The 144,179-nt window shown below is 43.7% G+C and overlaps 3 protein-coding genes across 9 annotated transcripts in view; 2 read left to right on the top strand and 1 right to left on the bottom strand.

Annotated features, from left to right (window-relative positions):
• Positions 1-3,279: 3,279 nt before the first annotated feature.
• NNT (nicotinamide nucleotide transhydrogenase) lies at positions 3,280-84,036 on the bottom strand. 3 transcript variants are annotated; one of them, XM_059694812.1, is made up of 22 exons: positions 83,881-84,036; positions 76,670-76,873; positions 71,490-71,719; positions 69,020-69,237; positions 64,895-64,982; positions 62,141-62,229; positions 60,708-60,895; positions 49,916-50,049; positions 49,437-49,628; positions 47,726-47,879; positions 44,877-45,038; positions 43,791-43,901; positions 42,847-42,992; positions 41,168-41,363; positions 39,151-39,384; positions 37,924-38,084; positions 35,819-35,998; positions 28,965-29,124; positions 27,367-27,448; positions 7,595-7,713; positions 6,249-6,364; positions 3,280-4,250 (listed from the first exon to the last, which is right to left on the bottom strand). In XM_059694812.1, exons 2-22 carry the CDS (start codon positions 76,818-76,820, stop codon positions 4,101-4,103), a joined length of 3,261 nt encoding a protein of 1,086 aa, XP_059550795.1. In that variant the 5' UTR covers positions 76,821-76,873; positions 83,881-84,036; the 3' UTR covers positions 3,280-4,100. The 3 variants fall into 3 exon arrangements, with proteins under 3 accessions (XP_059550795.1, XP_059550797.1, XP_059550796.1); XM_059694814.1 differs by lacking the exon at positions 83,881-84,036 and adding an exon at positions 83,736-83,838; XM_059694813.1 differs by lacking the exon at positions 83,881-84,036 and adding an exon at positions 83,470-83,625.
• A 13,111-nt stretch (positions 84,037-97,147) lies between these two features.
• Positions 97,148-133,450, top strand: PAIP1 (poly(A) binding protein interacting protein 1). Of its 3 annotated transcripts, none has more exons than XM_059694816.1 (11): positions 97,152-97,616; positions 98,125-98,270; positions 108,579-108,764; positions 112,897-113,009; positions 118,040-118,151; positions 119,469-119,594; positions 121,947-122,053; positions 122,500-122,617; positions 124,301-124,355; positions 129,231-129,324; positions 132,281-133,450. In XM_059694816.1, exons 1-11 carry the CDS (start codon positions 97,370-97,372, stop codon positions 132,372-132,374), a joined length of 1,398 nt encoding a protein of 465 aa, XP_059550799.1. In that variant the 5' UTR covers positions 97,152-97,369; the 3' UTR covers positions 132,375-133,450. The 3 variants fall into 3 exon arrangements, with proteins under 3 accessions (XP_059550801.1, XP_059550799.1, XP_059550800.1); XM_059694817.1 differs by having other exon boundaries at positions 97,155-97,397; XM_059694818.1 differs by lacking the exons at positions 112,897-113,009; positions 118,040-118,151 and having other exon boundaries at positions 97,148-97,616.
• A 4,889-nt stretch (positions 133,451-138,339) lies between these two features.
• Positions 138,340-144,179, top strand: part of C4H5orf34 (chromosome 4 C5orf34 homolog) — a 20,740-nt gene continuing 14,900 nt past the window's right edge. The window contains exons 1-5 of one of the 3 annotated variants that reach the window (XM_059694819.1): positions 138,340-139,869; positions 140,314-140,545; positions 140,685-140,774; positions 141,003-141,029; positions 142,826-143,469. In XM_059694819.1, coding sequence (XP_059550802.1) covers positions 140,351-140,545; positions 140,685-140,774; positions 141,003-141,029; positions 142,826-143,469 — 956 coding nt within the window. In that variant the 5' untranslated portion in view covers positions 138,340-139,869; positions 140,314-140,350. Of the gene's footprint in view, positions 139,870-140,313; positions 140,546-140,684; positions 140,775-141,002; positions 141,030-142,825; positions 143,470-144,179 lie in introns of those variants that run through there. The other 2 variants (XM_059694820.1, XM_059694821.1) reach the window with 2 other exon arrangements.

Here is a 144,179-nt window from a genome sequence, read left to right on the forward strand (position 1 = left end):
AGACAGAAGTTCCCTGGCTAAATCTAGTTGTCCCCTTATCGGAGAAGCTCCCAAGTTCTGCTTTTCCAAACCAAGAAAAAGGAGGATCAAGAACAATGGCCTACTTCAGTGTCCAAATGGTCCCTTCCCATGGGTGGTTGCTATTCCCTACACCACATCCCAGTGCTGCTGTGTGGTCTTCATCTCCCCAAAGGCAACAGGAAGGGGGAAGGAAAAGGTAGATCTTCATATGCCACCTTTACCACAGGGGGACCAGGAGCACCTCGGACTCCCTTCTCTGATCTCTCACTTCCCTTTTCACTTACCTCCACTAGGGGGGTCGGGAACGAGCCACCATCATCCCAGGTGACCCGCACCCTCCAAATCCACTTCCCCTCCTCAGTTCTCAAAGCCCAAGGCAAGCACTTCTACTCTGCGCCATCCTATTGCCACATGGGTACTTGCCCCTGAAGTCAGGCGCCTTGCGTGGCTGTGTCACTTTACGTCTCCATGCCTGTCCCTCCGTGTCTTCGCTGTTCACAATGACCCCAGCAACCCCGCCCACATACCCGGCTCCCTGAAGGTCTGGCTTGGTCTGTGGGTGAATGTGAACTATCCAGGGGTAAGCCGGACTCCGCATCCTTGCGACAACCTTTCCATTAGTATTATTCCTCACAAATACGCTTCGGAAAGAACTGGAAAGCAAAGTTCAAGGTTGCGATTTTTGGCAAGAATATGAAGTGCAAGTATTTTATACAGAACAATGCTTTGACGTCAACATGACAGAGATGTAGTATCTGCCCATTAGTTAGGGCCCTAGCTTTTCAAGTTCTCCATAATCCTAAACTGGCCTTCCTCTACCTATCCAATATGATTTTCTACTCTTCCCCCCAAAGATATTATCTACTATGACCTAACTTTTTTCCTACCACTATCTTAATCATTATATGTAAGAGTTTCACATATCTAATTGCTGTCTCATCACCTACATCATTCTCTTACCAGCATCCAAAACATTTCCATCCAGAATTACAGTATACACCATGTTCAATATCTATAACCCCTTAAGTAGTGGGGGGAAAACAAAAACAGTCCAATTCCTTAGCCCAATATGTAACTTCTAAGAGATAAGAGTTTAAGAACAGCAATCTTGAGTGCTTTGAAATTCAAATGTTACCATTTCTGCTGCTTTACTAAATGAACACTTTAAAAGTTTCACTTACAAAAGTATTCTTTTCTCTTCGTTAATTAACTTAATTCTTCTTTCTTTTCAGAATCTAAAGAGCAGCTGGGTTATGCAAGTTGCTGCCACTGGAGTGAAGAGTTTGGGGTTGTTGTTTTTACCATTCTGACCCAATAACATTTGTTGGCAAAGACTCTCCAAAGCTGGCAAGAGCTATAAATTAGATATTTGAACTATTCTCCCTAGTTGCACGACAGAGCTATCCAACTTTCCAGTACTAAAATGCTTTCATTCGCAAGACTCATGTCTTCGGGGACTAGAAAATGTGCCTCTAAGTCAGATGAACACATGGGTTATGAGTTATTAATTATACAGAAAAGTCTATGGGATTACATAAATTGAGCTAAACCCTAAAGCTGACTGGTGCATAATACTTCCCATATTTGCTTTGGACGAGAAAACAGCAAAATCTGAAAGTTGGGGTGGTCATGACTCAGATAGAATCCACAAGGCCAAGGCCCACTTTCCACATCCATTACCACAAATTTAACTGCTATCCCCCCACTCAGTGAAGGCCTGAGAGCTCCCTGCAGGAAGAGATTCTTCCTCTCTCTTAGTCCTTTCTATTCCAATTCCTAGGGAAAAAAGAGTTACAGCATGGTAAGATTTATATACCAGAAACTGTCCAAAGTGACATAAATAGGTAGACAGAAATGTATGTATAATGCATAAAAACTTATACATTGACTTCCATATGCTCTTTCCTTAGATGAGCAACTTAAACACAAATTCTCAATTTAACAAGAAAAAATAAACCAGAAAAAATAAAGGACGATTAGTAAGGCCTAAAAGACAAATCTGCAATAGCATTTCACTGCCTAAGTGAAATGCCTATTTTTTGATACCAGACAATAGGGTACAATGGAATAAAAAATGTATTTATATTTGAATATCAAAAAGATATAGTGAACAATACAAGAATAAAATTGTCATTTATGCTCAGTGTGTGACTGATCAGAAAAGGAGGAATGATAAATTGAATGGGTGAAAATTACCTTTGTTGATTTAAGACTTCACTGTAATTAATAATCTAAGACCACTAACCTTTTAGAGTATTGATTTAAGAAATTATGTTTCAAAAAAATTTCAATATCCTAATCAAAAAGTAAAATAAAACCAACTACATCATAAATTTTCAATTCAATTAACACAAATGACAAAGAATTACTGAGTATCAAAGAATGAGATCACCCTAAATTCTAAAAAGCATTTACTATAAATTATAAAAATAAATTTAAAATCTAAGTATAATTATTTTTTATTTAAACTGAATGCAGAAATTTTCTCAAAAAAAAAAAAAAAATCCAAGTCACTGCTTTCCAGGTATTATCTACAACTAGAAAAGGAAAAGGGCATACAGATACGATATACTTGCTTTTAATAGGACTTTAATGATATAATTCACTCTTAGGGTTACTTATAACCTGAGTCTTATTAACAAATTGCATTTATCCCTCAAAAATTAAAAAGGAATCCTTTCTGCTTTAAGACACGCATGCGCGCGCGCGCGCGCACACACACACACACACACACACACACACACACACAATCTTAATTGCAAGCACAGCAAAACAGAAATTGATTACCAAACCAACAAATATTGTGAGTTGTAAACTCAATAAACATGAGCATCACAGTAAAAAAATTTCACACCAGTCACTTATTTTTCTGGTTTAGAAATCATTTTTAGGTGTTAATAACTGTTTCAAGAAACTCATCACACATTCATCCTCTATAGAGCTTTTGGCAATGTAGCAACATCACAAAGGACATATACACTTTTACTGCAAAAAGACATGTTCTTTCCTAGGGCTGAAACAAAGCACTAGTAGCTAAAGGGGGAAAAAACGTGCCACCATTTCTCCCAAATGTGATCAGTTACATAAGACCTCAAAGCACACTCTGATTTGTGGGTGGAAAAAAAAAGGATTTCTTGTGAACCTTAAGACAGATTAATTTCATCTACTTTATAGTAGCAAGTCTTCCCCGGATATTACTAACAAGCAGAGCTATTCAATGTTAGCATTTTGTCGCCAGAGACAATTGCTACATCAATGTGCAAACATAATGAACTCATTTTATTAGGCAAATAGTTGAATTCCATTCAAGTGCACTTAGTACAGTACTACACATTATAAATTGATTGAAATTAAAGAGATCTCCGATTAGAAATGGGGTTTTAAAAAAATACAACTAATACTGATTTCACATTATGTTTCATTGGTATCCTAATGAAACATACAAAGCAAATGGCTTAACTGTTTCCAGCATCTCTGGAAGGTTACCTAGTCTTTTAACATATTAAAATAGAAGTGAGAAAATACACCCCTGAAATCTACAATTGAAATTAAAGTCTGAAAAACCAAACCCAATTTGATATGGTTGATTCCGATGACAGTTGAAGGTCAGAGGTCAGCTCCAGAGTTGATGAAAGTTTCAAATTAGTCACATTTGTTGGAAAAACCATTGACGCAGGTGCCTGTGATGTTTACACTGCGTCAGATTTTTCAGATCTGTGTTTTTGGTTAAGTCTTCAAATCCTAGGCTTAATTTCTTAAAACGTTACTGGCTACTGAGCAGGAATTTTAAAAAATCCAAAAGGATTACATTGAAAATGAGGCTGTTCTTTCTCCTTTTATAAAATACTTTTGATTTATAACACCAAAAAGAAATGCACAGAAAGACATGTAGAATTTTTTCAATCCTTTCTGAAATATGCTCTTGAAAAGTCTCCCGGCAATTGCTTTGCTTTCTTCAGGGTCTTCCTTCCTGTGCAGGAGCTTTGTTTGCTGCAGATGTGCACCGGCTGTCTGTCTACATTGATACTTCCGTTGCCTGTTCCCATAAGTTCCCCTGCTGCTAGACAGCAGCTCGAAGTTTACTTCTGGTAGGATTCTCGAACTTTCGCCTGCAGTGCATCACAGGTCTTCTTGGCATCGCCGAGCAGCATGGCCGTGTTGGGTTTGTAGAAGATTGGATTGTCCACGGCTGCATAGCCAACGCCCAGGGATCTCTTCATAACAATGACCTAGGAACCGAAGATGAAGGGAGAGAGTGTATGTAACAGCCTGGGCTGGGTGCTTAGGCACACAAACATTGCCCTGCCCTCACTCTGAACAGGCATGTGCCACTCTACCAGTTCTTTAGTTCAGAGACTCTTAAGATATACAAGGAGTATTTTTTTAATATATTTTTATTGACCACAGAGAGGGAGAGAGAGATGGAAACATCAATGATGAGAGAATCATTGATTGGCTGCCTCTTGCACGTCCCTACTGGGGATGGAGCCCACTACCTGGGCATGTGCTCTGACCCGGAATCAAACCAGTGACCTCCTGGTTCATAGTCAATGCTCAACCACTGAGTCACACCAGCCAGGCACAAGGAGTATTTTTAATGCGTATTTACATGGTATTCACGTTAATTTTTAAAATGTGCCCATACTTTTATACCAATGAGAGAAAAGGCCTTGTGAACAATAATTTATATCTGCGTGAGCAGACTGTGACTTTCTTCTTAGTGCTTTTGTCCACAAAGACTATGTATGACATTTTCTAGTCAGAAAAATATGCATCTTTCTATGAATGGGCTAAAGAGAACAAACACACTGATTAAGCTTCTACTACACATTTTAAAATAAATGTAGTTGAGTGGGGAAATGGTATCAGTCCTGTTCCATCACTTTAAGGGAAAAATATATCAGAAAGTTCTAACACAGTAGCCCAAAGAGCACCCTAGCTGTCACCAGGAGAGGCTAATAACTAACACTGCGGTCCTACGAGCAGGACGGAAGGGAAGTCCGTCTCTGATGCTGATGTGCTACAGACATTCACAATTACACAGATGACAGCTGGTGCTGTCCTGCTGAATAGCAAGTCAGCTCTTAATGAAAAGAAAAGCCTCCCCATAGTAGGACATGCCATCTATCCCAGAAGGAAAGTAGTACAAATGCGTTCACGCTTCAAATAGCATTAGTACAGCAGTGTACTCTGCAAACTCTTTTGTTTTGCTTTGCTTTGTTTTGTTAATCCTCACCCAAGGATATTTTTTCCATTGATTTTTAGGGAGAGTGGAAGGGAGGGGAGTGAAGGGGAAGAGGGAAAGAGAGAGCGAGAGAAACATCAATGTGAGAGAGACACATCAACTGGTTGACTCCCGCATGTGCCCAGACTGGGGCAGGGGCCAGAGGTTGAACTTGCAACCCAGGTATGTGCCCTTGACCATGAATTGAGCCTATGACCCCTCAGTGCACAGACCAGCACTCTAACTGCTAAGCCACACTGCCAAGGGTTCTGCAAACTCTCAAATATTAATGACCAATGCAATAATTTCTCATATCCCATGAACCAGTACCTGGCATATCTGCTCACGTACCACAAACACTAAGTTTTAAACTCATGTGTACAGTAAAGAGAAACAAAATGAAAGGGGAAAATGTACATTTTGTAACCAGGGTTCTGAAAATGCAGATCTGACTTAGGGGTGGTAAAGAAACGTGCCCCTGGCTGGGCAGAGGACACCTGGCAAGCGCCCAGCTCCCCACGACCTGCCAGCCCGCCCTTCAGGAGTGTGTGCGCGTGCAGAGCCTGCTTCCTCATGCCACGCTGCTGTCCGATTTCCAAGTCACCTTCCTCCCAGACACCCCATAACGACATACAAACTCCCTTTCGATAACATTAAATGAAAAAATGTGCTCGTCTTCATATATGACTCACTGTCCCAGAGAGAAGCCATCTGCTCCACAGGACTCAACCTGGAACTCGGCCAGACTCATTCCAAAAGCCCTTGTTCAGCTGCGGTTACAGATTCCGTGAATCCAGCTGCACAATCCCCTCTGGTTCTCCTGTGATCGAGGCATTCACTCAGATTCTCCGTGGCCACGGAGCACAGAAGCTGCACCAGGAGAACTGGACCCTAATCCTACTCCAACTCCTGGGCCTCCACAAGCCTTCGTCACTTCTCATCAAGTGACCAAGCAAAGCTCTGCGTGTGTGTAACCAGGATGAAGCATGAGCCAGGAACTTACCTGCTTTGACTTCCAGACCTCGAGAACCGGCATGCCTGCAATAATAGAGTTGGGGTCTTCTTGAGCTGCTGAATTGACAGTGTCATTAGCTCCAATGACAAGGACCAAGTCAGTGTCTACATCATGAAAGAAAAAAGAGAAAATATAAAACTCAGGGAGGTCACTTTCACTTCTTTCCAGGAAAATGAGAGTGATCTGGCTTTATAATGATAATAACAAAAGCTAATATTTGTAAGACCCACGCTTGTGCCAGGCACCATACCAAGGGCTTTATCAGAGAGGTTCAGTGACTTAGCCAATGTCGCACAGCTAAAAGCAATAGGCCTGAATCTAACCTGAGCATCCTGGCTGGAGCCTGCATTATTCTGCTTCCCTTCCCCTAATGTGACTTTATATAGTTCTTTCATTATCCCAAAGTGATCTTGCCAATTACAATATTTTAGAATATCTGTGTTCCATTTTCAACGTCTAAGATGACCCCATAAATGCAACTTGCTGTCTAAAAGAAAATGGCCTATGAGTCTGTACTATATTTAAGCTGTGTCCATAATTCCTGGAACTGGCAGGTTTCACACATAATTTAGCAACAGTGAAATCTGAAAGGAGGCATAAAATGAAAATGGCCTAAATTCCCTCGTTAAGCATTATAATGTGAACGACCTTAGAACTTTGCCAAACTGCCATGTGAATCGAGACATACACACGATTTCATTATTTTTCTCTAACCAACAGTTCGTTTGTTTTTTATGTTAACAGTGGACACTTGCCAGAGGGAACTGGTTTAATTTTAACAAACATGATCTTGGGCCAAATGCCATCACCACTCAACCGAGACCCATGACAGCCACACAGGACAGCACCTTGTCCAGTGAAGTCTAGTACTTTAAAGGGGACAGAAAACTACTATTCTGATGGTGAGTTGGTACAACTGGAAACCAGTAAACCCTGCAGAAATCAGACACTGAATTATCAACAGCAATTTTATAAATGAGGAACCTGAGCTTGAGTAACTAGTTCAAGGTCACGAGAGAGAGAGAGAGTCAGGGCCTGGATTCCAAAGCCAGGTGTGTCCTGAGTCCCTGGGCAGCCCCCCTCCCTGCATCGCCTCCGGGGCCTGCTCCATCCCTCAGCTCTCCTCCCGGGAGCAGTCACCTGTGCTGCTTACAACCCGGGTGAACCATTCAGCACTGTTCTGTTTATGTCATTGTGGCTGCATCCCCACCGGGAGCAGGTTGCCCCCCATCTGACGAGCAGGTCTCCCGTGATCCCACAGTTTCTGTCCGGGACTGGCATTGCTTTAGTCACTCTAAGAACAAGTCACTGTCACCATCGGCCCCATCGCTTACCTGGGAAGTCCTCGTTGATCTCGTCCATTTCCAACACAATATCATATGGCACCCCAGCTTCAGCCAGCAGCACATTAAGCTGGCCAGGCATCCGGCCTGCAACTGGGTGAATTCCAAACCTAGATGTGAAGCAAACCAACAGCTGGCCTTACTTGGTGGGCCAAAATGTACAGAGACCCCAAGATCACCTCCCAGTCGGCACAGTTTGTTCTTGGCCCCTCTGCTCCTTCTGGTACTGCCTCATCTCTGCAGGCAGAAGTAGAATCAGCACCGATATGCAGTCAATTTGCAAATATTGAAGTTGGAGATTGGGTATCTCGGTATACACACACTAGGACTCCCCTCAGAAAAATAAGCATAACGTGAGAGCCTGAATCCTCCAAATACGTTTGAAGTACAATGAACTTCCAACAACATTCCTATGTAGTATCACCTTACATTCAAAAAGCATTCTGCTTTCATTATACTTTTTGACATATCTCGAGTCTTTAAGAAAACATATGTAAGTCAGCATGGAATTAAACATTTGCCATGAAAAATCAACTCTACAGTCAGCTTTTACCTCTATGTTCAAAAGTGGGAAAATAAAATATTGTCCTGTACATGAGTGCATGGCCTACAGTCTTTCAGGGAGTGATGAAGCATTACTCTACGTCATAGAAGAAATATGACAGGAACACGCTGCAGTGTCCACAAGGCAGAGGAATATACAGATCAGAGCTCCACGCTTTATCAAGGCAAAGGAAACTGAAGCAACAAGCAATTTCTTCCAGCCCCGGCCATAAGGGGATCTTTAAAGTCATGTAACCCAGCCTCTTGCCCAGAGGTTCTCAACCTGTGGGTCGTGACCCCTTTGGGGGTCGAACGACCCTTTCACAGGGGTCGCCTAAGATCATCCTGCATGTCAGATATTTACATTACGATTCATAACAGCAGCAACATTACAGTTATGAAGTAGCAACGAAAATAATTTTATGGTTGGGGGTCACAACATGAGGAACTGTATTTAAAGGGCCAGGCCGTAACCAGTTTGGCTCAGTGGATGGAGTGTCAGCCTGCGGACCGAAGGGTCCCGGGTTCGATTCCGGTCAGGGGCATGTGCCTTGGTTGCGGGCACATCCCCAGTGGGAGGTGTGCGGGAGGCGGCTGATCGATGTTTCTCTCTCAATGTTTCTCATCGATGTTTCTAGTTCTCTATCTCTCTCCCTTCCTCTCTGTAAAAAAAATCAATAAAATATATATTTAAAAAAATCATAATAAAGGGCCAGAAGGTTGAGAACTACTGCTCTTGCCCATCGTACTGACCTCTGTCTCCTCAGCATTGGGCACAGTCCCTGACATATAAGAAGAGCTCAGTAAAAAGCAAATCCAGGGAAGAAATGCATTTTATAGAATCTTGTGGCAGGGATCCATCCAGTCTCAGCTTAAATACCTTCAGTGACCAGAAACTTACTCCTTCCTAAGGTCTGTTGCATTACTAGACAGTCCTGACGATTACATATAACACATGCACACACTCGTTACAGTAAGCCGGGGAGAACCCCCATCTCGTTGCTCTCCAAGGTCTGCAGCTTTGCCACCTGCAGCCATGAGTCTACTCCCTCTTCCCTATGGGGTCCCTGTCAGCCATCCTAGGGTGCCTGCTAAGCAAGACATCCTCGAGTCTTCCAACTACTCAACGATCTGCAGGATGTCCTAGCTCCCTGTTCCGACCTCTGCCAATGCCCAGCTCAAACAGCAGCCCCTCAAAGAGAACACAATATTGCTGGATGTGATCTAGATGCACAGGGCCCAGCAAGCAAGTCACATCCTCAGATCCCTCCACTGATGAAGCCTGAGACTGCATGAGCATCGACAGCCAGCACAGCCCATCGCTGCCTCTGACAAAACGTGCGGTCATTGAAGATGCTGTTACTTTCACAGGAACTGCTGCCAAGCCAGGCCTCCCTCCCCACGCCCAACACGGTCCTGTTAGGAACAGATTAAAGCATAAGAATTGACCCCTCACCAAGCAGACCTGCAAAGAGCTATAAAACGGCCATTTTTATCACCCAGATAACTGATAAATGGTTTTCTACACCTTTAAAACTGATCATGACGAGCCTGGATTATTGGAAGGCTTATCACTGGGGAAAAAGAAAGACATCAAGTGAGGGAGTTCTCTTTACCAGATTCCCCTTTGCATAATCTTCCTCTGGGACCACTGAATGTTCCTCAATGAACAACTTAGGTTTAAAAAAAAACCCACAGAAACTCATACCAAAAGGGAAAAACAACAGTTATCTCTAGATGGTTGTACAACAACAGTTATCTCTAGATGGTTGTACAACAGATGGTGGCTTTTTTTCTTGTGTTTTTAATATTTTTCTATGAGAAATATTAGTCTAAATTAACTCCATATAAAATAAATGAACACTCCATGCTTTTATGTTGTGATATAATATATAAGTGATTTCTCATGTATTATCTCATTCTGGCCCAAACAGTCTCCATCAAGAATTAGAATTTAGGGCAGCTGATTCAGATCTAGTACTTAGTTATAAAAAGTGAGTTTTAGAGCTGCATTCCTTTATCTAAAAGGAATGAGCAAGAACGGATACAAGAGGGGCTGGCATGTATACTGACATAATGGCTAATATTCACTCTTTAGAATGTACTATGTGGTATGCACAACTTTCTTAGGAAAATGGTCACGCTGGGATTCAAGAGTCTGAACTTTTAACTACTAAACGATATAGTCAGTCGAGTCAAGCAATTTAAGAGACGATTTTGTTTAGTTAACAGTTCAGGTTAACCAGCTGCGTGATGTTGGGCAAGTCACTTAATGACTCTCTCTCCGTCTCAGTTTCCCCCTAGAGTAGTAACCAGCTGTTATTGTGCCCACATGGTGCGTAAGGCTATAAAAACTCTCAGTAGAAGAGGTCTGAGAAATACCTATTTATCTCTGCTTAAATGGGTGGTCCAAGAATCCAATTTCTAGTGTGCTCTGAGAAAAGCTGAGAGCCAAGAATTGTTCAACAATTCTACAAGCTATAAACAATAAATTAAATATTTGCATGGACAAACAGACATAGGAGAAAAAAAAAGTCTCTTAGTATGCAAAGTGCTACAATAATGCAAAACATTGACCAGCATCCCTTAAGTGCTGGGGAAGTAGATTTTGAAAAAATTACTAGAGGTGGGAGGTAGAAATGAACTGGATAAAATAAACTATTAATATTTTATGATTCATTTAAAAGGAATTCCTCCCCTCTTCCTTCAGTGGACTGTCTGCAGTCCGATTTTAATGAGAATAAAATTAAAGACAGTCAACAGTTTACTTCAAACAGTGTCCCCCAACCTCACCGTCTCATCAGCTTTCAAGTTCTCTTTTTTTTTCATTTTTAGAGAGATGGGGAAGGAGAAGGATACAGAGATAGAAATATCTAGGAGAGAGAAACATCATCTATCGGCTGCCTGTACACCCCCTACTGGGGATCAAGCCCACAATCCAGGCTTGTGCCCTGACCAGCAATCCATCCTTTAACCTTTCGGTTTCTGGGTCAACACTCAACCCCTGAGCTACACCAACTGGGCAGCTTTTAAGTTCTTCAACCATAGTTTCTCTCCTGTCATTTTGGGGAATGTAACAGTTCAACACTTGAGTAAAAATTTACAATGTTCTCACCAGAACTGGTTTGGCTCAGTGGATAGAGTGTCGGCCTGCGGACTCAAGGGTCCTGGGTTCGATTCCAGTCAAGGGCATGTACCTTGGTTGCGGGCACATCCCCAGTGGGGGATGTTCAGGAGGCAGCTGATCGATGTTTCTCTCTCATTGATGTTTCTGGCTCTCTATCCCTCTCCCTTCCTCTCTGTAAGAAATGAATAAAATATATTTTTTAAAAAAATTTACAATGTTCTCTAAAAAGAAATATTGCATTTTTTTTACTAAACATTTAAATGTTAATGTCATTCTCGTTTCCATACCAGAGCTTTCAATCACTCCTGAAAACGAAGGAAATTAGGCAAAATACTGACAATTGATGTTCACGCTCCCCTGTAGAAGTGCAAGCTACAGTCAGCATGACCACAGCCGTTTTCAAACGGTCGCAGAGAAAACATTTCCAAAGTGTTATGCAGACTCTTGGATTAAGATATCTCTTTAAAACTGTACAGTAGCAATAAAACATTTGAAAAAAATTTCTCCAGGTACCAAAGTATATACTCATTAAATGAGTTATTATTACTAAACTTCAAATCTGAACATGTCATTTTAATAATATAATATTTTAAGCATGAATATAAAAAAATAGACTTGGAAAGAAGATGCACATATTAAAATCACCAAAATGGCCCTCACTGGTTTGGCTCAGTGGATAGAGCATCGGCCTGCGGATGGAAGGGTCCCAGGTTTGATTCCAGTCAAGGGTACATGCCCAGGTTGTGGGCTCGATCCCCAGTATGGGGAGTGCCAGAGGCAGCTGATCAATGATTCTCTCTCATCACTGATGTTTCTCTCTCTTCTTCTCTGAAATCAACAAAAATGTATTTTAAAAAGTAAAATAGCTGAAACCGGTTTGGCTCAGTGGATAGAGCGTCGCCCTGCGGACTGAAAGGTCCCAGGTTCGATTCCGGTCAAGGGCATGTACCTGGGTTGCGGGCATATCCCCAGTTGGAGATGTGCTGGAGGCAGCTGATCGATGTTTCTCTCTCATCGATGTTTCTAACTCTCTATCCCTCTCTCTTCCTCCTGTAAAAAATCAATAAAATATATATAAAAAAAAAAGTAAAATAAATAAATAATAAAATCACCAAAATGTACTCTTAAGCCTGCTTACTGCGATGAATTTGGGAAAGGAAAAGACACGGTGAATGGAGGTTTCAAAGGTACTTGACCTTGTGAACAAGACTCTCAGTCTCTATAAAGTTCAGGACTCCAAGCCTTAACCCATCAGGTTCATGGGCAATGACAGCAGCAGTAGGAAAAACACGACATCAAGCTCAGAGAAGGTGGGTCCACATACGTATAATAATTCAAATTTTTAAAAAGAGGAAAGGCTGGATTTGTGTAATCCTTGCATAAAGCTAGAAAGAAAGCAGAGCACAAAGCCAAATGAATGCACACAAGAGAGTGACTTGGACATGTGGCTTTAAAGGCACGCATGACATGACAGTATCCATAATAATAAAAGAGTAATATGCTAATTAGACCAGACAGCCAAACAACCTTCCAAACGTCATTCTGGACATCCTTCCGGATGAAGCCACTATGGCAGGGGCCGAGGCAGAGGTGGTTAGGGGCAATCAGGCAGGCAGGCGAGCGTTAGGGGCAATCAGGCAGGCAGGTGAGTGGTTAGAGGCGATCAGGCAGGCAGGCTAGCGGTTAGGAGCCAGCAGTCCCGTATTGCGAGAGGGCAGTCGGACATCCCCCAGGGGGTCCCAGATTGTGAGAGGGTGCAGGCTGGGCTGAGGAGGACCTCGCCCCACCCCATGCACAAATTTCATGCACCGGGCCTCTAGTGTAAAAATAAAAAAGTAATTTGAATGTCAAAATAAATAAGGATAGTAATAGGTTATAAACCACTGGGGAACATGAGAATTCATGAGTCAAGACTGATAACAGATCCATAAGTCAAGAAGGAAGGAAGAAAGGAAGGAGGGAAGGAGGGACACTCTAAGTGGTAGGCCATCAACTGATGAGTGTGGTGGGTTATAAAACCACCATTTTGCAACCATCATAATAAAATTGGTTCAGATAAAAACCATCAGCATGTGTTCAATACAGGGAATAAAATTTTATGAGGAACAGGACACTTGCAAGGTCTTTTTAAAAATGTTTTTATTTATTTTTTAGAGGGGGAAGAAGGGAGGGGAGAAACATTGGTCAGATGCCTCCTGTACACACCCCAACCAGGGATTAACCCCTAGAGTGCCGGGGAGCGCGATCGCGCTCCTCCTGTCTTTCGCCAAAAGTGCCGGGAGCGCTATCAAAGCTTCGAAATGGCGTCCAGTTCTAAGTCTGCTTTTATTAGTGATGATGATATTGCTAAATATGTCAATGTAATAAAGGTTTCCTTAAGTTTTTGAATATGTAACTTCATTTACTTGCAATACATAATTTTTTTTCCTAAACTGCTGTAAAATCAGCAAAAATGCCTTGGCAACTTTAGCATAGTTCCTAGGATATTGGTTGGCACTCAAAGGGTTAAACCCACAACCTGGGTATATGCCCTGACTGGGAATCGAACTGGCAACCTTCCGATGCATGGGACAACAATCATTAACTAAGCCACACCGGTCAGTCTGCAAGGCCTTAAAGAGAGCTCAAAGCAGTTTGCCTCTATCCCTTATTCTTACCTCAAGAGAAAAAGAAAAAAAAATTAAGGGCTTTCAGTGTTCTCTCTCAGAGCTATTTTATTGAAATTGTTCCATAATAAGAATGAGTAGTTGTTAGAAATAATAACCATCTATACTTTTTTGTTGTTTTTTTTTTAAATATATTTTATTGATTTTTTACAGAGAGGAAGGGAGAGAGATAGAGAGTCAGAAACATCGATGAGAGAGAAACATCGATCAGCTTCCTCCTGCACATCTCCCACTGGGGATATGCCCGCAACCCAGGCACATGCCCCTGACCGGAATCGAACCCGGGACCCTTCAGTCCGCAGGCCGACGCTCTATCCACTGAGCCAAACCGGTCTTGGCACCATCTATACTTTTTGCTCAATGGGCATTTGAGTAAACAGAGTCCATATTTCTCTTTCTCCCAGCTAATAGTTCCTTGTAAATACTGTACCTAACAAAATACATTACCAAGATTAACAAACCAAATCTCAGCCAAGAAGAACTTAAACTGAAACTGCAATTTCTTATGCATTTCAATGCAATGTTTGGTTTACATGGCTACTAACTCACCATTTTTCTAAATATTGTGTGGGAGAACCAAAGGCCCAGAGAATGTCCTCCAACAAAGGCAGAAATCCTATAATTTTTTTAAAATATATTTTATTGATTTTTTACAGAGAGGAAGGGAAAGGGATAGAGAGTTAGAAACATCAATGAGAGAGAAACATCGATCAGCTGCTTCCTGCACACCACCTACTGGGAATGTGCCCGCAGCCAAGGTACATGCCCTTGACTGGAATCGAACCTGGGACCCTTCAGTCCGCAGGCCGACGCTCTATCCACTGAGCCAAACTGGTTAGGGCAGAAATCCTATAATTAATTACATTTCAGGGGACTGATGTGTCTTTTTTTTTTTTTTTACAATGATGGGGAAAAAATAATTTTCAAAAGAGCATCTTAAAATCAAAAATGTTAGTTTGGCCCTAGCTGGTTTGGCTCAGTGGATAGAGCATTTGCCTGCAGACTGAAGGGTCCCGGGTTCGATTCCTGTCAAGGGCACATGCCAGGGTTGCGGGCTTGATCCCCAGCAAGGGGCGTGCAGGAGGCAGCTGATCAACGATTCTCTCTCATCATTGATGTTTCTCTCTCTCTTCTCTCTCTCTCTCTCTCTCTCTCTCTCTTCTTTCCTCTCTGAAATCAATAAAAATATATTTTAAAAAAAGAAATGGTGACCATGTCCACTCACCTTTTAGAAATGAAAAAAAATATATTTTTAGTTTGAAAAGCTCTTTTCACTTTACAGAGGTTTAAATATATTATTAATCAGCTCATTTTCATTCAAAGTTAATGCCCATTTGCATTTCAACTGTGTCCATTTCAGGTCAACATTCCAAATTAGCACAGGGTTGCTTTCCCAGATTCACCCACAGGTGGTCTTACCTCCGTTACCGACTAGACCCAATGACACAACTAAATAACTAGATTCCGTTCAGGGAGCTGTTGCTCAAAAGCATCAAAAATTCAGGAGAAACACAGAACATCCAACGACTTAGAAAATAACACGCTCTAAGTGAAAAAAGATCAGCTGGCTAGAAAAATGGCAAAACTATTTTCAAGCCGACCAAACCAAACAGAAGTTGACCAAATAGTCCTCATTTTCTTTACACGGAATAAAATGAAATGATCTTCAAATGCAAAAGGAAGAATTGGACTTAAAATTTCAGGAAAAAAAACAAACTACTTACTATTAATTTAAAACAAATGGCCCAATTAGGGGATGCTTCAGGCTTCTTCTCTGTGGATCAGGGACAGAGAAACTCATTAATCTGAGCTAATGCACTCAGAGTCAAGAGTATTTCCCATGCAAATGCGAAGGATGGTTGGTTGGCATTGGACATGATCAAGACAGCTACAGCAGCTAGGACAGCCTTCCAGGTATGGGAGGAGGCAGGGGATCCTCAATGGTCTGAACTACCCATAAGAGAGGACCAGCTTAGGTGGACTCGGGACTTCCAGAATAATGTAAGATATTTCTCTACCCCACTCCTATAGTACTAACTGCCACCAAGGACTCATCTGAGCTCTTCTGCGATGTTCATAGTAGTCTTGAACACCAAAAACTTTCTCTTAATCTCTCAGCCCTCTGATCACCAAGAAGTATTTCTTGCTTCCCCAGGTCCTCTCCTCTTCCCAAACCTGATTGGTGAGACTTAAAGAAAGACAGAGAGTCATAGTACATGACACTCAAGGTGTGAATTAGTTTCCTATTGCTGCTGTAACAAATTACCACAAATTTAGTAGCTTACAGCAACACAAAATTGATGATGCTCTTACAGTTCCGGAGGTCAGAGTCCAAGGTCCATTTCTCTGCACTGAAATCATGGTGCTGGTAGGACTAGGAATCCACTGCTTGCCTTTTCCAGCCTCAGGAGGCTGCCCCCATTCCTTGACTTGTGGCTGCATCACTGTCACCTCTCTTTCCATTGTCACTTCTCTGAGTCTGACCCTAGTGACTACACGGGCCCACCTGAATAATCCAGGATATCTCCCTATCTCAAAATCCTCACCTCAAATCTACAAAAGTTCCTTTTGCCATTTGCCATGGAAGGCAACCCATTCACAGATTTTTAAGGATTAGGAGGTGAACATACTTGGGGGTCATTATTCAGTCTGCCACAAACTCCCTTTCCAGTCCTCAAATTCCATGAACTAGAGTTTCTATTTTAGCTGAGTAAACCAATATACACTTTGTGATTTACTTTTGGATTTCGATTTTGTATTCCTCTTTGATTCCAATATTTTTGTTTAATTTTAATTTATTTGTTTTTAATACTACCTTTGCTTCTCCTTAAATTAACCCACTGGCTATCATCTTTATGCTTTCACTGAGGTGTCATGGACCAAATTAGAAATCAAAAACCTCTAAATGTATGAGTTATTATTGCAAAATGTGATTAGCTGCAGACTTCATAAATATGATGTTTCTTTTGAGCTAGTTGCGAAGGGCAAATAACCGCAAAGCTAACCAACATGTTATGCTGAACATCCCAAAGGGCAGATCACTTGATATCTGTTTGTACAATAATTTATTATACTAAACTTTTAAGATGCTAAGATTGGAGACAAACACACGCAAGACTATTATAAGAGAATGCCAATGTTTTGAGAGAAACAACAGAACACGCTACATTTGTAGAAATATGTATGTGCATGTTGATGAGGCAATGGGAGTTTATAACAATTCTGGCCCATGGAACTGGCTGATCTCCAAAGTATGTATTAAAGTTAATTGTATCAGACATCGGTTGGCCAAGACCAGCAATTTCCAGGAACCTACAGCCAAAGCTCATCAATGTCCCATCATCACATGAAGAATATCCAGAATTCTGAACTGCAAAGCCTACTAGCCTTTTGGTTCTTCCCTTTGAACTAGAAAAAAATTATTTTTATTGTGTACATGCTTAACAAAACAGAGCCGGCTGTCCCTGACCACAACAAGATTCTACAGAAGGGAAAGAACTACTAAATGAGATCACAGAGAGATCTTGCAGCCGCCACACTCTTTCCTTATGCAGCTCCTCCTTCCTCTGGCTGCGCTCTCCAGGCCAAGAGCTCCTCAGTACAGGAACCACGCTCATTTATCAGTACCTGGCACTCGATTCTCGTGCTCAATGAAAGGTGTGCCCAGTAAGGTAGGCTTACTCATAAACTTCCCGCATCTCCTTTTAGAGAAAGCATTTGGGGAGCCCTAGCCAGTTTGGCTCAGTGGATAGAACTTTGGTCTGCGGACTGAAGGGTCCCATGTTTGTTTCCCGTCAAAGGCATGTACCTTGGTTGTGGGCACATCCCCAGTAAGAGGTGTGCAGGAGGCAGCTGATCAATGTTTCTCTCTCATTGATGTTCCTGGCTTTCTATCCCTCTCCCTTTCTCTCTGTTAAAAATCAATAAAATATATATATTTTTTAAAGAATTTGGGGAAGTAGCATAGAGTAGCAGTGAAACGCTCTAGAGATCCACGGCCTGGGTTCAAGACATTTGGACAATTAACTTCCATGTGCTGCTCTTTCCCCATGTGAACAATGGGAGTGATGATAAAACTTCTTCAGGGAAGGACTGTGAGATTTAAGTGAGACAATTAGACCAACCACCTGGCACACATAAGTCTTCAGTAAATGTAACCTATAAATTATACTCAAATACATTTTGGTAATTTAAATGTTCATCTGTATCTTTCAAATACATCCACATTTTAATGGTCACTTATATAAAAAGAAACACACATTTTTACATTAAGACAAATGTTGGTTTGATGCCAACATTTTCTAAGTTGGTTTTCTAATTTTTAACTTGAAATCTTAGTAAATACCAATGTAATTCAACAAAAGCCAGAAATTGTTTGTACTCACAACTACATCAAAAGACTAGAGAGAAACCAAGATGGCGGCGTAGGTTAACGCAGGAGGTCGCTGCCTCGAACAACCACTTCAGAGATATAACTAAAGGACAGAACGGACATCATCCAAAACCACAGGAAGGCTGGCGGAGTGGAAATTCTACAACTAGGAGGAAAGAGAATATCATACCCAGACCCAGAGGAGGCGCAGTGCTGAAGTGAAATACTCAGGTGCGGAGTGTGCGCGCGGAGCGGGCTGGCGGCGGAGGGCGCGGTTGTTGTTTTCAATCGGGAGGGAGTTTCAGACTCTGAGCTCCAGATCCAGGCGAGTCTCTGGGGAGCAAGACTCAAACGGGAGAAGCGGGACTGTCTGGCTTCGGTCGGAACTCAAAGGCAGCTTTCTCTCCGAGATTTGCAGCCATTGTTGGGACTCTGAGAGGCAGAGCCCCTGGGGAAGGAACTGAGAGCAGCCATAACTGCTTGCTCCGCCCGCCCTGTAGATCCCCGGGGACCCGCCCCGCCCAAGCCCTGCGCAGCCGCAGCGCCATTTGCCGGATAGCCTCAGGCAAAGGCTAGATTAGCACCGCCCTAGAGATCCAGCACAGAAGCCCTCCCACTGCAGACCCAGGGGACTCTCATAGCCAGTTAGCCTGGAGGTCAACTCACCCCCGGTATTGCCAACATCAATCAAGGCTTAAAGGCAACAAGACTGCACACAAAGACCACTAGGGGGTGTACCAAGAAAGCATAAAAAATGCGGAGACAAAGAAACAGGACAAAACTGTCAATGGAGGATATTGAGTTCAGAACCACACTTTTAAGGTCTCTTAAGAACTGTCTAGAAGCTGCCGATAAACTTAGTAAGGCCCTCGAAAAGACTGGTGAGACCGCCGATAAATGTTGTGAGATCCTCAAGAAATCTAATGAGACCCTTGATGTTATATTGGGGAACCAACTAGAAATTAAGCATACACGGACTGAAATAACGAATATTATACAGACTCCCGACAGCAGACCAGAGGAGCGCAAGAATCAAGTCAATGATTTGAAATGTGAGGAAGCAAAAAACACCCAATGGGAAAAGCAAAATGAAAAAAGAATCCAAAAATGCGAGGATAGTGTAAGGAGCCTCTGGGACAGCTTCAAGCGTACCAACATCAGAATTATAGGGGTGCCAGAAGATGAGAGAGACCAAGATATTGAAAACCTATTTGAAGAAATAATGACAGAAAACTTCCCCCACCTGGTGAAAGAAATGGACTTACAGGTCCAAGAAGCGCGGAGAACCCCAAACAAAAGGAATCCAAAGAGGACCACACCAAGACACATCATAATTAAAATGCCAAGAGCAAAAGACAAAGAGAGAATCTTAAAAGCAGCAAGAGAAAGAAACCCAGTTACCTACAAGGGAATACCCATACGACTGTCAGCTGATTTCTCAACAGAAACTTTGCAGGCCAGAAGGGAATGGCAAGAAATATTCAAAGTGATGAATACCAAGAACCTACAACCACGATTACTTTATCCAGCAAAGCTATCATTCAGAATTGAAGGTCAGATAAAGAGCTTCACAGATAAGGAAAAGCTAAAGGAGTTCATCACCACCAAACCAGGATTATATGAAATGCTGAAAGGTATCCTTTAAGAAGAGGAAGAGGAAGAAAAAGGTAAAGATACAAATTATGAACAACAAATATGCATCTATCAACAAGTGAATCTAAGAATCAAGTGAATAAATAATTTGATGAACAGAATGAACTGGTGATTATAATAGAATCAAGGACATAGAAAGGGAATGGACTGACTATTCTTGGGGGGCGGAAAGGGGTGTGGGAGATTCGGGAAGAGACTGGACAAAAATCGTGCACCTATGGATGAGGACAGTGGGTGGGGAGTGAGGGCGGAGGGTGGGGCGGGAACTGGGAGGAGGGGAGTTATGGGGGGGGGGGGAATAAATAAAATAAAATATCTTAAAATGTTTCTAAATATTTAAAAAAAAAAAAAAAAGACTAGAGAAATGATAGTCAACAGAGACCAAGGTTAACAATAGAGACTGAGGCAAACAATAATGAACACTAAACTCAGTGGGAATTTGGTCATAACTAATATTAGAATACAGATTTACTTTAATAGAGTCAAATTTCAAAAGGCCATCTTCAACCCTTCCACAGATACTATTAGGCAAAAAGTATTGTTTCCCGCCCAGCCGGTGTGGTTCAGTGATTGTCAACCTCTGAACCAGGAGGTCATGGGTTCAATTCCCAGTCAGGGCACATGCCCGAGTTGTGGGCTCGACCCCCAGAGTGGGATGTGCAGGAGGCAGTGGATCAATGATTCTCTCTCATCATTGATGTTTCTATCTCTCTCCCCCACTCCCTTCCTCTCTGAAATCAATAAAATTATATTTTTTTAAAAAAGATTCTCCAATCCAACCACTTCCTAAGGTAGGACTTCTTTATTCAGAATTATAGCAAGTAAACGTGTACGAATTGTTGAGTCACAAAACAGGCTGTCGCTCCCCTTTGAGGCCATAAAGAGTCCCTGGTATGTGTTACACACGACTGTATGTTTGCATGTCCAATGCTCCATCCTGAGAAGGGTCCATTGAAGTAATAAAAAGATTTGTTACTACTTTCAATATTTTTCACTAATTGTGCATTTCACCTGTGAAAAAAATGATGGGACCTGAAAAAGGCAGGTTTCTTTGGTTTATTACATTCCAATCAGAATTTCTGATTGACAGTTACAGGTCACTTATTCAAAGTGCAAGAAAAAGCTATTTTGTAGTAAATGTAGTTTAGAAGAAAACGTTATAAAATGTGAAGCAGGGGACATTAAATGGGACATAAATTAATCCTTGCTGATGGAAAGGCGGGGACCAGCTGGGTGGGGTTAGCCCATCCATTTGAGGAGGAACCTGGTAACGAGTGGAAAAACTTCCTGACGAGGCAGGCCGTGTCGACACAAACTGATTAATGAGGAAAGCTACAGAATCAACTTTCTGGCGAAGCTTCTTAGGCACCCAGCTTTCTCAAATTGTGAAAGTCCCTCCAACCAGCAGTGGCCCAGACGAACTCACTCATACGATTCCAAAGGAAAAGAAAATGTTCGTTTAATTTCCTAGCGCTTTCCAACAGCCAGAACGAGAGAACATTATGTACCTTTCTTTTCTTTTCTTTTCTTTTTTTTTTTTTGAAGGCAAATAAGGGCCGAGCTGCTACTCTGATCTGAAATCTGGTGTTTGTCCGTGGCCTGCCTTTGTCAGGAAGAAAGTCATGAATTTGTTAACGAGCTTACAAATAGGTCTCAGGGGCTCCATTTTTCCGGGACAGAATAATAGGACCTGTTTTATGACAAAGGGCGGCGGTCACATTTCCCATGGGCACATGTGGCCTGTGCCACAGAAGCCACACAAAGAACAAGAAGTCTTCCAAACAGGGTGCAATCGGGCGATCTCGTGCAAACACTGACCATGTCACAACACGACCCTGTCCACGTGGAGGAGATTACTACAGATTGGGCCCACATCTGGCTCTTCCATCACCAGAAGGGAAACAGGACTATGAAGCAATTTTATTTCAAAACAGCCAATTAGGCGATGGAGAATGATATCAGAGAAAACATGAAACATCTAGTTTGCCACTAATGTTCTAGAATACTATATTCTGACGCAGTGCAGAGATTTAGTAGAAACGGTATCGAATTTCACCTTTCTGTCAGAAGAACTACTAGTAATGATGCTGCTAATTGGATCCTGAAGTGCAATGCTAGTGAGCAGCTCAAAACGCACAAAATAAGGGAGATACGGAAGAATTTGGACCTGAAATGAGAAGAGGCCTTTTGTTTGTTTGTGTTTACTTGAACCTTATTGAGGAGAATCAGCTCACAGAGTGTCTTCTCACTAATACTAGGACTAAGAACCCAAAGTCACCCCGATGGTCAGAGGCCCTGGTTTCATCGGCGGTGAGTTTTTCCCTCAGACCACAAGGGTTTCCAAGGGATGAGTCCAGAATGCACGGCTTTACGAGACACCGAAGTCACAGGCTTCTAACACAGCCATCTGTGCTTCCCTCCACACCAACAAGCAGGGGACAGTATGAAGCCAAAGGAAGTCTGGTCAACAGTCAGAACCTGCAAGAAGAGGCCACTTCCTAGGTCAGTGATGGTGAACCTTTAGAGCTCGGCGTGTCAGCATTTTGAAAAACTCTAACTTAATTCTGGTGCCGTGTCACATATAGAAATTTTTTGATATTTGCAACCATAGTAAAACAAAGACTTATATTTTTGATATTTATTTTATATATTTAAATGCCATTTAACAAAGAAAAATCAACCCAAAAAATGAGTTCGCGTGTCACCTCTGACACGCGTGCCATAGGTTCGCCATCACTGTCCTAGGAGCACAACAGACACCTTCGATCTGAGAGGTTCTTGGCGACTCTGCACGTAGGTTGAACTCAGATGTGAATGAAGACACAGACTTGCTTTGGTTTGATTCCCAGTCAGGGCATGTGCCCAGGTTTCGGGCTTGATCCCCAGTGTGGGGCATGCAGAAGGCAGCCAATCCATGATTTTCTCTCATCATTGATGTTTCTACCTCTCTCTCCCTCTCCCTTCCTCTCTGAAATCAATAAAAACATTTTTTTAAGAAAATTAAGCAGTGATTAATTGGGAAAAAAAAAATTACAACTCTCCCTAAGAATGATTCATTGGCAACACTATCTCTGCTTTATAATGAAAAGCGATCATAGCAACGCAAAGACTGGGAAATAACAAGAGATGTCTGTGCTCCTGTAAGATTTTCCATAAAAAGCTTGCAGAAATCAAGCGTGAGCTAGGTGAGCTCCAAAGGTGTTCTGAGCCACTGGGAAGCGACAACACCGTGGCCAGTAAAGAAAGTCTAAGTCGGTGGACTTTCCCGATGTTCCCAACGAGCCCTGTCCTGGAACGCCTCGGGCCCCGCTGCACCTCGGCTCCCGGGCGCGTGTTCTGACTACGGCCCAGGGGGGAGACGGCAGTACCTCTGCATCCATCACGGCCCATGAAGTCACACAGACGGGCTGGGTGACAGATGCAATTTTTCTTGGCGCCACTTGGGCATCACTCATTGATGACAGTCATATGTCCACACGGGCCCGTTTCCATGAGGGCTGTGTGCGAATATGTCACCACATCTGGATGCTGGGCGTGAGGGGGTCCTGAGGCTCAGAGCTCCTAAGCCAGCGGCCCGCAGCTGTGCTCCAGGAGCCCGTGGGAGCGCCCAGTGATGAAAGGACTGAGGTACCGCGACTGCAAATACAGGTTTCTCCCTTTAAGGGGCGAGGTAACCACGGCAGCAGCCTCCTGTTCAGACAGCCGCCCGCCTCTGTGAAAGGAAGCCAGCATCTACGGATTTGCACAGTCCTAACCTTGTAAAGAAAACGTGCCTGCCTCCTATGAAAAGATGACGACACCCGAGGCAAAGTCAACAAAGTTCCTGTGATCCCCTTTAAATAAATAAGAAATCTTCCCACAGAAGCGAGAAAGGGAAACGATGATAATCCACTGTCATCGTGTTAGCAAGAATCCTTCTCTTACGTTTAAGGCAAATGAAAGATTAGCATAACTTGCGACAAAGCCAGTGTGTTGAAAATTCAACCTACTACAGTTAAAAAAAAAAAGAAAGAAAAACTGTAACACACTCACATATAATTATATATCTCCCATTAATCTTAAATCAAATAATCACTTTTCCCAAGCCGTGTGACAGATGTCATCCCAAAACAGTTTCTATTATGACCCCGTGGACAAAAATGCAAATTTTAATGAGATCAGAAACGAACATCCATTTGTCTTCTCCCTTTTCTTTACAGAGCATTTTTCCTTCCTCTTATTGTTTTTCTTTCACGTCCTGCCAGCAGTCGTTGATGCTCCCAGCTCTGCGCCCACCCCTCTAACACTGGGCTGAGTTCCCAGGACAGCTGGCCACCGTAGGCTGGTCAGTGGGCAAGCAGAGAACAACATGAAATGAATCATGCCCTTCCCTGAGGATAACGGAGGCCTGGAAGCCACTTTCCTGTTTTATTAGATCTGCCGCCCGTCTCCTAAACATCTACATGGTGACAGCAGGCGTTATACTACCTGTGATTTTCACAAGCGGACTGAGTACAGAAAAACTTTAATCAGTTTCCTAAGAGAAAGTGATTAAAGCTTCTGTAACACATCCTTTTCACTGGTAGGTCTGCAAACGCTTTCCGGGGTGACTGTGACCACATGGAAGCAGAGTTTGTTACCCTGCGTGAATGTAGGAGTGGGTTACCGAAATGAGACTTCTTATCATAACGACTGGTTGCCAGTTGTTATGACGTGCACTGACCCCTCTCCCCCCCTCCCCCCTACCCTTACCCCATGCACGAATCCATGCACTGGGCCTCTAGTGTGAAAATAAAGAAACAACGTCAATGACTTTTCTCATCATCAATCTGCAATTCACCGAAGATGATCCTACATGTGGGAACCACTACATCCCAGGAATGCTGGTCCTACCACAAAGTAATATTTTAACTCTTCACATTTAAAAAAAAAAAACCCAGACTTTAGATTGCCGGAAAGTAGAGATAGGAGGAAGGAGTGAGAGAAGGAAGGGTGGGGAGAAAGAGAGAAAGATATGCAGCCGACGCTCAAACATTTTAGATAACCCTCTGGTTTAACCACCTGAGCCCCTTTTACCACTGTGAACAGCTGCGACATTCAGGCGAAAACCTGGACTCTGCACGCAGTCCGGCAGGAGCCCTGCCCGGCTCTAGGCACACGCTTGGGCCTGTTTTCTTATCATCTGCCCCAGACAAGAGTGAAAGACTGGCATCTGCAAGGAACTTTTACTAACAATTTTCCTTAATTATGGCGTTACCTCCTCTCTCAAGTCAATGCCACTGCTAGAGGGCGGCTTCCTTGGGACATGGCATTTCCCTTCCTCCCGGAGACATGCAGGGCCCTGCACAGCCTCCCCGTAGCCCAGCTCCAGACTACGGAGCCAGGGTGCACAGTGCAGACACAAAGGGCTGCATCCCTTACCTCCCCATTGTTCCATCCCTCACACCCTCCGTCCAGGGCCATGGAAAGATCTGGAAATGCAGAGCTCCGCTCGCCACCCACCTGCTGCCCTCCCAGGAGCAAAGGCCTCTGCCCAAACGGCAAGTGGCCGCAGCAGTGGTTGCTCTAATGCCTATTTCAGAGAGTGGATGGTTTATAACAAGGGGAGCCGGATGGTTTATAACAAGGGGAGCCCCACCAGTCTTTTCCACCCTGAAGGGATGAGCTACATGAGTCCACCGTTAACCAGCCCACAGGTTCCCACCGGGTCTGCCTCTTCGCTGACCTCTCCTTTCAGGTGTGTTTGGTCAAGCAAGGTCACCTCCTTCCCCAAATCCAACCAGAGAGACGGGACTTCTGGTTTTCCCTGTTAATAATTACCCTGGAATCCCATATAATAAAATTTCCCTTTGTCTTGAACCTATATTTAGGTTTGGTGCTATTAGACAGAAACAGCAAAAACTAGGTAGGAAGGTTATGAGAACAGGGGGTTATGAGAACAGGGGGGTTTTGCCACTTAATTTCTTTTTCTAAGATTACATGAGCAAAACTCCACTTTAAGAAACAGTCGTGTCTCACCACTGTGCTCTACACCTGACACTAATAAAATACTGAATGTCCACTGTCATTGAAAATTTTCTTTTTACTTTTTTAAAAAATGTGTTTAAGTGCCGAAACCGGTTTGGCTCAGTGGATGGAGCGTTGGCCTGCGGACTGAAGGGTCCCGGGTTCGATTCCGGTCAAGGGCATGTACCTGGGTTGCGGGCACATCCCCAGTAGGAGATGTGCAGGAGGCAGCTGATCAATGTTTCTCTCTCATCGATGTTTCTAGCTCTCTGTCCATCTCCCTTCCTCTCTGTAAAAAAAAATCAATAAAATATATTTAAAAAATAAAAATAAAAATAAAATAAAATAAAAAAATGTGTTTAAGTCAATTTCTCAGGCGAAGCCCATCAAGTGGCCACCGTTCTGGAAGGGTGCAGATCCAGAACATTCCATTTCCACAGAAAGGTCTACTGCACAGGGTTGGTCTAGACCAGGGAGGGGGAACCTTTATCTGCCAGGGGCTATCTGGATATTTATAACATCATCCTCAGGCCATACAGAATTATCAACTTAAAATTAGCCTGCTGCCCTAGCTGGTTTGCCTCAGCGGATAGAGTGTTGGCCTGCAGACCGAAGGTTCCCGGGTTCGATTCCAGTCAAGGGCATGTGCCCGGATTGCAAGCTCCTCCCAGGCCTGGGCCCTAGTCCGGGTGAGTGTGGGAGGCAACCAATCGATGTGTTTCTCTCGCGTCGATATTTCTGTCTGTCTCTCCCTCTCTCTTCCACTCTCTGAAAATCAATGGAAAAATATCCCAGGGTGAGGATTACAAATAATAATAATAATAAAATATATTTTTTTAAAAACTTAGCCTACTACATTTGGTCAAATATTTAATGAACTTACCCCTAATGCCTTCGCAGGGCCAGGCCAAATGATTTCACGGGCCTTATACACCCACAGGCCGTCAGTCCCCCACCCCTGGTGTAGACTTTGACCTGCTCAACTTGGTGTTTGAGCCCTTCGCTGGACCAATGCTTCTGTTCCTACCGTTCAAACCCACGGGTAGAGAGACTGGACCCTCCGGGGTCACCCCTGTAGTTCGTTATGGAGGAGTTTCCCTGAGCATGGGGAGCAGCAGAAACGGGGGTGGCTGTTCAAGCATCAAGTTACAGCTACGGAGCAAGTGTTCCCGCCACATAAAGTGAATGGTGAAATCGGCCAAACCACAAAGAGGGGTTGTCTCCAGGTGGTGGGACTATCATTACTTTTTGCTTCTTCCTACTTAGATGTGTTTTTCTGATTTTATTCAATAAGCACACATTCCTTTCTTGTCAAATAGAAACTGCATGCAAGATGACAACAAAAAGGAAACAGTCATCTACAAGGAAGCCATCAGCGTTGCTTGCACACACACCGCGAGCCGAGCGCAGGACGTACCTGACTTTCTTGCCCTGCTCCGTGAGCATCTTCACCAGATCGGCGATGGGGTACTGCGCTTTGGCCGCACACAGTCCGTAGCCTGCGGGGAACGCCAAGAACACGGGAGAATGCGGTTTTATTTTGAAATTCCTCTCTGGATAGAAACATTTTTATGCCCAAAAAAAGCAATCCATGCATAGGACTAAAAATGAAAGCAAACTTATAATATGGAATTTTTAAAATACTGGCCTAAATTCCAACTTCAAATTCTAATGGTCCCTCCTCAGTCTTGTGCAGGTCTCACACTGCTGGGCACCCCCTCCCACACACACCACCCACACGCTGTGTTCCCTCTGTCTCTCTCTCTGTCTCTGTCTGTCAGTCCCTCACATCTCCCCACCTTTCCACTCCAGCACCGCTTCTCAGCAGGTGACACCAGGCCCACTGTGAGGGAGATGATTCTTTCTGCGGGAATGTCCCAGGCATTCTAGCAAATGTAATGTGCCTGCTCCCACACAGAGCTGACAGCAGCCGCCCTGTCTCTGAGACAACCAAACCCCAACCCAAGTCTCCAATGTCTGCAGAAGATGATGCTGGCCCAGGTGAGAAGGCTTGTACCTGAACACCCAATTATGCTAATGTTTACTTATATCTTATATAGAACCAACCAACAAACTACCCACAGGTCAAATCAACAGATTTTCTTTACAGAAAATGCCTATGATATAACATGACAGAGTTAAAAGCTTAATCTGAAAATAGTATGTTGCCTGTAATACCACAGCATTATCTTCATAGTGAAGAACAACTAAACTCAGCTTCAGAAAAGAAGGAAACTGCCCAGCCAGTGTGGCTCAATACTTGAGCATCGACTCATGAACCAGGAGGTCACGGTTCAATTCCTGGTCAGGGCACATACCAGGGTTGCAGACTCAATCCCCAATAGGAGCATGCAGGAGGCAGCCGATCAATGATTCTCTCTCATCACTGATGTTTCTATCTCTCTCTCCCTCTCCCTTCCTCTCTGAAATCAATAAAAACGTATTTTTTAAAAAAGAAACTGAGGCCTGAAGAGATCAAATGGCTTGGTCAATGTCATGTCGATTGTCAGAAGCAAAATTAAACCAAAATGAGATGCAATGACTCCCAGACCAAGTTCTTTCTACTAGGCGACGCAACCTCACCTTGGTGGAAACCACAGGAATTGCAATGATTTTTTAAATATTTGTTTTTAAAAAGAAAGAGATTAACATTTACTAACACTTACTGAGCAGGTTTAAGAGTGAGCTACTTTCATATACTATATCTAACTTAATCCTGACAACAGGCCCAAAGATTACCAATGAGGAAGAAACAACCAAGACTTGAAAATGATTCAACATTGGTACAGAATCACTGGAAGACATGGCTAGAACCACGTGATCAATTTATAGAATCTCTACGTGATCTCCAAAATCTTAACACAAGCTGAAAATTCTCAATACCTTTCACTATGTAACAATAGGGTTGCTTCTAAGTTCCCGTTATGTTTTCAAAAACAAACAAGTGTCGGTTAGGTGTTTTCCTATTATAGGAAGGTGTTAATGTAATCAATGACAAAGCCCTTTTTTTTGTACCTGGAGTAATAATAATACTGCTAGCTTCTCGAATCATGTCGATGGCATTCTCCAGGTTGATTTCTGTATGTGTGCCAGAAATCTCCATGGGTTTTCCACCAGCTGTTGAAGTGGTACCATAGCCTCCAAGAATCACATTCGCCAGGGAGCGATTCATTGCCTGGAAAGCAAAATTACTCGCGGTGAGAGTTTAACCCGCATAACTTTTAGAAAAACGATCTGTATATATGATATTCAGAAATATTCCATAAAGAGGTATATGTGATCATCTAAAACATTTTAGCCGCATAATTTGACCTAGCTTCTGAAAATTATTTCAAGAGTTTAAATGAAGATATCTGGGAAACCACATCCTTTTCTCTATAAAATCAAGTACACACGAATATATCTTCAGTAAGAGAGTAAAGTTTGTTAAGGCAATTCATGGAAAGTTACCGGTAACATTAAGAAATTAATAAAAAAAAAAAAAAATTAATGAAAAACTCAGACCTGGTTACTATCACTTGCACATGGATCGAGCAAGTTGTACCTCCACAGTCACGTGTATTTCACAGGAGGACAAGGCAGGCACAAGAATGTGAAATTTTACAAGGTGACTAGAGACTCTCAGGTGAGTTTCACTGCCAGCTGCGAGCTGTCCAGAAGCAAGCAGGAGGGAAGGGGCAGGGACGCCTCTCATTTAGAACTCTGCTGCCCTCTGCCGTCAAGAAAGATAAATGTAGATGTTGATAGGGTCTGGCTTTCCAAATCAGCTCTGTGAAGCTATAGTAGAAGTGACTGGACTCACTACTAGACTCCTAAAATATTTCATTTCCAAAAAGATAGATGAGTGAGCTTATACTTTTTTTTTAGTAAAATAGACACCCATCCGTTTAACCAGAAAAAAATTATCTTGGGGGGGGGGGGGGGGGGGGGAACAGTAGGAAGGCACTTCTAGTTGCTCCTTTACAATCACCCAACAATGTGCCATTCGAACACCACCACGGAAACATGCCGATAACTGACCGGGTTCTGAAAACAGTTCATGTATGGCCCTCTCAAGGCGGGGCAGTGGAAGAAGCACGGAAAGAAAAGAAGCCAGATGTTCTGAGGGATCAACTACATTTTAAGACGTCAAATCCCTGTACGTGATCAAAGCAGTCATTCCACATAATCACCACAGAATTTCTCACTTCAAAAAAAAAACTCCCAAAAAACTATTAAACCCTATTTTAAGGGTTGTAATAAACATATCATTGATCCACTGTTTATGCCACTTATAAGCTATATGAGTATCAATCTATTACTTTTTTTCAAAAAGGCACTTGATTATTTAAAAGCAAAAAGCACCTGGAGATTTGCAGACAAATAACACATCAGAGAGAAGCACATGACCGCCCATCCAAGGACAGCCCACCAGCTGCCACCTTCGGGGACAGGCCCGTGAGTGGCTGAGGGGACAGAGAAGCAGGGGCAGAGGAGATGGGCAGAGAGCCACACTTGACAAAGGGCAGCAGGCCAACAACCTAAGTTGCAAAGATGATAGATCAAAATGTCAGAATTTTTCAAATTGTTCTTTTGACCTAAGTTCACTGATGAGTACAACATTCACATTTTACATAGCTCAAAGTCTTGTAAACTTGTCTAAGATTATCGTATACAATAAAAGCCTAATATGCTAAGTGTTAGGTCGTCCGTTCAACCAATCAAAGTATAATATGCTAATGATATGCTAAGACCACTCAACCACTCACTATGATGTGCACTGACCACCAGGGAGCAGATACTCCGACAGGTAGGTTAGCTTGCTGCTGGGGTCCAGCCGATCGGAACTGAGCAAGACAAGCCTGACACACCCTGGAGCCCTCCTGCGGTCCCTTCCCGGCTGGCCAACCTCCCGCATCCCTCCCCATCCCCCATCATGCACCAGTGGGGTTCCTCGGCCTGTCCTGCGCCCTCTCGCAATCCGGAACCCCTCGGGGGATGTCAGAGAGCTGGGTTTGGCCCGATCCTGCAGGCCAGGCTGTGGGGCCCCACTGGTACACAAATTCGTGCACTGGGCCTCTGGTAACGTATAAAATAAAGCCCAGAACGTTTTCATGTATATTATTATTAGATAAGAAGGGCAGAGAAATATTGAAGTAATGCTTTTACGTTCCTAGTCCCCATCTGACATGAAGTTTTAAATGCTGAACACCACTCCCTCTACTTAAATCCAAGGTTTAATGAAAATCTACATAGCCATACCCGAGACTTCCCAAACATTCAATATTTATTGATTTTGATCAATTCTATCTAGTTTTGAATTACAGGATTCTGAAAATAAATGACCAAAAATAGTTTCCACCAAATTTTTGCCCTTAAAAACTGATTCAAAGACCTATTTCAGACATTGAGATATTTCTGTCATAGATAACTTTTTGTTGTTGTTCTTAATCCTCACCCAAGGATAATTTTCCATCGATTTTTAGAGAGAGTGGACAGGAGAGGGAGAGACAGAAACAGCGATGTGAGAGAGACACATTGATTGGTTGCCTCCTGCACACACCCTAACCAGGGCCAGGGAACCTGCAACCAAGGTACCCTTGACCAGAATCAAACCCAGGACCCTTCAGTGTGAGGGCTGACACTCTATCCACTGAGCCAAACCAGCTGGGGCCATAGATAACTTTAAAAAAAAAGTCAAACATACAAAAAGACTCCATCCCCTGCATCACACAGTCCTGTGAAGGGACAGAGGACAGAGGGACATGACATGGAGACAGATGTAGATGATAGAGCCCTTTCATCTTACTGGACTTAGAAGGAACCATTTTTCATTTCCTATAAAACTGAGTGGAGGAGAAGGAAAGAATATCTGAGGACATTTAACTAATGGGGACCCACTTCGGATGGCATCTTAGGGAGGAAAACAGGGAACCACACAGTAGTGTAACAATCAAAGTCTACTTGTTAAACACGTATCCACAATTATATCACCATTAAGCTAATTCCATGTGGTCTCTTAAAAACGAAATATTCTTCATCTCTGAACTTACCATTGCGACATCATATTTTCAACAAATGTTTAGGGTTTAGGGCTTTGTTTTGTTTTGTTTTTTCTCCTTTTGGCTTGCTCAAGTGATTAATGAGACTATCCTGTGACCACTGACCCCAGATTGAAGAGCTCCCAGCTCCAAGACAAAGCATTTGCAACCCTGTCCAAGACTGTGCCTTTTAAGTTATTAAGCCCTATAATGAAAATTGTATGCTACAGTAAAAAGATCCTTAATTCATGTAATTCTAAGCAAAATGTAAGAAGAAAACTCTGAAAACAAAGGTCATAAAATGGCCCAAACCAAAGCAATAATAATAACATATATACCATTGGCTAGCATCTCTCATTCCGATGCTTTGTAGGTGCTAATTAATTGGTTGCAAAGCAAAAAGGAACTTTTTTTAGTTTGGCTTTCATCCACTTAATTTTATTCTATTTTCATTTGGGAAAAAAGCAGCAAAATGCAAAAATCAAAAAATTTGGTCTGAAAATGCTGTTCCATTTTCCAAGTAAACGGACTATAAAATCATAAAGAGGTTAATGTCTAACGACATCTGGATATAAAGCACAGCGTTCATTTGCGCTGGTTGTTGGGACACTGTGGACATTTTTCGGTTTTTATAATCCTGGTGTTGTGTAACCACGACATTAGGCTCAGAAGACACCCAAAAGGATTCTTGTCAGAACAAAATCCAATTTCAGGGGTTGCTAATTAGCCACTCGGGGTGCATTCCATTCCCTCTCGCATAACAAAAGCATTCTGGTCTGGTTTGGACTCGCCTGTCTCCTTCAATAAATAATAAAACAGTGAAGGTAAACATGCTGGTAATAATACTAGATATCGACATTTGATAGTATATCTGCTACTACAGGCTATCCGGAGAGGATTCCAAAATATGAAAAGAGCTAACAAATAAAATATTCATCTAATAGTTATTTAACAATTCTTGTATTTCTTTGAATGTGCCAGGTGCTAGGTCAGGCTCTATAAACACCAGAGCAAATAATACATGACCTCTTAAAGGACTTTCCCTGTAAAAGGAGAACAGAATCTCCTACCTCCAGAGTTCGGATGGGGAGTAAATGAGCTAATATTTGTACAGCACCCAACGCAGCGCCGGCAACATTGCGCTCTGCCTAACTACAAGCAGATATTTCCTTCTTATTAGTATTATGAACCACTCTGAGCTGCCAGTAGGCACCAGCCACGAAGAAACAATTTCTTATCATGAACAGGCACAGGCTAAGAATTCTTGAAGATGAATGTGAAAAGTCAGAAACCAGGAAAATGTAGAAGTGAAGACCACTTCTGTCTTCAAAACAGAAAACTACGGCAGCCTTGCTTTTGTCGTCTGTTCTGTAATAAGACAGAGGAGCAGAGGGTTCAGTAACACGCCTGCTCTACACGTCACCCACCAGGAGAACTTGCAATGCGTCCTCTGTGGAGACCCGTTCATCAATTCAACAGCCACCTTGACCAAGTGATTGTACGTAAAGGCAATGGCCAACGATGCACCAGGAGAATGTACTGCCGGAAAAAAAGGCAAAAGCAACTAATAATATGGGCTTGGGTATGATATAATACCATCTTAGCAGACACCAAAAATGGTTCAAAAGCCGTGTCATAGAATGCATTCGAACATATGCATGTGAGAAGACTATAATTAGAATATTAAATGTGGACAGTTAGGTGGTAATGTGCTTATAGATTATTTTATTTTCTTATTCATCCTTTTCTATTTTCTTTCAAATTTCCCTCAATGAATGCCTTTTATTTTTATATCTGAATAGTTTTTAAGATTAAAGCTTCAACCATCCTTGAGCCCAAATGACTACAATTGGCTATTACAGAGCAGCAATCTGACCCAGTGTGATACTTGTGTCACAAACAGCTATAAGAATAGCTTGTCAACCTTACACACAGTACAGGAATAACAAATATCTGCGGTATACTGGCAGTGAATGGCATGCCTGAGGCAGAGGAAATAGAAAGGACGTTAAAAAAGAAAACAGAATAAATAGAGAAAACAGATCAAGAAAAAAGAAATTAAAAAATGAAGAAAAGGATGATATAACACATAAGTAGACATAGAAAAGAGGACTTTCAACTCCTGCCTCTTCTTACCTTATTCTAGTAACTGTTATAGAACTGCTACTATCAAAGCTACTGTAGTCCTCTAACCAAAAATAATAAGAAACTAAATGAAGAAGGAAAGGAAATGGAGAGGAAATAAAAGAGGCACAGACAGACAAAATTGGGCAAATAGTGCTGATACATTTAAGAAGCTGAAGAAAACCCTATAAGAAGAAAAGGAGAAAGGCAAGAAGGTAACCATGATGACACTCCGAGATCTAGGTACAAGTCCTCCGTCCTCCGCCCATACCAGAATGCCACTGGCTGTGCTAAAATTCCAATCTCTCGTTTAATTTCAAAATCAGTGCTTTGACCACCCATACGTATTAGTGAAAATCTGCTGCCCCCTGCTGGTCATTTAAATTCACCACATGAAGCAAAGCCAAACTAAGGGGAAAAGGTTCATTTTTAGAAAAATTATTTCTAATGTAACTGAATAAATGTTTTCTTCTTCATAAACATTTGGGTTTTAAAAGAAAAACCTCCAAAGCCTGACATTTTTCAAATAGGAGACACAGAACGTCCCACCTTTCCAAAACTTCCTCAACAACTAGAGGGATTTAATTTCAAAACCTCTTAACTTGGTTTTAAACTTGGGCTATCAAATCCTTTGTTTTATAATATGACCAAAGATAACTAATTTTTATTATAAAAAGACAACTCCAGCATTCAATTAGCAATGAGTTTTTCAATTAAAATATAAGAGAAAATCTCCATTGTCAAATAAGGGTTTTTTAAATAATGTAATAAAAGAATGAAGGTGGGTTAAGTATTCTTTTTCTGAATTATTAATCGGTGTGAAGTTCACATGCTGATTTCACTCAGTTTCATACTTGTCCTTTCACAGTCACTGGAAACGATTATTTAGAGAATAGCATCTATAATCAGAAAAAGGTTGCTAGTCAAGCCTTTAATTATTTGCAGGATATCTTCTTGCCATCAAGAAGAGAATTAAAAACAAAAAGGAAGCTAGGAAGTATTTTTCTTGTTAATTTTCTTTCTTTTCTTTTAAAACAAACAAACCATGCTGACCACAAAACTTCAGGAGGGCACCCTCGCAGATGACCAGCGGGAGTGTCAATTGCAGCCAGCTTTCCCGAAACAGCACGGGAAAGTTCAGAAAGAGCCCGTAAAAATGTGCACACCCTCTCCCTTCTAAGAATCAATCCTAAGACAAAAATCAGAAGTGCCGAATATGTATTTATATACAAAGAGAAATAAAAATCACACAACCTAACAGGTACAGCATTAGGGGAAAAGTTAAATATATTTTTATATATCCATGTAATCGATTAGTGATGAAGTCCCCTAAAATAATATTGAGAAGGCATTTTTAATAAGAAAATGGCAAGAACATAGTTTGTAAGATTTAAAAAACTAAATGTGAAAGTGTACCTGGTGATTAGACAAGGGAATGCACAGACATGCAATTCACAAAGAAAGAGCAGAAGGAAATAACCCAAAACCTGCAGGAGTTCTTTCAGGCGGAGGGAGTCAGAAGGTTTTTATTTTTTCATTTTCCTAATTACCTACACTGAGTACTTTAAAAGCAGCCTCGCAAGTTGATTCAAATGCTACACACTGGGATTCCTGAGAAAGAGAGTGAAAGCTGAGGTAGTCCTTTTTACCTAAGTAACAGAAATGACAGAGGCGCCCTCCGGTGCAGAACACCATCCCCGGGTCTGTCGGGCACGTGTCTCTTACCACACACATGATGTAGGACAGGATGGCCCCGGAGGAGCCGATGAGCGCGCCCACGATGGTCAGCAGGTTGTTGTTGAGCAGGAAGCCCTCGGCGCACAGGGCCCAGCCGGAGTAGCTGTTCAGCACGGTGATGACCACGGGCATGTCCGCACCCCCGATGGCAGCCGTCAAGGTCACGCCCTGGGACGATAAGCAAAGCGCGCCTCAAAATTAACGCAACACAAATACAGCCTCTGCCCTCGAACAGCTGGGTGCTTCATCATTCCGGTTTTCCAACGACTATCGTTACACACACATTTCAGTCTGGCCGAGTCTCCCACAGATACAGCACACGTAAACAGGGAACCACCGCCCCCACCCAAGTCCCCCCACCCCTAAAAGGCAGTGATGAAAAGCAGGCAGAAACTGGAGAGGAGTCCTCACTTGGAAACCAGGGATTGGGCTGAGTGCATTTCCCAGTTTTTATGGCTTTCGCCTAAGGGCAGGCCCTGTTGTGCCAAGTGAAACAGCTAAAACAAAATACAATCCCACAGTCTCGCTCGTTTGAAGATCGGAGGGTAGGGTTTAGGGCGACTAAGGCAGCTGGGGAGTGAGAAAGTAAATTCTGCACAGGAGAGGCTAGAGAAAGCAAGCCCGAATTCTGCGCATGAACTCTGCCCACATCTCTGGCTGGCTCCTGAACTAGGCATATGCAGGCAGACTCCAAACAATCCTACTGAAGATGAAATAACAATAGACTGTTGAGATGTAAACTGTGCATTGGAAAGAGAGTCAATAATATTGTAGTAACGATGAATGGTGCCAGGTGGGTACTTGAAAAATCGGGGGGAGCACTGTGTGAAGTATATGATTGTCTAGCCCAGGGGTGGGCAAACTTTTTGACTTGAGGGCCACAATGGGTTCTTAAACTGGACCGGAGGGCCGGAACAAAAGCATGGATGGAGTGTTTGTGTGAACTAATATAAATTCAAGGTAAACATCATTACCTAAAAGGGTACGGTCTTTTTTTTTTTTTTAGTTTTATTCATTTCAAGCGGGCCGTAGTTTGCCCACGGCTGGACCCGCTATGCTGTACACCAGAAACTAAGACAAAGTAATACTGAATGTAAACTCCGGTTGGAATTTTTTTTTTTTTTTAAGATTGTAGCTGCCCCCCTGCCAAAGGGGAGCCAGAATTTGAAATTTGGGTCCAGCCTGCTGAGTTGCCTACAAAAACTAATAAGGAAATCATTACAACCAATACTCTTTGGAGGAACACAACAGACTCTAACGTCTCTATCATTCACGATATCCAGGATGCAACCCCAAATCACTGAACTAGAGAGGAAAAGGGATTGTGGAGAGAAAGATTTTTGCTTTTTATTCCCCGTATTTCTATATACTCTGAGTTTGTTACAATGTGAGTGTATTCATGTATTGCTAAATTAAGTGAAAACCAATTATATTAGGCCATGAAATATTTCACTCATTCTCATAGAGTCATAGAGTATTTTTAATCAAATTCACCTCTCCTCAAAAGTAACAATTTTTGAAGTTTTACATTTCAATGCACAGGTTTGATTTTGGCACTTTTTTTTTTTTTTACTTCTTCTGCCCTGTTAGATAAAAAAAATATCAAAACTATTTTTCTTTTGTTCAAAATGAAACAAAAATCCATGCTATGTAAGTCAAAATAAAAATAGATCATCAGTGGTTGTATGTAGAATTTTAAGTTACTTAGTGTTCTAAAGGTTCTGTGTTGAAATCACAGCCAAACTCTTAAGATTCCATAAAAATCGGTCTCGTTTTGCCCAGCTGGTGTTGCTCAGTGGTTCAACTCAGTGGTTCACCCACGAAGTAAGAGGTCACGGTTCAATTTCCGGTCAGAGTATATGCCGGGGTTGCGGGTTTGATCCCCAGCAGGGAGCGTGAAGGAGGCAGCCAATTGAAGGTTCTCTCTCATCATTGATGCTTCTATCTCTCTCTCCTTCTCCATTCCTCTCTCTGAAATCAATAAAAATATTTTTTAAATAAAATACATCTATTCCGTTGGGGGTCTTAAAGAGATAGAACTATAACTAGACTATACTCTGATAAAATACAACGAGTTCCTCTCCAACGCTTACCATGACCGCAGAGAGCGCCGACACGGATCCCAGGCAGAGGATGCCCGTGCCGAAGCTGGGGTCCAGCATGTAGGGGATGATCCCACCCAAGCTGGCCGTCAGCAGGCCCGCGTTGAGCATGTGCCGCCCGGGCAGCAGGAGGGGCGCGGAGTTCAGGATGCCTGGAACCAAGCGCAGGGCAGTCAGAACCGAAGAACCCCTCCCTCACCGTGTCCGTCCTCTAACCCTAAACTACCAAAAGGCAACACTAGACTTAAAACACGGTATTCGAAACATCACTTCCTATCACCAGATGCTGAACCATCAAAGCCAGTTCGAGTTCCTCCTCAAGCAGAAAACTAGGAAAACTAGGAAAGGTCTGCCTCCACGCGACTGTCCCCTACTGGCTCCCACCCACGTCTTCGCTCTGGTCACGGAATCCTGAAAAGTCACTTTTCCCGTGGGACCAACACAGAAGCTAAACGTTGTTTTCTTCCTTTAAAACTTCACAACAACCTCCTAGCACACCTGCATTCCTGATTCCACCCACTGAGCCCTGCGCGGAGGGGCTGGTCTGCTAGCTGTTTCTGAGGACGAAGGGCAAGACAGATTGTCTCAGGCGGGAAGTTCTTCCTGTGATGTTTAAGTTCCATGGAAGGTCCCGCTTAATTTTAACGAGTTCATTACTGAGAGGCAAGACCGGATTTTTAAATCACAAACTAGTTTCTCTCGAGACTCGTTTCTTCCATGAAAACCCCGGAAGCAGGCTACGTGGGGGGTTTTCTTTACTTCTGTTTTCATGTGTGGTTTTAGCAGAAGCAAAAGTTGCCAAGCTGGAGCCCAGAAACGCGTATTTGTTTTCAAGATAGGTGCCGTATACTCATCACACAAACGCATTCAATGAGCTCCCCTCTGTTCGGGAAGCCAAGGATTATGACGATGTCACTTGGTTCACATGTATCAGCCAATGTCGGTCACTCCCTCTGCGCACATTTCTGTGTCCTGGTTTCCTGCACTAACTGCATGCAGAAGCAACAGCTCCCGAGCCTTGCAAGACTCTATCAGACTTGTAAGGGTCAATGAAGGGACGCACCTTCGTGGAGAGGAAAAAGGCTTATATATTCTGAGTGCTGCACAAACGCTTCACCTAACAGGGTCTACTGTTTAGCTACTTTCTGACATTTTAACGGGCCCTCCTGGCCCCCTAAACAATAGATACTCACCTCCCTGTGGTGCCGACCCACTTACCCTGCAGCTTTCCGTAGGCAATAAGGGAGCCGCTGAAGGTGACTCCGCCGATGTAAGTCCCGAGGTAGGCCACGATCTTGGTGAGGTTGGCCGCTACGTCTGTAGCGAAATGCGGATACTCCACAATGTACTCAGCTACGCAGGTCAGCACCGCCGCCAAGCCCACCAGACTGTGGAAAGCAGCCACTAACTGAGGTAAGTCCGAAATCTGGATGCGTTTGGCAATTGTCAATCCTGTCGGGAAATGCAGGTCAGAGAGAAATCAAAACGGGGCAGACCCTGAAGGAGGACCCGCGACAAAGGCCACCCTGAAGGGGCCCCCTCTGTGTCACCGGTAAAGGAGCATCTGCTTCCTCGCATGGGCTGGCGGTGCCCTGAGGGGCTGCACAGGCGGTAAGGACGCTGGCTGCATGCCCTCCTGCAGCACAGCAGGTTTTCTCAACACACCTAGCCAAGGCCCAGCTCCAGGGCGTCTCCTCCCCGCACAACCTTCAAAGGTGGCCCTGGCCTAGCGCACCCTCAGATTCCTTAAAGCTCCAGTTAAATCCCCTGAAACTCTCCCCGCCGGCATGGATACCCCAAGCCTGGCACACAAGAACCAGCTGGACATGAAGAAGGCCTAGGTTTTCAGGTGGGTGGACAGGGCCAAGTCCAAAGGTAATGAAATGCAAATATCTGGGTAATAAATGTCCAAATCAGGCGATTCTGAAGGAGTTGCACGGTTCTGGCCAGGTGATGTAAAAGTGCTGAGCTCATTCTATCCTATTTAATAAAAGGCTAATTGCAAATCAACCGAATGCAGAATGACCGGTCACTATGACGCACACTAACCACCAGGGGGCAGGCGCTCAATGCAGAAGCTGGGCTCACGGCTGGTGAGCACAGCAGCAATGGCGGAAACCTCTCCCGCCTCCACAGCAGCGCTAAGGGCCCCGAGCGGGGATGTCTGACTGCCAGCTTAGGATATTCCCCAAGGGGTCCCGGACTTTGAGAGGATGCAGGCCGGGCTGAGGGACCCCCCACCCCCACCCCAGTGCATGAATGTCATGCACCAGGCCTCTAGTGTCTAAAGGTTTTCCTGCCTGAACCCCCAGCACAGGCACCTTCCTTCAGGGTTTTTCAGTCAGGACAAAATGGGGCCGAAAGCTAATGTACTGATAACTACGTATTTAGCCACCAGCTCCTCACGATAAAAACATTTGTGTGTATAAATACACACACGACGTTTTACTCCTATCAGTGGAATGGAGCACACAGTTTTCAAATAATAATAAAGTATACAATTCTCTTTAATGTAAATTCCATACAGGCAATTGATTTTCACAGAATGCTTTTGTTGATTTTTGCCAAACTCTGGTGCCTGCAGCCAACCTAGTGTTTGCTGATGCCTTTGTGTGGTTCCCACATGAATGCTGGTTGGTAATTTTGTTAACAGTAACAAACAAGACAAAAGTGAAGCAAGATGCATGTGAGAACTTGGCTCACTGTCAACCGTGTGAGCGACGACTTCGCTGGATCTGGTAAAGGCTTGCACACACTAGAAGGATACTGGCCCAGTTTTTGTGCTATTCGCAATATAACGGCTAAGGACACGACACATTTTTCAGTTGAAGCTGCGTTATCAACATTTTCTCCAGCGCTTTCTCAGGTCTGGATAATCAATAAACCATGGTCAATGTCAAGCCACCAGAGTGGTCATTAAACATGGAGTTGGGAAGAGATGAACAGTAGCCCATCCATCATTAGACAGTATTTCTACCAGAGACAATAAACACGGACAACCTCAAGAGCCAAATAACAAAATCTGAAAAATTAATTAGAAAAGTATGGATAGCATTTTTATTACCTTTGTTTCTACTATAATTTATCTATTTTCTTTTGGTGAATAGTCATCACAATTGGTATAATTCTCATTCAAACACAAACACTAAAACCTTTACAGAGTAAGTACATCAACTGAGTCAAAAGTGAGAAGTGAGCATGGGTTTGCACGAAGGCAGAAGCCCACAGTGCTTACCAATGGTGCTGCCCAAAGCCATGGCTCCCGACATCTGAGCCAACAATTCCGGGCTCGGGTTCAGGCCTCCAAGGGTGGCTGCAAGGCCTCCAGCCACGCCGATCATGCCCAATGCATTGCCAAGACGAGCAGTTCCCTGGGTGGAAAGGCCGGCCAGGGCACCAACACAGCACAGACCTGAGCCCAGGTACATGATCTTTCCAGAGGAAGAGGGAGAGGGAGAGGGAGAGGAAGAGGAAGAGAGAGAGAGAGAGAGAGAGAGAGAGAGAGAGAGAGAGAGAGAGAACATCAAAACTTTTGGTCTATTAACACAGGAAAGACCGCTTGTGAGGAAACGTGATTCTCTAAAAACAACTTTAAATGCAGACAATAGAGAAACCACTATGAGCTCTTCTTTTAATATTTCGGTATATTTTCCTACCCATTAGGGATACTAAATACTCTCCATTGTACTTGCAATTATACCATTCATGTAAATTGGTTTCTTCGGGATTTGATGGCATGCACAAATGCATATGGAAGTACCTAAATCTAAATTATGTCATTATGGGATCTAACCAAATGCTGGAAAGGAGGCAACCGCTGACGCTGCCTGTGCCAGGGGACCGGGCCACACACTGCATGAATGTTGTAACTCGGTCCCATGAGATCCCCGGGAGGAAAGAATCTTCAGCCTCATTCACAGAAGAGAAAACCAAAGCCTGAAGAGGTTCCATAATGTTTCCAAGGTCAGCTGATCGGTGAGTAGCAAATCTGGGTCAGACATGGGTCTCTCTGACTCACCGCTCCAACTCTTCTCAAAAAGAGATTGTGCTCATTCAACAAATGCTACATGTTGGAAGCAGGAGAAACCAAGGGAGACGTGATCTGCCTGCTGTCTGGGAGGTTGCAATCCAGTGACCGTCATTGCAAAGAAATGGAAAATACCAAGCTCAAAGTTGAGTATTATAATTACATGTAGACCTTTCAAAGTTCAACTAGGTTATTTGCTTTGTTATAGAGTATTCATCTTTAAACTATCTTTTTAAAATTAATTGGCACAACATCTCCTGATAACAAGAGATGATGTACTAGATTTTAGAGGGGAAAGTAAGAAAAGGACTAATAGCACTTACTAATATACTTTTTCAAATGTATTGCCGATTATTTCATTGCATCCCTACACCAATCCAGCCCGGTGCAAAAAGAGGATGGGCCCTGACCGGTTTGGCTCAGTGGATGGAGTGTTGGCCTGTGGACTGAAGGGTCCCAGGTTTGATTCCAGTCAAAAGCATGTACCTTGGTTGTGGGCAAATCCCCAGCAGGGGGTGTGCAGGAGGCGGCTGATCGATGTTTCTCTCTCATCAATGTTTCTGACTCTCTATCCCTCTCCCTTCCTCTCTGTAAAAAATCAATAAAATATCTTTTTTAAAAAAAAAAAAAAAGGATGCTAATAACCTTCTTGACTATTTGTACATGTGGAAAAACTTGGGGACAAGCAGGGGGACCCACATTTGCACGTTCAGGGAGTGGGTCCACCTGGCTCTAGAATCCAGGGTCCCGATGCTTTATTTGACCAAGATGTTTCTAGAGTTACTGTTGTATCTGCATGATAAAGTGTGGGATTTGGTAATGAGAATGTTACTCCAATTGAGGGAAAAACAGTGGCAAAAACAGAAACTTTCCAAAGAGCCTCTTACTTGTTCAATGTTATAACCGCTGGAGAGGGCAGCTAAATATCCTCCAACAAAGGTACCAGCAGGGAGCAGATACAGGTAGTTGTATTCCGGGGGGTCAGTGGGACGCTTAAACATGTCCAGCATCCTCTGAGTCACCAGAAAGCCACCTTATCAAATAAATATAAAACAGAGAGGTTACCTCATTGAGCAACACCATTGTTTTAACGTGCTACAATTTTTCTATTTTAAGCACCTTTATCATCTATGGATAAATATCATGTTAAATAACAGACGGTCAAAATTAGATGTTATTTTATTATTCAAGCCAGTTCCATTGAAAGAGGGGGGGAGGGACCTAAATTTGCTATCAGGCAGAACCAACTATTTCCGCATGACTACAAGTAACCAGCCATTCAGATGGCGTGGGAATGCAACCCATCAAAGGCAGGGTTTATTTTCTAATAGGTTATCCTGTTTGTTAAAGTCTATAATAAATGATAAGAGAAAAAATACCACATCAACGGGCACTGGATTTCTTGGACCCATAAAGAATTTTTAGCTACAAAATAGCATCAAGTGAGTATCGTGCACAAATTAAGTGCTAAGCGTCCAGTTTTTAGAAATAAATTCAGGCTAGGATAAGGCAAAAGACTAAAATTTTTATCTCAAATTAGACTTATCTAGAGATGTTATGGTGATCATGCTTCATCAACTTAACGCCCAACTATGCCTTTAATAACTTGCCAGCTAACTTGTATTTGTTTTATTTCTTTTGGGACCTTGAAGTTATATCAAAAGAGTTTCTAAAACTTACAGACGGGCAAAATAACTAATTTCCCTCCACAGAAAGCATTTATGAACTGAGTGAAACACTTTTAATGGAATGTCTATGTTATACTCATTTATATTTGCTTCTCATGTCCCCGTTCCAAATAGCACCGTGGCTTCTGTCGCCACCATCGTACCTGCGATGTTGACCGAGGATATGAAGGTAGCAAGAGCAGCGAGGCTCTGAGCCGTGGTGGAAGGGTACAAATGCCCGCCCATCAACGCCAGCCCACCAACTGCAGTCAACCCTGCGAAGAAAGCATCAAGATGGTAATCAGCCACAGTGATACCGCCAATCAATGTCACAGCGAAGGATGGCACAGGCACAGGTTCAGGAAGGAGAAAGTTCTCACACAGCCTTCCCCCTGAGGTACCATTTGGGCAAAGCGTTAACAACACCCCTCCCCCTTTTGCATAAGATTCTGACCTTCTTCTGTCTTTCTATCTCTGTTCCCCTGCCAATGACATAAATCAAAAAGGTCGTTAGACAACGTTGCTATGGTGAAAAGGGACCCCCGGGGATAGGCTGCAACTGAACTGGAAGGAACAGTCCCTGGACTAGAATACGTGATGGTGAAGCCATAGTTTGGCACTTCTTGGAACTGGGCATCATCCCTGCGGAGATCCCGAAAGCTATGCCTATGGCCATGTTATAAGAGATGCCCACAGCGGCCAGGAGGCGTCCAAGCAGGGCAGCTCCCACGTGTGTCCAATGTGGGTCTCGTTCCTCAGATCCAAGCTCCCACTGGGGGCCACAGGGAACAGCCCCTGGGCAGGGTGTGGACTGCGGCCGGGCCCTCTGTGAAGAGTCGCCCCCAGGGAGCGGCCGATGCTGCCCTATGGCCGCTGGGTCCTGCCCATAAGCTGCAGGTGAACCTGACATCAGGGGTGGCAGCTGCAGACTTGCTGGGCTGCACGCTCAGCCGGCTCTAAGAGCCCCAAGAGGAGGCTGCATCACGAGTCTATGGAGCACTGCTTCCCAAATGTTATGGGGGGAGGGGGGGTCCCTCCTTCCATGGCAGTCACCGCCGAAGGAAATGACAGTGGCTGCCCTGCTGGAGATGGAAGCAGCCCAGCCCAGCCCCGTGCCTGTGGGAGCCCAGGCCACCAAACCACAACCCCTGACGCCAAGCCAGACCATTTGCAAACACAGACTTCATAAACCTCCTGCAAAGCACTCTATAAACCCATGCAAACCCGAGGCGGGGGGAAGAGGAACAAACCTGAGATGGCATTCGTCACGGACATCAGTGGCGAGTGGAGGGCAGGCGTCACTCCCCAGACGGTGTGGTAGCCCACAATGCCGGCCAAGCCGAACGTGGTCACCATCTGGGAAAAGGCTAAATTGGGAGCTGAGAGGCCCAAGCCCAGAATCCCGGTGAGACCTGGAGAAGGAGAGGGAAGAGGATGGGCTGACAGCCACTTATCTCAGGAAGATTAAAAGCACATGCACACCCACAGACAAGCAAACACGTGGAATAGCCAGTGCTTTTCAATTCCACACCCTTGCCAGTAATGAGCAGACTTCTGAGACATTTCATGGTTGGGAAGGGGGAGAGAGGAGGGATAGAGGTATTGTGAACAAAGCTCAACTTCCCGGCCACCTACCCCCAAAATAAAGTAAACTGTAAAATCTATTCAAATTGTTGAGTCACCTTAAGAGCAATGTGCACATTTCCCTTTGTGGGGCTTGTACCCTGCCCTGTTTTAAGTTCCACTGACAATCTCACGTGTATTTAGACAAGTGTTTTTCTTCCCCAGTGACAGGCCTAGAGGTCTCCCCAAGCATTTCCTACTCAGGCAAGACACAACCTTCCTCTGACAGGGCTCCTGTGAGGCCAGGTCTGTCATCTCAGATGTGGCTGAGGGAGAGGGCTTGAAACGCGTAGGAAGGGTTTCACTGCCTCCGGCACCTCCCAGACATGTGGCTTCCACCCACCCGGCTCCGAGTTTTGCAATTGCTCCCGAATCTGCGCTGGACCGCTGGCCGGGCAGGCAGCGCCAGCCTCAGCACCAAGTCAGCAAAGAGGATTGTACAAAGACAAGGGAACACGGCCAATTAAATTAAGAATGTGCACAATACAAACAGTCAGCTCTGGACACACATCTTTAATTATCGCCTTTCCTAACAGCAAACATGTGGACAGCTGCTGGGAACAGAAGGAAGGGGGACCCAGTGGTCAGGAAAGGCAGAATGAGAGCAGGCGGCCAGGGAGCTGGCATTGACTTTTCCTGAAGAGGGTCCTTTTTTTCCCTGGATGCGAACTATTTCTTTATAAGTGGCACAGACAGAGCATGTAGGCATCGACATTCATTTTACCTTAACTCATTCAATAAGACCGTCGTTTTCATTTTTATTTTCCCACACACAGAAGATTTCCAGTGCGGAGGGAAAGTTAGATAGGATATTGTCTGGTGCTCCAGTTAATCTTTAGAGAAGCTGCACGGGGCTGTGGTTAAGAATACCGTTCCTCGAGCCAGAGTACCTGCATCAAATCCTGACTCGGCAGCTTGCTAGCTGTGTGATCTCAGACAAGTTACTTAACCTCTCTGTGCTATAGTATCCTCATCTGTAAAATTATTAGACCTTTGTCCTCATATGGAAAAAGACAGAAATCACATCTGCAGGTTTTCTTATCAACTATTTAATAAACTAATGTGTTTTCTACAATACACGTAATAATGTCAGATGTACAATTTCTATAGTCTGTATAACACAGGGAAAAGAAGAGAAAGGCAGAGAACAAAGAAAGGAGGGGAAATAAAATCAAATTCCTTGAAGTATGCTATTCAAATAGATTCCTAACACATACACATAAAAAATACTTGTTTTCATTACAAAGGAGGAAGGTCAAGGCAAAGAAAAACAAATACAGGGCCATCCTTTTGTTCTCTGGAATATGTCATTGTCATACCTATTAAAATGCAATAAACTTTAACTTAACATACATAAGAAAAACCTAAAAAATAAATCATCATATATCCTCATGAATCTCAAACAGAAATGGCAACTTACAATCCTACTGATATACGTACTCTCTGTGTACACTACAATAATCCGGTTTCTTTTTTTAACAAACAAGTGCAAGTAGGAACAATGCCCATTTACTCACAACGTTCACAACTAGAGGTTCTTTTAGTCATTTTGCTGAGATCTGCTCTTTATTCAAGGAGAGTTAACAAACTTAGCTTTCAAACATCTGGACTCACACGGGAATTAGGGGAATGCTGAGGCTACAAGAATTCTCTGTGTCTGGTGCTGGTCCTTAATTCTTCAGAGTTTGCTTTTGTTTGGGGTTGGTTTTGGCTCTAAGCAGATCTAAACATTTTTAATTTATTCTATGAGAGAGAAACCAATAAATATAATTTCAAATATCCACATGTCAGACTCAACAATTCATAGCCAGAATGAATATTTATCCTTACGTTATAATAACTCTTTAGTGTTTTCACAAAAATGAATTTAAAAACAAAGACTGGATGTTAAATTGTAAAGAAAAGAGATAATCCCTTAAAAATTGGATTTTTTTTGTACGAGGTGGACAATTTAGAATGTTGGCCAAATGGGTTCCAAGGCTATGCCTGTTTTGCCCACTCTTCCGCGGAAACATCTGGTTCCCCAGTGTTCCCCAGTCTGACCCAGCTGTGCTGGCCATCAGAACTGATGTTTCATAAACCGCCAAATAAACAAATAAACAACCACATTTATACGCACTTCACGTCAACACGATCTGACGGACACCACTACTCAATATATTTGACGTAGATAAAAATATGAACAATCATATTTAAAATGTTTTAATAAAAGGAAACGTATTCACTGCCTGTGTATGCTTTCCCACACATTCATTCCAGTATATAGCATGGTGCCTGTTAGCTCCTGGGGTAGCAAATCTACACAGTCTCCAAACCCACCGGGTGGGACAGACAGCATGTCTATGGAAAACTGCTTCTACAGGCCCAACTCCTAATGGAATCCAAAGACGGCAAAAGCATTTCACTGGCTACTCCTGACATGACTGTCCAAATTCAGATCATCAAGACTACATGCTGGGGAGTGGGAGGACCTCACCTGCGGTGTACGCCGAAGCCGTGGTCATCGTTTTCCTGAAGGGCGTGACTGTCGCTGCTTTTTCAGCTTCCAGCTCAGCCACTGTCTTCGGCTTCTCTGGGGCGCCTTGAGGAATGTTTTTCGGTGTGGGAGCAGGGAAAATCACTTTGCCATCCTAACAGAAATTAGCAAAAAAGCATTTCTTATGTCAATCCAGTGTTTTAAAAATATGTTGGAGGGGGGGAAAAAGCTGTGTTGTTTTTTTTTAAATAATTTTAAATAAATTTGTACATCCCTGGCCGGTATGCTCAATGCTTCGAGCGTCACCAAGTGGTTGCGGGTTTGATTTCCAGTAAAGGGCATGTATCTGGGTGGCAGGTTTGATCAGGCCCTGTCCAGGTGTATGCAGGAGGCAACCAATCGCTGTGTCTCTCTCACATCAATGTTCCTCTCTCTCTCTCTTCACCCCCTTCCACTCTCTCTCTATAAAAATCAATTAAAAAATATCCTCGGGTGAGGATTAACAAAAAAATAAATAAGTAAAAATAAATAAATTCATATACTAGTAATTTATAAGTTATCATTCTATCTATACTAATAAAAGATAAACATGCAAATTGACCGTACCTTCGCTACACCTTAAGCCACACCCACCAGCCAATCAGAGTGACTATATGCAAATTACACCAACCAAGATGGTGGTTAATTTGCATATACCGGCTGGGAGCGAAGACTGAAGATAATGTGGAAGCGAAGCGCTACAGAAGGGAGCAAAGTAGAGGCGGTGGAGACAGGAACGGAGCCAAGGCTGCGGAGGTGGGAGGCGGGAGGGCAAACCCTGCCGCAGCAGCTGGCAGCGGGAGGGCAAACCCAGCGGGAGCGGCTGGCAGCGGGAGGGGAAACCCAGCCGGAGTGGCTGGGAGTGGGAGGGGAAACCCAGTCACAGCGGGTTCCGCTCCCTTCTCTGCTTCGCTCCAACCTCGGGAAGCCCTATTCTTGCAGGAATCTTCCTGCAACGGGCCTCTTGTAAGATATATAAAAGCCTAAGTGACAGTTACGACTGGTCAATGGAACAACCAGTCAACCAATCGCTATGATGCACACAGACGCTCAACACAAGAGCTGCCCCAAGGTGGTCAATTCACTCCCACAGCCAACCTCCTGTGGCCCCGGCCGGCCAACCTCCCGTGGTACCTCCCCTCCGCCAACCGGCCCCAATCGCCCCAATCAGGACTGGGCAAGACAACCCCAATGGCCCCAATCACCAGCCAGGCCAAGGGACCCCACCTGTGCACAAATTCGTGCACCAGACCTCTATTTATATAAATATATAATGCATGTTTATGTAAATATATGTTTGTGTTACACATACATGCATAGATACATAATTTGTATGTGCATAGAACACACATGAAAGAATACAGATCAAATCCTTAAAAGCAGGTAGGTTTGAGAAACATTTCATTTTCACTTTATTCAATTCTGATTTTTTTTGTTTTGCTTGTTTCCGTTTTTCAAAAGCTATGCATATTTTAGGTGTGTCATGTGTGTATATAAGTCTTTGGAATATTTAAGTCATTCTGCATTTTTAAACAATTTTATTGGCAAAAAAGCAACACATCACTACTTTATTAGAATAGGCCTCAATTCCAAACTAGGATTCTTCCATGGAAAGACACCCTAAACCAAGTTTGCCTTGAAAACTCAGGAAAGAACAGATCTCTGTACCCACCTTCATCACGACAGTTCCTCTAATGACGTGGCCCATTGTACCAAAGTCAAAGTCATCTTTCACTTCAAAGTAAAAGTTATCTTTGTCAGGGCTGATGGCCTTCAGGAGCTTGGTGATGTTGTTGGAATACAGGGTGCTGGCCTGCGTGGCCATTCGGCTGGGGAGGTCTGTGTAGCCTATATGAGTAACTCCCTGAATGAACAAAAATGCAGTCAGGAAGGCCTATTCGTATGCTCCCATTCTTTCCAGGACAATTCACAGTCATAGGCAAGGCTACGTTTCAAAATGCTGTATCTTTATAAATACGTACACATCCTCACACACAAATATACATTTCAAAAGGACCTTTAAACGTGCCTACTTTTTATTTTTAAAATGTTCAGGCTTTGGTTTTTCTAAATACATAACGGAATAAACACTCACACAAATCCCTGGAGATGTGGGAATTGGTTCATAGAAGAGGAAGCTTTGAGCGATACCTTATGAACATACAGTTCTCCTGGCTTCGTGGTTTCAAAGTTTCCACCAGCCTCTGCAGCTAAATCCACAACAACTGAACCTTCCTTCATTGACTCGATCATTTCTCTACTAAATAAAACCGGAGCTTTTTTACCTAATAAAACCAAAGAAAACAGTACAAATTACATCATAATTTTTTAAAACTATATTCTGAGTATTACAGTCGTCTCTGGGCACTCAGGAACTCAGCATCTGAAATTTAAACGCCTGCAAGAGACCCCTAAAGTCCATGCCACAGGTGAGAGTGGTCGATCTTAAGGAAGCATAGGGCGTGAGCTGCAAAGCCAGGGAGGGGATGGAGCCAATCGCTCAGCATGGAAATCCCAGCACTGTTCTTCCCAAAGGGTTTACCTCCAGGACCACTCATGAGAAACATTTTGCTTGGTTTGTTTTTGTTGTTGTTGTTTTTTTAAAAAAAAAAAAAAAAAGCATAATAATAAGCTATTAAGGAAACTATGTGCTCCCAAATTGGACAATTCATGAAAGTCACAAATGTCAAGGGAATATTCGATAGTAATATATGAGTTACAAAACAGAAGCTTCCTAATCATTTTAGCAAACATCACCAGGTATTCCTGCATGTTCTATTAATCTATCCTAGTTTAACACAGGATAGCTCTGAGGAGAGTCAAGACAGTGCCATGGATGCATGGTCTAATGAAGCTGATTTAGGCAGCCCTGTGGTGCACCAACACAACCTCTCCATCTCAGTAGAAAATGACTACAGAGGCTAAGAGGGCTGTGTCCAGAAATGCAGAGATCCTGACCCAAGCTAAAGTCAAGCAGAGTACTTTTTTTTCCATGGGAAACCCAAAAAAAAAAAAAATCAAATGACCTTTATTATACAAATACATTTATACTTACATGTTGCCTAAAAACAGGTGGTTAAACCCCAAAAGACCCACAAATTTATCCTGTGGGCAAATGGTGACTCAAGCAAAGTACTTTCTATGTGAGCTCCACCCCTGGAACCAGAGGAAAATGTTCTCTGCATAATTAATTACTTGTCTAAGGAACCACAGAAAAAGCCAGGCCAGCAAAAACTTGGGTTTCACAAACCAAAGGCCTTGAGATATTCCTCAATGTACTAATGCCTACGAAACACATTGGTCAACAGCATATTTTAGCAGATTGGAGAAATCCCTAATGAGCTATTTAAAGAAGAAATCTAAAAACAATCTTTTACCTAATAATTAAAGAACATACTTATTTAAAAAATTTTAAGGATTTTGTTAATAATTTACCTCTCATAGCAGCAAATTTCCATGTAGCTAAAAGTCAAAATTTTACCACAACTCTATAAGCTATGGAAATTCTCACAAAACAATCTCACACTTGAATGACAGCATAAATAAGAAAGTGTATAATATTCTCAGATAAATTATAACATGTGTGCCTTCCAATACATGTTAGATGTACATTAGCTACCAAAATCCCTAAAAAATTAATCAATGAGTATTTATTACACATTCTGATTTTACCAGTTAATACAAAATGATTTAAAGGTTATCTTTAAAAACAGAAATAATACCGTTTATTTCTCAAGCCATTCAACTGAGCTCAGAACAAGGCTAATTCATAAAAGAGGCTCAATGGTTCAGCCGGCGTGGCTCAGTGGTTGAGTGTCAACCTATGAACCAGGAGGTCATGGTTTAATTCCCAGTCAGGGCAATCGAACCCAGGCCTGGGTTGTGGGCAGGATCCCCAATACGGGGCATGAAGGAGGCAGCCAATCGATGATTCTCTCTCATCACTGATGTTTCTGTCTCTCTCTCCCTCTCCCTTCCTCTCTGAAATCAATAAAAATATTTTTTTAAAGAAAGAGCCTCAATGAAATGGTTATCTTCATAAAATTCAGGTAAAACACAGGTCAGCCGTGTTTCTCCTCAGGGAGACCCACGCCAGATCGCCTTCCATGGGTGCTGGCCCCTCACCCTCACGAGTACGTCCAGAGCCTGACAACCTCAGAGACCACCTTCGACATTCCACACAGTCCTTGAGAACATCTGGCTTCCTACTGCAAACGTCGCTGAGCATTTCAGTCCCGAGTACGGTTCGCAAGACCAGGAGTCACCAATGGAAGAGAAGGGAATTAGGCTAATAGTCTACAGGCCAGACCCTACAGGGGTGTTTCCTACATCTAGTCCTCAAGTAACTCTGCAAGGTAGACATTTTTACCCGCTTTCAGAGATGAGGAATCTGAGAGGCACATCCACTGTTAAGCGGTGGTACCGGGAATCTCAATCTACTCATCTGTCTGAGTCAGGATCTGACCCCCAGTGAACAAATGAAATGCAACCAGATAAAATGACAGAGTGGGGAGGAGGAAAAAGGCTGTCGGCTGCTCAGCAAATTCACAGTTCTTATGGGCTGAACTGTGCCTCTGGAAAATTCATGGTTTTGTTTTTAAATTTGTGTGTGTGTGTTAATTTAAGTAGAGTTGGATTTTGTTCTAGTAGCCCTGGAAGGCTAATAAAGTGTTCTCTTCTTCCCAAGCACACAGCTAGGCGACAATCCCCAGCTTCCCTCACAGTTAGATTTGGCCGCATGACTAACTCTTAGCAAAAGAAATGTGAGCAGGACCGGTGTGCGCCACTGCCAGGGTGTTATCCTGCACCTAAAAAGGTTCAGGAATCTGGAGAAGGGGCTGCGACGTAAATTAAATAAACTAGATATGAAATATAAATTTGGAATACATGGGAGAGCCAGATGGAGTTTAGCTTTTAGTAACTAAGTTCTCTCTGAATCTCCGGACCCAGGGCTTTTTATTCACACATTTTTGCCCTAAAGCAAAGCAAATACACATATCAAAGGTAAAGTTTGGTAAGCAGTAAAGTATCAGGTTGTTCATCTGTTTGGCCAGCGGCAGGTAATAACATGTAGATTTGCAGGTGTGGAGAAATGCCCTCAGCTGTCTGGCAGCAGGCAATAATATGTATCTTCAGCCCTGCTGAAGCCTCAAGGTTCACCAACCTTTTGATGATGTTCTTGCATTTATGACCTGTTGGATTTAGCCCCCAGCACGCCACGGCTAGGCCTCCCACACACACTCCTCTGCGTCCCTTTCCTCGGCTGGCTGGAACAGAGACAGCGCCCAGAGTGACCTGCACAGCTTCATGACGGTGATGGCCACATTGTCACGCCTGAATCCCCCAGGGGACCACATGAAGGAGAGCTGCCCACCGATGTGTCAACCATCCACCACTGTGAACTCAGCAAGAAGCACACTTCTAGAATGTCTGAGCCATTACACACTTTGGGATTAAGTCGTTATGCAGCTAGACCACGCTAACTGCTACTAAGCACAAGAAAGGATGGGGCAAGGCGGATGCAGGAGATGCAGAAATGCCCAGGGTGGGAAGTTCTCGTTGTTAGCTCTAGCGGGGGCTGCTTCACCTAAGACAGCCTCCGCCTCCCCACCCTTTTCCACCCGGGACTGCCCGCAGGGAGCACAGTGCTTCCCAATGTTGCAACATACTTTTGGACAAATAACAGACCAAACCAGAATACAGTTCTGTAGCGCACATTTTCCCAACAGAACATTTGTTAAATTTAGCCCAGTCTCTCACTAAATGTGCTCAAACACACTCTAAGAAGACAAGACTGATGAATGGAAACAGAAAACTCCCCATTCTGGCACCCTCCTCTCGATGACAAGTCGCCCTGTGAGTGTTGAAATCTACCAAGAGGTGCGTAGACAAGCAGTGATTACCAACCCTTGGTAACGATGTTGCAACATGTAAGTATTTCTCTCTGCCCTTCACAATTCTCAAAACCAAGGAAACTTTGTAAAAGTAATATTATAAAATTCTACACAACTATTCTATACAATAATATATTTAAGGAAGAGGAGGATGGTAAATGAATCTGATTACTCAGTAAAAAAAAAAAAAAAAGTTAGGCCCAGGCGGTGTAGCTCAGTTGGTTAAAGTGTCATCAGGATACCACGGTTGCATGTTCAATTAAATAAGTGCAACAACAAATCAATGTCTCTCTCTCTCTCTCTCAAATCATTTTTTTTTTAAGTTAAATAATTCAACTAAGTTGGAAATCACTGCTCTATATAGTTTTGTCCTGGAAGATCCTAATGCTTGCAGAAGAAAGAACAGAGTTATCTGAAAAATAAACCTTTACTTTAGGGCAGGGGTGAGGAACGTCCAGGCTGAGGGCCATATAGGGCCCTGGAAATCATTTGGTCTGGCCCTGCCAAGGCATTAAGGGTGAATGAATTAAATGTTTGACCAAACAGAGCAAGCTAACTGTTAAGTTGATAATTCTGTATGGCCCACGAAGGATGTTATAAATCTCCAAATGGCCATTGGCAGAAAGAAGGTTCCCCACCCCTGCTTTAAGGGAAAACTTTGCTCAGTCATCAAAACAAAATTATCTTCGTGGAATTTCAAAAATGGAGAGTGCATCGCTGTAATCCTTCTCTTGTCTGAAGGAACAAGTTTGAAAATCAATGTGGAAAGTTCCTCTTTTGTGCTATATTTCTACTCCACATAAACGACATGGCCACATCACTAGAGAGCCCATGCTGGTTTTCAGGAGAGCTCTCTCAGAGAGCTCCCAAATAGTCCAGGAAATCTTGAGAGTGGGGGAGTTGGAGATATCACACTCCCTGATTTCCAACTATAACACAAAGCTATAATAATCAAAACATGAGGTGCTGGCCCTGGTTGGTTTGGCTCAGTGGATAGAGCGTCGGCCTGCGGACTGAAGGGTCCCAGGTTCGATTCCGGCTAAGGGCACATGCCTGTGTTGCGGGTTCGGTCCCCAGTGGGGGGTGTGCAGGAGGCAGCCAGTCGATGATTCTCTCTCGTCATTGATGTTTCTATCTCCCTCTCCCTTCCTGTCTAAAATCAATAAAATATATTTAAAAAAAACAAAAAAAAAACATGAGGTACTGGCACAAAAACAGATGCATAGATCAATTGAACAGAATAGAGATCCCAACTTATAAGGTCAATTAATCTATAACAAAGGAGGCAAAAATATACAATGGAGAAATAACAATCTCTTCAACAGTGGTGCTGGGAAAAGTGGATACATAAAAAACCATGAAACTAAACCACTATCCCACACCATACACAAAAACAAACTCAAAACAGGCTAAAGACTTAAATGTAAGACCTGCAAATATAAAACTCCTCGAAGAAAACACAGGTAATAAACTATTTGACATCAGTCTCAGTAATATCTTTCAGGTGTGTCCCCTCAGGAAGGGGAAACAAAAGCAAAATAAACAAATAGGACTTCATCAAATCAAAAAGCTGTGCACAGTAAAACCATCAACAAAACAAAAACACAACCTCCTGATGGGAGAAGATATTTGCAAGTGACATAGCCAACAGGAATTAATATCCAAATTATATAAGGAATGCGTACAACTCAATAACAAAAAAATAAACAATCCTATCAAAAATGGGCAAAGGAGCCCTGGCCAGGTTGTTCTGTTGGTTGGAGTGTCCTCCCATACTCTGAAAGGTTGCGAGTTTGATTCCCAGTCAGGGTGAGTACGGGAGGCAACTGAGCCATGTCTCTCTCTCTCTCTCTCACTCTCTCGCTCTCAAATTAAAAAAAAAAAAAAATGGGTGAGGATTTTAAAAAAATGGGCAAAGAACACAAAGACAGTTCTCAAAAGAAGATACACAGACAGCCAACAGACATGAGAAGATGCTCAACGTCACGGGAAATTCAAATCAAAACCACTTCACCTACAGAATGGCTGTCATCAATAAATCAACAAACAAGAGCTGGCAAGGATGTGGAGAAACAGGAACCCTTGTGCACTGTTGGAGGGACTGCAAATTGGTACAGGCTCTGTGGAAAACATTACGAAGATTCCTAAAAAGGCTAAAAATAGAACTACCTTACAGCTCAGCAAATCCACTCCTGGGTATGTATCGGAGAAAAATGAAAACGCTAGCTTCCCAGTCTTCAGTTACCCTCTGCAGTGTTCCTACCCAAAATGGAGCCAACGGAGCATTCTCCATCTTCCCTTGGATAACCCTGGAAAAATAACGGGATTGTACCAACCAAGACCTAAGGAAGGCACCCGGGATCATCAGGGTGGCAACATCTGCTGAGCCACGATTGTGTGCCAGGCTCTTGTGCTAAGCACATGCCACCCCGCCACCATGGGCGACAGCCAACACTCTCGCTGAGAGCACAGGGCGCAGCGCAGCTGAGAACCACTGGGATCTGAGGCACCGGCACAGGGCTGTGAATGAAGGAGAAGGAGGGCTTACCACCCAGCGGGAGGTGGCAGAAACCAAATCTCAGATGGAGGAAGGAAGTGTTAACTAACGAGTAGGCTTTCGAGGGGCAGGGCAGAGCCGGACACATTCCAAAGAGAGGGAACGATGTGCAAAGGCCTGAAAGTCCTTGGTCTATTTGAGGAGGTCACCGCGGCCAGCGTGACTGAAATCCGACCCAGAGAGCACTACATGAGCTTAACATGAGGCCCCAAAGCTAAATCAGGCCCAAAAGCTACATAAATACCCTACCCGGCAGTACAGACGTGGTAGCAAAGGTTGGGGGTGACGTGACCCAATCCTGGTCATTTCAGACGCCTTTGTCGAATGCTGCAGGGCACCCGGTGCTCCAAGACACAGTTATCATTATTAAACAAAGCCCCAGGCTTTCCAATAGCTCCGGCTCAATCACACAGCGAGGGCCAGACCTGAGGGAGGAAGGGGCAGCGGGAAAGCTTACGATTTTCAATGAGGTGGCCTTCAGGAAACCTTTACATGGAAGACTGTCTCTGGCAGGTAGACTTGGCCTGTGCTCCACAGTACTCCATTCTCCCTGGAATTCAGGTGACACCTGCCTACACATGGTCAGTGCCAAAGCACCACGCTTGCTCCTCACCCCTTCCCACTCTCCCCTCCTTAACTCACTGATCAGATCTTCAACCTGATTCAGCCTCTTCCTGGTCAAATAGTCCAAGTCTTTGAAAAGTCTCACTAACAGGGTTCCAGGACACTAGGAATGCTAAAAATCATCATCATCATCATCATCATCATCATCACCTATATATGTAAAAGCTTAAGCACGAATGACCGTTCAACCAGCCGCTGTGACCACACACAGACCACCAGGGGGCAGACGCTCAACGCAGGAGCTGCTGCCCCCTAGTGGTCAGTGCGCTTCCACAGCCAACCACCTTTGGTTGGCCAACCTCCTGCAGTTCCTCCCTTGGCCAGTTGGCCCCAACTGGCCCCAATCGCTGGTCAGGCCAAGGGACCTGTGCATGAATTCGTGCACTGGGCCTCTAATAATAGTAACAACAACAACAATAATAATAAAGCTCTCGTGTCTCAAAAGGTGTAGCAGGAAGATTATGAGCACAGCCTGAGCATGCCCAGAGCGGGGCTGCCTTACTTTCTAAGTAATCTCAAAGGTCCAAGAGCTGGACAGGAAGTCTGGGAGCTGTCCTGTGTGCACAGTGCCACAACATGGGACAGCCAGCGAGGCCCTCTCCTGACATCACCTACATCAAGTGAAATTCCAGCCTTTAACCGATTGCCCATCCCACTCCTGGGGTCCAAATGATGGAACACGTATGTGGTACAAAATCCCAGGCCACACAATAATTAGCTGGCTCCAGAAATATTTCATCCCACATACACCCCACACAAGTACAAGATCACTGTCTTTTCAAGCCCCCTGACTGATGTGCACCTGGGAGAAAGGAAAAGTTCCCGAGTCCATTAGGTTGTAACCCGAAACGACCTGACCACCTGTGTCCCTCTCAGAATTCTCACCCACCCAGGCCTCCAGGACGGCCACGAGGACTTGGTCTAAGGAATCTCAACTCGGAGAACTTCTGACATTTAACTTAATCTCCTCTGGGCCCAACTCAAGAAAAGCCTTAGAATAACTTCTGCTCTAAGATCTTTCAGGAGTTGGACATGCCACCAGGTGACCCATGCAAAGGCTCAGGATAAACCTGCAGAGGTACATGCAAGGACACTGCTTTTCAAAGGGCATTTGTGCCTTTACACGATCTTTTCTATCTTTTTTTCTAGTACCCATGCTTCCGGTTTCAGTCCTGGAGGGAGATAAAAGATCGTTAAAAAGATCTTTTTTTTTTTTTTGGTTTTCAAAAGAAAAAAAAAATACCAGAAAGGTCCTTTTCAGACCAGCTTTCTGAGTGTGAGCTCTGGACCAATGCACTGGCCTCTGTACGGTTAATGTGCTGAGGCGATCGTAACTTCAGAAGAGGAACAGAGTGATAAAACTTCTTCAACAGTCTTCTTCCAGACTTGTTATACTGGGGTAGCTCCATAGGTTAGGGTGGGTGTCGGCCTGCTACTTCAAGGTTGCGGGTTCAATCCCCGGTCAGAGCACATACAAGAAACAATCAATGAACACATAAACAAGTGGAACAATAAATTGATGCTTCTCTCTCTCTCTCCCTCCCCCTGCTCCCTCTAAAAATCAATAAAAAAATATCCTCAGGTAAGGATTAAAAAAAAAAAAGACTTGTTATACAATTTGACTTTCTACTAAAGTACACTTACTATAAACTACTTATAAAAAAATAAGATATTATGGGGGGCAGGCTCTAAAAGTCAGTATGTGTTTTATATGAGAAGTCTTGTTGCCCTAGCCGGTTTGGCTCAGTGGATAGAGTATCAGCCTGCAGACTGAAGGGTCCCGGGTTCAATTCCGGTCAAGGGCACATGCCTGGGTTGCAGGCTCGATCCCCAGTTGGAGGGAGGAGGGAGGGGTATGCAGGAGGCAGCTGATCAATGATTCTCTCATTGATGTTTCTATCTCTCTCTCCCTCTCCCTTCCTCTCTGAAATCAATAAAAATATATTTTTTAAAAAAGAAGTCTTGAGTTCTAGCACTCACTTCGAGCTTGATGATCAATAATAATTCTATACACTGTGTCCAAACTATCCTGTTCTTTAGTAAGGTCTGGCTTGACTAGATCTAGCTTCAGGGCCTCGTTCACTCCCTGAACAAATGTTTTAGCACCCTCTGCTGGCCACTTGTCGCATCTAGTCAGCAGCTGCCTTTCAAAGGTCAGATGGCACAGCAAAGCCACCCACCCCTCCCCCAAGCCACCTGTGCAACAGCTGAGCCAGGCGCCACTGCCACAGAAGGACGAATCCTGAGCACTCTCCTGCACTGCCTGTTCACGAGTCCTGTCCCGCTGGCCGATTTCACAACCACCACCTGGGCCCCTGGCTGACCTGCTCTGCACCCACCTCCAGGCCTCATTTCTACACACACAGACTCTTCAGGGGGCTGAGCCCATGGGGCCCTCTGCCCGGCTGCTTATCCTGCCATCTCAGGTGGGATGGGGGTGTCTGGAGAGACCACCCCACGTATCAGGTTTCAGCTGGACATACAGAGGACAGAAAGAAGAGCTGGGAGGCACGTATTGCCCCACAAGCTCATGGATATGATCAGATTCTTGCCTTTGGGATTATCATAGCCAGATTTTGGGGGGAAAGGGTGTTAGAAGAGAACTTCTCCTTTCCCGTGACTTCAGGACAAAGCAACTTCTAATTTTCCAGTCCCCTAGAGAAAGCGAGGTTCCATTAATAGGACCTAACACAAGGAACCATAAACCCTATGAGATTTCAGAAAAGAAAAAAATTAGAGTCATCATGGTATTCATTATTCAATAACATGTGGAAAGAACATAAGAAAAGAAGAACTGCCCAGCGGGCCTGACTCAGTGGTTGAGCATCAAACCATGAACCAGGAGGTCAAGGGCACATGCCCAGGTTGTGGGCTCAATCCCCAGTGAGGGCCTGCAGGAAGCATTGGATTAATTATTCTGTCATCACATCATTGAGAGAATAATATATATATATATATATATATATATATATATATATATATATATATATATATATATAATTCAGATATATATATATTAAAGAAGAGCTAAGAATGAATATATATATATATATATATATATATATATATATATATATATATATATATATAATAAAGAAGAGCTAAGAATATAAAAGGTGGAGAGCTTCTTCACTCCCAAATCTTGCTAGATCAAGTTAGTGTTTATGGAGTAACAAGTGCTTATTAGTTTGACACCATCATCTACTGAGTGAAAAATATTCTTTAGAAGAGGATGTAATACTGGACTAGATAGTACTTCCTGATATCCAAAGAGCACGCAATTTGGTTACAAAGACCAAACATGTCAAAGGACATAATTAAAAGTGACAAAGTGCCCTATCCTTTAGTAAAATATATATACTGGAAGTTACATAAATATACACACAGCCAAAGCTCCCCTGTCTTTCTCTCTCACATATGAAAAAATGATCATCAAAATATTAGTAACAGTCTCATCTCTGGTGGAACTTCCGGTCTATACTTTTTTCCTCCCTATTTTCAGTACCGTTTGAATTTCCTACAATAAAAAGGTAGCATCGTAGCAAAGAGAACAGAAATAAATTAAAAACCAATTTACCAAGGGTATAAACAGAGAAAATTATGTGCAAATATAACTTGTACATAGACTGTGATCTACAAACACAGATAAAAATACACAGAAAAAAGACTGGAAGCAAACAGACCAAATTACTAACGGCCGTTTTTCTCTAGGGCTCTGGTGATTTTGTCTCTCTGCCTCTCATGTGCTTTCTCATTTACTAGAAAGCAAGTCAATCTTTACTTGGAGAAATTCACTCGTTCAACAGTGATTGACCCTCGTCTGAAGAAGTCGTAGTGAAAGTGCTGCGGGACCAGGGGCCGGACACACCTGGGATGAGGGCGGTGCTGATGAGAATATCCACCTCCTTGCACTGCTGGGCGAACAGCTTCATTTCAGCCTCGATGAACTCCTTGGACATCTCCTTCGCGTACCCGCCTTGGCCCTCGCCCGACTCCTTCAAGTCCACCTCCAAGGGCTCGGCACCGAGAGACTTGAACTGCTCCAAGGCCGCGGCCCTGGCGAGTGTTGAGGGAAAGCAGCGGTTATTTTAGGCCCTTAGTGCAGAACCAAGATCATGCACGCAGACATTTTTTAAAAGAAAAAACTGTATATATTCAAAAGTGGAGAATTTCTTTTGATGTCTCTGATTGGACTGTTGCAATGTTTTTCTAAAGGGAGTTAATGCTTTTATGATAAATATTTTTTCTAGGGGGAAAAAAACTACAGAGAATCCCAACTCCTTAGTCAAATTACAAAAGGAATGTCACTATTACCATCTCCAGTAATCGATTGTCTCTGTGGCTCCATTATCAATGAGGATGGGAGTTCTGACCTACATTGAGATGTGCCTTCATTCAAATCACTCAAGTGGAGGTTTTCATCTGTAAATGTCCTGACTTGTGGGGACTTTCCCCAAATAAATGACTCTTTTACGTAGGCATGTTTTCAAAACCGAAGTGATTTTTGTCCATAGTCCTCATTAAATTGTGTTTTTAAAAAAGCAACTTGTAAGTGGTATAAATGGCAAATGTAAAAAGCCAACACATTCAAATTATGTAAAAAAAACATTCCGTTATTAAAAAAAGAAATGCTGACCTAGCATTGCGCACTGGTTGGAAAACCAGAGCCAACGGATCTCAGCTCTGTGATAGACAGTGTTTAACTCAACAACACCCATCCCACGGTGAATCCCAAACCTCCCTGGTGACAACAATCACTGCAGCTGCCTGCTAACAGTTCAAGTTCCCAGGCCGCTTCCCAGACCCATTAAATTCCAATCTCAGCCCCGGCCGGGTAGCTCGGTTGGTTAGAGATTCATCTCAATATACCAAGGTTGCAGGTTCAATCCTTGGTCAGGGCACATTCAAGAATCAACCAATGGATGCATAAATAAGTGGAACAACAAATCGATGATTCTCTCTCTCTCTCTCTCTCTCTCTCTCTCTCTCTCCCCCCACCCCCACCCAGATCAATAAGTAAAATATTTTTTTAGAAAACCTGAGTATGGTGTTAGTTTCCAAGTCTTTTGTTTTATTTTGTTTTTTAAATTATTTCTGCTGAACTGAGTCTCAGTCCTTACATTTTCTTCCACTAAGTAATACTTTTTCACTTTGAGTTCACTTTGAAAAACTGGAAATATTTAAAGAGCTTATAGAGCAGTTCTCAACATGCTACTTAAATTTATAAACTCTAAGGACAGCCCAGCATCCACCTGAAACAAGGGTTTTGACCTTGACAGCAGTCACCAGTGAAGCACTCACCTCGTGTCGAATCCTCGAACAATGGCCCCCATGGACTTGGCTGCACCTGCAGAGGCAAGCCCAGCAACGCCACCACCAACTATCAGAATCTAGGACAGAGGGCAGAACCGGCGTGTTTTCAATGAAGTTCATTATCAACGGATTCTGAAAAATCACCTGCTAGTACCTTCAGTGTCTGGTACACAGTCAGCGCTCAATAATAAACCAGGCAGTGCTGGTGGCAGCCATCAACCCTCACTCAACGTTCTGAACGATAAACAACTCTTTAACTGAAGGTCACGCTTTTTGTTTATTTTTTCCTTTTTACTGAATTTATTGGGGTGACGCAGGTTAACATTACACAGGTGTCAGGTGCAAAATTAATTCTGTAAGACATCATCTGCACACTGTATTGTGCGTTCATTGCCCCAAGTCAAGTCTCCTTCCATCATCATCAATGCCCCCTCTATCCTCCTCCCCTTCCCCCCCCCCCACCAAGCCACTGTCATAAAGTTTATCAAAGGAACACTGCTGGCAAAGGCCAACGACCTTCACTGAAAATAGCCCGACAATCAGCAGCTCAGTGTCAAAGCTACAGCCAGCAAGATCCACAGTATGTGTGCAAAAGGTTAACAGGCTGAAGCCGGTTTGGCTCGGTGGATAGAGCGTCGGCCTGCGGATTGAAGGGTCCCAGGTTCGATTCCGGTCAAGGGCATGTACCTGGGTTGCGGGCACATCCCCAGTGGGAGATGTGCAGGAGGCAGCTGATCAATGTTTCTCTCTCATCGATGTTTCTGACTCTCTATCTCTCTCCCTTCCTCTCTGTAAAAAATCAATAAAAAATATATTAAAAAAAAAAAAAAAAGGTTAACAGGTTCTTCCCTCTGCGCCAGAGCTTCTCCCACTGACATTTCCAGTGTAGCCAGCATTCTAGCTACCCCTCCCCTCGCCAATGCTCAGGTCTGACTATGTTCATAAAGTATCAAAGTAAGTTGCAAAGATGGGTACAACCTCGGGGAGCCCGCTTACTCCAACCCCTATTTGAGCTCAAATGCTTCTGAAAGGAAGAGCAGGTGATCAAGCACCTAATTTTGAACCAATCTGAATGAATTGTAGCTGAAATATAAAGCAATGTAATCCATCTCCTAACCCTGGGAGGACCCGAGTCAAGGAAACCGAAGAATTCCTCAGAAACTAGAGTCTCCCCTGCCTCCTAAGAAACAAAATAAAGAAAATGTTGTCTGTGGTGTGAAAAGTCCTATTATGCTTCCCAGTCAATGGAAGGTAACTCCTTGTTGCTATGGAAGGAAGGAAGGAAGGAAGGAAGGAAAAAAGGAAGGAGAGAAAGAGAGGGGGGGGGAGAGAGAGAGAGAGAGAGAGAGAGAGAAGCCACCCACAGAAACTGAACTTTATAAGTTCCTACCCACCCATCATGCCCACTCTTCCCTCCCCCTCTTTAAGACTATACTAGTCAACTGTGCTCCAGTGCCCTCCCCCCGGGCAGTGTCTCAAAAGTCCTATGAAAATTGCTCGTCCTATGAAAATTGCTCTTAACGGTGATGGTTTGTTTGTTGGGGCGGGGTGGGGAGGAGAGAGGAGGGACTCTACAGGAAAGGTGACAAAGAGGGACCAGAGGAAACAAACGGCTCTGAGCTCCAAGGCCCGCCCCTCAGCTGTACTCACTGAGCCGCTGATTGTCAGGCTATTTTCAGTGAAGGTCGTTGGCCTTTGAGTGTCATTGCTAAAACAATGACATGAAATAAAATAAGTGAAAATCACAGGAGAGGCCAAGTTAGCCTCAATCGGAAATAACAGAAGACTCCACAATTTAAAAGAGGGAACGGCACTGGAATCAAGCGATGTAACCTTAGAAAAGGAATGTATTCTTTCTCTCCACCTAAACACCTGTCATTCTCTCCTCCCGCCTGTTTAAAGCAATTAACCAGCGTTCTCAAAGCTGGTATTGCGGGGTTTTTCTATTTTTTTATTTCGCGGTGTGTGTGTGTGTGTTTTCACTCTTCTAGGTGATTTACTTTGTGTGAGAACTTCAGGTTTATAATGACAAAGTGCTTTAGAGCAGGAAGCACCCCACAGACAGGCACACACCGCAGGTGGATGACAACAGGTCAGGCCCTGTCTCCTGCACATTATCCTGTCAGGATAATGACCTGCTTATCCTGTCAGTTAGTGTACGCAGTGTTGAGGGGTCACACGGAACCCACTCTTTCACCCAGCCATGCCCACCTCTCGGCCCCTCTCCTCTGCTCTCGATCTCGATGAAAGAAAGCTCACCCGTGCCCCTGCCAAATATCCCGGTTACACCACCTCCCGTCTCCTGTCCTCATGACCCAACATTCAGCAAAAAGTGAGGAAACCAAGACAATCTTTTCAATGAACCAAAATGTCGCAATCATTGGGAAATCGAGAATTTGCGGGGGGGGAAAAAGAATTTGCTGAATGGTATCTTGAAACTGTTTTTAAAAATAGTAATAAATGGACTCCACAGAACAAGTCATCCAAAATCCCTTTAAAAATGCAAGTTAGTGCGGCAAAAGCAGAAAAAGGACTGACTAGACCACCTGGAAACATCAACGTGCTTTTCCTCGCGCCAGCTTAAGCGGCTTGGAGGCTCCGCCATCTATCTGTACCTGCCACAAGTCACCCGTGAGAAGTTAACACGCAACAAACATGGGGAAATAGCTGTCTTTACAAACTACACATCCCCTCGCCTTTAATTCATTCGTATTATGAAGATACATCAAAAGTTTTCTCTACCTTAGCTGGAGGGACCTTTCCGGCAGCCGTGATCTGACCAGTAAAAAACCGTCCAAAGTGATTTGCTGCTAGTACAACGGCCTTGTAACTTAAAAAAAGAAAAGAAACAAATGCATGAATAATTCCATAAAATGAGCAATTCCATCATTTGAAAGACGTGAGCCTCAGATAGCATCATAAGTCACCAATGACATGCTAATCATCAAAGGATGATAGCTAACATTTTATATGGCACCTGCTATGTGTCAAAAACAGTTCCAAGTGCTGTGTATATACTTACGCCTTTAACCTTCATGACGTCGTATGAATAGGTTATTCTCTTCACTTATTCTCTTCACTTCACAGGTGAGGAGACTGACACACAGAGATGAAGAGACTGGCCCAAGCCCTCAGCCGGTTTGGCTCAGTAGATAGAGCATCGGCCTGCGGACTGAAGGGTCCCAGGTTTAATTCTGGTCAAGGGCACATGCCCGGGTTGCGGGCACAATCCCCAGTGGGGGGCATGCAGGAGGCAGCCAATCAATGATTCTTTCATCATTGACGTCTCTCTCTCTCTCCCTCTCCCTTCCTCTCTGAAATAAATTAAAATACTTTTTTAAAAAAGAGAGACTTGCCGAAGGTCCCTCAGCTAGTAACCGGCAGAGCCAGAAGTATAACCCCAGCATCCTGCCCAGGAGGCATATGGTAATCCATGACACTCCCAGGCCTCTTTCTAACAAACACTGCAGAAAGCCTGTTGTGATAAATTAGACATGAAGGAAAGACAAGAAGGCACTCACGATGGTTTTCTTTGGGTGCTGAGACAACAGGTATTTCAAACTTTTTGTTTTACTTTATTACAGTGTCCAAAATTTCTTTGGTGACTACATCGCATGTATATAAGAACAGAGGGAAAACTTTAAAATTAAAAGATTAGATTAGCAATATGCTTGTACATAATAAAATTCCAATTCCAGCCTCAGACCACCAAAATACCACTTCCCCTGATCTCTACAGGTTGAAAGCATGGGATTTTGAGACAGTGACCTCAGTTCACGTCCAGTTCTACCACCGACATGCTCTGTGACCTTGGGCAACCTTCTTTAATTCACTCATCCTTGATTTCCCCATGTATAAAGCCGGCACAAAAAAACAGCCTCTCTTAGTTGTCATGAAGACGAAATAAGATAATGCATGCAAAGCACTTACCTACAGCCTGTCACAGTAAGCAGTGGCTAACTACGAGTGTTTTTAGCTAAAGAAATACGCTATACAGCAAGAACTAGTAAATTATACCATCTTTTATTTAAGAGGATATTTTTATCATATAACACTAATTTCATTTTCATGCCATTTTACACTTTTGCACCTTCTCACTTGGTAATAAACATGCTATCTTACTGTCATACAACTGCTTAATGATAAACTCCACCCGCTAGCTGATAATAAAACCTTTCCTTAATAATATCTTTATAAAATACTTGACATAATAATTGGTGCAAAAGCATGCACTATTTTAGGTTAAATTACATTAAATGCAAGAAAAAATGTTTTAGAGATTACATGATGTGTTCATCTATTTCTGAATCCAAGTGATGGAAATTTTCAAAGAGCAAACATGATAGAGATTCAAAGACCATTGCAAGAATTTAATTTTGGAATTAGTATTTTAAAATATTCAACTGCTATACTGAAAAAAATAACAAAAATGAAGCTGTTTACACAGAAATGTACAAGAAAATGTTGATGGTAGAAAAAAATGTTAAAAGTGGGCCTGTTTTTGATGAGAATAATAAAACTCAGAATGAACATCAATGCACTGAAAGAAATGTGTCTTCAGTGTAGTGTAACCATACGTGTATGTGTACCATCTGTGATTTAGACAGAAAATGACTTATCACATGTTGTATGATTAGTATACTAGATGATTCATCTCAAACTATACCCTCTGCATGTATCAACTCAGGACATAGTGATTCTTTAAACTGTGTTCCATGGGTCCCCATAGGCTTAAATTGCAGCCAGCCCACAGTGGGTGGGATAGAGAACAGACATGTTCTGGACTCCCCTCATCCCTCACTTCATCTCGGGCCATTCTGCTCTTAGTGGAATTGCTTCTATTGCCTCATAATATTTCATTTGCTCAAAAGATTCTGCAGCTAAAATCCACTGATCTAAAGCTACTGGTAAAGACCTTGATAAAGACCTTGCTCAAATGTACATTTCATATGACAAAGTCAACAGCACCCTTAAAAGTTTACATTGTAGCCTGGTTGGTGTGGCTCAGTGGTTGAGGTCAACCCAGGAACCAAGAGGACAACGGTTCAATTCCCAGTCAGGGCACATGCCCAGGTTGTGGACTTGATCCCCAGGAGGCAGGAGGCAGCTGATTGATGATGTCCCTCTCATCGATGTTTCTATCTCTCTATTCCTCTCCCTTCCTCTCTCTTTCTTTTTTTTCCCCTTCCTCTCTCTCTCTAAAAAAAAAAAAAAAAAAAAAAACTATTTTTTAAAAGTTTACATTGTACATTTTCTATAAAACATTTAAGTCCCTCATTGCATAACATAACTCTTCTACAAACTAAATAAATATAACAAAATTTTATTGTGTTCCTTGGTATATCACTTATATCACACACAAGAGTGTCTTTAAAACATCCATTTGCCAAATTACATGAAGGACAACATGTGTGTTTGTCTTTTTTATTTATTGCGTCTCATTTACATCCACAGTGAACGGTTGGAACCCAAAGTAGAATCTGTGGCATATTTGATATGCTACACCTAACATATAAAATCTAAGAAGACTTTCAGCTCATCTGTCAGAATTTATTCAGGTTATTCTTTTCTTTTTTTTTAGGCATTGTTTTTTTAAAACATTTTCATTTGTTGGTGCCTCATTCATATTAGCAAATTGTCACTACTAATAGTTTTCATGCTTAAAGTCTAATTCAACTCGTTTCTTAGCTGATTTCATAAGCAGCATCTGACTTCCAGCCAAGTCAGCCAAGTTGTTCACCCTCTCCAGCCAAGTGAGCAACACGCCGCCCTCGGGGAGCTATTCCTGTGCCTCCCCTGGGCAGGCGTGACTGCGCAAACAGCCAGTCCTCTGGGCCGATGGGCCCTGGGATCCTTCACACGGCACTGCGGGCAACAGGTGCGCATGCATCAGTGCTCCCAGCACATGAAGTTCATTGCCCTCTTGGCCTCAGAGGTTCGAGGACACAGTTAGCCTTCAGTTATCAACACAGGTTTTAACACCAGATGGAACTTCTTCAAGTGCAGACACTTTCCCTATTCATTAAATACTAGTATTTTATGAATTTATGGAAGTAAAACCTAATTAAAATGGTGAATCTGCTAATGTGTATATATTAGATTGAAACATGAAACTGTCAATATCCAACCACTTTTGACCTATAAAACAGCAATTTATGTTAACTAAGCTGATTGTGGTAATCAGTTCACAGTATATATGTATCGAGTCATTATGTTTATACCTTAAACTTACACAATGTTATGTGTCAATTATATCTCAGTAAAGCTGGAAAAAAACAGTAATTTCAACCTAATATATGCAGGTATACACACATATATAAAATGCAGTAAATTCTTCATACAAATAATCTGACAGTCATTTCCTTTGCTGCAAGAAAATACTACTTGCCTCCTACCCAGGAAGATTACAAAGGAGAGTAAAACAGAGTACAATATGAAGATCCATTTCCTATCTGATGACTGGGAAACAATAAAAAGACTCTTGCCCAGCCAGCGTGGCTCAGCGGGTGAACATCAACCTATGAACCAGGAGGTCACAGTTTGATTCCTGGTCAGGGCATATGCCCAGATGGCGGGCTCGATCCCCAGTGTGGGGCGTGCGGGAGGCAGCCGATCAATAATTCTCTCTCATCATTGACGTTTCTATCTCTCTCTCCCTCTCCCTTCCTCTCTGAAATCAATTAAAGATATATATTTATTTTAAAAGTCTTAAAAATAACTGAAGTACACTCTCAAAGGCTGTGCTCTCCAACAATCATCACAAGTAAAATCACCCAAGAGAGAAGAGCTACAATGAGCACATTCTGTAACACCGCCATTCTGTAACACCACCGTTCTGTTGTGCAGCTGAAACAGAAGGGAACCTACCCAGCAATGTTGGCCATGGAGCTCAGCGCGTCATATCCCTGAGCAATCGTGACTCTTGGAACCTGGTCCATCGCCAAAACTGTCGTTTGCCTTTTGGAAAGTTTATCTAGCAAGTCTGGATTTTGGGCTGGATAAATGAAGCTAATCAGTGTTCCCGAAGTCTTTAAAAGGTCGGCTTCATGAATATCTAATGTTGGATTAAGCATAGGGGCCCGCACCTGAGAAAAAAGCCAAATCACCGATTAAAAATGCAAATACCTTTATCATACTTTTAAGTAAAGAAGACAATTTAAATAACGTGCCAGGATTGAAATAATACTCCAGGAGTGATCTTTCAGCAATAAATGTCTGACTACATTCCCGCGCAAGGTAAGGCACAAGGGATCTATGACATCTACCCTGGACTGAGGAAAGAGCACATGCGACTAAAAATAGTGCCTCGACAGGTCTGACAATGAGCTATGGAGCAGTGGCAAAATGTGCAGGTTCCACAACCATCCTGTCCTCCCAAAACCTGTCACTCTGACACAATTGAGACATTCGAATAACCAGGAAGTTTGGGCTGTGTATTCAAAGACACAATTCTTGCTGATTTTGACAAACACAAACATTTGGGGTGTTGAGAAGTTAAGAACATTATAAACTAAAATCTCCTGGCTGTATGGATAGATTTATGTCGCCTTAAAATCGCAGGTGAATATTTATAGATGAATGCAATCAAAACGGTAGCCTTGCTGAACTGGGTTGAAGCAAAAAGCTACAATAAAGTCTGTTCTGTTAAGAAGTAGCAGATCCCTCAATGAATGCACACTCCACATGCCTGCAGGTTCCAAATGTCCACGTTTTAAAGCCAAATTTTTTAAATTCCATTTTACAAGTGTTTTGAAAAGTGTTTTATATCCAAGTTTAAAATCAATCCTCAATGAATGTTTAGCTCCCAGTCCACAGCAGTGTTTTCAGGCAGGTAAGCACAGAGAAAACGGCGCGGGAGTAAGTGTTAAAAGGAAATACACCCACCAATACTGGGTCAATATTTTCCTTTCACAGCATTTTGTCTGTTATTCCCATTTCGGTTGTTGATCTTGGATGCATATGATTTCGGGTTCTGGACTTTAACTAAGACTCTCTGACAAGGTCTGTCTCTCCTCAGTGAGAATCTATCATATAGATTTAATAAAAATTAGGGGACAGTTTTGCATTAATTCTACCAGCCCCTATCGAGTGCTGGGCTGAGACTGTCGGCATCCACGTGAAGCCAATGGAATGTTTCTTCGAGTGTACTTTCAGACCACTGGTTCCTCGGGATATTAGCAAGCTTGACCAAAAGAGAAGCACCCAGCTCAAGCAGTTTATTAGTGCAAGGATAGTGTTTCCATATCACAAGATCCCCAGTGCCTTCACATTACAAATCCCTAAAAGGAACACAGCATTTCCAAAACGCATGTGCACCACACGGAGCCTTTTGTGTGAGACATCGCAAAACGTTACCATCCCTAAAATACACATTGGAATGGGTTACCGTCATTTTTCTATTTTTCCTAAGCTTCTTTACTCTACCGTTATCTACCAAGTATCTGCACACCTGTAAAAGCTTTAGCGAAATTACAATTTAGCTCCATGTCATACGTTTTACTTCTCATTTTCTATAGAGAAAAACACACACACACACACACACACTTTTGTGTCTTCTGCAAGAACCACTACTTAAGACCCTATCAAGAGAGTGGAGTTTATGTAAAAAAAAAAAAAAGTGTGTGTGCGTGTGTGTGTGTGTGATTGCTGAGAAATTAACAGAAAAAAAAAAGCTGATCTTGAAAGTGAGGAGCTTATTTTAACCTGATAATCATGCTCATATAACCCATACTTCCCTGCCTGCCTTGGTTGCAGAAAGGCTTAGGAATTTAAGTTAATGTTCAACTCTAGTAATCTATCCCTGCTAGACTCATAACACAGCCTCTCTGCCTTTCCCTATATGAGATTTATTGCTCAAGTTCAATCCATTTCTATTACATCCGAGAGCTTTTCTATTAAAGTAGATGGGCTACTCGCCACTCGGCCCCATGCTGCTTTCTCCAGGACAATCCTGCCCTTTCTAAAAATAGCACTGCCGTCAGATAAAACACTCCCTTCCCAAGATCACTGCACATTCAGTCCCAGGAGGCGCTCCACGACTTCCTTCTACTTCAGTAGTAGTTAGATGCTCACCTGTGCACATTTGGGACATGTATGAACCCTGGGGTGCAAATGTCCCTAGCCAACGTACAACGGAAGATCGTTTTTTCTCTTTTCATGGCCTGATCACATGGCCTGAACATGAATATTCACGACATACAATCATTTCTTTGAAAAAAAGGCATCGTTTGAAATATGAAAGGCTCTAACAATGGACAGAGACAGTTAATTTTTCCATGCAAAGAGTTTGAAAAGTCCGCATGCCATAACGGGGAGAGCGGGGTTGGAGGATAATTACTTTGACCACCAGATCCGAGGCCAGCACTTCCTTTGTTCCTTGGATCTGGGCACCTGCTGCTCTGTAGTGATCATCGGAGAACTTGGACGCCTCGCCAGCGCCCGATTCCACGACAACATTGAAGCCCTGCTTGACCAAGGCCTGAACGCCTGCAGGAGACAATGCCACTCGCTTCTCATTTTGGAAAATTTCCTTGGGGATTCCAACAGTCAGTTGCTTATATGGAATTCCTAGAAACAAAGCCAAAATAATAATACAAAGAAAAAAAGAACATCTGGTAAACAATGTTTCAATAACAGAGTTCAGAAAATGGATATGGGCAAACTGTTCAAAGTAGACTGTACATACAAGTCACTGTTCAAAACGATGTTCCTGATTCAGAACCTTAACTCTCTGACCTTTGTGATAGGTAAGTTTTTATGCTCACTCTCCTGAAAACTCTAGATATTTTATTTAACCAAATGGCTCTCTTCAAGACACATGACTAGCTTAGACCACTCAACATGCTAACTCCACTCTTCAAATTAACCCTCTTGGGTTTACCATCTCCTTGTCCTTACTTTTACGGAAGGCTAAGGAGTCATGAGCTGTTTTGAAGGACCACCCCCTACTAGACACCCAAAGTCACCTTCCTGGCAATGTGGCCACAGGTAACACCTCACAGATTTCCAGGTTCTGTATCTTGAGACCTGACATTTTCAGCCACAACTCATTAGACCGGGGACCAGCAGCTGGGCCAAAGATAAGAGTCAGACAGGAGAAAACCCAGAAGCCTCTGAGATGACTTAACAGGAGCTTTGCCAGGGCACACTCTATGTTGGCCAGTGACTACCAACCCAAACAGGTTCTCTCTCAGGAAGCTGAAGGGGAGACCCTCAGAAAGGACACAGAGGGCAGAAGAGTGCAGCGGCAGTCAGTGAGCACAGTGTGGGGCAATCTAAGGGAGGTGGGCAAGCAACGGCACTAGGAACAGCGGTAGAGATGCAAGGACAGAAGATGAGTTAGAGCCATGAAATACCACCAGAATACCACCCCACTTCTCCAAGGAGATGAGGGGCTGCCTGGGCTCCCACACTTCCCAGTCCTTACAGTAAGCCCTCTCCACAAAATGCAACCTGGTGCGATTCTGCTCCTTGCAACCCAAAAGCCTGTGTAATACAGCCTTAAAGCATGTCTACATAGCTCAGACCAGCTTTAGCTAAAGGACCTTAGTTTCTTCTGTTGTTTTACTCACAAGTGGGCATAGACAGGTTTTTTTTAAATAAGGACTTGCCTCTATATAAAGTTATACTAAAGTTTAGGAAATCTAGCAACATAAATTCTGATTATATATAATTAAAAAATAAATCCAATTATCTCTGCAGAGTAACTTAGTGAGATGTTAGAGAGCTTATGTCAACCTAAACATATCTGCATTTCAACAGTCTGAGATCCCACACTGCATAAGCAGTACTAATAGGTAGTAAACCCAAAGCAAATATATGTTGGCTCTTACACTCTACTTGAAGGAGAGAAAAATAATAAAAAAAACTGGCAAATATTTTGGGTTGATCTACTATTCGCATATCTAACAATCTCGGATTTTATAGGCTCTGTCTACCGTAAGTCAAGGAAGGTAACAAAGACAATTGAAATCACATCAAAAGGACTCAGGAAACAACCTGAGAAGGCCAAATAGGGCACAATTTGAGCATCAGAAAGAATAATAAATAATTGTAACATAGTAAAATACACCCAAGGGTATTAAAATCTAGGGGTTTATGATGATACCCAAAAAAAATAAATATTTTGTAAAAGCTTCACTGGTCTCCTTTGGGGGGAGGAATGTGTGGTAGGCAGAATCATGGCCTCGAAGATAATCCACGTCCTGGTCCTCAGAACTGTGACTATGGTCACAGTACCTGGCGGAGGAGAACTAAGGCTGCAGATGGAACTCAGGCTGCTACTCAGATGACCTTGAAGTAGGGCGATTATCCTGGCTTACCCGGGTGGGCCCAATGTAATCACAAGAGTCCTTAAATGTGAAAAAACGGGGGCACAAGAGTCAGAGTCAAAGAGTAACCTGACGATGCTATGCCGCTGGCTTTGAAGATGGAGGACGTGGCCGTAGCTAAGAAATGCGGGCGCTCTCCAGAAACTAGAGGGGGTAAAGACAGACTCTCCCCTGGAGCCTCCGGAGGGAACACAGTCCTGCCAACACCTTGATTTAAGCCTAGGGAGGCCTTTTCAGGCTCTGGCTTCCAAAAGTGTAAGACGATGAATTTGTGTTATAGGAAGCCAGTAAGATTGTAATCATTTGTTATATCTGGGATAGATACATAAGAGAACCAACTGATTATCACCAAAACCAGTAAATAATGGGGAAGAATCAAACACTATCCCACCTTTGCAGTATAATCTCGGGGTAACTAAATAATAGAGGGACGGTTTTCTTCATAGAAAAATTCTAACTAATAAACAACAATAAAATGATAGGCCCTGGCCAGATAGCACAGTTGGTTAGAGCATCATCCCCATGTGACAAGATTGCGGGTTTGATCCTTTCAGGACACATACAAGAATCAACCACAGAAAGCATGAATGGGTGGAACAACAAATCGATGTTTCTCTCTCTGTCTCCCTTCCTCTCTCTCTCTAAAATCAATAAATAAGATTTTCAAAAAAAAAAGAGAAATAGCCTGGGCGGCGTGGCTCAGTGGTTAAGCGTTGACCAGTGAACCAAGAGATCACCAGTTCGATTCCTGGCCAGGACACATGCCAGAGCTTTGGGCTGAATCCCCGGTAAGGGCCATGCAAAGGCAGCCAATCGATGTTTTTGTCTCTCTATCCCTCTCTCTTCCTATCTTTCTAAAAATCAATAAAAACATATTTTTTAAAAACAGAGAAATATATGTAAAGGTTCTAGTACAAAGCGCAGCAGCCTTTAAAAAAATAAAAAGATAGAATGATAGAATATCCCCAGTTTAAAACCCTTGAAATCATGGATTTAAACCCTATCATCAGTCAAATGGCTGCTATAGCATGTGAGTGAAAAACAGGCAGGAAGTTCATGATAGATGGATCACACTGACATCATCTAAACTCATGGGTTCACCTTCTTGATATAATGTAATAGATGACACAGAGCATCACCTGGGAAGTGTTCTAGCCCAATAAATCAAACCTGACTCTAGTCCGGCCTCTGCCAACTAAACGTTACAGAAAATACAAGGTGCAGAGAAACAGGTTACATACACCAAGGGAATGCAGTCAGGCAAACCTAGAATGTGAGAAATTCCACAAGCAACAGCTACATTTTTCAACAAAGAAAAAGAAAAAGAGAGGAAGGGAATTATAGACCAGGGGTCCTCAAACTTTTTAAACAGGGGGCCAGTTCACTGTCCCTCAGACCGTTGGAGGGCCAGACTATAGTTCAAAAAAAAACTATGAACAAATTCCTATGCACACTGCACGTATCTTATTTTGAAGTAAAAAAACAAAACGGGAACAAATACAATATTTGTATCTGCATGTGGCCCGCGGGCCGTAGTTTGAGGACCCCTGCTGTAGATCAAAAGAGACCTAAGGACACAGCAACTGAAATACAACATATGGACCTTGTCTGGCTCATTATTTGAACAAAGCATCTATAAAAAAAAGAAAAGAAATTAAGAAAAGAAAAGTGAAAAAATTGAGAAAATATGAACGGTGACTGGAATTACTTTTCATGCTTTTCAATGTGATAGTGAAATTGTGGCTTTATTAAAGAAAAAAATAAAATGCTTATCTTTTAAAGATAAAAAGTAAATTACCCAGGAAATAGTCCAGAATCAGAAATAAAACAAAATAAATAAACAAAGTCTTATACATCATGAATACAGAGCTATTGATGCCCGTGCATTTACTCACAAGGACAAAGGTCATGTCCGCAGTGCAATTATCTACGTTTACTTTATACGTGATTGTATCACACCGGATAACCTGCCTTTCTAGGAAACGGTTTTAAAATCTGAAGCCAAAGTTGAGGACTCCCAGGGGCAGGTACCCTGCCAACAGTGACTCGCCGTGTGAGAACAAGGAAAGGCTGTGCAATCTATTCCAGGCAGACGTGAGAAGTCCAAAAGCCCTGGAGTTTAGGGGTCAACGCACAACGTCAGTCCTACAAACCTAACTGTAAGAGGGTGTTATTCCACATGGCAAAGACTTCTAGTTGCCCGCCCCCCATACCCATTCTGTTCCTCCACCTTAGAGACAGAATGCCATTTTTGGCTGAGAATGTCACCATCTGGGATGCAAGATGAAAGGCCCAAGTCTCCCTTGCAGTACACATGGCCACTGGTCTGTGTTCTGGCAAGTGAGGAGTAGCCAGTGCTGGGAAGGTCTTTGGGTACGGTGCTTACAGGGACCTATCTGATTCAGTGTGGAAGGGCCCCCTTTTAACCTTTCCTCCTCCTGGCTGCACCCCTGAACAGAAGGGGGGCTTTGTACAGCACCAAAAGGCCTCAGCTCTTACCCTGTATGAGCTAGAGAGCCAGTGGCAAATTTTGAGTAGAAGAGGGATATGTTTTCATTTTAAAAAGAGTATTGTCACTGTAGTATACAGAACAGACTGCAGGGGGACAGAGGCAGAAAGCACAGAGGTCATTTAGAAGGCTAGTGACAGCTGACGGTGGCTCGGACCAGAATGTAACAGCGGTGGCGGTGAGGAGAGGACAGATTCTCCATATAAGGCAGAGCTGACCTGCACCTACTGGCAGGACCAAGGGAGACGCCAAGGTTTCTAACCCGAGCAACTGAGATGAAGCTGCCATTTACTACATGGAGAAGCGCCGCTACAGATGAAGCAATACACTTAGTTCCTAATTCTTGGGCGCAGCTGTGCTTTATATGGTACAATCCTCCAATACTGGCCAGGGCAGAGAGAGAGAGATGTTAGGAGAAGTGGTTACTGTGAACAGTAATTCCCAGGGTTCAATTCCACTGGTTCGCCCTTTTTCTTTTTCTATTACCTTTTCTTCTCTATTAGTACTGACAACCTGGAACTTCTCCTAAGAAAAGTGCTCATTATCTCTTTTTATGCAAATTGACTGTCCCCAATCTCCAGACTGGAAACTGCATGCTCTGCTTTTTTCCATCCTCGGAGAGCTATGCGCTCCTACAACTTGAAGGCTTGTGTCACACGTGCTGAAGGGAGACTTTACCTGGTTTTGCGGGGGATTTACACCACAGTGCCTGATGCGTATGAAATGTTCGTAAAAACTCCTTCTTCCCAGGCACAACCTTACAGGACCCCAAGTTGCTAAGTAAAGGGCACGAGCAGCTGGTCACCACTGTTTTCAGGAGGTTGGCCATGTTCAGAGCAGTCCCCAACTTTCTGAAGCCCCAATTTTCTTGAAGGTAAATCACTAAGAGAAAAAAGAATAAAATATTTATGTGCTGAGAAAAACATACTTTGTTTTTTTGAACATCAAAAAAAACACATTAAAAATAGACTAATCCAAAGAGCTTGGAATAGAACAGTCCTATGTGGGCATCTACAATGAATTTCTTTGCCAAGTCTTTTACTGACAGAAGGCGCTTCAAAGGTTTGTTTCCAATTCAGGTATTTAAGGGTGGAAATCCATTTTCCCACTTAAACTGTTATAAACTCACTATTCGATTCAGAGCCTAGATCACATACGTGTAATTGATTCTTAATGAGGCTGAAAAGTAAAAAAAAAAAAAATGCTATAGAGTCCCATCCCCTCTTACCTGCAAGTTATTTCTAAGTCTGCATGTCCAGCAAAAAAATTGTGTATAATCAAAGTTACCCTTGAATTTCCCTTATATTATCTAAAATACTGTGCGGTGCAGGAGTAGCTTGTTTATTTTACTTTTTAAAATATATTTTTATTGATTTCAGAGAGGAAGGGAGAGGGGAAGAGAAATAAAAACATCAAAGATGAGAGAAAATCATTGATTGGCTGCCTCCTGCATGCCCTACATTGGGGATCAAGCCCACAACCCCGGCATGTGCCCTGGCCTGGAATTGAACCATGACCTCCTGGTTCATAGGTCAATGCTCAACCACTGAGCCACACCGGCTGGGCAGCAGTCACTTGTTTAGAAGCCACACTGCACAGAAAACACAGCATCCTATTCAGTGAGGCAGGATGCTCGTCCTGTGCAACCCTCCAACTGAGACTGGATGAATGCAAGGCTCATATCTGCCAGGTGCACATCTCAAGAAAATTAAACATGGGTGGGATATGACTCCAATAAAAAAGAGAAAAATTCCAGTGTGTGCTTGTAGATTAGGGTGTAATAGGAGCTCTTCTGTCGGTGGTCCTCACAAGTGGCCACTTTTTGCCAGCTCTAACCAGGCTGAGGGAAGTATCACTGACCTTGGCTGTTATTGAACGGGGCTTTGAGGGCTACCTCCGTAGCAGATCCCCAGGAGTTCATGGAAAGCCCCCGTCAACCCCAGGATTTCCAATGTTCCCCCATCCTTCTTTTCTTTTCCTTTAAAATTGGGGAAAAGCAGGGGACCTGGAGCTCTATCGGTCAAGCTCAGCTGATTCCACCAACTACCATTTACACTCTGCGCCATCACATGGGCCCCCAGGTGCCCAGCACCCAATCCCAGCAGACTCCATAAACATTCTTCCTGCTTCCAGAGGATGGGGGGGGGGCGGGCCAGGGGGCAGGTCTAGCTCATTTTTCATTTCAGAACTGCTGCCACAACTCCCGGAAGCAACTTCTTGCAACATTGAGAATGGAAATCTTCAATCCAAGTGGTGCTGATTCTTAAATGACCTTTCATTCAACAACCAGGTACTGAAGGCTGAGTCTCAGAGGCACAGCCATTAGGAGCATCTGGAGAATCAAAGTGGAACAGGTCATATGCTTGGAGATAAGAAAAACCAACAAGTAATGACACTCCAAAGCAGAGTAATGCAAGTCCAAAGTTCTTGGAGGGATCAAAGGAAATCATGTCCTCCAACAGGGTTCAAAAAGGAGAAGGGAAAAGCCCTGGCCAGGTAGGTCAGTTGGTTAGAGTGTCATCCCAAAACACCAAGGTTGTAGGTTCGAGCCCCAGTCGGGACATATTCAAGAGTCAGCCAATGAATGCATTAATGAGTAGACCAACAAAATCAATAAATGAAACCAATAAATAAAATCTCTCTCTCTAATTGGAAGAGATCAAAGAACTTGTATGCATATATGCATAACCCATGGACACAGACAATAGGGTGGTGAAGGCCTGGGGTGGGCAGGCGGGCTAGAAAGTAGAAAGGGTCAATGGGGGGAAAAGGGGACATATGTAATACTTTAAACAATAAAGATTTAATTTAAAAAGAAAATCTCTCTCTAAAATCAACAAATTTTTTTAAAGGCAGGGAAAGGTGTTTGAGATGGAGAGAGTAATGTGAACAAAAAGTTAAGGCAGAGGGAGCATGCAAGATGTGTTCAGACATGTAATCAAAAACGCACATGAATAATTGCTGGGAGCCGGTCCATCCTTGCTGTTTCAAGGGACCTGGCATATATGGCATACGGTTCTTAATATGTTTGCTCACCTTCTTGGCGCTGTGTTTTAACCAAGGTCACCTCTCAGAGAAAGGTTGAATCCCCAGGTAGGGATTTTCCCCTGAAGTTAGGGAGGGAATAAAACCCCTCAACTAAGTGCCAGGCGGGTAATTAATCCCTTTAACTACGAACAATCATGCTTAAACTACATAATCTTTTCTCCCTGGAATGGAGATAAGAAACGCCCTAACCTTTGTAATAGAGATTGATAGGATTGAATCAACTGGTATAAATACAGTTGTAACAAGACAGAAACACACAGAACTCAGAACTTTGAACAGAATCAAGAAGACAGAACCTACTCGGAGCCTAGAGACAGAGCCTAGCGGGAGAACATGGCAAGGGATCCTGGACTGAACCTGACTACAGAGATTGGCAGGAGAACCTGACTGGAACCTGGACACTGAACCTGACTGGAGAGCCTGGACAGAGCCTGGCTGGGGAACCTAGCGAGGGAACATGGCTGCAGAGCCTCGCTGGAGATCTGAAGCAGAACCTCTCTGGAGATCGAGACCAGAACTTGGCTGGAGATCCTGGCTAGGCTGCTGATCAACTGAACGCTGTCTCCGTGTCATTCCTTCTTCGCCGACTCCGTCTACGCCTTTGGGGACCCCTGGACCTGCTGGGGTTGGACCCCGGCAAATAATCCTTTGCATTTTAATAGGTTTTATATTTTCAAAGTGTTTCCACATTATGTCATTTCATTCCAATCCTAAGGCATTCCTGAATCCCATAAATACTCTCCTCATTCACTCACAGGTCACTTTTGGTGTCATTCACGGCTGAGAATGCAGAGCAAATGATTCAAAACACTCATTCATTCAAAACATTCACTGAATCTACGCCGAGAAACAAGGGAGAAACAACAGTCTATAAAATATACCTTTTGTCTTGAGGGAGATTTTTCTAGTCCTCTCCTAACCTTCCCTTATTGGGTCACCCTAATCCCCAACAAACTCTGTCCTTTCAGGGCTGACAAGGCCTGCCCAAACCTCATCCTCGAAAACACAAAGCTAGCAATCATAGAGCCCATGCAGGTGCCTAAGTCTGCCACTCACTCACCGTGTGACCTGAATCTGTGCCTCAGTCTGCTCCTCTATAAAAGGAGCATAGCCCTAGCCGGTTTGGCTCATGGACAGTGTCGGCCTGCAGACTGAAGGGTCCTCAGTTCGATTCCGGTCAAGGGCACATGCCGGGGTTCTGGGCTCAATCTCCAGTAGGGGGGGTGCAGGAGGCAGCTGATCAATGATTCTCTCTCATCCTTGATGTTTCTATCTCTCTCTCCCTCTCCCTTAATCTCTGAAATCAATAAAAATATTTTTTAAAACATAAACAAATAAAAGCATAGGAAAGCTCCTTTGTTAGACTCTAGACCAGGGTTGGGCAAACTTTTTGACTCGAGGGCCACAATGGGTTCTTAAACTGGACCGGAGGGCCGAAACAAAAGCATGGATGGAGTGTTTGTGTGAACTAATATAAATTCAAAGTAAACATCATTACATAAAAGGGTACAGTCTTTTTTTTTTTTTTAGTTTTATTCATTTCAAACGGGCCGGATCCGGCCCGCGGGCCGTAGTTTGCCCAGGGCTACTCTAGACATTTTATGATTGGATGAGATTTTGCAATATTTTAAAGCTGAAGTCCTACTTCGTGGCCTAGAGTCTAGAAGATTTGCCCTGCCTACTTGGAAAATGGTAATTTAATGATAAGCAGATCCCTGGCATCAGTTGTCAATAGGGCCAAAGCCTTCAGAAGTCAATTTCTCCCCAACACTCCACTTGATTCAAGTTATGAACATACAGCACAGTGATCAAGAATAGTTCATTGGCAAGAGCAGTCCCTATCACTAAGCCTAAATCAAATACAAATGACCCTGAAAGATATTCAGAGACTAAATAGCTGAACCACTGTTATCACAGCTGTTACTTGTTACCAAAGATAGTATCACACCGTAATTGTCACACTTTCCCCTATCTCTGCTTTAAAGCTCGCTGCTGTTTTATTATCCAGGTGCTTCTATGGCTTTCAAGCAACAGGGAAAACTTACAACTCAAAATTTTATTAAAAAGGGGGTGTAGTGTGGCATTCATATGGTCCCCTTCAATGTAAGCTGTTTGGGTAACTATCGCCCCTAAAATCCTTGAGGTTAAGCACCTGAGAGAGGGGACAGAGAGGCTGAAGGTGAACTGGGGATCAGAAGCCCCTCAGTCTACAATATATTGGCCGTGTGGCCTTGGCAATCAGTCACTTAACTTCTCTCCTACCTCATCTTTAAAATGGAAATAATAATAATAGCACCTACCTTATAGGGCTGTTGTGAGAAACGAAAGGATACACTATCTCTATTGCTAGTTTTATTCCTTGTGGTATTGCCTCTGGCCCAGTGATTTGCACAATACAGAGGAAATCAACAACAGTTTTTTTGTTTGTTTGTTTTTTTAATATATTTTATTGATTTTTTACAGAGAGGAAAGGAGAGAGATAGAGTCAGAAACATCGATGAAAGAGAACCATCGATCAGTCGCCTCCTGCACATCCCCGACCAGGGATGTGCCCAAAACCCAGGTACATGCCCTTGACCGGAATCGAACCCGGGACCTTTCAGTCCGCACGCCGACGCTCTATCCACTGAGCCAAACCGGCTTCGGCAACAACAGTTTTTGATTGAATAAGTGACTAGCCAGGGCTAGGCAACCTGAAGCCGGGGTATCTATGGAACACGCTCTCCAAGGAGTTTCAGGAAATTTCATTTGAAAATGATATGCTGTGTAGCCTTGCAGAAAACTAATTCCATCAGCAAAGGTAAGCAGCCTAGGTACCCTTGCTGATAAGTAATCCTAAACTGCCCATTCAATAAAAATTTTTAAAAAACAGCCGAAAAGGTTTGCAAGTTATAGGGGAGCGATGGAGAAAGGGGGTGCATTTTTTTTAATTTTTAATATATATTTTTATTGTTGATAGTATTATAGATGTCTCCCATTTCCCCTCTTGACCCCCCCTTGGGGCGCATTTTAAATAAAAGTAGCCACGCAGCCCTGACCGATTTCGCTCAGTGGATAGAGCTTCGGCCTGCGGACTGAAGGGTCTCAGGTTCGATTCTGGTCAAGGGCATGTACCTTGGTTGCGGGCACATCCCCAATAGGGGGTGTCAGGAGGCAACTGATCTATGTTTCTCTCATCATCGATGTTTCTAACTCTCTATCCCTCTCCCTTCCTCTCTGTAAAAAATCAATAAAATATATTTTTAAAAATAAAAGTAGCCACGCAAGTCCCACCTGTCCGAATAGAATAGACGCAGCCGTGGGCAAACTGCGGCCCGCGGGCCGGATCCGGCCCATTTGAAATGAATAAAACTAAAAAAAATTTTAAAAAAAAGACCGTACCCTTTTATGTAATGATGTTTACTTTGAATTTATATTAGTTCACACAAACACTCCATCCATGCTTTTGTTCCGGCCCTCCGGTCCAGGTTAAGAACCCATTGTGGCCCTCGAGTCAAAAAGTTTGCCCACCCCTAGAGCCTGTCCTTACGAGACTCCCTAAAACAGATCTCGGAAGGACTGCCCAGCATCACAGGGCGAATAAAGGACGCCTGCACCCGTAAACAAGTCGTGCCTTTAAAGCGAGACATACCAACCAAGGACGCAGCAGCCTGCAGAGCTCAGCGTGACCTCGCCCAAACCCACCGCTATCGCTACCGCCCCTGCCCGCCACCTAAACTGCCACGGGCTGGCGTGCGCCCGGGACCGCTATTTATAACCTTCGCCCGAAGCCCGTCGGCGCGGGCTGCACAATGTCATTCCGCCCGGAATTCAAATCCCCCGCCTGCCCCCCGCGCCTCTCCCAGCTCCCGGCCCGGCCCCACTCCCCGCGCGCCAGCGGTTTGTGGGACCCCCTGCAGCCGCCCCGACACACACTCACAACTTTCCCTCGCCACCTCCTATGCCTCCAGCCAGTCACCGACCCCGAGCCCCATCAAGGTTCAAGCACAATCTCGGCGTCCAGCTGCCTCCGCTCTCTTGGTGCACCCCTATGGAGAGTCCTCTATGACCTCCCCCCTTCCTCCCATCTGGAGGACCGAAACGACCCCTGCAACCTCCGCCGCGCCCCCAACGCCCCAAGACTTGTGTTGTGATCTGCACAGCTGCCGCCTCGCCCCTGCTCCCTGCGGGGACCCAGGTCCCGAGTCCACCGAGTCCACCGGCCCCAACAAGAGATGAGAAAGCAGGCCCTGCAGGCTCGGTTCTTCCTCCCGGCCCCAGCCTCCGGCCAGCGGGCGCCCGGGTCCCAGCCCACCCCGCCCCCTTCTCCTTGACAGGTCTCCTTCCCGGGGGACCCCGATCGTCGTCGCCGCCAGCCCTGCGCGCCGGTCCAGCTGCGCCCCTTCCCCAGCTGCGCCCTGGGCGCACCGCGCCGCCCGCACCCCGCTCACCTCCGCGTGGAGGCCGGGCTTCCGCGGGCGGTGCTCGGGGGACCGCGAGGGGACGCCGCGCTGGCCGACCCGGGCTGGGGCCCCGCGCTGCTGAGCTCCAACCCGGAAGCACAGCCCCAACCCTGCGGAGGCGGCCACGTGACGGCGACGCGGCTACCCCACCGCCCGGCCCCGCGACCCCTCCCCGCCTACCCGCTCCGCGCCCGGCCCCCTCCAGCGGCCCGCCCACCCGCCCGCCCGCGCTCTGGGCTGCAAAGCGACCTCACCGGATGCCCCGCAGGAGCGCCCCGGCCAGGTACCCCCAAGGACCCCGCACCGTCCTCGGTGCAGCCGCAACTCCTTTGTCTCGGCGCCCCGCCGCCCCCCGCCCCGCCTCCGCGCTCTCCCTCGGCCCCTGCTTGTCAATCAAACCTGGAGCCAAACCCGGGCGCTGGAGTTTTCTGGGCTGCACTTGATCTCTCTCCCTGGAGAGCCGCTTACAAAGTGTGATTTCCTCCCTAGCGTCCCACCAGGACACAGAAGAGGATAATGTAACTCCGCTCCCGGTGCCTGCCGTTCCTCCACCTCTCTAGGAAAAAATCAGAATTTCTGTAACCAGAGAGGACCAAAAAGGGAGTGGGAAGGAAGCCAGGGGGCGGGGAAGGGCGGAATGGGGGCGTTTTGTATTTCCTTTCTGGCCGGAGAAGTAGAGTTAAGTTCCTCGGGAAAGATGTGAGGGCCTGAAAATGAACACACATCTGCGCCTTCCACAGGCTGGGCCAGAGGAAGCCGCGTGCTAACGGCAGAATCCAGCGCCCTTGGAGGCTGTGTGTCCCCACCAGGCCTCGGCTGGGCTGAGCTGAGCTGACGCGCTCAAGGACTCCAAAGCACAACGACTTAGCTGTTCTCTGCACGCAGGTCTGTTACTTAGTCTGCAGGTGTGTTCTGATTAAAAGTAGGAGGAATGACATATAGAGGATAAAATGGCTCGTTTCCCCTAAAGCTGAATCATCGGGAGGCTTCAGTAAGAGAGGTCTCTGCTTTTCACTTTAATTGGCATATCTAAGATGAGGGGGGAAAAATTATGAATCTTGCCCAGCTGGTGTGGCTCAGAGGTTGAGCATCGACCTATGAACCAAGAGGTCACCAGTTTGATTCCAGGTCAGGGCACAAGCCCGGTTGCAGGCTTGATCCCTCGGGGGCCTGCAGGAAGCAGCCAGCCAATGATTCTCTCTCATCATTAATGTTTCTATCTCTCTCTCCCTCTCCCTTCCTCTCTGAAATCAATAAAAATATATTCTAAAAAGTTATGAATCCAAAACATATATTCCATATTCTCAAAATGAAATAAATCGCAGAGAAACCCTTACTTTGAGAACATCTCTTGTGTTTAACTGGCCCAGAGGTCATTCAACTAATGGACTCTCACTGTCATGTCCCTGTGCAACACGGCCTGGTCCTAGGAGAGTTCACACACAGGAAGAGACACCGCCAGGTGTTTTAAAATCATAATGAGCCATGATTAGTGCAACCGGAGGGACAGGTTCCAGATACTGCAGGTACATTGAGTCAGATTGGATAAGGATTAAAACTAAGATCCTTTCACAAGATATGTAAGACAAAACGTTATGCTACATAATTTAAACATGTACAGTGCTGCATGTCAATTATATCTCAATAAAACTACGGGAAAAACGAAGCTCTTGTTTTAAAATGCGTGTGTGTGTGTGTGTGTGTGTGTGTGTGTGTCTTAGGGGTTTGCTTTTTTTTCCTCTTCAAAGCTTAAAAGTCAGTGGTTCTCAACAGGACAGTTTTGTCCCAGGGTGTCTGGAGACATTTTGGTGGTTACAGCTGTAAAGGGGCGGTATGTAGTGGGTAGAGGCCAGGAATGTTGCCAAACTGTACATTACACAGGACAGCCCTTTACAACAAAGAAGTATGACCCCAAATGTCAATAGTTCTAAGATTGAGCCCTAACCGGTTTGGCTCAGTGGATAGAGCGTTGGCCTGTGGACTGAAAGGTCCTGGGTTCAATTCCTGTCAAGGGCACATCCCCAGTAGGCGGCGTGCAGGAGGCAGCTGATCGATGTTTCTAACTCTATCCCTCTCCTTTCCTTTCTGTAAAAAATCAATAAAGTATATATTTTTTAAAAATAGTTCTAAGATTGAGAAACACTGGCTTAAAAAAATGTTCAGTGGGTTATTTAACTTACTTATCATTATACCATATGAGAACGAATCCAAAGATGACGTACAACTTTTCACTTATTCTGTTAAATAGTAAGCATGTGGTCATTTTTTAAATTCATCCGGCTCGTTTGCCCAACATAATTTGGGTGCTGTTGCTCCAGGTGAAAACATGTGCCATTTGGAAGGGTCTGTTTCAGACCTTAAACTCCTACATAGTCAGTACAATGCATTCCCAAGGAAAATTGGATTAAGTCCCAAAGTTTGTAAGGTAGTTGCTTCTGACTCTTAGCCACTGTCTTGTATAACATTTTTGCAAAGATTTCATACCCCCACTAGGTTGTGAGGGCTTTGTCCATTTTGATATCTGCTTCCTCCTTCGCTTTCCCAGCCACCAAACAGTCATGCTCACCTAAATGCAAGTTTTCATTACACATTGTTCTAAGATTGGACACTTATATTTTAAATGTACTTCAAAATTAGTGTACACTTCAAAATTTAAACCCTCTGAAATTTAGGAGACTCTGTACCCACAAATGCTTAAAGAGAGTGTAACCTATATTTAATATTTAGAGTCCTAATCAAAAGCAACAAAGACGAGGTCTTTAGAACAGTGGTTCTCAACCTTCCTAATGCCGCGACCCTTTCATACAGTTCCTCATGTTGTGGTGACCCCCAACCATAAAATTATTTTCGTTGCTACTTCATAACTGTAATGTTGCTACTGTTATGAATCGTCATGTAAATATCTGATATGCAGGATGTATTTTCATTGTTACAAATTGAACATAATTAAAGCATAGTGATGAATCACAAAAACAATATGTAATTATATATGTGTTTTCTGATGGTCTTAGGCGACCCCTGTGAAAGGGTCGTTTGACCGCCAAAGGGGTCGCGACCCACAGGTTGAGAACCACTGCTTTAGAAGCATGTAGTACACCCTTAGGGTCTGTGGAGATGAAGGTACCAAGGGAAGCAAGGAAGACAGAGCCCCTTCAAAGAGAAAGATGCCGCTGTGAGCACCAAGTCCCCCTATGTACACCTCCCATTCATTTGCCTGGATTAACCTATCACTCCTGTATTTCACTGGAGATGGGACGTTCTCACAGAAGCCTCTCCTGACTACCCAAGATTGAGTGAGGTGCCCTCCCATTAAAGCCCGTTGTGCCATAACTATAACATTTAAAGTTCTGTAGTACTATCGCCTGTCTGCTTGCCATGCTCAAGCTTCTTGAGCAGCGGTTCTCAACCTGTGGGTCGTGACCCCTTTGGCGGTCGAATGACCCTTTCACAGGGGTCGCCTAAGACCATCCTGCATATCAGATATTTACATTACGATTCATAACAGTAGCAACATTACAGTGATGAAGTAGCAACAAAAATAATTTTATGGTTGGGTCACAACATGAGGAAATGTATTTAAAGGGCCAGAAGGTTGAGAACCACTGTTCTTGAGGCTAGACATTTCATCTTATTTACTGACTAGGGGCCCGGTGCACAAAATTCGTGCACTGGGTGTGTGGGGGGGGGGGAGTGTCCCTCAGCCCAGTCTGCCCCCTCTCACATACTGGGAGCCCTCAGGCGTTGACCCCCATCACCCTCCAATCGCAGGATCGGCCCCTTGCCCAGGCCTGACGCCTCCGACAGAGGTGTCAGACTTGGACAGGGGACCCCCATCTCCCCCCGATCACTGGCTCTGGCCCCCACCCAGGCCTGAGGCCTCTGGCCCAGGAATCATGCCGGGGCAGGGGACCCCCATCTCCCTCTGATCGCTGGCTCCACCCCCCTCCCAAGCCTGACGCCTCTGACCCAGGCTTCAGGCCTGGGCAAGGGGACCATCATATCCCCCCAATCCCCGGCTCCGCCCCCCACCCAGGCCTGATGCCTCGGCCAGAGGAGTTGACCCTCATCACCCTCCGATCACCAATCACCAGATCGGCCCCTTGACCAGGCCTGAGGCCTCCGGCAGAGGTGTCAGGCCTGGGCAGGGGACCCCCAGCTCCCGAGGTTGCAGGCTCCGCCCCTGCCCAGGCCTAACGCCTCTGGCTGAGGCGTCCGGCTCGGGCAGCGGGGACCCGCAGCTGCAGCGGCCCCGTGATCATGGGCTCCGCTTTAGGCCCAGGCAAGGGACCCCTAGCTCCCGGGACTGCCAGCTTTGACCGTGTCCAGCTCCCATCGCTGGCTCCACCCCTACTTCCTGCTATCACTGGCCAGGGCGGCAAAGGTGCCTGATTCTCCGATCATGACTGGGGGGCAGCTCTTAGCTCCCCCCTGGGTTTCTGATCACTGTCAGTGGCAGGGGGCTTCTTCCTGCTTTCCCTTAGCCTCCCTGCATTGTGCCTACATATGCAAATTAACCGCCATCTTGTTGGCAGTTAACTGCCAATCTTAGTTGGCAGTTAATTTGCATATAGCCCTGATTAGCCAATGAAAAGGGTATCGTCGTACGCCAATTACCATTTTTCTCTTTTATTAGATAGGATATGCCACCAGCATCTATAAGACTGGCTTTGTTGGGTAGTCAACAAATATCTTCTAGAAGGAAGAAACACATTGTGAGTGTCCTGGAGGTGCTGCAACAGAAAGAAACTGCTGGCTTTGACCTCATGTCAACAAACAGCATGAATGTACTGTGCCGGAGAGATAGGGGGACAGAACATGCCAATAGCAAAAGACCATAACTTGACATTTATACATTAAATATTGATGTTCCTGATTGTCTTTCAAATGCCCATTTTGGACTCTGAAAATAGCATTCCCAGCTATTACATTACCTTGTTGCTGGCCAGCTAGCACTTCAGTTCAATCAGTTGAATTGTGCAATTACTAGAATATTACCTGTTGTAATTATCCATCCAGAACTTTCTCTCAAATATTCAACTCTTATGTCTCATGTTCTGAGCACCACTTTCTTATTTCTAATTCTCTTCTCTCTTTGAACGATGCCCCCACTAATCCATATTAACATGAAAGCTGCTATGATGATTTGGGCGGAGACGAGTGAACAGAATGACCAGGGAAGAGGAGTAATGGAACAGGAAGGAATAAGGTGTATTTATATGTGCTTGGTTTTTGAAACTTTTTATTTAGAGCTAATTGTAGGTACACATGCAGCTGTAAGAAATAATATGGAGGGATCTCATTTACCCTTCACCCAGTTCTCCCAACATCTTGCATAACTGTAACACACATCCAGAAATTTGATAATATACAACTAAGGTGGGCTGTGTGGGGGTTCTTTCCTGACTTCGTGCAGGAAGGATTTCACAGAATGAATCCGGGTGCTTTTTAGAGAACCTGTATTAAAGCTGGGGAAATGAAACAAGAAAGGGCCTAGAATAGAAGAAGCAACAGGAGAAGAAATAAGCCTGGCTGGGCTGCTTAGGCTCACTAAGAAGTCAGAGTTCAGGGGCTTAGCTCAGGATGAGCTGCTGCTCCCAGGTTGCAAGTCTCATAGGAATCTCTTAGAGCAGCTGTTCTCAACCTGTGGGTCATGACCCCTTTGGCGGTCGAACGACCCTTTCACAGGGGTCGCCTAAGACCATCCTGCATATCAGATATTTACATGACGATTCATACCAGTAGCAACATTACAGTTATGAGGTAGCGACGAAAATAATTTTATGGTTGGGTCACAACATGAGGAACTGTATTTAAAGGGCCAGAAGGTTGAGAACCACTGTTTAGAGCCGGGGTCCTCAAACTATGGCCCTTGGGCCACATGCAAATACAAATATTGTATTTGTCCACATGCAAATACAAATATTGTATTTGTTCTCGTTTTGTTTTTTTACTTCAAAATAAGATATGTGCAGTGTGCAAAAGAATTTGTTCATAGTTGTTTTTTTTTTAAACTATAGTCCGGCCCTCCAACGGTCTGAGGGACAGTGAACTGGCCCCCTGTTTTAAAAGTTTGAGGACCCCTGGTTTACAGTTTAGCAGATATGTGCCTGTGGAGGGGAAAGGGAAAGGGGAAGGAACCAGCATGCTCCTGGGAGGGAGAGCACTTGCTGGGACCTTCGTTTTGAGGTTTTTGTTTTGTTTTGGTTTTGGTTAATCCTCACCCGAGGATATTTTTCCATTGATTTTTAGAGAGAGTGGAAGGAAGGAGAGACAGAAGCGTCGATGTGAGAGAAACACATCAATTGATTGCCTTCTGCACACACCCCGACCAGGGCCAGGGAAGCTGCGATATCCACTGAGCTAAACCAGCTAGGGCTATTTTTAAAGGCTGGGAGTTTAGGAGGCGTCTTAGTGGAGCATCAATCGGCTACTCATCAGCTTTATGCCAATGTGCCAAAATGAGACTTATGCTCTTAACTTCAGCTGTCCTTGGGTCTGGTTGACACAAATGGCACTAGTTGGATGGCTAGCCTCTCCCTGATAGGGTGGTTTAAGCTATTTACCTTCTGGTTGGGGAGAAGTGTAAACCATTTACTCTCAAGTGCCTTGGTTTAAGGAAGACAGGATTTACTAGGTGGCTGAAAACTGCATGGCCATTTAACTCTCTGTGTCATTTTCCCTTTACCATTTGTCCTGGCTTACTAACGTGTCTCAGCGATAGTGGGGATCCAAAGAAAAGCAGGACGAATGTAGGTGAGTCCTATTACTTTTTAAAATATATTTTTATTGATTTCAGAGAGAGATAGAAACATCAGTGATGAGAGAGAATCATTGATGGGCTGCCTCCTGCATGCCCCACACTGAAGATCGAGCCCCCAACAGGCCATGTGCCCTGACTGGGAATCAAACTGCGACCTCCTGGTTCATAAGTCAATGCTCAAACACTGAGCCACCCCGGCTGGGCTAACAAGCCTATTAAGTGCCAAGTAGTACTGGGTTAGAATCTCTAAGTGTAGAAATGAAAAGGTGTCTTCTGCCGCCCTGGCAGGGCAGCTCAGTTGGTTAGAGTGTCATCCCAATATGCCAGGGCACATGCAAGAACAGACCAATGAATGTATAAATAAGTGGAACAACAAATCAATGTGTGTGTAGTGTGTCTCTCAGCAATAAATAAAATACAATAAAAATAAAAGGTGTCGCCCTAGCCGCTTTGACTCGGTGGCTAGAGCATCGGACTGCAGACTGAAGGGTCTCAGGTTCGATTCCGGTCAAGGGCACATGCCTGGGTTGCGGGCTCAGTCCCCAGTGAGGGGCATGCAGGAGGCAGCCAATCAATGATTCTCTCTCATCATTGATGTTTCTATCTCTCCCTCTTCCTTCCTTTCTGAAATCAATAAAAATATATTTTTTTAAAAAATAAAAGGTGTCCTCTGCCCTCAGGCTAGTTTAGTGGAGGAGACATTTGAATAAACCAAATATTAACGATCCAGCATACAAGTGCCAAGATAGAGTTTTCCTAGCATGCCACTGCCACGAGGGAAAATTGGAGCTTAGCCAGCTCGTGGAGGTCTCCCTGGAGACAGATCTTTCCCATAGTTCACAGCAGGCCTCTCCCCAGATGACAACATATTTTGCAACCTCTCAGAATTGAGTCCTCCTTCTCTCATGTCATCATAAATCCATAAGAAAGGCTTAACTGTGGAGGAGGAGCATTTTTAATGGTTCTTTTCAGAGTCCCAAATGGTGTGTATGTGTGTGTGTGTGTGTGTGTGTGTGTGTGTGTGCGGCCTCTTGGCATTTTGCAACACCTAGCACCTGGCAGTTAGCCCTAAAACTGTTCCCAGATGAATTTGAGCTCTCAAAATATCTTGGCGCCTTTTTGTTGTAAAATGAGGATGATTGGAATGTCTACTTCAGAGGATATGGGGATTAAATAAAATGATAAAAGTAAAGCTCTTGGAACTGTGGCTGCAACATAATAAACAATAAATATTAGCTATTGTTATTATTGTGAAACCAATCCCATTCATGTAATTCCCAAGTTGACCTTTCATACTTATTAGACCTACAGTTACATCAGAATAAACAGGGAAACAGTTACATCAGAATAAAAAGAATAACATCTTAATCACCTAACTTATCAACAAAATGAGCCTGTAAAAATGCAGATAAAAATCTCAGGTGGAGCCCTGACCAGTTTGGCTCAGTGGATAGAGCGTTAGGCTGCGGAGTGAAGGGTCCCAGGTTCGATTCCAGTCAAGGTGCGGGCACATCCCCAGTAGGGGGTGTGCAGGAGGCAGCTGTCAATGTTTCTCTCTCATTGATGTTTCTAACCCTCTATCCCTCTCCCTTCCTCTCTGTAAAAAAATCAATAAATATATATTTTTTTAAATCTCAGGTGGACAAAAGGTGCTATCACAAAAGTTTTAAGGGAACAAAGGGGTGATGAGTGCAAACAAAAGCCTGGACAGAATTGAGGCATTACTTCCTTGGAGCATGCAGCATAACTCACTCTCACTGTTTCCAAGTGAAGAGAGAATACACCACTTTGGCATATTGATTATTTTGAGTTAAAGTTACTTAAGAAACAGCCAGTAGAAGGACATCCTAACCCTCCTTTGCCCCCTGAAAGCAGGAAATAAATCTCCACCTGAAGGTCCCCTCCCTGGACCAAGAGGTTCGAAGCATCCTTATCACCAGAAAAAGGGAATTAAGGTTGAGAAGGCTTCGTAAGCAAGAATTATTACGTCCTCACCAATCTGCTACCTCAAGCCCAAACCTCTTTATTTTGCCAATTCTTCACAAGTGTATTGTCTTCTTGTCTAAAAGGTATAAAAGCTGCCTCCTTTGGTCACTTCGGGGAGTTTCCTATTTTTATAGTCTCCTGTCCATACAAAATTAAATTTGTTCTTCTTTTGCTGATCTGTGTTAGTCAACTTAGTTATCAGACTAGCCAAACAACCTAGAAGGGGAGAAGGGACAAGTTTTCTGTCCCTACATGAGCATACAGTTTGTGGGTCTTTCCTATATAATAAAAAAGTCCAGCCGAAACCGGGTTTGGCTCAGTGGATAGAGCGTCGGCCTGTGGACTGAAAGGTCCCGGGTTTGATTCCGGTCAAGGGCATGTACCTGGGTTGCGGGCACATCCCCAGTAGGAGGTGTGCAGGAGGCGGCTGATCGATGTTTCTCTCTCATCGATGTTTCTAACTTTCTATCTTTCTCCCTTCCTCTCTGTAAAAAATCAATAAAATATATTTAAAAAAAAAAAAAGTCCAGCAGGTGTGGCTCAGTGGTTGAGCAACTATGAACCAGGAGGTCATAGTTCGATGGATTCCCCCTCTGCCCACATGACTGGGTTTTGGGCTCAATCCCCAGTAGGGGATATATAGGAATGGGTTGCTCATCAATAAAATACATATATTTTAAAGTCCAGCAAGAAGTGACTGACGGAGGAAACCACTGGAAGATGGCAGCATAGGTAAACGCCTCCCACGACCACATCAAAACTACAACTAAAATACAGAACAACCATCATCCAGAACCGCTGGAAAGCTGGCTGAATGGAAGTCCTAAAGCTAGTGAAGTAAAGAAGAAAGCACACTGAGGCTGGTAGGAGGTGCAGGGCGTGGAACAGGATGGTCCGGCACCCATATGGGCCGCTCTTTTAATTGGGAGGGAGATCATCTCTGCGGAGGAGCAAGGGGTCCCAGCACCACACCAGAAGCCCAGCCCAGAGTCCCAGAGCTGGGAAAAGAAGTCCCTATGGGCAGTAAGAACTACGGGCTGTAAAAACCAGTGCGGATTGGGGCTCAGTGACACAGAGGCTGCTGGAGACCCGTCTGTTCCTCTTAAAAGGCCGGCTCCATCAACTGAACTTACAAGGTCCTGCTTCCTCTGAGCTCCAGCACCAGGGCAAGGCGTTGGGGGACACAGACCCATATGAAGAGGAACTGGATTGTCTGGCATCAAGGGAGGAACTTGGGGTCAGCTTTCTCCTAGACAGAGGTAGTTCGCAGGGATCATTGTTTCTATGCTGGGACCTCCCGGTCGCAGAGCTGACTGACAGCCATTTGTTTGCTCCACCCTGGTGATTCCCTAAGACCCCGCCTCATCCAATTTACAATCCCACCCAAGCTGTGTGCAGTGGCTTTTCCATATGAATGGCCTTTCCTCGCTGAGGGTAAATCTCTCAAACAAGCTGCAGCTGGGTAAGGGAGCCCCAAACCTATCAATAAAAGGCCCAAGACCCAGCACCAGCACCAGCCGGCCTTGCTTCAAAGCTGGGCCTCATCTGGGCACTTCCAAACCTGATACAAAGAGGAAGAATCTGCAAATCTTTCTGGAGCTCCTGTTGGGTGGTCCCAGGCAGTGGCTGACTTTGCACCTTCCTGGAGACCCCAGTGGTCAGTGTCAGACCATACCAGATTACAACTCTACACATCCATAAGTGACACACTCAAGGGGCTGACTCAATGAGCACCAAAGCCCACTGAAGCAAGTCCTGCTCCATAGGGGTGTCTCCTGCATAGCAGCTCTACCACTGTAGTTGCAGCTGGTCCTCACAGCCAATTGACCTGGAGGACAATTCCTCCCAGTGACACCAACAACAATCAAGGCTCAACTACAACAAGACTGTGTTCACAGTCCCTAAAAGGATGCAACCTAGAGCTCCCAGCTCAGGTGACTGGGGAGGTTGAGCCACTGGGCCCTATAGAATACCTACTACACAAGGCCACTCTATCAACTCAAGGAGACATAGCAGCTCTACCAATACATAGAAACAGACAGAGGGAAGCAGCCAAAATGCAGAGACAAAGAAACATGTCACAAATGAAAGAAATGGAAGAAAGCAAACTACTGGATATAGAGTTCAAAACCATGGTTATAAGGCTACTCAAGAATCTTCTAGAAACCTCCAAAAAAAAGAAAAAAGGAAAAGGACCAGTCAGAAATTAAGCATACATTGACTAAAATAAAGAATAATATACAGGAATTCAACAGTAGAGTAGAGGATTCTAAGAATCAAATCAATGATTTGAAATATGAGGAAGCAAAAACAAACAAACAAACAAAAAAACACCCAACCAGAAGAGCAAAAAGAAAAAAAGAATCCAAAAATATGAAGATAGTGTAAGGAGCCTCTGGGACAACTGCAAGTGTACCAATAATTACATTATGGGGGTGCTAGAAGAAGAGAGAGAGCAAGATATTGAAAACCTACTTGAAAAATAATGACAGAAAACTTCCCCTACCTGGTGAAAGAAATAGACTTATAAGTCCAGGAAGCACAGAGAGTCCCAAACAAGAGGACACCAAAGAGGACCACACCAAGACACATCATAATTAAAATGCTAAGGGCTAAAGACAAAGAAAGAATCTTAAAAGCAGCAAGAGAAAAGCAGTTAGTTACCTACAAGGGAATGCCCATATGACTGTCAACTGATTGCTCAACAGAAACTATGCAGGCCAGAAGGTAGTGGCAAGAAATAGTCAAAGTGATGAAAAGCAAGGACCTACAACCAAGATTACTCTACCCAGCAAAGCTATCATTTAGAACTGAAGGTCAGATAAAGAGCTTCATGGACAAGAAAAAGCTAAAGGAGTTCATCACCACCAAACCAGTATTATATGGAATGTTGAAGGGTATTCTTTAAGAAGAGGAAGAAGAAAAAGATAAAAAATATGAACAACAAAATGACAACAAACACATACCTATCAGCAATTGAATCTAAAAATAAAAATAAACAAATAAGAAATCTAATGAACAGAATAAACTGGTGAATAAAATAGAATCAGAGGCATGGAAATGGAACAGACTGAGGATTCTCAGGAAAGAGGGGTGGGGGGGGGGAAGAGATTAAACAAAGACCTTATATGCATATATGCATTACCTGTGGACACAGACAATAGGGTGGTGAAGGCCTGGGGCAGGGTGGGAACTGGGTGGAGGGGCGCAATGAGGGGAAAAAGAAGGACATCTATAATAATCTCAACAATAAAGATTAAAAAAAAAAAGAAGTGACTGGCAGCTACATTAAAGATTGACTTTAATGGTATGAGCATTATATTGTAATCTTTTTTTAAAAATATATATTTTATTGATTTTTTACAGAGAGGAAGGGAGCGGGATAGAGAGTTAGAAACATCGATGAGAGAGAAACATTGATCAGCTGCCTCCTGCATACCCCCCACTGGGTATGTGCCTGCAACCAAGGTACATGCCCTTGACCGGAATCGAACCTGGGACCCTTGAGTCCGCAGGCTAACGCTCTATCCACTGAGCCAAACCGGTCAGGGCTATATTGTAATCTTGTCTTGCCTTTAATATATGCTTGATGCTACAACATGCTTATTTTATAGCAGAGGAAACTGAGGCTCAGAGACATTAAATCCCTAACTTACCCAAGATCACACAAGCATTAATACTCGGGCTTACCTTGAATCCTACGTTCTTTCTCACACCAGGGAACCACACTTGCTGCTAGCTTTCTTCCCTGACTTCATTAATTTTGCTAACCATCAACAGCACAAATCATTTACTCATGATTGCCCTCATTAGGGCCATTTTTCTCAATCATTGAGGTGAAGATGTGAATGTTTTCTGTCTTAGCAAGAAGAGAAAAAGGTTAATATGAGTTTTTGTTCCTAATTAAAATGATTCTCAAGATGCCACGATTGAGAAACAGTAAGCCCTGCTTAGAATATAGGGCTACACTCAATTTGGTGAGATGTTGCAATCTAACAGTAAATAAATAGATTTTTTCCTTCTTTTCATTACAAATATTCATCCTTACTTGACTTTGGCACTGTCAGGCCTTACAAAAACAGTAATTTACACATGATGTCTATAGAAATTTTCTGTGCAACCCGGTAGCCAGTGGCCACATGCAGCTATCGATCACGTAGATGCCTAATCACAACCGAGATATGCAGAAAGTGTAAAATACACATTGGATTTTGATTAGCATGAAAAAAAGAAAACATCTCATTCATATTTTACATTGATTTTATGTTGAAATACCATTTTGGAGATGGCGGGTTAAATACATTAAGATTCATTCCACCCGTTTCTCCTTACTCCTTTCATGTGGCTTCCAGAAAACGTGTAATTTCCTAAGTGACCTGCCTTTGTGACTCGCACTCTATACTTATTGCACAGCCCTGGTACATGAAAAAGAGGGGCGTTTCATTGAAAAGTAGTGTATTTCCTTAAAATTTCCGCGGGGGAAGAATAGGGAAGCGACTGAGCATGGTCCCAGGGCTGCAGTGAAGGAAAGGCGGGGGCGTAGCCAGACTCTGCTCGCGCCCGGCGCTAACGGAGCGGGTGGCGGCGCTTCCTCCAGGGGAGCGGCGGGTGCGGGTGCGGGTGCGGGTTCGGGTCACCTGCGCGCCCACGAAGGTGCGCGTCCGCGAGCGCCGGTGCCGGCCCCTCACCCCCTCCCCCCGCGTTTTTATTTTCGCGGCCTCAACCGTCGGCCTCCCGCTTCCCTCCGAGCCGCACGGCCTGGGCCGGGCCGCCGGGTAAGCGCCTGTCCCCGAGCCGGCCCCGCGGCGGCGGCACGGACGCCCCGGCGAGACGCCCCGGGCCGGCGGGGCCGCGGCTGCCCCCTCGCGAGCGGGGCGCGGGCGCGCCGGGGCCTCCGGGCCGCGGGGGGCCGCTGTGACCCGCCGGGAGCGCCGCGCGGAGGCGGGCGGCGGGCTGGAGGGCGAGCGGAGCGGCAGCTGCGGGCGCGGAGGGCGGGCTCGGCGCCGGGGCAGCAGCTGCCGTCGCTCTGAGGCCCGAGGCCGGGCCGCGCCTGCCGGTCCATGAGCCCCGAGTGAGGCCGGGCGCCTCCCCTGCGTCCCCGAGCGCAGCGCAGCGCCGCCGCGGCCGGAGCGGAGCGGGAGCATGTCGGACGGTTTCGATCGGGCCCCAGGTGCTGGTCGGGGCCGCAGCCGGGGCCTGGGCCGCGGAGGGGGCGGGCCCGAGGGCGGCGGTTCCCCGAACGGAGCGGGGCCGGCGGAGCGGACGCGGCCCCCGCCGCAGCCCCCGGCGCCGGGCTTCCAGCCGCCGCCGCCGCTGCGCCAGCCGCGGACGGCCCCGCCGCCAGGGGCCCAGAGCGAGCTCCCCGTCGGGCCCGCGCGGCCGCCCGCAGGTACGGAGCCGCGCCTCCCGCCCCGGTCCCCGGCCCGTGCCCCGTCCCGTCCCCCGAAGCCGCCCCGGGGCCCGCGGGGTCGGGTGGGCACGGCCCGCGGCGGGTCCGGAAGGGGCCGCGGGGGCCCTTTGTGCGCCCGCGGGGGAGGGGCCGGCGCGGGCCCGCGGGCGGCGTCCCGGGAGGAGGCGGCCCGCCGCCCCTTCCCCGCCCTCGGAGGGGACATCTTGGGCGAGCCGCCCCCCTCCCCAACCGCCTCCGGCAGCGGGAGGGGACCCCGGGCCTGCGCCGCGGAGGCGCGTGCGTCCCGGGAGGAGCTCGGGCCGGTCTTTGTTCCTTCCTGCGGGCCCTGGGCGCCTCTCCTGCCACGGCCTGGCCTCGCGTGATGGTCCTCGTGTGGCGCTCAGGAACCAGCCCTTCTCAGGTGGCTTTTCGGCACATCGTTTATTACACAAAGGCGTGGAGGCATCTCACACACACCCCCCCCCCCTTTTTTTTTTTCCATTCTCAGAACAAACGAGACCCCAGGACAGCATCCCCCTGCAGAACTCGGAGCCCGCGATGGCCAAACCCCAGGTGGTCGTCGCCCCGGTGCTGATGTCCAAGCTGTCTGCGAACGCCCCTGAGTTCTACCCCTCGGGTTATTCCAACTACACGGTGAGTACCGCCCTTCCTCAGCTCGGGGTGCCCAAATGCGAGGGGTGCCCAAATGCACCGGCGAACGTGCTTCCGACCTCACTCAGCAGCACGCCGGCGCTTTCTGTGCTGACACAAAGACATGAGTGCATGCATGGAGCTCGGGGGAAGCAGAACCGACTCCAGGGTCTGTGTTGTAGTTCGGTTCAGGGTATCAGAGTGTGAGCTTGAGAGCAGACGTTCTCGTCTGTTTTGTTCTCAGCATCTGCAGAGTATCTGGAGGCTGGAAAACTTGATGTAGGCAAGCTCCCTCTCCCCCCTTCAACCTATAAAGCTGGAATTTTTTGGCCAGACTTTATGAATAACATACAGAATAGGGGCCTGGCAAAGTGTATTTTTTAATTTGAGTTTAGTAAGATAGGCCCACTGATAGATTTAGGGTAAATCAAAGTGGTTTTGAGGCAGACTAGTTTTTGGTGTAGGTTTTTGAATGTTGAGAAGTACACATCTGGGCTCTGTTAAGTTGAAGTAGATGATGGTAATTATTGTTATGTGGAAATGTAGGGGATTTTGATAAAGTGTTTCCATAGGTATAAAGAACTTGTAAGCTTTCAGATTCATCTTTGTCAATAACATAAGAATTTAAAAAATTGGTCATGTTTTTCTTAAATACCAGGATGAAACAGCACAATTGGGGTGGGTAGAAAGGAATTTGTTGTGCTAAATAAATGCATAGCAATTAATTGTAGGTAAGTGGGGCAGGACCATTCTGGATTGATGAAATAATAAGTTTAGCATAAGTCCTATCTTTCCTGTGTTCTTACCTTCATTGCCATAAAACAAACAGAATAGTGTGCATAAAGGTTAGCTCAAAGTTTCACAAAGTGAACACTCGGGCAACCAGCACTGAAATCAATAACAGTTTTGCCTCTTCTCAAAGTTTATATGAATGGAGTCATCCTGAATATATTACATTTGTTTCTCACTTTCCTTCAATCAAAATTCACCCATGGTGTAGCATGTAATTGGAGGCGACTTATTCTCAGAGGTGACTTATTCCATTGTGTGATCTTACCACAGTCCCATTGGTCTGTTGAACACTGGCGTAGCTTCCGCTTTGTGGCTATTATGAATAGGGCCGCTATTTCTGGCCATGTCTCGATGGATATACACCCTTGCCTCTGTTTGGTACTAACAAGGAATGGAATTGCTGGGACATAAGTAGCCAGCTTTGGTAGACACTGCCCACTAGTTTTCCTGAGACTGTTCAGTCTACGCTTGGAGTAGTGTGTGATTTCCAGTTGCTGTGTTAGCTTGACCACCACTTAATATTTTCTCTTTTTTAAGTTTAGCCATTCTAGTGGGTGTGTAGTATCTGGTAGTTTTAGTTTGTATTTACCCACTAACTAATGGTGGCACTCCTTTTTGTTACCTTTATTTTGCTTTCCTTCCATATTTGATAGAAAGTATGGGAAAACTATATTCCATCCTTTAGAGCAGTGGTTTTCAACCTTCCTAATGCCTCGACCCTTTAATACAGTTCCTCATGTTGTGGTGACCCCCAGCCATAAAATTATTTTCGTTGCTACTTCATAACTGTAATTTTGCTACTGTTACGAATCGTAATGTAAATATCTGATATGCAGGATGTATTTTCATTGTTACAAATTGAACATAATTAAAGCATAGTGATTAATCACAAAAACAATATGTAATCATATATGTGTTTTCCGATGGTCTTAGGCAACCCCTGTGAAAGGGTTGTTCGACCCCCCAAAGGGGTCGCGACCCACAGGTTGAGAACCGCTGCTTTAGGATCTCCGTGCATCTTAGACTACATTAGGAAAAGGCTTTGGGGCTGGAAAGTGTAGGCATAATGGGAAGAGCAGTTGATTTGGGCTGAAAGGAGCCACCAATCATGTAAAGTAGAAGGGAGACTAGTTTGGATTCTTGCCAGAAGATTATATTTGGCCCAGACATGAAAGAAACCGTTGGAGACCTGTGAGTAGTTGAATAAACTCTTCAGGGTACTTACCTTCTAACAGCCACAGAGTTCTCCATCTGCTTTTCTCCCTGTTGACTGAGCTGTTTTATGATAAGGAGGGATGTAGTTTTTTCATGGTCCTATACCAACTAGTTTTACAGGTGACTCCTGGGCTAGCTATAAAGCAGAGTAATGGCTGTGTTAGTCTACTTACTTTGAGCCACTGGCATCTTCTAGGCATCCTTTGATATCCTCTAATCAGCTTCTTCTCTGCTTAATTCCCTAGAATGCATTGCAAGCTAGAATGGCTCCTGTATGTCTTCTTAGACCCTGTTGCTGCCCTTTTTTTAAAGCATTTTTAACAAGTTACCAATACTTAAATTAGATATTGCAAATCTGAATTTTGTGGTGTCATGAAATCATAAGATTTGGCCACACTAGACTGTTATTTTGGTGAAAGTTGGTTGAATAGAAGCAGCCACTTTAGACAGTGTGTGTGAGTTTGAATTTGCGCACTGGCTCACTTCATTTGCTTGGAATACACCTGGATTCTAAGCATTCAAGTTTGCCACCCTGCTCTGGTACATTCTCCAGCCTCTATCCATTAACCATCTGCCACGGCTGAGAGTTTTCTGCATACCACTTAGTCTCCTGACTCTTGGGATAAGATCGTTTTTTCTTAATCCTCACCTGAGGATGTTTTTATTGACTTTTTTTTTTTTTTTTTAAGAGAGAGAAGAAGAGAGGAAGAGAGAAAAAAGAGAGAGAGGGAGAAACATTGATTGGTTGCTTCCTGTATGTGCTCCGACCGGGGATCCAACCTGCAACCTTTTGGTGTACAGCAGCGGTTCTCAACCTGTGGGTCGCAACACCTTTGGCGGTCAAATGACCCTTTCACAGGGGTCACCTAAGACCATCCTGCATATCAGATATTTACATTATGATTCATAACAGTAGCAACATTACAGTTATGAAGTAGCAATGAAAATAATTTTATGTTTAGATCACAACATGAGTATTTAAAGGGCCAGAAGGTTGAGAACCACTGGTGTACAGGATGATGCTCCAACCAACTGAGCCACCTGGCAGGGCAGGATCTTGTGAGGGAAACTTTTTCTTGCAGTGACCATAATCCACAGTTAGCTATATTCGCTCACTCATTCAACAACAGTTTAACACCTATCCTGAGTCAAGTACTGGGGGACAGCAGCGAGCACCATGGACAAAAATTCCTACGTTCATGGAGCCTCTATTCTAGTGGCCTCCTGGCTTGTTCTCCCGTAACTCCTTGAGTCTTCTTCTTAGACATGAAAATCTATTGCTTGGTGTCCTTGAGCTGGATCTGCTTTCAAGAAAGCATGGTGCCCTGGGCTGGTAGCTCAGTTGGTTAGAGGATCATCCTGATATTCCAAGGTTGCAGTTTCGATCCCCGGTTAGGGCACATACAATGAATGCATAAATAATTGGAACAACAATGTTTCTACATATATTTCTCCCTTAAATCAATAAACAAAAACTTTAAAAAAAGAAAGCATGCTTTTTCTAAAAGCCATTTTGATAGGCTTTTGCTGTGCTTTCTTAACCCTTCTAGAACTCTAAGCCATTCTATCTCCAGTTCTCCTAATCCCACTGCTAGAATTTCCTGCTCTCTATTACCATTGAGTTCTGTATCCTCCTATTCCTGACCATTGTTTTTCTTTTTTTTTTCCTTTGGTTTATTTTAATGGAAGTCTAGATATGGCAGTCAGAGAGTCTCCTACCACTGTACACTATGATGAAATTATATAGTCACTTACTGTATATATTTCCATGTCCTTAAGAATTAACAGACAGACAGATGACAAGCCTTACTAGCTTTTTTCAAAAATTGTCAAATATCTATTAGGATATGAGAATGATATAATGAATCCTCATGGCCTTGTCAGTTAGCTACATGTGGCCATTCTTTTTTTTTTTTTAATATATATTTTTTATTTCAGAGAGGAAAGGAGAGGGAGAGATAGAAACATCAAGAATGAGAATCATTGATTGGCTGCCTCTTGCACACCCCCTACTTGGAATTGAGCCCACAACCTAGGCATGTGCACTTGACTGAATCAAACCCGGGACCCTTCAGTCCACAGGATGATGCTCTGTCCACTGAGTCAAACCAGCTAGGGCTACATGTGGCCAGCCATTGGTTCTATATCCCTGGCCCCTCCTCCCCTCCCGTTGCAAATCTTAGATCTTATTATATCCATAAATAGATTAAAATCTTAATTTTTTTTAATTTTATTTTATTGCTTACAGTCTTACAAAGGGTATTACATATGTGTCCCTTTTTTCCCCCCGCCCTTGACAATCCCCTGGCCTCCTCTACCCCCCAGTGTCTTATGTCCATTGGTTATGCTTATATGCATGCATACAAGTCCTTTGGTTGATCTCTTACACCCCTCCATCCTGCCCCCCACCCCTCCCCGGCCTTCCCACTACAGTTTGACAATCTGTTTGAGGCTGCTCTGCCTCTGTATCTATTATTGTTCAAAAGTTTATAATGGTCTCTATTATCCATGAATGAGTGAGATCATGTGGTATTTTTCCTTCATTGACTGGCTTATTTCACTTAGCATAATGCTCTCCAGTTCCATCCATGCCGTTGCAAATGGTAAGAGTGCCTTCTTTTTTACAGCAGCATAGTATTCCATCATGTAGATGTACCAGTTTTCTAATCCATTCATCTACTGATGGGCACTTAGGCTGTTTCCAGATTCTAGCTATGGTGAATTGTGCTGCTATGAACATATGGGTGCATATATCCTTTCTGATTGGTGTTTCTGGTTTCTTGGGATATATTCCTAGAAGTGGGATCACAGGGTCAAATGGGAGTTCCATTTTTAGTTTTTTGAGGAAACTCCATACTGTCTTCCATAGTGGCTACACCAGTCTGCATTCCCACCAGCAGTGCACGAGTGTTCCTTCTTCTCCACATCCTCTCCAGCACTTGTCGTTTGTTGATTTGTTGATGATAGCCAATCTGACTGGTGTGAGATGGTACCTCATTGTTGTTTTGATTTGCATCTCTCGGATGATTAGTGACTTTGAGCATGTTTTCATATGTCTGTTGGCTTTCTGAATGTCCTCTTTTGAAAGGTGTCTATTTAGGTCCTTTGCCCATTTTTTTATTGGATTGTTTATCTTCCTTTTGTTAAGTTGTATGAGTTCCCTATAAATTTTGGAGATTAGGCCCTTATCAGATATGACATTGGCAAATATGTTTTCCCACGCAGTGGGTTTTCTTGTTGTTTTATTGATGGTTTCTTTTGCTGTGCAGAAGCTTTTTATTTTGATGTAGTCCCATTTGTTCATTTTCTCTTTAGTTTCAAGTGCCCTAGGAGCTGTATCAGTGAAGAAATTGCTTCGGCATATGTCTGAGATTTTGTTACCTTTGGCTTGTTCTAGAATTTTTATGGTTTCCTGTCGTGCATTTAAGTCCTTTATCCATTTTGAGTTTATTTTTGTGTATGGTGTAAGTTGGTGGTCTAGTTTCATTTTCTTGCATATATCTGTCCAATTTTCCCAACACCATTTATTGAAGAGACTATCTTGGCTCCATTGTATGTTCTTGCCTCCTTTGTCAAATATTAATTGAGCATATTGGTTCGGGCCGATTTCTGGGCTCTCTATTCTGTTCCATTGATCTATATGCCTGTTCTTGTGCCAGTACCAGGCGGTTTTGAGAACAGTGGCTTTGTAATACAGTTTGATATCTGGTATTGAGATCCCACCTACTTTGTTCTTTTTCAGGATCACTGCAGCTATTCGGGGTCTTTTTTTATTCCAGATGAATTTTTGGAGAGTTCGTTCTAGATCTGTGAAGTATGCCGTTGGTATTTTAATGGGAAGTGCATTGAATTTATAGATTGCTTTGGGTAGTACAGACATTTTCATGTTGATTCTACCAATCCATGAACACGGTATGTTCTTCCATCTGTTTATGTCTTCCTCTATCTCTTTTTTCAACGTCCTGTAGTTTTCTGAGTAGAGGTCTTTTACCTCTTTAGTTAAGTTTATTCCTAGGTAGCTTAATTTTTTTGGTGCGATGGTGAATGGAATTGTTTTTATAATCTCTCTTTCTGAAAGTTCACTATTGGTGTATAGAAATGCCTCAGATTTCTTGGGGTTAATTTTGTATCCTGCTACATTGCCAAATTCATGTATTAAGTCTAGTAGCTTTTTGATGGAGTCTCTAGGGTTTTGTATGTATAATATCATGTCATCTGCCAATAAGGACAGTTTTACTTCCTCTTTTCCAATTTGGATGCCTTTTATTTCTTCTTCTTGCCTAATTGCGATAGGTAATACTTCCAGTACTATGTTGAACAGGAGTGGTGAGAGTGGGCATCCCTGTCTTGTTCCTGTTCTTAGGGGAAATGGTGTTAGTTTTTGTCCATTGAGTATGATGTTGGCTGTGGGCCTGTCATATATGGCTTTTATTATGTTGAGGTATGATCCTTCTACTCCCGCCTTGCTGAGAGTTTTTATCAAAAATGGGTGTTGGATTTTGTCAAATGCTTTTTCTGCATCAATTGATATGACCATGTGGTTTTTTTCTTTCAATTTGTTTATGTGATGAATCGCGTTTATTGATTTGCAGATATTGTACCATCCTTGCATCCCTGGGATAAATCCTACTTGGTCATGGTGTATGATCTTTCTGATGTACTGCTGGATCCGATTTGCTAAGATTTTGTTGAGGATTTTGGCATCTATGTTCATGAGGGATATTGGCCTGTAATTCTCTTTCATTGTGTTGTCTTTACCTGGTTTTGGTATTAGGGTGATGCTGGCTTCATAGAATGAGCTTGGAAGTGTTCCTTCCTCTTGAATTTTTTGTAGTAGTCTGAGGAGGATAGGTTTTAGTTCTTCCTTGAATGTTTGGTAAAACTCCCCAGTGAAGCCATCTGGTCCTGGGCTTTTGTTTGCTGGAAGCTTTTTGATGACTGCTTCAATTTCTTCCATAGTTATTGGCTTATTGAGATTTTTAGATTCTTCCTGATTGAGTTTTGGAATGTTGTATTTTTCTAGGAATTTGTCCATTTCCTCCAGGTTGTCTAGTTTGTTGGAGTAGAGCTGTCCATAGTATTTTTTAACAATCATTTGTATTTCTGTGGGGTCTGTTGTTATTTCGTCTCTATCGTTTCTGATTTTGTTTATTTGGGTCCTCTCTCTTTGCTTCTTGGTGAGTCTGGCTAGAGGTTTGTCCATCTTGTTTATCCTTTCAAAGAACCAGCTCTTGGTTTCATTGATTTTCTGTATTGTTTTTTTGGTCTCTATGTCATTTATTTCTGCTCTAATCTTTATTATCTCCTTCCTTCTGCTCACTCTGGGGTTTTCTTGTTGCTCTCTTTCTAATTCTTTGAGTTGTAGAGTTAGATGATTTACTACCATTTTTTCTTGTTTTTTGAGATAGGCCTGTAGAGCTATAAACTTCCCTCTCAGGACTGCTTTCATTGTGTCCCATAGGTTTTGTATTGTAGTGTTTTCATTGTCATTAGTTTCCAGGATGTTTTTGATTTCTTTTTTGATCTCATTGTTAACCCAATCAATATTTAATAACATGCTATTCAGCTTCCAAGTGTTTGAGTATTTGGGGTTGTTTTTATTGTAGTTTATTTCTAATATTATGCCATCGTGGTCTGAGAAGATGCTTGGTATGATTTCAATCTTCTTGAATTTGGGGAGACTTTGCTTGTGACCCAATATGTGGTCTATTTTTGAAGATGTCCCATGAGCACCTGAGGTGAACGTATATTTTGTGGCTTTGGGGTGAAGTGTTTTGAAGATGTCTATTAAGTCCATCTGATCTAGTGAGTCATTTAGGATTGGTGTTTCTTTGCTGAGTTTTTGTCTAGCGGATTTATCCAGTGATGTCAGTGGTGTATTAAAGTCCCCTACTATGATTGTATTGTTGTCGATCTCTCCTTTGATATCTTCCAGGAGTTTTTTTATGAATTTGGGTGCTCCTGCATTGGGTGCATATATGTTTATCAGGGTTATATCCTCTTGTTGTATTGATCCCTTTAGTATTATGAAGTGGCCTTCCTTATCTCTTGTTATGGCCTTCACTTTGAGGTCTATTTTGTCCGATATAAGTATTGCTACTCCAGCTTTTTTTTCATTTCCATTTGCCTGAAAGATATTTTTCCATCCCTTCACTTTCAGTCTGTGTGAGTCCCTTCTAATGAGGTGGGTCTCTTGTAGACAGCAAATATATGGGTCATGTTTTTTTATCCATTCAGCCACTCGATGTCTTTTGATTGGACCATTTAGTCCATTTACGTTTAAAGTTATTATTGAAAGGTACTTGTTTGTAGCCATTTCTATTTTTTGTGTGTGGCTGTTTTCTGGGCTTTTTAGTTCTTCTTTTTACACCAGTCCCTTTAGCATTTCTTGCATTGCTGGCTTGGTGGTGATAAACTCCCTTAGCCTTTTTTTGTCTGTGAAGCTTCTTATTTCCCCTTCAATTTTGAATGATAGCCTTGCTGGATAGAGTATTCTTGGATTCAGTCCTTTGCTTTGCATCACTTTGTAAATTTCTGTCCATTCTTTTCTGGCCTGATGTGTTTCTGTTGAGAAATCATTTGACAATCTAATGGGAGATCCCTTGTATGTAACTTTCCGTCTCTCTCTTGCAGCCTGTAAGATTCTCTCTTTGTCCTGAACATTTGCCATGGTAATTATGATGTGTCTTGGTGTGGGTCTTTTCGGGTTCACCTTGTTTGGGACTCTCTGGGCTTGTGAGACTTTTTTCTTCCCCACCTCAGGGAAGTTTTCTGATATTATTTCTTCGAGTAGGTTTTCTAATCCGTGTTCATCTTTCTGTTGTTCTGGCACCCCTATTATTCTTATGTTGTTTCGTTTCATGTTGTCCCAAAGCTCCCTTAGGCTCTCTTCCTGTCTTTTAATTTTTTTCTCCAATTGCAGTACAGTTTGGGTGTGTTTTGCTTCCTTGTCTTCTAATTCACTAATTCGGTCCTCCGCTTCTCCTCGTCTATTATTGATACTTTCAATGGTGTTTTTTATTGCAGCTATATCACTCTTCATTTCTTCTTGGGTCTTACTTAAATTGTTGATTTTTTCATCTGTTTCTTCTAGCTTCTTCCATACGTTATTGATTTTTTCATCTGTTTCTTCTTGCTTCTTGCATAGGTAGTTGACTTTTTCATCTGTTCCTTCTAGCTTCTTGCATAAGTTGTTGACTTTTTCCTCCGTCCGGTTTATGCACTCTAGGACCCTTATTCTGAATTCTTTTTCTGTCATGTTGCATGCCTCTATATCATTTAGCTGCTTTTCTGGCGCGTCCTCTTTTTCTTTCCTTTGGGGGTTTCTTTGTCTACCCATGTTTGATCTCACTGACATATCTAGACGTTGAGTCATTCAGTGGCTGCTCCCTGGGTGGCAGTGACTCCTTGGGCTGTGGTTGCTCTTCGGGCAGTTGCGGTAGCAGCTGCTCCTCAGTTGGCAGCAGCTCCTCTGGTGGGTGCTGTCCACAGCTGTGGTGGCTCTTCTGGCTGGTGGGGGGAGGTTTCACGTACAGCTGCTGTTCCTCAGACAGAGGGTGTGGTGCTCAGGAGGCTGCTGTTGCTTGGATCTGCTTTCCAGGGGAGCTCTGCCCTTCCCGGCTGCAGACAGTCTCACCAGCTGAGTAGTTTCGCCAATTTGGGGTGGGTGTTATTAGTTTCAGCTGCTTACTCCATTTGCTCCGGGAGACAACCTGGGACGTGTCTGCCTATATCGCCGCCATCTTCCTTCTTCTAAAATCTTAATTTTGATATTGGTATTATAGTGAAATATTGGTTTAAGCTTTGTCAGCCATCTTGTAAATCTGTCAGGGATGAGAAGACAATTCCCTGCCTGGCTAGATGGAGCCCTTCTGTTAGAACATTTTGGCCATTGGGCAAAATTAAGTGGACTTAAGCTTCTATAATAATAAAAGGGTAATATGCTAATTAGACTGGATGTCTTCCGGACATCCTTCCAGAAGTCCTTCTTGACGAAGCCGGGGCCAGAGGGAAGCCAGCTGGGTTCTGGGTGCCTGGGGGCGGCCTGGGGGAAGCCAGCCTGGGTCCCAGGTGCCTGCTGGCTGCTGGAGGAGGGAAGCCCGGGTGTCGGAGGGAAGGCAGGCCTACTCTTGAACAAATTTTTGTGCATCAGGCCCTCTAGTTTTATTAATAAAATAACTTTTATCATATGAAAGATCCTTTAAAAAATTATTTGTGCTGGAACCATCTTGACCTAAAGCTGCCTCATGTTCATTTCCGCCAGTTGCACGCTTAAAACTTTTCTTTTTAACTTTGCATCTACAGGAATCCTATGAGGATGGCTGTGAGGATTATCCCACTCTATCTGAATATGTTCAGGATTTCTTGAATCATCTTACAGAGCAGCCTGGCAGTTTTGAAACTGAAATTGACCAGTTTGCAGAGACCCTGAATGGCTGGGTTATAACAGACGATGCTTTGCAAGAACTTGTGGAACTCGTCTATCAACAGGTAGGTCAGCTAGTAGTATGTAGCATGGGATGGTCCTTGGGTAGCTTCCTCGAAGCCCAAGGATAGTGGCTGCTCCTTGAGGGAGCCAGGTTCATGTTCACCTGCCTCCACACTTGTTAACTGTATGGTTCATGGGAGCGTTTAGGTCTCTGTTATATAAAATTTCTGCCGTTGGGGACCCAGGGCTGGAGCCAGATTGCAAAGGCATCAGTGTAGCCGTGGCACTAGACTGGCATTGGATGAGGCTGCAGGCATTTATGAGGAAGGCTCCATATGTATCATGCCTTTTCCCACCTCTTTCTGTTTGATGGGATCTGAAATTAACAGCACGTTAAAAGGACTGCAATATTTTCTCCTAGATGTTGAATAATAGAGCATTATTGGAGTAGGGGAGAAAAAAAGATCATGGGAGAACTTGTCTCATAAATGAGTCCTTAAAAAAAAAAGGGAAACCACAGAGCACCCTGTCTTGTTTTAACATTTCTGCTTGTCTTTATTTCAAATTTTCACGGATTTACATCTTAATTCCTTGGAAATCTAATATCTAGATTATTTTTTCATATAAAGTTTAGTTTTGATGCTAGCATATTATCACAGACACATTAATGCTATTTTAAGGAGGGAACGTAGACAATACTGTATTTTTAAGGCAAATAAGGTCATGTAAGACTGACCAAAAACGGAGTAGGAGGTGAACATAAATAGAACCTTCAGTGTTCTTTGAGTCACCACTAAATGAGCAATTCAAATGTGGAATATATAGGAAGGGTGATTATGATAGCAAACAGGTTGGCTTTTTTGCCAGCTAGTATCTCATTTGACTATATTTCCAATTTGTTCTGGGTTGTTACTGGACCCTAATATTACTTAGCCCAGAAATTTTCAACCTTTTTCATCTCATGGCACACGTAAACTAATTACTAAAATTCTGTGGCGGACCAAAAATGTATTTTTTGCTGATCTGACAAGAAAATAAAGGTATAATTTTGACTCATTCACACTAGACAGCTATTGCTATGTTGACTGTTGTCATTTTTTGTTTGACAGCCTAAGGGAAAAGAGGTCAGTGCCCCTGACTAAATAGTCAGGTATTGCATGATTTAAAAATTCCTGTGGCACACCAGCGTACTTGCCACACACTCCTATTGAAAATCGACCTAGCCAACTCTCAAGTTTCCAGAAACGCCTGAGATTGTAGGAAGATGGAACCGCTCTATTTGTCCTGATACCTACTTTCAGCCTCTAAATGGATTGAAAAAAAATGTGAGATAAGAAATGGAAGAATTACACTCTTGCTTAAACTTTTTCTGGTTTTTCTTCTGTTCTAACTCCTCAGGAGGCTGCCCTGTCATAGTTCTTTAGGGCGGGCAGGAGGGCTGCAGCCTGACAAACTACAGTTTCCGGGCTTATCTCTTAACACATTGCGGACCAGTAGTTTTATTGCTAGCTTTACCCAGTGACCAGATAAGTTTCTATTGAACGAGTACAAAAAACGCTTTACATAAATGTGAAAGGCACTCTTCAAAATTAAATGCCCATTGCATTTTGAAGTTACTTATTACATGTTCTTACAAGCTAATATCTTTTTTAAAAATTCTTGTGATTGGCCACAAGCTTTAGAAGAGAAAACACGAGAATTCTTGTGATATGTCCGCAAGTTAACATTCTGTGGTCAGTGATACACAGATTTGCCAACAGTTCTTAAATTCCATTGAGGGAATTTACTCATAGCAACTGACAAAAGGCCTGTTGTAGAAAAAGAAAAATGACATTAAATATTTAGACCCAACTTTGATTCTTCCCCAAATACCACTAAATGACACTGTGAGGATTTTGAAAGGCCAGAAGCCATGAGGACTGAGGTGGGGAAAGAGAACAGAAGTCCCAGTTTGGGACTAGAAAGCAGGTGTGACGGTGTTAACTGACTTGGCAAATCTAAATAAGTTGAATTCCAAACAGGTGAGGATAATTGAGAATCTCTCTGATTTATAATGCAGAATTTCCAAAAGATGAGGATAAGGAATGAGGCAAAAAGATTGCTAGAAAATCTAAAAAAATTAGATATTTTTGCACTGAGTAGCAGTTTGAAGTTTTATTGTAACCTTTCTTGAGAAATTATTGAAGAAGGTACTCCAGCAAAGCAAAGGAACTAAACAGAAGACGAAGACATGGGGACGAGGAAGCGGGGAATTCTACAGATGTGTGTGTCACCCACACGATGGTGAAGGGAGATCCTGAGAGAATAGCCATGTGAATAGCAGCTGGAAGGCCAGGCTTCCCTGGAGTGGGGCTGAGGCTCCAGGAAAGATTTCCCTGGTGAGATGAGCACAGGTGCTATGTTGGAAGATATTAAGGAATTTACAACTAGTGAGTTTAAGAATAAATCTGAGAGATACATAAAGAACAAAGTACTAGGAAAAAAATTAGTGTCTAGGGAAAACAAAGTTGTGTAAGAAAGGAATAAGTATAATCACATGGTTCAGCTGTAAGTGGAAACACAAAACTAAGGAATAAAATCATGGTGTTATTGGAAGGTGGAAGAGTTGGAAAATAGTGGAATAGAGTGGGATTAAGCAGGGTGAAGTCTAAATGCTCATATTCTATGGTAGGAAATAGTAAGAAGTGATGTCTAAACTGAGGGATTACAGCTCATGCAGGTAGAGGTAAAACATTTTACCTTCAAGAATCCAAGTGGTTGTGGGAGTAAACGAGAGTGTAGTGGGGAAGCAGGAAGCCTTAACCAGCCTGTGGAACTTCTTGTCATTAAGTTGTGCGTGACCATTTTAAAAGTAAACTAAGATACAGGCCATGCCAATAATGGGAAGAGTAGACTTTTTGAATTTGAAATGTGAGAAGTCAGTCTTCTTGATGAGAAATGTTTAGGGTCTTAGGCAAGCAAGAAAATAATTAGAAATAAAAAGATCTAATTATAAAGTACTTACAGCATGCCACGCAATGCCGAACACTTGACGTGTAGTTAATTCATTTACTCCTCAGTGGTTGCATGATATTATTATTATGCCCATTTTATACAGATCTTAACAGAGAAGTTAAATGACTTGTCTGAGGTTACCACAGCTAGTTAGTAGAGCCAGCATAGAGTCAGAAGGGCATCAGGACATTTGTTAGATCTAAACTCTGGTTAACTACCTTTGTGACCTTGGCTAAGTCCCTGAACTTCTTAATGTGTATTTTTCTTACCTAACATTTCGTATAAACTATGTTCTTTACTATTTATTTATTTATTTTTAATATATTTTTATTGATTTTTTACAGAGAGGAAGGGAGAGAGATAGAGAGTTAGAAACATCGATCAGCTGCCTCCTGCACATCTCCTACTGGGGATGTGCCCGCAACCCTGGTACATGCCCTTGACCGGAATCGAACCTGGGACCTTTCAGTCCGCAGGCCGACGCTCTATCCACTGAGCCAAACCGGTTTCGGCGTTCTTTACTATTTAAAGACTACAGTGAAAGTTAAACTTCTTGAGTACAGCTTGGGCTATATCATACAGTCTTCGATATGTAGTGTTTTCTCACTGTCCTTTTTTTTTTAATGGCTTATCCATTTTAACTTCCTCTTTACCCCCAGTGTTTTGGGGTGTTCTTTAAGTGTTAATCTCACACACCAGGTACCATTAGTCACCTCTTTAGGAATCAGGAAACGGAAGCTCAGGGAGGTTTAGTGATGTCCAAAGTCACGGCACAAGGCTTGGGAGCCTCACTCTGGACGACTGGATGCCAGAGTTGTTTCCCTCCTGTTGCTGAGAAGCAGCGCAGAACAATACTTTGGCAGATACTCTTATTCATAACTGGCACTATGCAACCGGGTACATGTACATATTTTGTGAAAAAATGGGTTAGTATAAAGACATACTGTCTGCTTGCTTTCTGGTAAATGATGGGGGGACTTGCCTTAAACATGTTTCTTTGTACTGGCTCTGGTTCTTGGTGTAAGGTTGGGAGGGAGAGTTAACATAATTGCTTTAGGCCTGGCAAGTATAAAACACTTGTACATTTTTCTTTACAATATGGTTGTTTGGGGAGTAGAAATGTTTTTCCTCTCTGGAATGTTGCTGTTTGCATTAATGACGATGTACCTATGTCATAAAAAACTTTTTTCTTTTTGAAAGGCCACGTCCATTCCAAATTTCTCCTACATGGGAGCTCGCCTGTGTAATTACCTGTCCCATCACCTGACAATTAACTCACAGAGTGGCAACTTCCGCCAATTGCTACTTCAAAGGTCAGTGTGAATATATGAAATTAAAGGAAAACTACTTTTGAAGGTACTAGAATTTGACCATTCCTTTTTTCCAAAGACTGTACATTATAGAAAGTTGCAGGGGAGAAGAGAACAGACCATTCTTACTTAAACAGTATTAAAAGTTTACATATATATATCAGTCTTTGTCTGTAGTGGTCTCTGCCTTTGATTTTATGTTTAAAAAAGCCTTTCCCAAGTTCTTAAAAATGATCCCATGTATTTCTTAGTGCTTTTGTACTTTGGTTTAAGCAAGGATCTGATTTATTAATTGCCATGTGTTTAGCCAGTTTTTCCCATACCCCTTTTTTTGAAACGGTCCATTTCCCTGTTGATTTGAACTGCTTGCTACCTTTATCACACCATATCCTCCTATTAGGGTTTTGATTCTGGACTTCCATTATATTCCATTCATCATTTGTTTTATTACCATGCTGTTTTTTAAAAGCTCTAATTTTTAATGTCTGGTCTAGTTCCCCATTGTTTTGTGGAATTTTCTTTGCTATTGCATGCTTTTTTTCTCCAGTGAACTTCAGAATCAGCATGTGAAATTATATAACTCTTGTTGGTATTTATTAGGTATTTTTTGGATGACACTGAATTCATAAACTAATTTGGGGGAACTAACTTTCTTATATTTTGAGTTTTATTCAACAACAAGGTTGTCTGCGTTTATTATAGTTCGCACGTTAGTTCTTTAGAGATACTTTGAATGATTGCACAGTGTGGTTAGCCTGCATGGGAACAGAATGAAGATGCAGAAGTAACTTCAGCAACACATGGAAATCAAGCTTACTGGTGGTGGCTTAGGTCCACGTGCATGAGAGAAAGTGTGCTGCCAACACAGCTGGGAGAGCAACAAAGCAAAGATGGGCTCCTGCCTCTTCACACCAAAATATATTTCAGATACAACGGAGATTTAAATGAAAGTGAGACAGTAAATAATAGGTGGAAATTGCCAACAAAAATCATAGGTTGGTAAAACCCTTTTAAGCAAGACATGATGCCCACAGGCCCTGAAGCAAGAGATTAAACTTAATTACACATAGGTTATAATATTTGGGGGGGGGGGTCATAAGTTTATATGAACTAAAGTAAAAATATATAACACAGGGTAATGACCTCATTTAATTAATACTAGAGGCCCAGTGCATGAATAAAATTCATGCACTTGGTGGGTGGGGGTGGGGTGTCCCTCACCCTGCGCTGCAGTCCAGGAGCCATCAGTCAGACATCCTTAGAGCTGCTGCAGAGGCGGGAGAGGCACCCACCACCGCTGCTGTACTCACCTGCCGTTGAGCCTGGCTTCTGGCTGAATGGTGCTCCCCCTGTGGGAGTGCACTGACCACCAGGAGGAAGCTCCTGCGTTGAGCATCTGCCCCCTGGTGGTCAGTGCACATCGTAGCAACTAGTCATTCTGCCGTTCGGTCGATTTGCATATTAGCCTTTTATTCTATAGGATGAAAAGAGAGGCCTGTTAGGAATGAGTAAGAAAAAGACTAGTATTTCATTAGAAATATTTGGAATGGCTCTGAATGGGTACAGTTTGGAAAAATATTAATGACAAAGTTATGAAAAGATATCTAACCTTCCCTGTAGTTAAAGAAACGCAAATTAAAGCTTCTGGAAAGATGTGAGAGCAGGTACTTCCAGGAGTAGGATGGAAGGAAGGTCGCCCTTCTCTGCTGCTCACCCTGGCGACGCAGTGAAAGGGCTGAGCCCCTGCCTCATGCTGGGAAGTTCCAGCATGATGGACTGAGGTGGAGCCCGGCATGGTTTGTTAAAGCTTCCCAAGGATTCTTCTGTGTGGCTGTGGTTGAGAAGCCCTCTTCCCACTCTTCTGACTCTGCCCCCATGTATGCTTCTGTAGTATTGATACTGTTAGATGTCAACACAGAAAATGCTAATCATACAACTAGTGAAAAGCAGGGCATAGTCTACTACCTAACTTCACAGTATATACACACTTGAAGAAGACAGAAGTTACCTTCACAGCAGTTGTCACTGGGTTGCAGTGACTTTGTTATTTTTCTCTGCTTTAACCTTTCTGAAATAAGCATGTGGTCCTTTTATAGTTGAAACTCTTAAGCTTAAAAAGGTTTAGGTTCTTTTCTCCCACCCAGATAATCAGCCATGTACAGGAGTAGGAATTTGCTTTTGCACATACATTCACATATCTTAATGCATAATAGCTTAGCGTTTATAAAACAAAAGGAGGTCATTTCAAAGATTTTACCTGCAAAGTCGTAAAAGAAAGGTCAGAGAAAGGAGAATAGTCAGCAAGGTGCCTGGATAACTGAATTGGCATTAATTAACTGATCCTTTCCATTATTAACCACAGTGTTCTATTTATAGATATCCCAACTTTTTCCTGGTGAGGAATTAATATGTATGAGAAGGTAACAAATACCTTCTGTCTCTGACTCGCACAGAAGATGTTGCTCATTTAATGCAGCTTGTAAGCATTGGAATCAGCCACACAGGTGCCCAGTAAGCTGTCCTAAGTGTATTTATTTATTAATCTACACTAATAAAAGACAAACATGCAAATTGACCGTACCTTTGCTATGCCTTAAGCCATGCCCACCAGCCAATCAGAGTGACTATATGCAAATTAACCCAACCGAGATGGCAGCCGGCAGCCACAGAGCTAGAGCAAGCAGGAGTCTTGGTTGCCCCAGTGATGGAGGAAGCCAAGCTTCCCGCCTGCCGTGGCCAGCTCTGAGTTCCACTCAAGGCAACAAAGTTTCAATTATAGAAGGTAAATAAACCCCAGATACTTGCTTCCAGCCGGCCATGACCACAGAGCTGGAGCGAGCAGGAGGCTTGGGTTGCCCCTTGCGATGGAGGAAGCTAAGCTTCCCACCGCCCTGGCTGGTTCTGAGCTCCATTCAAGGCTACAAAGTTTCAATTATAGAAGGTAAATAAATCCCAGAATAAAATAAAAAAAGAGGCTGGGAGCTTCCATCGCTGGGGGGCTTGGCCAGCCTGAAAATGGCCCTCAGCCCCTCACCCAGACTGGCCAGGCACCCCAGTGGGGACCCCCCCACCCTGAAGGGGCTGTGGCCAGCCTGCAAACAGCCCTCAGCCCCTCACCCAGGCTGACCAAACCTCCATGGGGTGAAGGTCCCCACTGGGGGTGGGGGCTTGACCAGCCTGCAAACAGCCATCAGCCCTCACCCAGGCTGGCCAGGCACCCCAGTGGGGACTCCCACCCCAAAGTGAGTGTGACCAGCCTGCAAACACCCGTTAGCCCCTCACTCAGGCTAGCCAGGCACCCCAGCGGGACCTCCACCCTGATCCGGGACACCCTTCAGGGCAAACCAGCTGGTCCCCACCCGTGTACCAGGCCTCTATCCTATATAATAAAAGGGTAATATGCAAATTGACCCTAACAGCAAAATGACTGGGAATGACTGGTCACTATGACACACACTGACCACCAGGGGTCAGACGCTCAATGCAGGAGCCGTCCCCTGGTGGTCAGTGCGCTCCCACAGGGGGAGCTCTGCTCAGCCACAAGCCAGGCTGACGGCTGCCAGTACAGTGGTGTTGGTGGGAGCCTCTCCCGCCTCCTCAGCAGCGCTAAGGATGTCCAACTGCAGTTTAGGCCTGCTCCCTGCTGGCAAGTGGACATCCCCCTAGGGCTGCCGGGCTGCCAGAGGGATGTCTGATTGCCATCTAAGGCCAATCCCCCAGGGAGTGGGCCTAAGCCAGCAGGTGGTCATCCTCCGAGGGGTCCCAGACTGCAAGAGGGCATAGGCCAGGCTGAGGGACCCCCCCCCCCCAGTGCACAAATTTTTGTGCACTGGGCCTCTAGTTTTAAATATATTTTTATTGAATTCAGAGAGAAAGGGAGAGAGAGAGAGAAACATCAATAATGATGAGAGAGAATCATTGATTGACTGCCTCCTGCATGCCGCCCCCTGTTGGAGATGAAGCCCGAAACCCTGGCATGTGCTCTTGACTGGAATCAAACCCAGGACCCTTCAGTCCGCAGGCTGACACTCTATCCACTGAGCCAAACCAGTTAGAGCTGTCGTGGGTGTATTTATGGTTGATTCATAAAGATAAATCCTTCGTCAAGAAGTGACTTCTTTTTTCTTCCAAAAAAAGTGCTTTACAAAGCAACCTAAACTGGTCCTTTATGAATGAAAGCCATTTAGTCTCCATGAGTTCCTCCCTTGGTCTTTAAAAGAACTGCCAAGACTAACTTTACGAAAACACAACTGTCCTACCTTATCACCACCTTCCTAATAAAGATAAGGAAAAATACTGACCACCAACATGGTAACAGTTAAAAGTCCATTTAAAAATCTGCGTTAGCAGTAGCTGACCCTCTAATTCACTGACAGGCAGCAGCAGGCTCGCTGTGATGGCTTTAGAACCCTTGTGGGAACTATGGCCGTGAAGCTTTCTTTTTTTACTTATGTAAGGCAAGTGGGCCAATTCAGGGGGAAGTAAGGTATTTGACTCCTTCAGTCTCTATTAGGAATAGAGACCAAATCAATTGCTTTCTATGTGTCTATTCAGTTGGGGACTTCCCCTGTTCTCTGATCTCTATACTGAAAATTACAAGGATAATGGGCTTAATAAGAACTCATTTTATTTTCAGTGTAGATGGAGGCCATATTTATGTATTTTTAAAGATCTGTTTCAAAGTTCATGTATTAGAAAGAGAACATTTTACAGAGACAGGTTGGGTAAAAAAAGTGCCACTTTATCTGAACCTCATAAAACCTTTGTTGTTTAAACTTAACTACCACTTGATCTCATAGGTTTATTTTCAACTATTCCTATCAGTTCTTAAAACCAGGCATCTCAGTAAGAGAAGATGACGTGTAGTCTGGTCTCTGCACTAGTCAGGAACATTTTTATTACAGAAAGTCAGGGCCGTGGTGCATTGCACTTGCCTCTATCGCTTGTGAACAACCAGACCAACAAATGGTCATCTTGTTTGACTGTTTAAAAAACAGAGCAATGTGAGATTATAAAAGGTTTATCTCTATTAGATGTCGGACTGAATATGAACTTAGAGATCAAGCTGCAAAGGGGGATGAAGCAACTCGAAAACGATTCCATGCCTTCGTGCTCTTTCTGGGAGAACTTTATCTTAAGCTGGAGGTGAGGAGTCATTTTCTTTTGTTAAGTACTTTTGTTAAGTAAAGCTTGCGAACAAATTGATCTCAATAAGGAATTTGTGTTTACATTACTTTTACAACATAAAGAGTGAAATGGGAGAGAAAATGACGACTCAGTGCCTGTCTTCCTGTTCCAGGGCAAGGTGCTGAGTAGTTCTGAGCATTGGAAAGTCTTCATGTGCTCCATGGGTGTTTAAGCGTTTAAAATGTAGACATGCATACTTCTTTGGATTCTTGCCTCAGGGACATTAGTACACGTAACATGTTGACATTGAGATGGTGACTGAAAAACAACTTGACCTACAGGACATAAATCTTTGAGTGAAGAGGGGAGAGACTAGAGTTTGGTTGTTATACCCAGTTCACCCAGATTAGGTCTTGGTCCTGTTTTATATGTTAATCTTCCACATAAAATGCATTTGTACAAAGGGTACAGCTAACCTTGTTTGTAAATTGGTGGTATGTGAGCATACGCTGGTTAGTAGGCAATTTAAGTCGAGCTAGTACTTTGTAAAGGATATTCAGTTTGTTCTTTGACAAGTTAGTCCTGACTAGTTAGTCTCAGATTCAGGTTTATCTATTTAAGTCTGAATTGGGGACTTAGCACCATAAACACCACTGAAAAGACAAGAATCCACCATCAGATGTACATCAGGGCATCTACAAGTCTTCATCCAATCCAGTGCCCACTTGACTGTCCCTTTTATCACAGAGGCTCAGTTTTATAAAACTTGCATGTCTTAACCTTTTCTATTGTTATGAGCCACAATAAGAGCACCAATACAAACATGCCTTGGACGGAGAGCCGTTTAAGATGCTCTGCATTTCTCCTTGGAAGTTATGGTGCTGTGTGGGGGAGGGGGAAGACCAGGCATGCCTCTCGAGCCTGAAGTTCTTCCAGCCAGAGAGCCAAGACACGTAGACCATTCTCATGCAAAACCAGAGTATTTGTAAACAGTATATGAACCGCAGAGTAAAATGCTGTGTGTTCCCCAAAAGGGGGGAGGTAGCTTAGTAGACTAGAGATGCTTCATGAAGCAGTAACATTCAAGGAGGCTTACGTTATCCAGACCACACATTACATGTGATAAATGAAAAAAGTTTGACCTATAGTTGACTAGTTCTATTAGAAATTTTAGTTATATGTAAGGTAAGTCTAATTTTGTGAAGGTATCAGAGTGTGTCCCTATGATTTTTGTATCGTTTTAAAGTGCTTATTTTGCCAGCACTTTGTTAGATCATTTATCTATCTGTATCATGTTTTGGCATAGTTGCTGTTCATTTTCTTTTATCCCCAAAGATCAAAGGAACAAATGGGCAGGTTACAAGAGCAGATATTCTTCAGGCTGGTCTTCGGGAGTTGCTGAATGCCCTCTTTTCTAACCCTGTGGATGATAACCTAATTTGCGCAGTAAAATTACTAAAGGTAGGTTTTACTTATTTTCTTTCCTTAAAGTGTAACTAACTAACTGTTCTACCCATCTAGCATATAATTTGGAGAAAGGAAAGTAGATATATAGTACACAAATGAATTCAACATAGTTATTACGTTAAGTTAAATATTGACATTTTATTTTGCTCTGGAATTTAAATATTTTAGAAAAGCAACACATGCTTATTTACTGTAATAAGTGGATTTTAGAGTGAAAAATTGGAGTCCTTAGCAGTGCCCCTTCCATCCCCACGTCTGTAGGTGTATCTCATAAGTACCATCTGACTCTGCTGCTTTACCACCTACGGAAGATCTTAGATCTTTGCGTGGCACACAAATTGACTTCTTTCTGAAGTAGCTTCCCAGTGTTCCAGTGTTTACATGCACATTGTTTACCCATTGTTGCCGAACAGTGGATTACTTTTAACTTAGTCTCAGCAGCATTGTTGATGATCGTTCATCGTCTTTATATAGGTTAAATGCCTGCACATAGGTTTGGTGGACCAGAGAGCATGTATACCCTAATTTGATAAGTACAGATGCTCCTTCATTTAGGATGGGGTTATGTCTCCCTAAACCCACTGTAAACTAAAAATATTGTAAGTTGAATATACATTTAATACAAGTAACCTACCAAACCACAGAGCTTCGCCAAGCCTATCTCAGACTTGCTCAGAACACTTCCATTAGGCTGCAGTGGGCAGAATCATCCGCCACATGAAAACATGGTTGAGTATCGGTTGTTTGCTCTCCTGATTACATACCTGCTGGGAGCTGCAGCTCATAGCCATTGTCCAGCATCCTGAGAGAGGATCGTACCACAAGTCATCAGCCTGGGGGAAGATAAAAAATTCAAAGCAGTTTTAGTTTCTACTGAATGCTTATTGCCTCTGAACCACTGTAAAGTTAAAAAAAAGTTATAAGTTTAGTCCCGCTGGCATGGCTCAGTGGTTGAGTGTTGACCTGTGAACCAGGAAGTCACAGTTCGATTCCCAGTCAGGGCACAGGCCCGGGTTGCGAGCTCAATTCCAAGCATGGGCATGGCATGCAGGAGGCAGCCAATCAGTGATTCTCTCTCATCGTTTCTGTCTCTCCCTCTCCTTTCCTCTCTGAAATCAGTAAACATATACTTAAAAAATATATAACTCTATCTCTGGCCAGTGTAGCTAAGTTGGTTGGACCACTGTCCTATATACCTAAAGGTCGAGTATTCAACCTAGATCCCCGGTTGGGGTGCCTACCGGCAGCAACTGATCAATGTTTCTCCCTCTCCCTTCCTCTCTCTCTCGAAAATCAGTAAAAAGGAAAGAAAGAAAACATATCCTCAGGTGAGGATTTAAAAAAAATTATAAGTCTAACCATCATAAGGTGGGGACCTTCTGTCATGCCAAATTTCTCTTCCAAACACTTAACCACAGTGTATTCCCACCCCTCTTCCCATCTGTATCCTTATCAGTGATAGATGCAAGCAATCCTGGGGTTGGTTTTGTCAGATGATGTAAAAAGGAAAACCTCATTTCAGTTTGCATTTTCCTGATCACTAGTGAAGTTAAGCATTTTTTTATTAGACATGACTTAGCTTCTGTGAACTACCTGTGACATCCTTAACTCATTTTTTTTCCCGATGAAGTGTTTGTTTTAATTCGTTGCTTCAATACTTATTGCACCCTGCATGTTTCAAAAAGTGACATATTGATTAAAATTGTACAACCTACCTTAGTCATACAGGGACTAAGCCATAGTCATCCTATATAATAAAAGGCTAATATGCAAATTGTCCCCCAGGAGTTCAACTGGGAATTCGACCAGTGGCGGGGCCAGCCGGCCTCAATTGGGGCAGGCTGGCAGAACCCCACCTGTGCATGAATTCATGCACCGGGCCTCTAGTTAACACATAAAACCTTTGGTTAAAGATCTGCTATAGTTTATTGGTTTCTTTCAGTCAAGAAAAACACTGAAGGTATTGAGATACCTGAGTATTAGATGGTAGAGAACAACTAGGAATATTTAACTTTTGTTTAAAGAATGCTTTGGGCGGCCCTAGCTGGTTTGGCTCAGTGGATAGAGTGTCAGCCCGCGGACTGAAGGGTCCCAGGTTCGATTCCGGTCAAGGGCACGTGCCAGGTTGCAGGCTCAATCCACAGTAGGGGACGTGTAGGAGGCAGCTGATCAATATTTTTCATCATTGATGTTTCTCTCCCTCTTCCTCTCTGAAATCAATAAAAATATATTTTTAAAAAAAAGAATGCTTGGGGTAGGGAAGAATGCTTGAAGTGCTACTCTTATATTTTTAGAATATTGATACTTGATTGAATTCGTTCTTTTATTAATCCCTGTGTATTTTAGTTGACAGGGTCAGTGTTGGAAGATGCCTGGAAGGAAAAAGGAAAGACGGACATGCAGGAAGTTATCCAGAGGATTGAAAATGTCGTCCTGGATGCGCACTGCAGCAGGTAGGAGAAGGGAGGTGGACGCCAGGGAGCCAAGTCCTTTTCTTTTAATCAGCTGTGCTTCATCGGAACAATTGAAATCTTACAGATTCATCCACAGAAACCTTTTATTAAAGGCATAGTGTTTTACCTGTGGCTTCTGCTCACCTAGACATTTTTCCTCAGTTATTCAATAAATGCCTAGGTGTACTACTCTCAGTCTAGTAGGAAGCATAGATATGCTTGCAGGATGGCCACTGCATTTAGGAACCATATATTACTTACATGGAACAAATTTCAAGGCTATTTTTTTTAAGGGTGAATTTGTGTCATTATAGGAGATGTGTGGAAAATTAAAGCATTGACTGGACATGTTAAATTGGTGAAATGGTGGTAGGAGTCTGGTATTTTAGAGCCTGACAACACATAGGGTGAATACTCACTCACTCCTTTTCCACTTCTGTCTGCAGAGACGTGAAGCAGATGCTCTTGAAGCTTGTAGAGCTCCGGTCAAGTAACTGGGGTAGAGTCCATGTAACCTCAACATACAGAGAAGCAACACCTGAAAATGACCCCAACTATTTTATGGTATGCCAGTGTTTGCTGTTTAAATGTTGCTTATTGCTTGAATTCAACTTTGGAAATTTCTACGAGTTACATAAAGCCATTCCCAGAATTTAATGCCTAATAACTCTTCACTGGCTTAGGGTTCCTGGCAGCAAGCAGAGCAGGTAAATAGAAGAGACATGGGTTCCTCCCATGGCGGGTGGACTAGAGAAAGAGCCACCCAATGGCCAGGGAAATGATGAGACTTGGACTTAAGTGAGTGTAGGGATTCCAGGAAACTGTTTCCCAGGGAATTCATAACCAAGGCCTGCAGCTCAAACTGTTACTTTGTATGTTATCATAAAGGAAACTAAGAAAATAAAAATAATTACCAGGCCAATGATCCCGGAAGCTCCCAACATGACCAAACACAGCAGTTAGGGAGGAACTAGAAGCCAGGTGCACAGATCCGTGCAGTGGGTTCCTTTGGCCTGGCCTGCGGGGGGGTCAGGCCGAAACTGGCTCTCCAACATTCCCCAAGGTGTTCTGGTTTGCAAGAGGGTGCAGGTCAGGCCAAGGACCCCACCGGTGCACAATCGGGACTGGGGAAGGGACCACAGGAGGGCTCCAGGGCATGTCCGGCCCTTGCCCAGTCCCGATCGGCCGGACCCCAGCAGCAAGCTAACCTACCAGAGTTGGAGCGTCTGCCCCCTGGTGGTCAGTGCGTGTCATAGCAACTGGTCGAACGGTGGGACACTTAGCATATTAGGCATTTATTATATAGGACTAGGGGCCCAGTGCATGAATTTGTGCACCTGGAACTGTGGGCCATGGTGGGCACAGGGGCAAGTCTCAGCCCATCCTCTGCACCCCTTCCTGGCCCCTCCTGCCACGGCCCCCAGTCCCCTGTCTGCTGGCAGCCCCACTCCCACCGCAAGTGGCGGCTGCTGCCCTGATCACCCCTCAGGAGCAGGGGGAGATGGAGAGGCCCTCAGAGGCAAGCAGGGCTGGCAGCCACTGCTTGCACTTGCTGACGGCGCCAAGTGATTGGGACTGGCGCTGGACACTGGCAACAGGTGCAAGCAGGGCCAGTGCCGGCAGCAGGTGCAAGTGCCAGGTGGGATCACAGCGTGTGGGAGCGAAGAATTTTCAGTAATCACCAGAGGCTCGCCCTGATGACAGCAGCCAGTGCCCCGCCGTGGTCTGGTGCCCCGGCTCACCTGCTCCACCATCCCGCCGTGGGTGACACCCGCCATGTTCCACGCTCTGCCACCTGCTGCTGATGCCCGCCATGTTCCACGCTCTGCCCCGGTGGACGTCATAGCAACTGGTTGTTCGGTTGTTCAGCCATTCGGTCTGTTTGCATATTAGGGTTTTATGTATATAGGTTGCTCCTACAACCCCCATCTCAGAGAAATGGTGGGAAGGGGTAACCAAAACAATCTGAGTGGATGCTGAGTCACACTGCACCGCAGAACAGTTCACCGTGAGTAACAGACCGTAGACACAGCGCTAGAACAAGAACTCGAGATAATAGAATGAATCTGAAGAGCAGAGACGTTCCCAATGAAATGGCAGTAGCAGCCGGGAGGCTTGTGTTTGCTGGTTCTTACATTGCATTATGAGGTGCAGCTGGGTGGCATCAGCCATGCTTCATTGATAATGTGCTCCTAAAAAATCAATTGTGAGAGGATGACATGTTTTTGTCCCTTTGTTTCATCCTAGAATGAACCAACATTTTATACATCTGATGGTGTTCCTTTCACTGCAGCTGATCCAGGTATCTTGTCTCATGGTCTTCCCTCCCCCCCTCTACCCTCCCCCCCCCCCCCCGCCCCTAGTTTTTGGTAAGATAGGAAATTACAGAAAATCATCCCTTCACCAGCACAGAACTGTAGCTTTTCAAAGAGTTCATATCATTCTGAAAAGGAAGGTGAAGGCTTGTCTCATATGTGGTGTTCTTTACAGTAACCACTAGAAACCATTTCAAGTGGAATGTGTCTAATCACCCTAACAATGCAGGGTCAGGAGAATCCCTCAATTAAATGCCACCATTTTTATTTTGTATTTCTTCTCATACTTGGTTTTCATACTCTGAACGTTAGGTGATTAGAATGGAAGGAAAAGATGGTTCTAATTCACTATGTAGTCAGCAGCTTTTATTAATATGGGTCAATACTTGCAGATACTGAGAATTACGGATTTTATTAATACTTGGTGGGTCAAAGTTTATTAAAAATCTAAACCTCTGCACGCTTCCCCTTCCAGAAAGTGGCATTTGTAGAAGCATTGCTTGTGGTAAATGGGACTGCAGTGTGAGCAAGAGAGAAGTTTCCCGTTTAGTACAAACTACAGCCAGCGGATGGTCGGCACGTCCCCATTTGTCCGCTGGGTCTCGGGCTCTCATTGTCCCTGCCTGTCGCACAGGAATGCAGGAAGGAGAAATGGCTACTTAACTTCCAGCTTCAAATTGGGAAGCATTAAAAAGGATATGAAAACCACAAAGAACTGACTTGTTGATTCACAGTCAAGATTAAACTAAGTTTGGGACCAGGGAGAGGTCAATGGGGGGGAAAGGAGAGTTATTACATTGTTTAGAGTTTAAACAATAAAGAATTTTTTAAAAATATATTTTATTGATTTTTTAGAGAGGAAGGGAGAGGGATAGAGAGTTAGAAACATCGATGAGAGAGAAACATCGATCAGCTGCCTCCTGCACACCCCCTACTGGGGATGTGCCCGCAACCAAGGTACATGCCCTTGACCGGAATCGAACCTGGGACCTTTCAGTCTGCAGACCGATGCTCTGGCCAGTGAGCCAAACCGGTTAGGGCCGTGGTCGGCAAACTCTGGCTTGCGAGCCCCATGCGGCTCTTTGGCCCTTTGAGTGTGGCTCTTCCTAAGCTTTAGGAGCACCCTAATTAAGTTAATAACAATGTACCTACCTATATAGTTTAAGTTTAAAAAATTTGGCTCTCAAAAGAAATTTCAATCATTGTACTGTTGATATTTAGCTCTGTTGACTAATGAGTTTGCCGACCCTTGGGTTAGGGCAAACAGTAAAGAATTTAAAAACAGAAAAGATTAAATTAAGGTCATGTTACCATACTACTGCATACTTTGGGCCTTTTAAAGAAATAAAACCCTACAGATAACTGCTAAACCATTCTCCCTTGTCATTGATCCGTCACCCAAGTTTAGTCCTGTCACTTCTCTCTCAGAGGTAACTACTGTCCCAAGTTTGTGTCACTGTGATTTTTACCACATGTGTCTATAAACTGGATTGTCTCACACAGAAGTATTAACCCAAAGTTGTATCTTACTATACCCTGCTTTTTGCAACTTATTTTTATTCAGTATTACTTTTAGGATTTATATGTGTTGATACATATAGCTTTGGTTCCCTTATTTTAAATGCCAGATAATAATGGGACTGCAGTGTGAGCAAGAGAGAAAACTAAAGCAGCGTGTGGGAGCAAGTTCATAGATCCCTGCTGTGGGTGGCCGGGTGGTCCATACCGGTTCCCACAGGCAGTGCTGCACAAACATCTTTAGGTCCTTGTGCACTTGCGGAAGTTCCTCTACAGTGAGGAGGCAAAACTGTCACATTACAGGATATCTGCATCTTCAGCTTCACTAAATGTTGTTATACTGCTTTCCAGGATGATCATACTACTTAGTATTTCCAGGGTGTGAGAGTTCCTAGTTCTCATCTTTGGCAATGCTGTTACCAGACCTAATTTTTGTCAGTCTGATTGTATGAAATTGTGAATTTTTATTTTCCACTAATGATACTGAATTTCTCTTCATGTTTCTGTTGAACTTTTTATTTGTTCCTTTGAGAACATTTCCGTTGGAGCCTTTGTCTTGTTGATTTGTAATTACTTGCATACCCTAGAAAGTCAGCCACAGTCAGCTTTTCTCAGTATGGGCTGCCCTTCCCTTTTGTTTATCTTAGCAATGGAAGCCTTGAGTTGAATGTAAACTAAGTCATGTCGTATCTTCTGTTGCTTTATATTTAGGTCTTTCATCGTTTGGCTAGTTTTTATATGTGGGTAGAGCAGGAATTCAGTATTTTTTCCATAGTCTCTCATGTCAACAGCAGGTGTGGAGTCATCCTTCCTCTCTTAGGTAAAATGTGCCTGTGTGTACCATGGAACTCCTCTGTAAAGTTGTCTTACACCTCTGTCTCCACGCGGATCTTTGTCTGTCTCTCCCAACACTGATAGGCATTCTTAATCAGTCTGACTTTGCTGTCTGGTAAGACAGAGTTTCCTTTTTTCCTTATTCTTCAAACAAGTTACTTAGATTCCTTGTGGGTTTTTTCGTTCTTCTTTGTCTGGTCCATTTTTCTATCATTTGTTCTGTTCACACTTACTTACTTTGTTCTCAATCACTGGAAGGCACAGATATTGTAGCCTTTACGACTGCTCCAGTGTTTAAGTGCGCTTTCCTTTTTCTTCATGAAACTTGTGACTTGGATTGTAGGAGCATGTCCAAAGAGGATTTTGTATTTGCTTCTGTTGGGAGCCCAGGGGTAGCAGTGGCTTGAAATGAGTTTTTTTTCTTGTCCGAGGTGTTTTTATGTGGATAGTAACAATTGGAGGTGCAGGCCCACGTCGTATTCTCCGAGGAACCAGAGTACTTCTCTCCCGTTCCAAACCTAGACAGATACACCGAACTGCTTTGCCACTGAGATGTTTTGCAGTTTGCTTTTTTCCTGTTCCATTTTTTGCTTGGGATATCAGCCCTTTTTTACATATATATATATTTATTTATTTCATAGAGGAAGGAGAGGGAGGGAGGGAGAGAGCGAGCCTTTCAGTGATGAAAGAGAATCATTGATTGGCTGCCTCCTGCATGCCCCCACACTGGGGATTGAGCCCACAACCTGGGCATGTGCCCTGACCGGAAATTGAACTCTGACCTCCTGATTCATAGGCCGATGCTCAGTCACTGAGCCACAATGGCCAGGCAGGATATTAGCCCTTTGAATGACCTGGTTTTGTGCAGAGTGGATGAGGTGGGGCGTGAATTCCATCTTCCTGCTTCAATGGGCCCAAGACCTTTCTTTCTGACCTGTGGGTTTTAAATCCAAACCCACGTGGCCCACCAGCCTCCGGCTGCTATAAGGATGTATGGCTTTGAGTTCCCTTTCGTTTCTGTCATCAAGAGACTTGATGTTTTTTGTGAACTCATCTGTACATTTAAAAGAATGTTTCTTACCTGTTAGCTCAAGTATTTGTTGCAGGGGGGCTTTATAAGATAAAATGGTCTCCAAATTGCCAAAATGGAATGTCAAAATATTGCCAATCCTTTAAGCTGGAATTCATGTGTTTAGAAACTGACAATCTTGGGAAAAACATCTTTACCCAGTCAAGTATAATTATATTATCCTCTTGAAATCTGAGGTAGCTGTTTTTCACAGGAAACTACTTTTAAGGTAACTAGTTTTTATACATTGATCCATTTTGTTATTCAAAGGTAAAGACTCTACACAGACATGCTAATCTTACAAGATACTCAGTCACTGTGCTTCAGGCAGTTGGCAGATGGAGAGCTATCCTGTCACCCGTATTGCCTAGGAAGAGCCCACTGAGGAAAAGGTGGTAGAGCTGAAACATTTATTAGGTAGCTACCTCCCCGCTGTCTCCAGGACAAGGAAGGAAAGAACATGCCCGGAGCCGTTAGGGTGGCCTCCACCGCCTGAGGAACATGGAAAAGTGGCTATTACCTGCAGCCAGATAGATAGATCGCTTTACCCCCTTGGGGAGGATAACAGAGCCCAGAAGCCAGGGCGTTTGATTGAAATCTCTCCTTGTGGAAGGAAAATAGGAGAGAATGGAGAACACGTGTTCTTCCCCACAAAATATATAGCCAGTATTTTGCCTGATGGAAAGAAGCAGGAGAGAACGTAGACAGCATACACATAGCCTGTGAAATGTCCTCTGGTATATGCACAGTGGCTTTGATTTCCAACTTACATTTAGAGGAATATGTATATAATTTAGAGTCATGAGGATGCAGGGGGCAGAAGCAAGCCAATTAGGATAGGTTTTGTAAAAGCTATTCTTAAATATGTAATTAAGCTGACTTACTAGATCAGTGGTCAGCAAATTCATTTGTCAACAGAGCCAAATATCAACAGTACAACGATTGAAATTTCTTTTGAGAGCCATATTTTTTAAACTTAAACTATATAGGTAGGTACATTGTTATTAACTTAATTAGGGTACTCCTAAGCTGGCCTTTGCTAAAAACGTCCTCAATTTGATTGAGGTATGTTCGCTGAGTTCGACCCCTTCCAACTCTCCCATCCACACTCATCTTGTATACTTGTTTCATCTATCTCCTTTCCGAAAACCAACTTCTGTGCATGGGCCACGAAGTTCCAATTGCACTGTACATGGACGCCTGTACATGGTATTTTGTGGAAGAGCCACACTCAAGGGGCCAAAGAGCCGCATGTGGCTCGCGAGCTGCGGTTTGCCAACCTCTGTACTAGATGAATATACACAGCTTACTGATGTTTAAACTTTGGATGTACTTAAATGAAAAGTCATAATATTAAAATTTCTTAGGAAAAACTGGCTAATACATATTTCCTGTGAATTTTTCCAGCATTTAAATTTTTTCATTATTTCATTTTTCTTAGATTACCAAGAGAAATATCAAGAGTTACTTGAAAGAGAAGACTTTTTTCCAGATTATGAAGAAAATGGAACAGATTTATCAGGCGCTGGTGATCCGTAAGTTCTCTTTAGCTACTAACTTTATTTGTGAACTTTCTGTGGCCACAGCTTGTAGATAGAGTTTAGACTGGAAAAAAGCAGATAATGAAAGAATGTGCATTTTGATTAGATGGTATTATAGTGGTATGTAAGTAGTACTTATTTACCAAAAATTTTCACATAATCATGTTGGAAAACACACAAACTATGATTTAAAAAAATACAAAACTATGATTTTTTAAATGTATCTATAGTTGAGGGGAAAAACTATTAAAATGTATACACAAGCATAATTCATTTTTATAAAATAGATTCTATTTTTATACCTAAGACTTTAAAATAAGCAGGTTCTATGCCATTTTCTCCATCTACAAACTAGGAATAGTAGTACCTGTCCTTGAAATTTTTGAGACATAAATGAGAATATATAAATGCTCTGGCACAGAACAAACAGCTCAAATCTTAGCTGTTCAAAGGATGACTTAAGATTGAAGAGAGGAAATTACTATATAAAAATATTGCTACTGATGGGAATTTGTAAGTTATGGTCTTATTCTCATTTCATTTACCTGTCATTCTTGATAATACAAATTTCTTATCACTTTCCATCAGATTTAACTACATTTTGTTATAGATGGATGAAAAACCTGTGAGGATTAGCCCCAGCTCTGTTAACAGCTTATAGGAATTTGGACAGGCTGCTTGGGTCCTCTTCTTCCTCAGTGGTGGGAAGAGTAAATTAAATCTGTAAGGACCTACGCACACTTAGGAAAGGTCACCCCTGCTGGGTGTGCCACTAGAAGTTCAAGGTGTTCTTGGCATGCAGGTGATAGTGCCTGTCTTCTTAAGATGGTTGTGAGAATTCCGTAAGGATGTGTGTATTAAGGCCTTCGTGGGCACTTAAATAGGAAAACATTGTTTCCATCATTTTAAACTACTGCATAGTTAGAAAAAATCTGAAATAGATGATCTCTAAAGTAGCTTCTTGCTATGAAAGTCTGATTCCAAATAGGTTATGACTAAGTTGACACTGTCAGAATACCATTTCTGATGTTAAGCATCATTAGAGGGGGATGGTACATTGAAATTATGTTCTAGTCCTATCTAATAGACAAACATGGTAATTGACCGTACCTTCGCTATGCCTCACATTGGCTAATCAGCGCAATATGCAAATTAACCGCCAACAAAGACAGCTAATTTGCATACTGCAGGCAGGGCGGGACAGCGCAAGCCGCCATCCAGGCCCCCGTGTGCGACCCCAGAAGCCGCCTGCCTGCCGCCCGTGATTGGATCCGATCCGGGCCACAGGCTGGCCCCAGAAGCCCCAGAAATCGGTGCTCAGGGGGATATGGGGGTCCCCTGCCCAGGCCTGACACCTCTGGCGGAGGCGTCAGGCCTGGGCGGGGGGCGGAGCCAGAGATCCGAGGGTGATAGGGGTCAACACCTCTGGCGGAGGCGTCAGGCCTGGGTGGGGGGCGGAGCCAGCGATCCGAGGGTGATAGGGGTCAACACCTCTGGCAGAGGCGTCAGGCCTGGGCGAGGGCGGAGCCGGTGATGGGGAGAGATGAGGGTCCCTTGCCCAGGCCTGAAGCCTGGGCCAAAGGCATCAGGCCTGGGTGGGGTGGCAAGCCAGCGATTGGTGTGAACTACAGAGGAAACACCTTTTCTGACCGCCCATTGGCTAAGCTCCCTGTATGCCGCTGGTAATATTCTTAGTAACTTAGGTAATAAGAATCCAAAAGGGTGATCTAGGGCTTTTCACCACACTCCTGGTGAAAAAACGAAGGTCCGCTGCTGGAGGGCTAAGAAATGTCATATCCTGCCCTAGCCACTTTGGCTCAGTGGATAATGCCTTGGCCTGCCGATGGCAGGGTCTGGGTTCAATTCTGACCAAGGGCATGTACCTAGGTTGTAGGCTTCTCCCTGGCCAGGGCCCAGGTCAGAGCTCATGCAGGAGGCAACCAATCAAAGTGTCCCTCTCACTTTGCTGTTTCTCTCTTTCCCTCTCTCTTCCACATTCTCTAAAAATCAATGGAAACATATCCTCAGGTGAGGATAAAAAAAATAATAAAGAAATTATTATATGAAAGACACATCTTGAAAATGCCTAAAGAAAGTTGTCAGTTTTTCATGGTGAAGGGACTGGAGTCCGTGTTGATGAAAAAACCTTGCTGGCTGCGGTGACTGGCAGTGGCTGCAGCAGCGGGTGATGGGGCTGGTACCTTCCCCTGATCAGCCCGGTCATCTCCCACAAAGGGAGGCCAGACTGCGGTTTAGGCCCTATCCCTAAGGGGAGCAGGGAGCGAGCCTGAGCCATCACTAGGACATCCCCTGAGGGTTCCCAGTATGTGAGAGGGGGCAGGCTGGGCTGAGGGGGGGACCCCCCCCCCCCCGTGCACAAATTTCGTGCAGCGGACCCCTAGTTATATAGTATAATTGTTGCTAAACTAAAAGGTAAAGCCTTTGATTTCACTTTTAGATTAGGTTAAAGAATTTAACATATGTCTAAAGTATAGCAGAATCTTAACTTCAAAGACAAGGGACTCCGAATCCACTGTAAAACTTAACACACCATACTAAGCTTTTGTTGTCTGAGGACTGACATTTAATGTAATTCTAAACAGTGCTTGCGTTCTATAATCCAGTCTAGGAAAGTTACACCAGATACCTTTCCTCATGTCTTAGCATCTTAAGACATTTCCTTTTTTTTTTTCCTTTTTGATTTCAGAGAGGAAGGGAGAGGGACAGAGAGAGAAACATCAATGATAAGAGAGAATCATTGATCGCTGCCTCCTGCATGCCCCTGCTCTGGGGATTGAGCCCGAAACCTGGGCATGTGTCCTACAGGGAATCAAACCATGACCTCCGGTTCGTAGGTCAGTGCTCAACCATTGAGCCATACCAGTCAGGCCTACACATTTTCTGCATGGAAAAACATTAAGCTTATGAGTCATCTTTGCTTCTTTCACAGATACTTGGATGATATTGATGATGAGATGGACCCAGAGATAGAAGAAGCTTATGAAAAGTTTTGTTTGGAATCAGAGCGTAAGCAAAAACAGTAAAGTCAAATTTCAACGTATCAGTCTTATAAAGCAGTTTAGGTTATGGTGACTTAGCAGAACACAGGAAAGCAGGAAAATGTGTCACACTTATACCAAATTAAGGATGTTGAGTTATGTTACTAATGTATGCAACTTTAATTTTGTTTAACACTCTGCCAAAATAAACTTTATCCCCTATAACTTAAAATGTGTATATATATAAGATAGTTTATTATGTACAGTTAATTCCACTGTTTTGGCTGCAATAAAATGGATTTTGAAATAAATGAAATGTTGAAAGTAAGTTTTGCTAGCTGATTAGAAGCTTATCCTTTAAATTCAGCTTTTCTCGAAGGAAAATGTCTTAGTGTGGAAATACATATTACTGCAAAAATGTAGCATCCTTTTTTAAGAGATGAGTATATAGCTTTCATTTAGTTTTACATTGAGTGTCTCAATGAATTGGGTTTCAAGTATGAATCACAATCATAAAAATCTCTGGCACTAAAGTCTTAGAATATATAATTAATTTATTTACATATCCAGATGTTATTTGATACCAAGGGCTTTTAAAATAGAGTTAGAACTTCCAACTAAACAACCAAGAGTCTTCACTGAGGATACATTGCAATTCTAAATTGTTCAAATTTTTCATCTGATTTCATTACCCCACAGCCCAGGACATTATTCTACTTTCTTTATATGGCTTTCTCATTTTTATTTGGTAGCATGCGTTGCATTGACTTTTTTACTAGAGAATTTTGCTAGATCTTTGTCACTCAAGTTTTCATCTGCTTTGTAATTGATACACCTTGAGGATCACTTTTCTAATACTTTTACTATAATGTGGTATCACCTCAGTCCTATTTTTACCAAACGTCAAAAATCTTTTTCCAACTAACGACAAGTAAAGCTTATGTACAAAAGGATTGCTTGTAAATATGCATGTAAATAGTTCTGTTAATAACCCACTGTTTCACATTTGGTACACCTGTGTCTGCTACTACAGTTAGCTTTCCCACTTTTCTGCTTGTTTGTTCAGTCTGGATTAAAATTAGTCTTTGAAAATAAAATTGAAATAGTTTTGTTTCCTCTAAGTTTTTGGAGTGGTATCCTGGTATTGTAAAGAATCTGTTGTGAACTTTTTTATATGACATAAAATTCTGATTTGAAATCAGAGAAACTACTAGGATAGAAGATACTCTATTCAATGTCTTTTTAGTAAGAATTCAGTTCACTAACAAGTCTAGTTGGAAAAACTAGCAAATGTAAAACATTGAAACTTTTAGATTCGTCGTTGCAAAAGGGAAATATACAGGGTGGGGCAAAAGTAGGTGTACAGTTATTCCTATGGAAAACAATACAATAATTAGTAAATAATACAAGAATGAACTCTGTTTCACATACCACTGTGCACCTATTTTTGCCCCACCCAGCATATGCAACTGGGGGTTTTGGAAATTGTAATAGAACTCTTTTTTTTCCCAAATGGCTCCTGTAACATGGTGGCTATTACCTTAACCTGCAGTTCTCTAAAGATTGTGCTCACCGTATAGCTCAGGGGCAGTGGAAGGTGGTGTGGGGAAGGGGCAGGACATTAGACCAGGGGCCAAGTATATGCTAACAATGCTTTAAACTTATAGCATTTGCTCTGCGAATAACATCCAGTTTTGTCCACTAGCTCATCGTCATTACCCCTGCTCTACTAATAACAGCCTCCAACAGAGTCAGTATATGTTCCAGTTACTGGTGCTGCTTAAAAAACCACCCAAATTTAGTGTTTTCACACAGTAAGCATTTTAGTACGCTCATGGGTCCTGTGGCTCAGGAGTTTGGACAGGGCACAACAGGGATGGCTTTTATCTATTCTACAATGTTTGCGGCTTCAGCTGGGAAAACTAAGGACTCAGGGATGTAATCCCCCGGGTGTTCTTCACTCACATGGCTGATGACTGGAGATGTCGCTAAGCCCACAGCAAATAGCAGGCCATCGAGGAAGGCCATGTTTTAACACTGCAACAGTACATAAAGGAAACTTTGGTCCTGTGCTACATTTGTTGGCCTTTAGGCCGTGTCTACAGAAATATGGGTCAGTATGTCTTTTGTCAGGATTATCTGTGCAAGTCTCCAGTGGATGCCACAGTCTTCTGGCAATAAAGTACAAATATGGGTCTGAACCTGGCGGTCATGTCAACAACTCAGACCCTCTGTCTGTGCTTGCAGTGCCCTTCAGCCAAAGACTACCAGGAACACAGCTGTTCCTGCACTTGCTGGGTTAGTAAGGCAGAATATACATCATGGCGAATTGTGGGTTGTGCCACTAAGAGGAGTTAGAAATAACCTATTATAGGGTTTGGGCTTTGGTTGGATAATTTGGGAGAGGATCTAAGAAATGAGGTTTACTCTAGATGTTATCAGAAAGTGGGGACAATTCTATGATTGGATATTTTATTAAATCTTATTGGGGGACAGATAGGTATAGGTTAAATTGTAATTTGTTCCTTAAAAATAGTCACATTTAGCAAGAGAGGAGGATGCTTGGCTTGGTATGAAAGTGAGAAGTCCAGGATGGAAGGACTGAAATTTGGCTCAAACTGAAGAAAAAAAGAAAAGCCCTGCTGTTAACCAGGCTGGGAGGGCAGACGCAGTTAGCAGAAACGCTGTCTCTCCCAAGGTCATGCAACAACTAGAAATGTCATGACCCCTTCTTCCTTTGTGTGACCTCTGTTACGTTGACAATGACACCTCCAGACTTACTAGGTACCCTCACCCACCTATTACTGAGGACAGCAGTTGCTAAACTGCCCTCGCTCATGAGAACATCCAGCCTCCTCTTGGTCCTGCTGCGGAAACCGCATCCAGCCCACATCTGGTCTCCCTCAGAGCTGCTCAGCATCCCGCAGCGGGAACCCAGACCTCGCCCAGAAGTGGAGTGCTACTCACGGCTCCTTTAGAGTGAGCCCTTGCTGGCAAGTCAGTCAATCTGATTTTGTCAAACTGCAGGCTTGAGCCTAGGGGTCTTTGGCTGACTTAGCAGATATAAATAATTTAAGGTCATGGACACTACTGCCATTCGCATCAGCCTGGCCAGACGCCAAACCTGGATGAACCCTACACTGACTGCAGGCAGACAGCTGGAGGTCATATTTCTGGTAGGTTTGTACCCCTGTAAACTCACAGTCATGGGCTGTCAGCACTGCATTATCTTACTGTTCACTCCTCTTTCCAACCCTCTCCACTCGATCCGCCCCTAACTGATGACTTGCTTCACAGGGGAAAAAAAGCACAAATACATAAATACCTGAAACTGTTTTTAACTCCTACCCTCCCCCTCAAACACTCACATTCAATCATTACCAAGATTAGTTTATCTAAACATTTCTTGGAGCTGTGATCTCCATTCTCACTGCCCAGTCTGAATGTTCATCTCTCGTTTGTTTTTCAAAAGCGTCCTGTTGGGTTCCCACATACGCTCTTGCATCCTACAATCCATTCTTCACTCAGCAGTTCCAGGAATATTTCTAAAGTACAAATGGCATCACAAACCCCTCCGTTGTAAGCAATTCATATATGGGAGTTACTAAGATATTGGAGAGGGAAAAGGTGGGAGAGGGACAGGACTTAAGTTAGCCCCATGTAATACAAACCGAAGTCACAGATAAATGAAAACAGGATTGTCTAAGGATGCCCTTGTTATACTTCACATAAGGCAAAGGTCAGTTTGCATATCAGTCTTTTAAAAAATGGAGATGAATTTAAGGAGTTAGATTTCTCATCCCTTGGTGCTGCCAACTTTGCTCAAAGCCCTTGGAATAGTTTACTGTTGCTTTTAACATAAAGTCCATCATCCATAAATTCCTACTGATCTTGCCCCTGCCTACCTCGTAGCTGCATTTCAGGCTTCTCTGCCCTGGAGGCCTCTCTCTTCTCTCTCAACATCCTTAAACCAAACTGGTGTTCTGGCCTCTGGGCATTGACACAGGCTGTCACCTCAGCTTGGACACTGTTCTCCTCCTGGCTAGTTCAGAGCGGGTTAGCTCGCTAGTTTAGGCAGGTTTAGAACGTTTTAGGAATAAGAAGGGGCCTGTGGGGGAAGGAATACAGAGTGGAGACTTGTACAGAGAGTAGAGAAATGGAATAGGCAAATAGGAATATATCCTAAACCAAAAGGCATCGCGGGCCTGCGCTGATAAAGTGACCCTAAGTTAAGCCCAAAGTAGCCCTGACCTGAGTCGCTGGGCGGGCCATGAGAGAAGGCCTTCTCTCCAACACCTGGGAGAGCCGAGAGCTGCATCAAAGGGACTCCAGCCAACGGGGGAGGGGGGGGGCACCACGTGGGCCCTGAGCTCGGAACTAACTGTACACCACGACCAGTAAGAAGGGGTCGGGTTCAGACGAAGAGCTGCAGCCTATTTAATGCCGAAGACAGAGCAGCGGCCACCCTTCCCAGGGGCCTCTGCCCGTGCAGGCGGACGGGGTCTCCGGCTCCGAACTTAGAATGAGGTTGTGGAGGCAGGGTCTGCCTGCAATAAAGCGTCTGTGCTTTTCACCGACCACCTTCCGCCCGTGGCTTCCTGCTTCGAAACCACCGAGACAAGAACCGGGAACCCAGGGCGTTCGCGTTCCGTGTTCGCGTTTCAATATCCTTTGTATGTCAGCGGGAGTGTTTCCTCCGCCCGGGCTGGGTCTACCCGTTATCTGCGGTCAGACCTCCGCGTTCTGTTTCCGAACACTTACCACCACCTGATCAAGTTATTGTCGGGTCGCCTCCTGCCGCTACTCTAGTTGCCACCCTCGACCTGGCTCCGTCCCGCCTTCCCCCCGCGCGCCTCGCCCAGTCCGTCGCTGGGGACCCTACCACCCGTGTAGTGACATAAGTGGGCAGTCCGGTCTACTCGCTGTTCAGATAAAGGCGCAGAGACACAGCTGAGACCAATTCCCGGACACCAACTTAGAAGGAAAGGCCTCCGCCTTTGGCCAGGTTCTTCCTCAACAGCTTCACTGAGGTGTAACTGTCGTCCAATGACTTAACTAGGCGTCACTGCCCAACACCCCCGCGCCGGGAGCTCGCCGGACCCTCACGACGCTCGACCCACGGGCTTCACCACAGCCGGTCGGACCGGGTCTGTGTGGGGCACCGGAAGTAAAACCGGAAGAGGAGAGGACCAGATTCTGGGTCGGGACCCTCTCCCCCTAAACGCTTTCCCCACTTCCGCTTCCTCCCTGCTCCGAGCGCGGCAGGGGCGGGACTTCCGGCCTGGCTTGTCCCGTGGGGCGGGAAGGTTTGAATCGCTGTTGTTTGCTTGTGTTTCTCTCCGGGGTCTTCGCTGGCGCTCCCCCTGCTCAGCTACTCAGACCCGGGTCCTCCTGGCCCTGCGGTTGTGATTGTTTTCCATCGAGCAGCTTCACTTGTTAAAATTAAGAACAGTTCCTCGAGAAGCCGTCGTGGGCAGGCGCAGACGCTGCGGTTCGAGCCACTTGGCAAATCAAAGCGCAAGGGCGGTTGATGGGCCTCGTTTCCACGACTTTTCAGCTCAGAACTGCTGTGAGTTCAAACGTTGGTTGCTTTGGTGAATTTGTTATTGCAACTAGATACGGCATTTTGGAAAAGCCAGGTTCCCGCTGATGTCAAGAACAGACTTAAGGCTTTTTGATCGTTAAACAGACATAATGTGCTGAGTGTTGAAAACAAACAGACAGTTGTGGCTGGAAATGTGGACTGGGGCGGATTTATGATGTGCCAGAAACTTTATACATTCTACTGTCTCTTGTGTATGCTTTTAATTTTTAAAAAAATCACACCTGATTAAGCTGTTTATAAAAATAGGCCCAAAATAGAGACATTTTCCCAGTTGTTACCAGAAAATGTTTTCTTCCTTTTTTATATGCATCTGTTTATTTGTTTTTTTGTTTCCTGAAATAGCAAGTAGACATCATATATATATATATATATATATATATATATATATATATATATATATATATGGTGTCCCCCCAAAAAATGTATACACACCTTAACAGCTTATAGCTCACTTTTGAAACTGAAATGTATTTTAATAAGCACAGCCTTTATAATCATTCAAAGTGTTTGTGTACATGTTGGGAGGACACCCTATATATGGCTATGAATATTTATTGCCATTTGACAAGTATGTAGACAAGTGATGTAAAGTGGTTGGTATGGGCTGGGTTGTGAAAGGTACCTATGACAGCAATACTGGAAATGGATTGGAGGGGCAAGAGGCTGGAAAAAGGTCCTAGAATAGTTACAGGAAATGAGGGGAGAGTTGATGGCCTGAAGCAGAGAAGGAGGAGCCAGGTTCATGAGAGACGAAATCAATACTTGTTACAAGAGTGTGGAGGGAAAGAGAGTGAGATGTCAAATATTGCTAATATTGAGATACCATTAACTCAAACTGCACATTCAAGAAAAGCAAGATTTCTAAAATTTACTTATTCTTTCATCATTAAGTAAATCTTTGTTCCACCCTTATTATTTGCCAAGTATATATGCCAGGGGTACAACTGTGAATAAAACAAAGTCTCTGTTCTGATGTAAGTTTATATCCTAGTGGGAAAAGACCAAAAAAAAAAAAAAGAATAAATAAGTAAAATCAGTTCTGACAGCGGTTAGATGCCATGAAGGAAGAAGATGACATGGATAAAAAGTGACTGGGAGCCCTAACCTGTTTGGCTCAATGGATAGAGCGTCGGCCTGCGGACTCAAGGGTCCCTGGTTCGATTCTGGTCAGGGGCATGTACCTTGGTTGCAGGCACATACCCAGTGGGGAGTGTGCAGGAGGCAGCTGATCGATGTTTCTCTCTCATCAATGTTTCTGACTCTCTATCCCTCTCCCTTCCTCTCTGTAAAAAAACAACAACAATAAAATATATTTTAAAAAGTGACTGGGAGGTGGTTGGGAGCAACTTTTATTGAGATTCTACAAAGTTACATTCATAATACTAGGTAGTGTCATATGTGTTGTCTCATTTAATCCTCACAGCAGTCCTGTCACTATTCCCATTTTACAGATAAGGAAACAAAGGACCTAGCTTATAGCTAGTAAATGGTGGGTATGAATGGAACCCATCCTCTAATTCCATTTCCATCACACCTATATGGAAAGCATAGCTGAAGACACAGAGTCACTTTAGAAGTGGAGAAGAGGAATTGAAATGAGTGAGATGGGGATGAAACTAAGACCTAGGAGGTTAATTAGCATTTTCAGTAGTGACATGAAGATACTTCTTTTAAAAAAAAAAATATTTTTATTAATTTCAGAGAGGAAGGAAGAGGGGGAGAGAGAGAGAGAAATATCAATGATGAGAGAGAATCATTGATCAGCTGCCTCCTGCACACCCCCTACTGGGGATCGAGCCCATAACCCGGGCATGTGCCCTTGACCAGAATCGAACCTGGGACCCTTCAATCCGCAGGCCCACGCTCTCTCCACTGAGCCAAACTGGCTAGGGCTGAAGATACTTCTTTAATGCCGGGCTAGGGACAAGAATCCAGGTATGTATGCTTTTCTTTTCGACCTAATCGTTACTTTTGGCCTGCCCTTTCCACGTATTACAAGTGATTTGCTGTATTCTTATTACAAATGTGGAATTTGCTTGTTATTGGAAATGAGATACTAAAGATCTAATTTTCTGACATTGAACCTCAGAAGTAAAGCCACTAAAATTACTCAGGCAGTTATAACGTGGTGGACTGTCTCTACCGCTCTGTTATGTTTCCACCCTGGCGGAAAGCCTTCGGGGTTCCTCAAGGCACTCTGTCAGGAATGTTAATTTCAAATCACTTAAGTGTGTGCAGTAAGATAAATTTTCCTCCAACAAAAGTAAATGCAGTGGCAGTATGTTTTACTTATGTTCTTAGAAAACGCACCAGCTTATTCGGGTAGAACTTTTGTACGTTAAGAGAACTATCGGTGCTACTGTTCCCTATTTCCGTCAGCCTTTGCCTTGGCAGGACATTACCCATCGTCATCCTGATGGCGGCTGAAGTGCGAATGGTGCTTTATGAAGACGATTCTGTGCAAGTACAGTACGCTGATGGCTCCAGACTGCAGCTTTCTCCCTGTGGCTCGGAATTTTTATTTGAAAAGGCACCTCCTGTTTCAGCACATCCTTTAGAACAACCAGAAAGAATTCGTCAGAGGACACACTTTGTTATTAGCACTTACCGAGTAAGTAATGACGCAAACGTTGCTCGTTCAGTGTTGTTGAGGTGGGTGGAATATGGAAGTAATTAGCATGCAGGATTGCTTCATACTAAGTGGATTTCCAGTCATTTTTTTTTAAGATTACATTTGTGTCTTTTTGTAGGAGCAACTACAGAGAGCCCTAGATTTTCGAAACGCTTTCGCCACTTGCCCTTTTTTATCTGAAAGCATTATACCTCCTGAAAGAAAAAAGGTAATTTCTTTAAAAAATAATTTTTGTGAGTAAGATTTGAGGGCAAGCAATTAGAAATAGGTAGTTTAATAATTGGCCTTTTTCTTCATGACACTTGGGAATAGACCTGTTGCTGTAGAATGAATGCATAGTGACTTAGCATTCACCACACTAGAGTGCTCATGTTTTGTATATATTGATTGAGACACAGAAGTTACATAATTCATTACCCTGTCTTTTTCTTTGTAGCCAAAGATTCTATGTAGAGCTTTTCAGGTTGGTGACTTTTTGATTCTTGAAGGTGTGAAAATTAAGAGATTATGTGGATATTTTTAGTAGCTTATGAATATTTATCTGTTAATGTGTAATAGAGATATGCAATTACTTATGGGTATGCAAATTTTATTCTTTTTGCGTTCACTCTATTTTGAACTTTTAGGAATAATAGTCACTGTCATTTATTGAGGGTTTACTGTGTGCCACGAACGGGGAGTGATATTAAAAATATTTGCTAGCACCACGTGCCTTGAGTCCCTGGTGATCAAAATTGGAGTCCGACCAGTCAGAAAAGGCATATTGGCTGGATACGCTCCTTTTGACAGGAACTGAGTCTCAGAGTTTCCCTAACTTGTCCATAGAAAGTTTCTTAGTGGCAAAGTCAGGATTTGAACCCAGTCTGTGTGTCTATTAACCACTTTCTGCTACTGTCACGATGCTTGCCTGCCTGTGGAGTGGTTTTCTATTACATTGTCTCATGACAAAGAAGCCTTGAAAAATTGTAAGCTGGAACTTGGTCTACAAGGCTGTTTTCCCATTGTATCTATTGGAGTGACTATTCATTAAAAATGGGTATCTTGTTGGATTATCAGACAGTCTAGTTCTAAAAGATGGAACTTTTTGAACCATCATCCTTATAGACCAGTTTGACTATTAATGAATAATGCCCTTAACTTTAGTGTACTGACATAGCACTATAAATTTAAGAGGCTTTTTCGACAATGGTTTTTGTAAATTTCAAGTTTTATATAAATGGAAGTTGAAATGGATAGCTGTTGGCAAGATTAACTAATTACAAGACTTTCGTGATACCTGTTGTTTCTACCTTACATGAAAAGATGCATCAGGCACGGTTACTGTTACAAGTCTGTTTGCTATTGATCAGTATCCATTTACCTTTGAGTAATTCAGTTTTTTAAAAAGTTACTCTTGCCCAGCCCACGTGGCTAAGTGGGTGAGCGTCAACCTAGGAACCAGGAGGTCATGTTTTGATTCCCTATCAGGGCACATGCCTGGGTTGTGGGCTCGATCCCCAGTATGGGGCGTGCAGGAGGCAGTCAATCAATGATTCTCTTTCATCATTGATGTTTCTCTCTCTCCCTTTCTTTCTGAAATCAATAAAAAATATATATATTTTAACAAGTTACTCTTTATGTCACCTGATATTTATTTTAGGGTCTGGTGTATCTAGGACAGGTACTTTAGTCCAGGTCATAACCCTTTGAGAGAACATGTCCCTAGTGCTGTTCAGTCATTCAGTACCATTTATTAAATAACTCTCCCCTCCCCCTTGTTTTGAAACCTTATGCTGTCACGTGTAACATTTTAAGATATCTTGAGTCTGTTTCTGTATTCTCTGGGTGGTTCTGCCAATTATTTTTATGCTAGTTTCATACCATTCGAGTTAATATAGTGCATTATAGTGCTATAGATGTCGATAGCCTTTTTGAGAGTAGAATTTTGGGAGGGACTCAAAATCTAATTATCTCTGATTCATTGTACATTAAAAAAATATGTCTAACACTAGATATAATCAGGATGATTTTTTTCTTTTCTCATTTTTTTTCAGTGTGCGTGTGTTTTATCTCTCTAAAGAGATAATCTTAACAATATCAAATATTCTCTGGAAAGCCATATATTAGGCTGACACCTGGCTCTCTCTTTTTCATTCTGTCTAGGTAGTAAAACATAAAACTTCAAGAGCATTCTTACACAATTGTAGGTACCAGATGTATGGAAAATTTGGTCTGTTAACAGAAAATACTGACCATCTCTTTTCCCTCCCCTCAACTCAGCGTATCCTCATTGACATCCCAGAAGTGAGATGGCCCAGTCTTGGTACTGACGGTGGCATGATATGCATGCAGAGCGGCGCCGTGAAGGTACCATCTGTAGATGGCCATGCATACCTCTGTCTGCCCAAATCTCAGCAGGAATTTACAGTACATTTTTTGTGTAAAGTGAGCCAGAAGCCAGGCTCATCTGTAGTATTGTCAGAAAAAAATAATCAGGCCCCAAAAGAACAAGTAGGAAAAGCGGACAAAACCCGTGCATATGGAAGTTTACCAGGACAGAGACAGAAGAATAAAGAAAACGAACTTCACTGTCAGACCGTGAAACCCAAAGGACCTTCCGAGAAGAAGCCTTGTGGGAACAGAACTGAGGGGGAGGCGGCACTGCCTTTGCCTGGTCCCAAGCACAGCTGTGTCCACGCGTGGGTAGAGCAGCGCTGCTCTGTGGCCTCCTGTCCGGAGGAATGGAAATACCCTCTGTCTTTAGCACTTCGCTTTCATAGTAAAATCAGCAATATGTCTGGAACCGATGTAACTCTCCCCCAGAGTACAGTGTTAACGTCTGCTGCTGCAGAGGAAAGAGGAAAAGAGATTTCTGTTCTTCCCAGGGCCCTGCTGCTCAGCTGTCCTGTCCCACACCTGCACAGGTAATGTCAGAACCAGTTCTCCTCTAGATAATATGTCTTTCTAAGTCATCTGATACCAGTCATAAGGAAAGTTCATTCGGTTCATCCAAACCTTGTTTAAAACTAATAGTAAATAATTTGCCTAGCAAATGTGTTGCTTGTTTCTTAACTCTGTGTCCATGGAATGAATGTTTATGGGAGGCCGACTGTACTAGATACATCGTTAAGCACAGAGACTACAGAGATGACTGAGACACAGACCCTGCTTTCTAAGAGCTTAGAGTCTAGTGAGGGTCACTGTTGCTGAAAAGATGATTATTAAAGTGGGAAGGGATGGCCCAGGCACCTGTGCAGACCCCTGGGGGGCATCTGCTGCCACTCAGTGGAGCCTGTTACCATGGTTGCTGGAGTGTAGATCTGACAAGTTTATGATCATGGGTTCTTTCTTTCACACTTGGCCTCCGAGGCCGTCTCTCTCTTTGGTTGATGTAAATATGTCCATTGTCAAAGGGGTAGGCATGGACGGCTAGGTAAAAACCTTTGACCTCCACTAACAAATGAATAACCTAATGATGATAGATTTGTAACAGGAACTTTGCATAAGTAGTGCAATAATAACAATAATAGCTAACGCCAAGCACTCAGTATGTGCTAGGCATGCTGTTTCATCCCCATAGTGACCCATGAGGTAAGTACTGTCTTTTATCAGCCCATTTTGTGGAGGAACTTGA

This window comes from Myotis daubentonii, chromosome 4 (genome assembly GCF_963259705.1).
Source record: "Myotis daubentonii chromosome 4, mMyoDau2.1, whole genome shotgun sequence".
In the NCBI taxonomy this organism is placed as follows: domain Eukaryota; kingdom Metazoa; phylum Chordata; class Mammalia; order Chiroptera; family Vespertilionidae; genus Myotis; species Myotis daubentonii.

Bases quoted from the DNA above. Each gene is read 5' to 3' on its own strand.
- PAIP1 (XM_059694816.1), top strand. From the start codon at position 97,370: ATGTCGGACGGTTTCGATCGGGCCCCAGGTGCTGGTCGGGGCCGCAGC. The intron at 108,765-112,896 runs GTAGGTCAGCTA...TCTTTTTGAAAG, and splicing joins TGGAACTCGTCTATCAACAG to GCCACGTCCATTCCAAATTT. The intron at 122,618-124,300 runs GTATGCCAGTGT...GTTTCATCCTAG, and splicing joins ATGACCCCAACTATTTTATG to AATGAACCAACATTTTATAC.
- NNT (XM_059694812.1), bottom strand. From the start codon at position 76,820: ATGGCCAACCTCCTGAAAACAGTGGTGACCAGCTGCTCGTGCCCTTTA. The intron at 47,880-49,436 runs GTGGGTACAGAG...AATTTCTGTTAG, and splicing joins GAGGAACTGTCGTGATGAAG to GATGGCAAAGTGATTTTCCC. The intron at 45,039-47,725 runs GTGAGGTCCTCC...CTCCTTCTCCAG, and splicing joins GGCTTCGGCGTACACCGCAG to GTCTCACCGGGATTCTGGGC.